The 135701-nt window shown below is 41.2% G+C and overlaps 5 protein-coding genes across 5 annotated transcripts; 2 read left to right on the forward strand and 3 right to left on the reverse strand.

Moving 5' to 3' along the window:
* Positions 1–465: 465 nt before the first annotated feature.
* On the reverse strand, positions 466–45878 carry USP13 (ubiquitin specific peptidase 13). Its single transcript, XM_088523887.1, has 20 exons — positions 45729–45878; positions 36750–36875; positions 32800–32860; positions 25101–25222; positions 24504–24646; positions 24122–24306; positions 19925–20019; positions 18817–19004; positions 16918–16989; positions 16542–16635; positions 13014–13139; positions 11561–11714; positions 11268–11442; positions 9409–9497; positions 8941–9063; positions 4545–4688; positions 3734–3900; positions 3057–3219; positions 1344–1428; positions 466–643 (listed from the first exon to the last, which is right to left on the reverse strand). Exons 1-20 carry the CDS (start codon positions 45876–45878, stop codon positions 550–552), a joined length of 2556 nt encoding a protein of 851 aa, XP_088380013.1. The 3' UTR covers positions 466–549.
* A 3369-nt stretch (positions 45879–49247) lies between these two features.
* NDUFB5 (NADH:ubiquinone oxidoreductase subunit B5) lies at positions 49248–52537 on the reverse strand. Its single transcript, XM_088523889.1, is given in 6 exon segments — positions 49248–49488; positions 49934–50040; positions 50532–50596; positions 51370–51436; positions 52058–52143; positions 52417–52537. Coding segments are annotated over 6 exon segments (567 nt in total). The 3' UTR covers positions 49248–49367.
* Positions 52538–52668: 131 nt separating this feature from the next.
* MRPL47 (mitochondrial ribosomal protein L47) lies at positions 52669–57633 on the forward strand. The gene is made up of 7 exons (XM_088523816.1): positions 52669–52745; positions 52881–53092; positions 53578–53638; positions 54130–54226; positions 55363–55493; positions 56546–56641; positions 57418–57633. Exons 1-7 carry the CDS (start codon positions 52669–52671, stop codon positions 57533–57535), a joined length of 792 nt encoding a protein of 263 aa, XP_088379942.1. The 3' UTR covers positions 57536–57633.
* A 2052-nt stretch (positions 57634–59685) lies between these two features.
* ACTL6A (actin like 6A) lies at positions 59686–67888 on the reverse strand. The gene is made up of 14 exons (XM_088523890.1): positions 67839–67888; positions 67285–67361; positions 66894–67068; positions 66280–66380; positions 65011–65108; positions 64290–64384; positions 63982–64088; positions 63812–63901; positions 63584–63645; positions 63169–63283; positions 62737–62817; positions 61726–61821; positions 60659–60745; positions 59686–60128 (listed from the first exon to the last, which is right to left on the reverse strand). Exons 1-14 carry the CDS (start codon positions 67861–67863, stop codon positions 60048–60050), a joined length of 1290 nt encoding a protein of 429 aa, XP_088380016.1. The 5' UTR covers positions 67864–67888; the 3' UTR covers positions 59686–60047.
* A 38920-nt stretch (positions 67889–106808) lies between these two features.
* Positions 106809–129917, forward strand: GNB4 (G protein subunit beta 4). Its single transcript, XM_088523891.1, has 10 exons — positions 106809–106841; positions 121578–121677; positions 124836–124874; positions 125091–125197; positions 126157–126220; positions 126788–126950; positions 127147–127213; positions 127324–127525; positions 128531–128747; positions 129213–129917. Exons 2-10 carry the CDS (start codon positions 121621–121623, stop codon positions 129317–129319), a joined length of 1023 nt encoding a protein of 340 aa, XP_088380017.1. The 5' UTR covers positions 106809–106841; positions 121578–121620; the 3' UTR covers positions 129320–129917.
* The last annotated feature ends 5784 nt before the right edge of the window (positions 129918–135701 follow it).

The following is a 135701-nucleotide window of genomic DNA, read 5'->3' on the forward strand; positions in this document are numbered from 1 at the left end:
CTTTTCCTATTACAATGAAAATAACATCTCAAATGAGATATATTGTACTTTGAAAAACAGTCACAGACCCCCTTTCTTTCGCTTCATATGGGATCTTATGGGATATGATTTCCCTTGATGGTCTGGACTCTCAGGGGCTCCCAGTTACCAGACACAAGTATTTCTTCAAGGCCCTCAAAGGACCCACGGACTGAATAGGCAAGAGTTGGGCTGGACTGACTTGTTTCTGTTCAATTTTGAAACATCTGTTTTCTCCACAGGCTGTCTGCAGACTACACCAGTAATCTGTATGGTCTTTGAGGTGTCCCTTAAGGTATGTAAATTTAAAATAACCTACTGTACATCTCCTAAAAGAAATCTTCCCTCTAATAGTTAAGAAGGCATCAGTTGACTGTTTTTAAATAAACCATAAATATTCCATGTTTTCCTTTGCTTTTGGCAGTCCAAAGGCTATTTGTTGTGGTGGGTTTTAGATTTTATCATTTTGTAAGTGTTTTTTGGCAGGTTAAAAGGCAATGGCTTCATAAGGCCAGGTAATAGATCTGAGGTCTAACTTGGTATCCTGTGATAAAAATAGATGTAGCCCAGGTCTTTGGGAGGTCGTTCTGAGGCACAGACTCTAAGGTCATTGTAGATCACCCATCTGAAACAAAAACAAGATTTATTAAATTCCACATGTATAAATATCATCAAGAGCTTATCAGGGACTTGTCAGACTCAAACTTCAAGGAGCTTAAAATCTAAATATAGGTATCACAACAAGAATAAAAGGACAGAGACATGACTGAAGCAGGTTTGCCTGCAGAATCAGCAATTGAAAAGGAAGAGTGATGTATGTAGGGGTGTGCAGTTAGGGTTTTAATGGAGGAAAATCAAGGATCCTCAATGACAAATAATAGCAAAGTATGAAAACCTTAGCCAAGATCTGTTTACTAGCCAAGATCCACAGTACTAGTGTTACTAGTACTAATGTCAGACTGCAGTTTGATGGACTTCTGTTGATAAAGAGTAATAGAAAGTAGTGGGGAGCTCAAACAAATTCAGGTATAAAACAGATGTCCCAAAGCGAGCAGAATAGCTTTGGGATAGCAAGCAAAGGAGAGCCAGAGATACACATGAGCACAGACCTTGGCAAAATCAATGCAGCCTCAGTACATCTGCAGTCAGTAACAAAATCAATCTCCCTTTAAAATATTTATAACCTTCATTCCATTGCTGGGAAGTGTTTACGTGGTAGCAACATACGTGTTTAATGGGCAGTGCAGAACATCCCCTTCTACACAGATGCAGATTACCTAGAAAGCATTTGCTCACCTTTGTATTTCTCCACAAAATCCACTCACCTTCCCTCTTTTTTGAGATGACAAACATAGTGGCCACTCATTGTGGATGTTCCCATGTGGCTGATGAACCCAAACAGCTCATATCCTGTTTAATCAATACAAATAAGAGCATAAGTCTTTCATTGTTAACGCTGCAACATGGAGCCAGGGAAACTCTTTTCTTTCTAAAACTAGAGAAGCACCTGAGCACTCCTAAATGAGACTCCATACGTCCACCGTTTACACTGCTATGTACTTTACATAGCACTCAGATTCACTGCCAAACATTAGCATAACCCAAATCAAACTCATATAGATCTGAGCATGGACAGGAGGGCTGTGATCACAGACATTGCTGAAAGAGAGAGAACAGCAGAGATTCATTCCCAGTTCAGAGAGAGCACCACATAAAGTGCCAGATATGGTGTTCATTCTGCACACAAATTAGCTGTGTTTATGAATGTGATCACAAGTCCCCTATAAATCAAACAAAAATGTGCTAACCTTCATCAGCCCACAAAGAGAGGACAGGAAAGAAACCTCTTCCTTTAGCAAGGAGACATTTTTTGTGCTCATTGGCTCTTGCTCCCCACCCAGTCACAACATTCACCAAAATTACCTCTAAGAGTAAAAGGGTACCTTCTTTCAGGGCACTGCATAAGGACAGAGGCCTGGATTTTGGTGGAGAGGATATTCTGAAGCCATTTTACAGTATCGTGTTGGTTATCAGGATTTCAGGCACTCAATAAATGGTCTCAGTCTATAAAGGCTAAGTACCATAAAAAATAATTATTCCAAATCTTTATTACCTAATGTTAATCAATGTTTCCCATGTCTCCAAGAGATTTAAGGTTGCACTTTGTAATGTCACAAAGAAATGATCATTCCTGTATAGTAACAGCAATCTCAGAAACAAAATCAAACTGTGTGTTAATTTTTTTGGCCATTAAGGCCAAGATAATTTAGAATATAATTCAGAATATATACAAAGCAGTTATTAGACTAGGTGACTAAAGACACTAATAAAAAACATAGTAATGTATTATCTTTAACCTAGCACAACCACTGTGCTGTTGTATTGTAGTGCCTTCACACTACAACGAGTTCTTTGCCTACTTTGCAGTTTTGACTGCTATACAAAAGCCCCATCTTGTGGTTTGTTGAGCAGTACTAGCAATAAGAGCGATAAGACTTACGATCCCAGAGAAAAAAACATCACCCAAAAGCACATGGATATATGCAGGATACAAATTATACCTGCCATATGTCAAACGTGCAATTTGGTTCAAGGGATTATCAAATGCCTCATAAGACCAAAGGAGGACACACAGTTAAGTGGTCTGTAACAGCAGCATTTTATCTCTGGGATGGTAATTCAACACTCTAGTTTTTTTTTTTTTTTTTTGGTCCCTTTTTTATCCTTCAACAATAAGAGAAAAAATAAACCCAGAGCAGGACAAGACTCTCATGCTGTGGCCAAAAAAAAAAAAAAAAAAAAAAAAAAAAAAAAAAAAAAAAAGGGTTCAGGTTGTACAAAGAGTCCAGGGAAAGAGTTTTCTGAACACAGCCCACAGAGTGAAGCAACCCTATGGACCCCCACTCAGCTTCCGAAGCATCACCTGGGTCATGTCCAAAAAATACAGGGATCTCTTTCAAAAGCGAAAGGAGTCCTATGAATAGGACAGGTGTGATACAACAGCATGATAAACAACAATAAGCTGAAGGAGAACTTACTCCCAGGCCCATCTTTGATCCTGGGTTCCTCTGACCCTGTCGCTGCGAGGATGTTGGCATTAACATTATTCTCCATATCCATCGCATCCAAAGCAGACTCACTTTCTTCCTCTGGCTCGGGGTGGCTGAAGATCCACTCCACTGCGCGCTCCAGATTATTATTCTGCGAGCCAAACAAGGACAAGAGCAGCCTTTACTACCTTCTCTAGCAACAAGCTACCATTTATATACTGTCATTGAACAGAATGACCGTGTTCAACAACATTTGAAACATATAAGGCATATACTCTACCTCTATGCAAAGAGTATTCTCTATCACTCTCTGCAAAAGCTTGACAGATGGAAATGAAATCCTCCCACAAGTACTCCCCACAGCTCCTGTGTTCACATCCTCAACATACACAGTCCTGCGGCAGCCAGGAGGTTTCTCAACAGATGGGAGAAGAATTTAAGTCCTCCTCACTTCCCGTCCACAATTTAATATTCATGTGAAACACATAAGCCACTCTCCCCCCATCTAACTAACCAAGCTGGGCATCCTGCTTTGCCAGAATGTTTCCATGTGCATCATCCACTGTCTGGGTTTCACTTGCATACGTGTATATCGCAGGCTCCTATATGCATATGTGCAAAGTATATCATACGAAGCAGAACCTAAACGTTCTCATGGAACTCACTGTTGCCTTCAGTGCTTGAATTGCTACATTTCTTTGGAAGCCCATGGAAATGATAATGGCAACCATCTCTTCAGGTGGTTGGTTATCTAGCCCAACAGCTCCTAGACCAGCCGCTGCAGTGGAATCGACCCCTCCAAAAGCAGATATGGCCAACGGTTCTGCAAAGTCTGGAACACATAAACATTAATCATTTCATTCTTTCATCAATCAGCACACAAGCAAGATCTCAAAAGGAGCCCTGAAATGAAGTAGAGTTCATTTTGGTAGTCCAAATGAGACTTAGGTGTGTGGACAGTTTAAAATAACAAGGTGAATATGAACATTACAAAATATTTGGGTGGAAAGTCTCACACTGAGCAGGCTAGAACAGGTCAGCACATGACAGAAGTCAAACTGCAGCAAAACAGCAGTTTATGTGGAAGTAATGACAACACTAGAAAAGCAGACAACTCAGCTGATACACATATAGGTGCTAAATGAACTCCAAGTCCATGACTGAGAGGATGTGTCAGTGAAGCCCAGGTCATACTGAAACGCAACCTCAACCAAATCCAGAGTTCCCTGAAGATGGAGTGTTCAGGTATGCTCAGTATGGAATCACTGGCTCAAATTTTTCATGAGTGAGATGCAGGAAGAATATATATAGCAGTCCCATCTATCAGTAGATACACTGAGCTGGTGTCTAGGTCTTCTAGGTCTTCTAATTACATCAGGAATGCTCCGAGCTTGAGCTAAGGGAGGCTGATAGTTCCCTATCAGCATCTGGGCTGCAGGGCTCTGTACTCACAGCTTGCAGCTTCCCACCACTGACCTGGTTCTTCCATGTGGGCAATGATCCAGTTGAAAGCCACTTCGGCACCCATGTTGCCAGTATAATACACAGCTTTCCGACATGCTTCCAGAGGAAAACCCATCTCTGCCAGCTGCATAACTGCAGACTCGTCAATATCTAAAGCTGCAAGAAAGGATGCTTTAAAATAAAAAAGTCTAACTCCATCTATTTTATGATTTTCTCATTGTCATTTATGCTGCTATACGTTACATTACAAACCAGCTGAATTTGTTTTAGTACCGCAGTAAACCAACACTCATTAGAAAGCAGTCTTATGCAAAGCATTGTAGTTTTTTTATGGATTTACTGATAACCTTTTGTCCCAGTAATTTACTGAGATCCCTAGTGTGTGATGAATTCCTAGAGGACTTTATTTATACAAATAGTTTGTTTATACAAAACTCACCCCTGGATTTCAAGAGGGTGGAGATGTTAGGTACTGCTCTTATCTAGGGGTGGGAGCCAAAAGCAATCACCTCTCAAAGGCAGATTCTTGCAGATAAGAGAAACAACAGCTGCTGGATCCAGCAGTCTCCAGTTGAAATTCACCCATGGGTGGTGGGCTGACAGCTCCAGCTGAGATCAGAGTCCAGAAGGAGCCAGGATCAAGCAGCTGTGACCCCCGGCACTGCAAGATTCACTGATCAGCAGCATCTTGCAGATGGGAGCCCATCACCACTGCTCTGGCCTGCTCCGCTCTGCATACCTGCAGGAGCCCAGCCTGGCCTTCCCAGGAGGGGCAGTGCCCCCTCTATCCCCCAGCACCACATTTCAATATGGGACTTTCAGCTTAGAGCAGTATTTCTGCCATTGACTCTACGGACATATGGAAAAATCAATTTGTCCTGACAGGCGGGCTGATCCTAGGAAGCTCTCAGCATTCTCCCTCTCTCTCATTGATAAATTGCCTGTGGAAGTAGTGCAGAAAACATCCTGTGCAGAAATACTGCTAGTAAAAAGAAAAGTTGCCAGCGCAGCAAATATTCACATTACTGATATCTGCATCCCTCACCACTAAAAAGGCAGCCAAAAACATACTAACAGTAACAGGAGAAGGACCAGATTACATTTGAGATTCCATTTAGACTCTGGCATAAATCATTACCCATGCATTTATTGCTCATGCTCTGTAACTATTTTCAGATATAGATTTCTGAAGTATGTATGCTCAGAGCCCCCGACACCGGCAGTGAAGCACAGAACATCACCACTACAACACAGCAAAAAAGCACAATGCTAAACACAAAATAGTATCTGTGCTGTTTAATAGCTAATATGAAATTATCATGAAATACCCATCCAAATCTCCTTAGAGCAGGACAGATACACATGATGACTAATAAATGATAGACACATGTTCTTTTCTTCTCTCATTAAGATCCACTTGGAAAGGACTTGATGTTTAAGACAGAGTGCACTATTTCTTCTCTCTGGGAATTAGCAGACTTCCAAAGGCAAAGGGGTGTTTCATGAGGTAACTTGCCCTTTTTGAACAGCAGCTCCAGCTCCTTCACCCTACAAATCACAATTGAAGTAAGTCTAAATCCTAATAACTTCAGTTTAGACAAATAGCAGAGTCAGAAGTGAGAGGTAAATCAAATCTCTTGTCTTCAGCAAGAGTTTGGCTAAAACACCAAGGAGTTTTCAAGCCTAGAGAGCTGCTACATGGCCTTCAACCTATTTAGCCTAACGTTAATCTAAGGCTCCATCCAAAGTCCAGCTGAGATCACAAAAACCCTTCTATTAACTTCAGCCTCACCTTATGTGTGTACATGAATTTAATTTTTAAATCTGAAAAGAAGCCTACTTGCTACTGATAAAAGCATAGGTATTGTGTGTTTCTGCCAATTTACAGATGACTAAGTTTGCAGATAAACTATAGTCAAAACCTGTAGGCGACTTAGCATCTTCCAATCTGCTAATTACTATTTTGTGTGTATATATATATATATATATATATGTGTGTGTGTGTGTGTGTGTGTGTGTGTGTGTGTGTGTATCAGATTCTATATTGAAAATAACTACCCATAGGGCAGCAGGTCATATTTTGGCAACTGGGATGCTACTGCAGATTCCTAGAAGTCCACCACGCACACAAGCAAATGCTGACCAAGTACAAAAGCCAAGCGCCATTGAGAAGCATGCAGGCAAAGCTTCGTGCATCTCTGTGCAGAGAGAGCAGCCATTAACTAGGCAAAACAGGGCAATTTGTTTGAGCAGTTGAAATGTCAGTCTCAGAAAAATGCTATACGTACACTCCATGAAATGGTTCATCATATGATCTGAAAATTGAGAAAGAAAAAAAATGGGGATGGGGGGAAGAAGGGGGAAGAGTAAAGTGATTTATGTGAAGTCTGAGAAGATTTGTGAGAGAGAACAAAATGTATATTTTTAAGTTGCAGAAACATTTGATCTCACACAGGAAGTGCGTGAACATCCTTACATTTCTGATGTTTTGCCCTGAATAAGACCAGGGATCTCTCTGCCCTGTGATTTTCCTAACTCAGCTTGGAGCAAAGCATCACTGGTACAATAAACCAGTAGGAAATAAGTCATTTTAGGTCAGGCATAAACTCTTAACCAAGAATCCATTTAAATGAGAAGCTACCATCATACACTTGAACTAAAACTAGGTCAGTCTCTTGAGCAAGAGGTTTAAAGGAAGAATAGGCATTGGTAAGGAGTTACAGATGAGAGACAGAATTAAAACCTTCAGAGAGATAAATTTTCCCATAGCCTTTGGCCTGACACACAGTTTCAGGCACTGACTTTCTCTCTCAGGCATAAAGCTTGATACAGTACTTCCACTATTATAAATACCCAAATAAATGGGACGATGGTATCACGAATAATTGCATCACTCTGGCAAACTACTAAATACTGAGGCACGTACACTTAATATCCACAGGATATTGTAACAGCCTGGCTCTAAGGTCATTGTATAAATACATGATTTTACCAGTGGCAAAATATTTCATTATCCTGAGAAATACAGGGAATGAGAAAGGAAGAAATTCTAATATTCTTTGCTCTGCATGTTAGTGTAAAAGAAACGGTATGAAAAAAAAAAAGAAAAAAAAACAGCATGGTATATTTATCATTCATTCTTTCTGCTTTACAAGAGTTTCAGGCAGCTGTTCAACATCAGCTTCTTGAGAGAGGGCTTTTTTTTTTTTTTTTTTTTGAGGACTGTACCACCCTATGTACATCCAGAGAAATGAACCATGTAGACACAGCTGCTAGGTTGTACTGCAAAGTATTCTTAAAATTTTAAATGTATAATAATTTGGACCTTAATCTATGCCTGGACAGCTGTTTTATTAAACTGTACTCTACTGTGCATTAAATTTTTTGGTACTGCACATTAATCTGGTCACCAAAAAAGCAATGTTGTTCTATCTTGAACTTCATGGCTGAACAGAAAAATGTCTGCTCAGAACTCTAATATTAAAATCCTACAGCAAATATCTTAATAGCTGACAGATCTCACAAGTTGTTCAGACCAGGAAGGACAACATTCGGTACACAATATCACAGAGTGATAGGAGCTAATTTAGCTACAGTACCACCTAGACTACTTTACTATCAGGTTTTAGATGACAAATTTTAGCAAAAAAATGCTCTGAGATAATAGCAATTTCATAACACCATCTAAGAAATGAGTAGGTTAAAGCTCCACACCATTTCTGACATGTATCATGAGACCCAAGTGTAGGGTTCTGAGAGGAAGTTATTTGCACCAGACTTTGGGAAGTGCACAATGACTTTACTGAAAGGGAATCATGAACATGCACAGTAAGTCAATGCTCTTTAAATGTAGATGATTTTCATAAACTAGAGGTTGTCAGACTCTTCCTTAGCCATTTAAGTCCTAGACACCAGTAAGGTTCATGAATAAAGAGCAGAAAGACTTCACCCTTAAGTAAGAATAATGCAAACAGAAGGTATGAAGAAATTCCGTATGTAAAAACAAAACAAAACAAAAAAATGCAGTGCAAGCTGATCCCCACTGAACACCATCAAGGCGTTGCACCAAAAGGCAAGATATGTAGGAAACTTTAGCCAGCAAAGCAAGTGAAACAATCCATTTCACAAAATATGATTTCTATCTTTGGACACAGCGATTTCCAACAGATATGCGCTACTTGGAGAGAGGCCAAAACAACAACAACCATCAATCCTGAAAACATCAACTGCAGTGCAAAGCTGGAAGAACTAAGGTTGTTAAGTAGGGAAGAAGAAAGGCTGTGGGGAGCTGCAAAAGCGTTCAGTTATTCAAGTGTGGAACTGCTTTTTATCTGCAGCTCCGAAGGGCAAAAATCGAAGGGAATCAGCATGTGCTAGAGTGAGATGAAGTGAGAACAGAAGTCAGTACCTTTAGGATCATCAGGAATGATAATGGGAGGAGCAACGTCTGGAAGTTCTTCTTCTCCCGGCTGGAGACCCCTGGCCCTTAGGTGGTTGATATCCAGTATATCTGGCATCTCTACAGAAACATCTACAAGTGCAGAGAAACAGGCTAAGCTTGTGAATCCAACAAGATGACTGCATAGCACAAACCTGCTCCTTCAGAGAGAGGGTTCTGACCCACAAACTATAAACACAGTCAGGAGTCTCCTCCTGAAAACAGCTATTTGAGAAGTTCAAAACTCTAAAGCACAAGAAGGCAAGGCTACATAAACCTGTATTTTAATCTACAATAATGTCAAGTTAAAAAATAAAAGTAAAGAAGAAAAAATGGTGACTCAAACAGGTCCTCATTATCAATGTGTGTATACAGATGTGTGTACAGGTGTTATAGGGTATCGTGGACATGAAGGAGGTAAGCAGAAGAGGCACATACCAAGCTTTTTGGGTACCCAGTCAAGGCCAAAGGTGAACTTCTTTATCTGCACCACTAAGTACTCAGGAAATGAAGCAAAACGAGAAGTTCTAGGAAGCACCAGAAATAAAATTCAGTTAAGCCAGGCAACAAAACTCTCCACAAACATATATTTCAACACCTCATGCACTTTATGCCTGAGTGAGATGAATGGTGATAGATTTTATAAACACAAGTGAGAACCTAAATTTCACAAAAGAACATGTTTCTCCAGTACAGTGAAGTACAGTAGCAAGTAGTTGCTTTCTACACAGTCATCTTACGAATGTCAGCCCAGATCCTCATGGAAGCTCTGCTTGCAAGAAGAACATAGAAAACAACTGCAAATAATAAATTAAACTTGTTTATGTAAGTTGTCCCAAAGTTGAAGTTTGGAAAGGAAATTCTGAATGATATGCTGGCTGGAATTTTAGGGCACAGGTTTAAAATGGAGCTAATGCAGACTATAATGTAATGAAAGCTGCATTCTTTGAAAATTGCCTAGTAACACTAGAAGTGCCCATAAGGTATCTGACCCTGTATAAAGCATTTAAGCAAAGAAAACAAAGGTGTCATTTTCAGTTTTTCATATGAAATTGCTATATAAAATAACCATATGATATTGTTACTGAACTACTATGATACTTACTCAAATAGAAGATGATTTCTGAGTATAAAGAGACTTTTGATTTTTGCTTACTTCATGAAGAAACAAGAATTAATTTTGAATTAATTTAATTAATTTTACACTGGATAAAATGTGGTGAATGTATCATTAATATTATCCCTTTATTCCAAAATATTTTCTAAAGATTTTTAAAGCTTTCTAAATTCTTGCAATTTTAGTAAAAGTACAATATAGAGCAGAAAAGTTTGATTTTTAAACAAGACAGAAAATTTCTTTATCTTTCAATGTGTTTAAAATCATGGGGCTGAGGAAGAGCTAAGCTGCAAACTAACCCTGGATCTATTTAAACATTAGAATATTCTTGCAATATACATATTCACAATTAACACATAAACCCTTGAGAATTCTACTGCATTCTCTCTGCCATTTACTCTGTCTTCTCTCTGTCCCTATTTTCAATACAATGTCAGCAGTAAAACTGTACACTAAGAGACCAGAGAGTCACTGATACGTTAAGTGGTCTAAAAATACGCAAGCACCTAGCCACAGCAAACCAGTTGTAGAGTCCAGTTTTTAACCATACCTTAATAGAACCCAATAAGGGACTGACTCTTACACTCATCAAGAAATACTGCCCCTGAGGATTGCAATGACCTCTACCTGCTGTCCTACCTCTACTCAGTGCTTTTTAAGACCAAGAACTTCTTGGTTATATCTTTTATTTACCTGGAAATAAACACATTGTGGATATTCCTTTTTTTTTTTTTAATGTCCATCTTGTACCATAGCTCCATACAAGTTACAGCAATCAAGTTTAATATATGCAACCAAGCACTGTTGCATGCAGAGGTGGATGGGCTGAAATCCAGGCATGCATAATATAAATATAATAAAAACATAAATTTCAGTATACCGTGTTGTAAATGCAAAATCTCCATCCAGCCAAAGAAATTGCTTACACAAGTATTACAGCTTCTGTTCGCTGCACCCTGATCCGTCTCTACACAATTCCCTTCAGCATTTTTAGTCAGAGGATGACATCAAGGGACCAAGCACAGAAACCTACGTATGCCACAGCACAATATGGAGTTCTAGCACTATCTAATACATGGTATGTGATTTTAAAACATGGGCAGATATTTAACCTACAAGATACCATATCACATCACTTCTTGGAGTTTGACAGTTGAGAACACTGCAGCCAGACACTTACTTAACTCCTGCAGATTTTGCTTGAAGAGCACTGCTCCAGAAGTCATCTACATTGTTGGGTTCCGAGAAGGCCTGCAGACATGCACTAAATGGGATCTTGGCACGGACAAGTTCTGGTGGGGCTCTCCTGGCAGCTTCTGCTTCTCTCCTCTTCAGCTCATAGGCAATTAATTCATCTGAGAAATATACATGACACTAACAGCTAAATGAACACATCTGGGGGGCCACAACCTCATTCTCTCATAACTCAGAGTCACCAGAGACACCAGGCAAAGGACCTGGGTCTTCCTTTACCTTTATTTGTGGCTGCCTCCATGGCAACTGGTAACTGCATGATATAGTCCACCCTCTCTGTGTAGCGGACCTTCCTGGACTGGCAGCACTGTGTGCGCTCTTCCACCAGGAACCGGAAAACGTCGCTGGGGTTTTCTGAACCAACAGCATTCCTCTGAAGGGCACAGAAGTCAGTCACTCAAGTGATGATCATTAAAATGAACAGACAACCCAAAGCATGTTCCTTGGTTTATGTTGAGCACAGACACACCACTCCTGGCTCCAGCCCAACGGCTCAGCTTGTGCTTTTATCATGTAGGACTCCTACACCCACAGAAAATCCCACTGATATCCCCAGCGTCCATGCATGCAGCAGAATCTTTCTATACATATTAACTTGCAGGGCATAGACCTAATGACTGAGCAAAAAAGGTGAGCAGAAGATGGTAGCAAAGTGGCAGGTTATATTAAAGAGAGAGCTCAGTTAAATACCATGGAGCATCCTTTTAGCAATTAGGATTGTTTCTAGCACTCTGAACCTACACTGAAACAGAACAAGCTGTTAATTAACAAATGGAAGTGTCATACAAATAATCAACTCCTCTTTATTGTTCATGGTAGTGCCTATTTATTAGACAAATAATGAAAAAATGTTTTCTAAAAACCCTGTAATCTGTACACGTGTTTTTGGAATGCAGAACATTATGCAGGCAAATGTGACTAATCTCATCCAGGACATATCACATGAATAAATGTCCTTGATTCTTGGGCAAATGGGAAAAGGAAGGATGAACAAGAGAGGGAGAAGGAAAAAAAAAAATGGAGAGCTTTAAAATGAAATCAGGTGTTTTTGTTAGCTTTTTTTTTTTTCAGGAAGACATAAATAAAATTCACAGCTCCAGGTCTTTTGCATGCAGCATTGAGCCAGAACTCAGTGGAGCTAATATTTTATACAAAAATACTCAAGTACTCAAGTAACAAATAAGTACTGCTTTCAGCAGGGAGATTCTTCCTCCTGTAATGACTCAGTGACACATAGCAGACATTAGCAAAGGAGCTGGACATGGTGACTAGTTTGCTCCTGATTACAGTATAAATTTGGAATAATAATGCCACCTGATAATTTAAAATTCCAAGACAGACTTTGGCATGGTAGACAAATGGATAGCCCACAACCATAAACTGAAAAGCAATTTAAGAGGACAGTCACATATGTTTAAGTCTTAAAGCTTCTTCAGTAATGCCTGACCTTTCTGTATCTCCTGTGTTTGTATCAGCAGCACTGGCCCTGTGTGGTCATACAAGAGTCTGAAGTAATGAGAATGGAAAGTAAATAAAAAATTGTTTCTAATCCAAAATATATTTAAATTGGTGCCAATGTCTATATATGCAAAGCTATTGAAGTCATTCACATATCAGTCTATGTTACCTAAAATAAGCAGACAAGAAACAGCAATAACTGAAATTGTCTCACCTCTACTAGATTCATAAGGTGGAGGAAAAATTCTTGTGCATCTTGTTGTCTATTCGAGGAAAATTCTGGGTGATCTTTACTTATAAAAGCCTTAAACATTCGGGGAGATATTCCATTTTGTTGAGGCTAAGAGTAAATGAAAGAAAGAAAACTTTAAGGAAAAAAAAAATAATTTGGAGTTTATAATTTGGAGTAAATAATTTGAAGTTACTCCACTAGACATACATGTTGTCCATTTCTGTCCCTAGAGAAATGTTTGCTTCTGTTTCATCTGGATTACTCCTTATTTAAAAAGGAAAATGGTTCTGAAACATGCTGTTTTGGTGCTTTATGTCTTTCGAACTTATTTCCTGCAACTGTCACTCTATCTGACTTTTCTATGGCATTTGTGAGGTAGAAGAGGTCACTAAAGATTTGCAAATAGGCAGTAGTTTTCTGAAAGGCCACATGACTATATTGCTTGCTCCATTTGACATTCCTCTCTGACCTCTACTCCTCTTTTAAAGCATGCGGGCATCAAAGCACTTTATCAGCTAGCAGCTTTACTCAGGACAAAAACCCCTTCCAGCAACCTCGAAAGAATCAAGCAGAGTGCAACTAACGTGCACAGTAGTATTCCCAGGTGAGCAGTTAAAACTGGACATGCACTTACTGTTTGCAAGCATTGCTCATGTTTAAGGACCAGAACATACTGCCTTTAGTCACGCAGAAGTTCTTCTAGTAAGAACTATCCCAAATCAGAAATTCCCTAGTGTGTAATAGAGTCTTTGCTTTGACTTTCTCATTCTCTACCTATGCCACTTTAAGGAGCTTCAGTTCTCCTTTTTCCCCTAAATTGCATCCTCAAGAAGACATGGGACAACATCACTTTTAAATATCACTTTTGAGATAGTCAGAACTCTTAATTTATATTTGCCCTCATTCTCCATAAGGATAACTTTCAAAACAGTTCAAGCATACATGTATAGCCTTTATGTTCTGCCAGAGGGTTGATGTTTAAATACTAAACCAACCCCAGGCTGCACTGCAGTTGTGCTATCATCCTGGTATAAAAATAGAAAAAGCAGCACGAAATGGAAGACACATCAAGCACACGCTGAAAGATCAAAATTTCATTCGTGGTTTCTCCAGGGTAAGGTAGTCCTAAATCAATGGAAATCAGAAGCAGATTTTTAGTCTTAATGTTTTTTCAATTTCTGGTAATACATCAGCAACCTCATTAGGCTAAGATGTTCTTGAAGGTCATACGAAGGCCCAGAGTTGTAGTACTGCCTGCATGAAGAGATGTTCTAGGGACTTCTGAATGTTGGGCTATGTATGACTTCAGTGTCCTCAATTGCCTTCATCATAGCTAAGACTGGGGAGAGAAATACTTAAAACAACTCAGATTGCAGTATTCTTTCTAACAAGGAAAGGGGCCAGGTACATAGTAAAGTGGCACATTTGCCCTTATGCCTAATGCTATATGTTTGGATTTAGATCTTTTATTCAGCCATTTGAGCAGAAAGAACACAAATGTGCCATGTGTAGGGATCATACCCTCTATAACCTTTCTACCTGAAGGGCAAGAAAATAAGAAATGGTGAAGCTCTAAACAGAAAACGAAGTCCTAGCTAAAGACTTTAGGCTTGGAGCCTGCTTTATGTTGAAATGAGTCCAGAAAAACTGCTGCCTTTCCCAATCTGAACTCCTGTGCTGAAAAGAAGATTTTAGATCCACACAGAACCAGGAATATTTATAGAATATCTAGCATACTTTCCCCATCAACAGTTGCAAAACAGTTTAGCTAAATATAGACTGTGCTGGACCACTGCAGATCTCACATGAATGCTTCTACAGGCAACAGCTCCCCAAAACTTTGGATGAAATCCAAAGAACCAAAGAGCTAGAGAACTTCTTTGCAGATAGGAGAGGGAAAAAATGTAAAAGAATAAAAATAAAATGAATTGATTTTACAGATACAAAGCAGAAGCAGTTGAAAATGCTGAAGGCCTAAAATCCTATGCGATTTTATTTATTATAAATGTCAGTACAACTATCTGGATGGTAAAATACAATCTGTATGTATATCAGCACTATTTTCTAAAACAATACCTAATTTTGCAAGTTCAGAGTGAAGGCAGCAGGAAATATCTGTATTTGTTTTTTTTTCTAAATAATCTTCAATACAGTAAAAATGAAAGCATTAAAAGCTGTTTCAGATCCTAATACATGCTACTAATTACTTAATAAAGAAGTCACCTGATCCATGTAACTATAACATCATTGAATCAAAATTATGAACAATACAAGTATTCTGAGATGTCAGCAGACAGCTACTACCTGGCAGAGATTTATATTACCTGCCATTAAAAAGTTCTCAATACTTCATTACATATTGCTAGCAGTCACAGCTGGGGCAAACATTAAGATGTAGTTTTATTTAAGGGTTCATTTTCCTGATCTTCCAGCATAATATTCTTCACTGATATCCTGTATGTGTTTAACAAATCAGGTCAGTCAGAGTACATAATTTAACATGAGGAGTCTGTTGAAAACTATCCCACCATTCCTTAGTGACAGTGATTCACTGATGGTTTGAAATCTTATTTAAAGGAAACATGAGCAGGATTTCTCAGTTTCTCCAGAACAATGAATAGCTACAGTACAAAGCTGTAGCTATTAATCAAGAGACACGGGGCTTCCATCTGTGTGCCAGATGATCTCTGCCCAAAATCCCCCCTGTATTCTGATGAAGGTAGATGAATAACTGATGAAGGTAGAGTAAAATATCTATTTCCATGGAAACTATCACCATGTTTCCTTGACATAAGTATGCATAACTTTTACTGTCTCTAAAAATACAACCTAGTGAAAGAGATTCTTTTTCCACGAAGAAAAGTTCTTTTCTATACACAGTGTTTTCAGTTCAGATTATTAGTTGACTTCTCCTTTTCAAATATTCCAACCTTGGATTCTTTCGTTTGACTCCACATGCAGGGGTCATACCAGAGACTGGCAGGGACACAGATACAAACTGGGACCTATCTTCCTAGTATCCCTCTAAAGTGAATTTCGCTCTGAATTTGGCTTTACAGGCATGAAAACTCTCAGCACCTCTAATTTCTATGTCATCTAGAAAGCTGCTTCTGAAATCAAGTGAAATTGTCAGACACTTAACCAGAGACAGTTTTTTTAGGTGGTTCTTTGGGAAATTTAGGATTTAGAAGTTGAGTTCTGAACACTCAAGTCTCCCTAAACAACATTCTTTTGTTCCTCAGAGAAGATCAACCGAAGTTATGAGTTCTCTGAACTTTTGCACTTATTACTGGAGTGGCAGAACACTTTAATAGCAGAACCAATGGCTGCTTTAATGCTTTGCACAAATAGCCCCTGACTAATATATTCCTGACTAGAATCCTGCACATTCCACCTTGCTAAGCATCCCATGCTGGATCCACCCGCGCTCTCCGATGCCCAGCACCTGTTCCCTTTTCCCGGGATATCACTTTTACCTAGTTACCAGGCTGCACAAGCTCATTCAAATACCTTGTGTTCTTCTTTCATCACCTGCTCAATAAGCTCAGATTTCATGGGTGGCTTAGAGTACTGGCCTGAAAGGAGGCCGTGTCCCAATTTAGCCCTGTAGGAAAGAGAGGAGAAAGAGAAGAAAAATAAAAGCGAAAAAAAAATCAGAAAATAAAAGCAGATAGACAAGATAATCTTCTTGGGGTGAGGGGGGATTTACTGTGTCTGACCCCCTAAGACAGCATCATTATCTGTAATTAAAAAGGCAGGGCTTCACACTTTACTCCATGCTAGATCTTACTTGCAAGCACACACCGAGATGCTCTTTTGTTCTGACATTACGTTATTTAGATTATATTTAATTTGACAGATTAAGTCATTGAAAATTATCACTTACATTTGAGTGTTGAAATCTTGTGTTGGATCAAGAGGAGAGTAGTCAAATATTCTTGGAAGGTTTCCCACATACCTGGAGAGCAAGAACAAAGCAGAAACATTCAAATATCACAGCAAGATTTACTCAGAGATACCCTAATAGATATTGCAGTGATATTTCATCAAACTCCCCATGTACTGTCAAGTCAAGCTTTACATCATGGCTATGACTTTGTCTAGCTGTAGTGAGTGCTTCTATCATGCAAAAATGCTACTAAAGAAGCCAGGATGTGGACGTTTAAGTTTTGCTTATTTTCTTCTTTCCAAAGGGAAAGCAAATGCCCTGTTATTCATCTGGGATTTAAATTCTATTCCAAGATCTGATCTACTCTCTCAGTTTTTGGTCTCTAAGCATTTTTCCACCTCAAAAGGGATTACTAGATAACAAACTTACTTTTAGCAGCTTCCATTCTAATGAGTGTTATTTACCATAAGTAAGCCTCTTAGCATCTTCATAAAATAATTACAGGTTGGTGAAAAGCAGAGATACTGAGAGGTTTTGCTCAAAACCACAGAACTGGGCTGAGAACCAAGTTACTTCCCAATCCTAACTAACTTTGTCAACTAAATTCTAAATTTACATCAGGACAGAAATACAAAGTAAAGCACCTATAGAGCAACTTCCTGAGAGAAATGAAGGCTATGCCTTCAACAGCACTGAGTTACATATTGTCTTAGCCAGTCTGCTGAAAAGCAAAGCCTTTAATAGCCCTCTTTTTCTGAGCTTTGCTTCATTTCAGTACAATAGGCTAGGTAAGCAGGGCCAGGTAGAAAGATATCCAAATTCTTGCATCCTTCTTTCATTAAAGATCTCCCCTGCTCTATTGAGTAAGTGCTCGAGGCAACTCCAAGGGCACCTCCCTTAGTAAAGTCCATCCTGATATTTTTTTCTTTCTCCCCCCTTCCCCCCCACAAAATGCGGACAGAAAAGCTGACACATAGTGAGTCTATAGGCTGTGCTTCATATGGCTAACAAAGTAAACAAAAACAGGTTTTCTAACTACTCTTTTCCAGAAGGCAACTGGAACATGAAAACCTGGCAGGCCTTCCAAAATCTAGAAGTGTTACTTCCACAGCAAGTATTACTTCATTGTGAAATGTAAGAACACTGAGTTTTTATTGCAAATCATAGACGGTCCTTCATAAAAAAGCTTCTCTTGTTCAAGTGATGACTGTTCAGCTTTGATGGGTAAGAATATTTCATTTTCTTCTGTTGTGTTTCTGATGAATGATGGGCAGACACAAGCAAAAATGCTTTTATTCTATTTCTCTTTTACTTATTCAGCAGAACAATGCGATCACACTACTCTTCTATGAAATTAGATTTTTTAAAAAATACAAATTACAATCAAAGAATACCTCTATCTTGTATACTACCTGCCTTATTAACTATGTTGGTACACAAAAAGGGCAATATTTTACATTAGCATAAGTCAGTATTAACATGGTTGCACCAATACAGTGTGTTTTCATAAGTGACATTGTAGGAATAGAATTGGTATTCCTGCAGCTATATGAAGGCATGAGCCAGCTGGAAAAATAAACAACAACAGCACAACTACAACACTATCTGATGGGATATTGTGATAGGATCTATAAATAGAAAAACAGGGGCAATTAAGTTTGCAAGGTGACAAGTAACTTCCGACCACCAAAACCAGAGCAAGTTTTGATTTCCAAGGCAAACAGGGTTTCAGGCTCCACCCTTTCCCAAAACAGACCAAGACCATCACTGCTTCCAAATGGCCATGGAACTGGCAGGAATAGACCTGTTTACAAGTCTCTAAATACCATTTTGCTTAGAAAAATAGAGATCAGGGAATGCAGCAGCTGGTATCAAAGCTGACTTGGAAATACTTACGCTCGCTGGAACTCTGGGATGCTGAAAATGGTTTGCATGACAGCATTGAGGTAGCAGCTATTTCCAAGGTTCTTCATGCCAGTATATCCTGGACCATACATGGGCTTGAGTTTCACACCAGCTTCCTGAATTACTTCCCACTCAGAGACTCTTGGTTTGATGTCATTATCTCTTAGCCCATTCTCTGTCTGAAAGCAACAAGAATGTTCTCTTAAAGAAAGAAAAGAAAAGAAAAGAAAGAACACACACCTTCAGCCATAATTATTATGATGCTATTATCATTATTACCAACTTTGTGGTCTATGTTCTAGAAAAAGAAGAGCTAAATCAATGGGAAAAGGGAAGTAAATCCCCCATCTTGGGGAAGAAATCAGGAGCGGAAGACTGGTGGTTTTATCTTCTAGATTGTGCTGTCTGTGCAATTAGCTCCTCACTTCAGAGCACTGTCTTTGAACATCTCTAGTTGCAACCTCAGTTCCACTTGGGAGACCCTTTTCTCTCAGGGTTGCAAGCTCAAACAAGCTGAGCCCTGTTTGCAACAAATAGGACCCAAGTCCCTTTCTGCTGATAGCTCACATTGCTTTCTAGACTGAGGGAGAGTATGTGTTTTGGAGGTTTGTAGATTTATTAGCATTTAGACTTAATATTCAAATTTATAGCTTGATATAAATAACCTGGTAATGATGGGTTTTTTAAATCCATTACTTAGCTTATTTTTGCTTATGACCTTTTCTAATTACACATGCAATAGGCTTTCTTCCATTAACTGTATCACTCCGTAATTTAATATTTCAAATATTCTTCTCTGAATGAACTCTCTCATCTTTGAAAAAAATGGTACATAACATACTATAAGTGAAGCGTGTAAACTACAGACTGCAGACTCTTTTGGAAAGGAATTTTCTGATTTGGATTTAGGATTCACTCTGTATCCAGGCAAAGAGAATAACACATGGACAGGCTAGCAGAACTCTCTATCAAACTAAATACCAGCATACCAGTCTCTAGTAATCACACAGATATAAGCTACAGGTACAACCTTTCTGCTGTCCCTGTACCCCCAGCTAGAAGAGTAAACAACAATCTAAATAAAAGATGGATTTCCTACCACTGGCATCTGCAGCATATCAATTCCAAAGTGTGCCAAATGTTTTGCTATATGCGGATCTAAAACCGGCTCCTCTTCATCAAAGGAATAGACATCTACAAAAGCGAAGAAAAGCAGATGACAACTTGCACTGAACATTATCCCTCATCTTTAATAACCATCATTGCATTCTCAGCACAAGAGCGCCTATACAAAATGTTTTACTCATAGTCTCTAGGTTTGGTTAGGATCTGCAGAAAAAAAGCACACATACAGACCCACAGTGCTTAGTGAATACCTTAGATTTTCACACCTGAACTACTCTCCTTAAAAGTAATTGCATCTTCTTATAGTATTAAAACCTAAGTCTAAAAATACTTGTAATTATTACAGCATTGTTTTTCTCCAAAACAAGTCGGGCAAGCAAGGAATGACACACACAGTGCTCTCAGATATGTATCCACTCCACATTTTGAACACAGCAATGAGAAATTCTGAGTTGTTATGGAGCTATCAGATACACGCTGACACATTAAAACTGTTGTTATATGAAGCCAACTGACTACTGCCAATGGTATTTTAATTGCTATCACAGCTCAAGGAATCCTCTTATGCCCTTTTCCTGTGGAGATGCAGAAAGAATTGAGCAAGGCCTGCAAATTCAAGTGATAGATTCTCTATTAGAAATAAGTTGCATTTGGAAGATTGGTCTCACTGAGAGGCCAGTTTGGTGACTGCAGTCTCTTTCTTTATTGCACAGGAGATCTGAGTTTCAGTTCTACCTACACCATACACCCTTATTTCCTTAGACAAACTCATGAAAGAGATTTGGCAAGGCAGAGTTCAAACTGCAGAGGAAAGTAGTATATTTAGCGATTATCTTCTCCTTAGGAAACCAAGCTTAATGAATCCAACAGATAGACAAAAAAAAAAAAAAAAAAGCTCATTTTTAATGTTAACCAAGCAAGTCCCATCATGAGGTTGAGTCCTGAGCAGTTTTTGCATTCCTGAGCAAATAATAATACAGCTGGAGGCATCCTGCACATATATGAGGGATGACACACACATTCATGCATTCAGGGTGAGACCTGAACAGGTCCTTCATCATCTCTTTTCTTTGCTCTCCTCCTCTCTAATGCTTGAGCAGACTTCCCTGCTTTCATTTGCCTCATACCAAAAGCCAGAGCCCCCCTACCAGGGCAGTCCACCTGCACTCCTCTCAGCCAGTTTTCTTCATGCCCACAGAGCATTGCATTGTAACCCTGCCCATACGACGAGTCCAAGCTCAACAGAGAAACCTGAGCCAGAAAAGAAGAATTAATAAACTGGGGAGAAGAGCGTTATGAAAAACGTTGAGTTTCTCAAAGGCAGGAATGGTGCTCGTGACCCACGCTGCCAGCTGCTGTACAGCCCTTGTTCCCTGTATTAACCATGTCCTGGGTGACCCTCCTGGCACGCACATCTGCTGGAATGTCACTGCGTGGCAGCAAGGGCTCACAGGAGACACAACAGGTCAGCCAAACACCAGGGCTCACAACATTCCCATAGTCTTCTGATAAGGTTACTGCATGACCAAAAAACCCTGCAGAGTTCAAACACCTCTGAGTGAGGTGACATCAGCTGCTCTTGGGCAACTGCCTTCAACATGGAAGCTTAAATTCTCCTCTTCCTTAGCTCTGGCACCTGAAGAGGGAGCAGTAATCTTTGCATAAGCCCTGCCTTGTAAGGATAATTTCATGAGAGAGAAAATTCATCTATTAAAATAAATAAATAAATCTGAGATGAGTTAATTAAAGCTGCAATGTAAGTGCCCCAAAGATAGGTCTGGACAGACTCTGGCAGATACAGAATGTAGACATGTCAGCAAATGTAATTAACAAATCCTGGTATCATACATGTGAAAAAAGGAAGGAAGAAAATAGGAAAAGAAGAAAAAAGAAAAGAAGAAAAATCTGAATTAGATTACATAGCATATTACTAAACAGACTATTATTATTATTATATTAATAAAGTAAAAGACTTTGTAGAACACACAATGCTACCTGTATATACTCCTCTTCAAGAGCTCAAATTTTATGCCTATTCTGGCTGTGCAGACACCGCTTCATTCCACTTAAATTAAGACAGGCAAAGATAAGACTGTGCCTTAAGAGATCAGCTCCCCAGGATCCTCCAGAGAAGGATCTGACAATTGCTGCAACTGGCATTCACAAAGCAACTCATTCAAGTATCTGTTTGACAGGGTCCCCTACTTCCAACCCTTGTTCAACCCTTGTTCTAGGCCTCAAACAAGTTTCAGACATGTTACCTCAAAACAGCTTGAAAAGAAACCTAGTGACATTGTCAGGAGCTACTGGGTTGCAGTCTGTCATAAAGTGCTCAGAGAAGCTTGCAACTTTTCTGACTTTTCTGTGCATCTTTGAGATCCCAGACTGGAAGCTACAAGTTTGGTTCAATTTCTGACCTGTTTCCAGATCTATTTGTTGACAAAAGGCTAAAAAATGGGGCTAATGTCCCAGAAATCTTACGCAGTTTATACAACATAGATGCAGAGAGCCTATGCCTCTGCTTGCTCCGCACATAAGTAGTGTGGGAATAAGTAGTGTAGGGATATGTGGAGTATTGCAAATACCTTACTGGCATGGAAAAGGAGCAAGAGAGCAGAAGGTCTAACATTCATGATGCCTCTCCCCTCACCTGGTCATCTCCAGCCCAGGGAGGCAGGAAGCAGACAGACTTTGAGCCACATTGAGTCTTACAGCCTCTTTTTTGAGCCTCATCTGTCATGCAACCCTATAGAGCAGTTACGATTCCCGTTGCAATATAGCTCAGAAAGAGCAATTACTGAAAAGAAAACGAGGAGAGGTAGGGCAAGACAGTCTTTTTCAATAGGGAAACAAAGTTAACGTCATCCAGAATAAGAATGAAGGTCTGTGGAGGGAAGGATGGCAGGCTGTCCCTTGTCATCCCAAAGGCCATCTAACGCAGGAAGCAGCTGATAGGTAGGAGGCAGAAGGGGAACAGACATAGGAAACAAGTTCTGCTGCTAAAGATGCCAAAAATCCCATCAAAACAAACACTGAAGAATATTCTGTTTATTTTCTAGATGAGTTTGCAATCTGCACCTGGGTGAATTCTAAATATCTCCAATTTTTGAGAGATTCAGACAGAAATTATCCAAGACCAGGTATACACAAGGAAGCCATATTCAGTCTGGGAGAGAATAGATTTTTGCTCAGAGATTCTGCAGTACAGCTGAGAATCTAACTACAGTATTTTTCCTTGAAACTCACTAACTCTTAAAAGGTTAAAAATCCTCACTGATGTGTGTAAAAAAGAGGCTGCTCCAAGCAGCTGCTTTTCACCCATACGGCCACAAGCACTAGAAAGCAAATATAATCATGGTATTTGTTCTTCTCCTTTTTTTATTACTCCGTAGAGTAATAAACTCCTAAGAGCTCCTTAGAGCTGCAGAATAAGATCCCTCTACTTATGACTTTTTCAGCTCCTCATGTTTATGCTCTGCCTGCTCCTCACACACCATAATCCTCTCCACAGAAGCACAGCAGAAGGTCACGCTCGACATATGCAAACAAGGATACTTCTATAGCCTGCCAAGCAAGGTTACTTGTAGAGCTTTTTCCCCTCTCAAGACTTTCAGGCTTTTTACAAATGAGCATCATAGCAGCCCCATAAAGATGGGCATTCATTAGACTGAAGAAAGTGTCACTGAATCTACAAGAAAAAAAAAATGGCATGACTTCCATAACATAAGAACAACACAGGCATGTCCATAAAAATGGAGTTTTCTGTTACTCTTCCGTTACTTCACTGTCACATAAGATAGAACCATTTGCCCTAATTTGCATAGGAAATGTAGCAGAATTGAAAATACTGGTTCTCAAGACTCTACTGTTTCAAAACAGCACCATTTTCCCAAACAGCTATGAATCTACCATCAGACAAAAGCAAAAATCCATTTGCATCATACATAGGGCAGGAAGAAGAGAGTATGTAAAAATGGCAAAGGCTTTGGCTTTCTTCGAATGGAGTGCGTGCCCCCATTCCAAGGATTCACGAACTCATGGAGCTTCCTTTCCATCTCAGACTCTCAAATATTTACCTTGGAGGCACAAAGGTAAATACTTGATGATGAACCTACAGTGTTAGTGTCATGCACAAAAGCCACCCCACCTCAGAACCTGCGAGGCAACTGACCTGCTCCATCAGGAGTGATGGTTCCCAGCTTGACTGCCAGGGGATACCCCATCTCCTTGTAGTGCTCCAGCGCATGCCCGTTGCCCCCGCTGCCATCAAAGAACCACTTCCCACACAGCACGGAGCCATCCGTCAGGTTTAGCCACAGATTTTCACGCAGGTCACATTTTGAGCACTTCCAACCACTGCCAGAGAAAACATGGGGAACAAGAATAAGGCATGAAACAGTGCTGCGTTGCCAAATTATTACGGCAGCTAATAACAAACGTGTGTGTCTAATCAGGAGGCACATAAGAAAATTGTTGGCTGAGTTGTTGGCTGTGATACTTTTATTCTAGACTGCACTGGAGAGCCTACAATGAACAAACCTTGCTACCCTCACCTGGGGGGGATCCTAACACCGTTGTCTAACTGCACAAGAGTCTTGGCGTGTTTAGAGGCCTGTAGTTCTTCTTCCCAGGAGTCAGGGTCCTGCTTCCTGTAGGGTGACTTTGCACTGAGGAGGGCATCACAAGCTATTGTCACCTGGAAAACAAAGGTAAGTTAAATTTGAAATGTAATTTAATTCAGTGACTGGACAGAAACTGGCACACAGTTAACTTGCCAAGCAGGTACATAACTAGATATCATTAGAACTATTTATATGCTTAAATATGCAAGTATTCTGCTCGGTTGCAGTTACTGCCATCAATACTGTAGTAGGAGAGTAAGCACAACAAAACATGCTGTGCGAGTTTCCAAGGGACAAGCTGTCACCACAATAAGGGTAGGAATAATGGAGGTAAAAGAAAACCCAAAAATAAGAACAAAACAGACTTTTTAAAAAGACAGTTCCTATCACAGCGGGTAAAGAGAGGCCTTTATGTAAAAACAAGCACAACACACACACAAAAAAAACAGACAAACAGACAAAAAGACAATCTTGATAAAAATGGAAGTGGGAGACAATTACTATCACCTATTTCATATACTCACTGACCAGAGCTGGTAACTCTTCTATGTTTGGTAGGGAGATTTCATAGTGATCAGGAAATATAACAAGCTTTGCTTCATCTTCATATTCAAAATCATCACTGCTTAGATCACCATTTGTCTCTAGATCTGGAAAACAAGATGGGAAACATCAGGATATGGTCCCAAGATCACGGTTCCTAAACCGTGGCAGCAGTACAACTATGAAGTATCGCCTGTCTGACAGCCATCTGGAAGCTGACACTGTCAGTATTTTTTTCTGGCCAGAAATGTTTGTGAAATCCTGACCCAGGCTAAAATGTGACCAGAGGATTTCTGCCAAGGGATGTGCCAAGGACCAAAACTTTCCTCTTAATCTAAACCCCACTCACAAGCATGTTTGGCCTGGCCCTTCTCCAAACACAAGCATTGCTGCACTTTGGGCAGCATCTAACAAAATTCTGCTGATTTTGGAGATAATCAGGATACAATACTGCCGTGCTTTTTATCTGGATCCTGAATCACATTACAATTTGGAGACAAGATCACACCAGCTATGACTCAACTGCAGAGCAAGGACAACACACTTTTGTTTTGGCTCCCCATGTTTTCCAGATCACAAATTTTGCTGATATGTGCTCGGGCTCCCAGGCAGCTTGTACTTCTGGCCTTTCCTCTCATGAGGTTGCCTGTGGTCATGTTCCCCACGTGCCACCCGTAGTTTCAAGCATTTAGAGCAGGTACAGTTATAGCAGCATTACCCCAACCTTGCCAGCTCCACTCTGTAACCAGGGTAGCTATATCTCTTTTAACAATATAAACTAGTAAAACTTTCCTCTGAAGATCACACTTAGTATTTCTGAGCACTCTTATTCCAGTGTGAGGATGATTTTCTTGCTTAAATGAGAACCTAGCTCAAGGAACAGTAGCTAAAGTGGACAACATGCTTGTGCAGTAAGAAGTGCACCCAGAAAGAGCCCCAAAAGGTATTCAAACAAACTACATGGTTGGTGTTCAAATCACAGGTTTTGTCAAAAACTTAACTATCCCATACAGACAAGACTGAGTTAGTTTCTCAGTTTCTCCCAAGACAGCTGAAGAAGTTAAGACCAAACATGCACATGCTGTATCAGACACATTGCACAAGATCCAACCACAAGGAGAGACTGGGCAAGGATGGCAAGAAACCACCATAGTCCCATATGCCAGGGAGTCACTGATAGAAGAAAGTTTGTCCAAGAAAGAAAATGAATAGCTAAAAATACTACTACCACCAATAATATAACAACAATTATAACTAAGGCTGGCCCTAATTGGCACTCCAAGCACATGCATATATGTAGCAAGTGATTCAAAACTAAGCAAGCACTGGCAGCAACCACTACACCCAAGGAATGCTTGAAGCCTCAAATGTATATTCTGGAGTGAAGATAGAAGCGTCTTGAGGCAGGAAACTGAGGTTTTTATTTATTCCCAGAACAGCAACACTACAAACAGCCTGAGTGATAAAAACTGTATTAAATATCAAAAATATATTAAGTTGATCTGGAAAGATCCCCTCTTGAGAGGAACACTGACCAGTTTCTATTCAATTCTTGACCTACCTCCTGCACCAGCCACTTCTGAAGGTGTGACAACAGCCACCATCAGTGACTTTTGGTGACATGACCTCTTGCTCAACAGCAACTGACCAAATGACCTTCCCATCAGCTGGGTACAGACACCCAGGCAACAGTTTCTGCCTAAACCAGAAGCAAGGCTTTGCTAAAGCAAGAAGAAAGATTAACTCATTACTAATTCCCCGAATCGCACTTTTTTTATATAAGGATTCTTTCCCTTACATAGTACAAACCACCACCAACCTCACTTCACACTTCTTTCACAATTTGAATTACAATCTTGTGCTTTGAAAAAGGAGAGGTTCTCAACAGATGCAGTTCTTCCAGCCTGCAACTGAAAGTTCTTTTGCTTTACAAATCAAAGCTGAGTGCTCTCAAGCTGCTGATACCTACAGCAAAACATCGCATTGAGGTTTCACACAGCAACCCAGAAATTTGATAGTGTTCTCGGGTACATTGCGTTGGCCACTGTCATATAAATGTGAGACAGAGGTTTTGTTTTGTGCAGGTTCCTCAAATAGAATAAAAACTCACTGTATATCCAGACAGCTTTAAAGGCAGCAAATGCCTCATCCAGGGCTTGCAGTCACACTTTTTTTCAGCCACCAGAGGGAACCTGAGGACATCTCACACCAGCCATTAATTGTTATTCGTAGGCATTTGTAAGGCCCACTGCTATTTTTATTTCCTTATAAAACTTGTATCGCCAATTCATAGCATTTCAATCAGCAATGGTTCAAACAGTGATAATAGTTACCTAGGTGCAAGATTCAGTCACACACTTCACCTCAACACCAGCCAGATAACAACATAGTGACTGAACTGCTACTGACCTGACCTGGCTTTGAACCAAGTGATGCAGAGATGAAAGACTGGGTATCCTATTAGTGAGCATCCTCTGCCACTTAAGGACATCACACACTTAGGAGCAGCCAGCCTTGGTGTGCAAAAGGAAATTAAGGAAAGTTCCTTTTTACCTCCTCAAGTTTCATGCAATTCAGATTATTCAAAAGCAGAAAATAGGGTCCTGTCAGCAGAGCCATTCTGGATGTCTGACACACCAACACGGCAGTATCACAGTTCTTATTTTAAAGAAAGATACACACAGCATTATGACAGATCCAGAAAGAGAAAAAGGGAGGAAAAAAAAAAAAAAAAAAGAGGATTTAACTGGCAATTCCCCCTTTAAAAGTAACCATGCAAAGCTGGAATATTTCCACACCATACACTCCTTAATCGGCATTACAAGAACCACCAATATCAATTGGCATTTTGACAATTATCACTCTGAATATACTCAGTTTTTCAGAGTTCAAATCCAGCACGTAAGACTGGAAGGGACTTCTAAGGTCACTGACTCAAATCTCTTCATCCAGCAGACAACCTAAACTAATCCCCTTTGCAGACTGTCAGACTGACCCCTTAATGAGGTCGAGTTGAAAAACTTAAAAGCTTACTAATTCTTTCAAATCTGGGCCTCTCTGTGCTGACAGCACATTAGTTTAGCAAGAAGAGGCCTTCCGAGATGCCAAGGCAGAGTGTGTAAAGGAATCCCTGGGCAAATGCAGGTGTATTTAGTTCTCCTCAGACTGCCACACACCACCAGTTTGCACCTTTCTGAACTGCTGACAGCTTGGTGGGGAATGTCCACATGACAATGTTCCCTGTCTAGGGGACTAGGAGCTTTGCAGTGCCGAGTCAGAGTCCCAAGTAAACACTGTGGTCACTAAAACAAAGTGTCCGTAGGTCATACGTGCTGTGCTGGGAGGCCAGGACAACAGGGAAAGCAAAATAACAGACCCACTAAAACAGAGGCTGGAGTCACGTTATTTTGGGCAAGCCGTCAGGAGGGTAAATTTACTCCAGTTCCCAGACCCAGTGCTGCTGGACTGACTGAAAACAGCAGCTGGAGGTGTAAGACTGCAGCGAGTCCTGCAAACCGACCTGCTGTGAGGCAGGGGCAGGCGTGGACGCGGCCAGAGCAGATTTAGCCAAGTTACCAACTGACTGCACTAAGAATAGTGGCAGAAGGAGACTCCAGACAGGACCCCCAAACAGGATTTCCTGTGCATATGGATGTGTGTCTGCCTGTGAAAGGGAACACAAATGTGAAAATCAAATGAGGATGCTGAGTAACAAGCCTACAACTAATTTTGAAACCCCAGGAAGTCATCTTAGGAATTTGGGCTTGACCCTGCTCTTACTGAAAACAACAGACAGATTTTGATGTGAAAGCAGAGGACTGCATTCTTAAATCAAATCATTTCCTCTTGAAGGCTTTAAATCATAATGAATTCCAGCAGCACTTTGTAAACTATTTTGTTCTCTTGTCTTCAACCACATCTAAGAACACTCCCAACCTCATCAGAGGAAGTACAAAAACAAAGAAATAGAAGATAAATAATAAATACACATTATAACTATAACATTTTCATTTATTGAGAAAGTAAAAGCAGTACTCATTGATAGCATCATTTGCTATATGTAGAATTGCATTCATCTTGTGACTCCCCAAAACACTGTTCTTATTACTACATATGTATCTCCCGTGTTAGGTTTCTAGCACAGTCACACATTAAACAAGAAAAACTAAACAGTCAAAATTCTTAACTCCTTAGGTAGGAACATGAGGCTTTGTTAAGCTAGCCTAATTTCTGCAGTTGTACCTAAAACAGCCAATTACTAAGACTGTATTTTGTGGGAGGTCTCTGCTCCTCAAGCTCAGCCCAACTCAAGCTTAGCTGGCAAAATAGAAAGCAACAGGTTCACTCATGTTCCAATCAGTTCCATTCTTCCGTTGTCACAATGTGCTGCACCAGCTTTATTGGGCTAGATTTACAAATATTGCCAGAAACCGGCCCAAGGTCCTAATTTTTCACTTTTATCCATACTCTACACATGGTTACTTGCAGTGATGAAAGCCCTCTTCAGAGGTCCTCTTCAAAAATGTCCCTGTTGAGAACAGGGTTCTGCTTCTGGCTGTGATTAGACCTGGGAGAGTTAAGTGGAGCTTTATGGCCACTCTTAGTGCTTCGAGCCCAGGTGGATTCACAAATTCATAGGAAGGCAGATGCCCTCCAAGAAAAGCTCAGCAAGCACACGTGTTCTCCCAGACTCCCTAAGTGAAAGTTTTCTGTAATTGCCCTTATCCATGGATTCATACCCATGCATCCACACATTCATCTTAAAGTACTCTAACAGACCTAGAAACATCAACCACTTTTTAAAAGCCACTTTTTTTCTACTCCATTCTGTCCCTTTTATGCAACTTTCTATTAGTCCTCCAGTGTCACATTTACCCTGCCGTTTAAGCACGAGGTTACATACTGCAGAAAGCCAATTTCTTATCTGAGCTACCTCAAAAGTAATAGGCAGCCTGGTCTTATCAGTTAATTTCTTTTCACTTTACATATTTGATCTAAAACTTTTGCACAGACTAACAAGCACAAAATAGCTTTCAACTTCCTACTCTAGGTAACAACACAATGAAGATACTACTCCAAGCACTTTGGTCATTCAATTTGCTTTAAACACCATCCCAAGTCCCCAGAAAGTCTGTACAATCCGAGCTAAAGTTACCCTATCCCCTTTGCCTGGCAATACCTGTGAACAAGCTAAATTAAAGACAACTCACACACTTCCACCTAAAATGTTGTTAAGCCTCCTGACTACAACACAGAATTCATCCTGGTAACAGTCTTCACCCTTCTTAAAAAAAAAAAAAAAGAAAAAAAAAAGAAAAAAAAATCTAACACACACACACACTATGGATCTGTCGATATTGAGAGAAAAAAAAGTTCACAGTGAAGCTCATGGTGGGTTCATTCAACTGTTGTGTGTGTTTCTACTACATTTGCAGGACAGCAGCAGTGCTAGAAATCAATCTATGAGCATCCAAAAGATGGTTTCTTAATATCCAGGAGATTGAAAAGGGTTTAATATGCTTAATAGCCTTACATCAAAGAGGATTATAAGCAGCAATGCAGCAAATGCCCAAACTAGACTGACTCTGTACATAAAGCTTAATTCTGTGATTCTCTGGGGCTGCAAGGATTTACTCAGATGGAGACACCTAGAAACACAGTGATGTCAGAGTCATGAGTGGACATGGCCTGTCCTTGTCTAATGGAGCAAGCCTGACATCACACATATATATGGCTGGTGACAGCCAGCTTAGTGCAGACTTTTGTCACAGATCTCCAAGGTCACAATGAGAAAGAGAAAGCTAAAAAGTTCAGTTAAGATGAAAAAACAGGTAGTTCTGAACCATTGAGGACACAGCCCCGTAGAGAAGGCCAATGAGTTAAGACATGAAATAACAAATTTTGCCAATCATCTCTGATGTCACTTGCAACTTAATCAACATAGGTGACTGCTGTGTGCTTTAATTTTCTCAAATATGATCGGACAGGAATAATTCTTTGCTCATTTCTTTAAGAATGGAGGAGAAAAGAAATCTACAGGTCCGAAGTACTGGATACAGAGCACTCAGATAAACTGGAAATCCTATCTAAAGGACCAGTGCAGACAGTTGATAACATTTTACTTCCAGGCGCAGAGAGGACTCTAGCAGAAAAACAGATCAGATGAGATAAATTTTCACTAATGCATCAGACTCCAGGAGTCCTGGATTAAACAGTGACAATTTGGAGGGCTAAATACATCCCAGGGAAATTGCACTGCGTTCATAAATTGACTGGGACCAAGACAGTTGAAACTACTATTCCAGGACTACTCAGTGGGAGCAAAATGTTCATATGCAAGGGTGGAATTTAAGAGCCCCTCCAACACAGCATAGAAGAGATACGTAGCCACGTACAACATGTGCTGGTTTACCTCAAAGGCAGGCAGTCAATCTGCAAGAATAAGTTGACTGTGTTTTCTTTTACACTTCTTGTTTACACTCACGTTGCTAACACTACACAACCATTGCTACACTGCAACCAGCTTTGCTTTTGAACCAGCCAATAATTGTCCAGTGAGAAACATTATCTTTGATATAAATTAATAGTAAATAGCATTTAGAACCAGCATTTGCCAACTCACTCCTCATTAAATGGTCACTTCCTACAAAAGGAGTTTCATCTGTTTATGACCCATCTTATTAAGACTTCTTTTCTCTAAGTCCTCCTTGCAAAATTTACAGACTTTAACAGCAACTATTTAACTGATCACAGACTACAAGGGCTTCTTGGATACGTTACACAGATCAAAGCAATTCCAATGATAGAACATGCTATTTTCCCCCCTAGCCATAACGGCTGCCAATTGCAATGAAAATATTTAGCTGCTTTGTCAACAGGAGGAAAAAAAAAATCACCTATTTGCTGTTAGTAGTGAAATGAGAATAAATAATGTAAGACTCAAGAAAGCTACCACAAAATGGTGGGATGAGACAGAATATGGGCATTACACCAAGTTCTCCCATACACATCTATGAGGCCCTCTGGTTTTCTGGATCATCTGAACCAACTGATATCAAAGAATATCAGGGTTTGAGGAAAGAGACATGTCAAGAAAACTGCTTTCTGTAAGGTGAGGGGATAATGGTGGACATAACAGGACAGGAACTCCTAGGAGAGGGTCATGGTCTATGTACTGCTGCATTCATCACAGGAGAGACCAGAACAACCACCTAAGAGCGTTTACCTGTGTAATAACTTCAGTGAAGTGAAAAATAACCCTTCCTGTGAACAGCTGCTGAGCAGAACAGTGCCACACTGGGGCCTTGTTTCATCAGAGCATTAAGCAGAGATTAATGTTTTAATAAAAAGATGTTATGTGAATATTATAAACAGAGGGAAGGGCCAGAACTAATCAGAAAGATTCTACCGAGCTTTAAACTGCTTGAGAGTAGTGGAGGGGCCAATTGAGCTTAAAATAAAGGTTTCATTAATATGTACACTTGTTTCCAAATATACATCAAAACTCATGAAAACTATTTACTGTTTGGAAAAACTTTAAAAAATAGAATAGAAAAGGAAAAAAAAAATCAGAAAAAAGAAAACCCACAAGGAGCCCCAAGCCAGGCACAATGGTGAAGAGAATCCAGGAACACATGCAGACAGGGTCAGGAAGGGACTGTGCAAAAGCAGCTGTTCACAATACCTAAAAATAGCTTAGCATTCCTCCTTTTTGGTAAAGCTCCACCAGATGCCCCTGGTACCTTCTGGAAAAGAGAAAGAGACAATTAAAAATCCATCAAATGAAGCAAAAGCGAATCAGCCACAACTCCACACCATCACCTCTTTTTGAGATGCAAAATGGATCTCTTCATGATCCCTCTATTAAATGACAGCCTTTCTAGAAAGAACGCAAATTTTCATCAGTCACCTCTGACAATAAGGCTCATCACTGCCCACCACCTTTAAGGAGTGAGGAAGTAAATGACCACCCAAAGCCCTTCACTTTCCTTTAAGAGCTGTGAAGCAGGGCGTGTCTGATGGTGCCTAAGGGTGACTGCTGTCCCATCATCGACATGGGATGCGGAGTATCACTCAGACCCCTCATCACCAAATGCCTACAGTATTTCTTAATGACTAAAGCAAAACATTAAAAAAATACTGCATAAAAAAATAAGTACTCCATAACTAACTTTCCACTTCACTGTGATCCCTTAGCTCAGCTAATTTTCTTCTATCCAGAGAAAAAAAAATAAAAAAAAAGAAGAAACAGTCAGTATCTAAGTCTGCTTCCATTAATATCAATTCAAGTTACGGTCATACCCTGTTAGAGAGTAGGGAGGAAACCTGGCAAAACCAAGCAACAGCTCAGGGAGGGATTATTTTTTATATAGTTGAACTACACAGCAAAAGATAGTAAGTTCCCATTCATTCCACTGACACTCAGTTTCAAGAACAATTTTCTCACTTCCAAAATCTTCAAACTACTGAGCAAAACACTAGTAGCTGGGCAAACATATAAGTCAATGTGTCCACTATTACATGCTCTTCGTTAACATATGTCATTAAATTAAATCTCTCAATAGGCCTCTGTAGCTATAATGCCAACATGATTTATTATCTGGTGTATAATGTTAGTGTGAGTGGTGAGGTTGTTAGGTGACTTTTTTAATAATATTGGGATACAACAGGTGGAGAGAAACCAGCCAAGAACCTGTCAGCCAAGGGAAAGTTCATGTTTGCCTCTGCTCCCCGGTGGGTGAAAGGGTCACATATTTTGGGTGGTTCCCTTCACCATGTAAATAAAGCTTTGGCCAAAGCAATCTGCTTGAATCATCAATAAGGCCTCGCAGGCCATAGGAAATTTTTCCATTCTTAGAAAGAGCAGATGTCGACTAAATCTCCTTGGCTGCAGTTAAGAACAAAACCTATTATCCAAGCATCTTTTCTTATTCTAAAGTAGCAGCATCAAGATACACTATAAACTAACTATAAACATAAATATATTCTAATGCACATGTCCTCAGGATCAGAACTTTATTATTAAGAAATATTGCTTTCAGAACTGAGAAGCTTTGATGACTCCAAGTAGGATGTTAGGACAGTCACTAAGACCACAGGTCTTGAAGAAACAGTCACACGGAGCGTTTCCAGAATGACAGTCTAACATTAAATGCTTCAACTTGATTTGTCAAACTGCTCAGTATTTCTAAACCAGATTTAGAGATGTCAAATATTTCTAACCAAATCAGGTCCTGACATTTTTTTTGCCTTAGTTTCTCCACCTTTCAGACAATACTGAACATTGAATTCAAAGACTTTTGAATTCTAATTAGCAGAGTGACACACGCACCGATTGGGGTCTGCACAACAAACCAGCTCTGGCATTGGATTCTGTTTGTGATGTCTCTCTCATAAGGCATCAGTTCTCCTATTTTACACCTCCATAAACTGCATCAACTGCTATGTTCTTATAGCAGAAGTCTCATTGTAAAATATCTGGCAACCCACCACTGTAGTACATTTCATATTGAACTGTGTGGTGTTTTCAACATGGCCTGAGGTATCACTGTAGCACCAAGCTAAACCTCCACCTTAGGCTATATACTACCTGGGCAATCATTCTCCCTCTCTTTCTCTCTCTCTCTTTCTCTCAAAAAAAAAAAAAAATCCATTTTGTTGATGCAGTTAATCATTTTACCAGAAGGTGCTCCCTAAGTTACTCTTGCAGACAGTCTGGTGGCTGAGCAGATGCCTCCGGTGCGGATCTGCCGCTGGCAAACACTGGAGCTCTACTAAGGCCAATGGAATGAAGAACTGACCCTTGCTTTCTAATTCAATTGTGGACACATAATTGACATTTATTCCAAACACCTTTGGAAGCAAACAAGGATTTCTGCAGCAATGTATTGCATTCTGCAAGCATGATGCCAAGGGAACTACAAGCTGGAACAGCAGCCTGGCCAAGAGAATCCTAAAGCAATAAACCTAAAGCCTTCGGCTTTACTGTATCGCACACCATCAAAAGCCTGGCTTACAAAACCAGAGCTACAGCATAGCACGTGCCAGGCTCTTCATAAGACTTTCAGGGAAGGCCTGATGTTCCACATCAATCAGAGAAAACTTGGAGAGCAAGTAAAGTCATGGTGACCAAAATGCACCAAGGCTAACGTATGAAGAATCCTATCTATGGTCCATGTTAGATGACACGATCCTCACCTGAAATGTATAGAGCCTCTTCCACACAGTGTGTCCCATGCACCAGTGTGTCACCCCCATACACACACCTCATCCCTTCTGCTCCATCACTATTCACAAGAAGGAGGGGATCCACTGAACTACTTCAATGGAAGGGGTGCTCAAACACTGACCAACAAGCAGTGTATTTGTTTCTTCCTTCAGACAAATCCTTAACCAGGAAATGTTTTTTGGTGGGTCTCATTTTAATCCCAGTTTAATTTAACATTGAAAATTCCCAAGTTACTTTGGATGACCAATGCTGGAAGAAGTTTAAATACAAGGAATCCTGACAAGATTTCTGCCCGACTCTCCGAGTCAGAGATATCAGCCTTCAAGGGTCTTTAACTCACTCAATTCCTGAAACTAGACTAGATCCTACAAGATCTTAGAGTTATCAATGTGAAAGAAGTGTAGTTACCACTCTTACAAGCAGAGAGAATTTTAAGACAGAACAAACACGATCACCAATTCCAGCCCAGGGGACGTGTAATCTGCCTCCCCATAATTCATCAGATAAAATATGAATAGTCCTCCAGCGGAAATAAAGTAAGTCACATCAGGGCACCAGGGCCTTGACACCCAGGGGAATCACTGCTGGAGAGTGAAACAGGAAATAGTCTGTCCCACTCTGAGCAGCTATTTTAGGCTCCCTATCTGGCCAAAAGACACAGAGCTCACAGGAGAATGCAGAAGCAAACCCAGTGCCATCCATATAGCTCAGATTAGAAGTCTTAAGAACTTTTTAAAGATACCAGACAAATCGCACAGAAACAGATGTTATGAAACACTAGTTATAAATTATTGTTAATGTGCAGTGATATTGTGGAAGAACAGTGAGCAGGAAGTCTATATGCATCCATCCATGTGTGGGAGGGTGTAACACTGTCTGCAGGCAATGTCTGGATCTAGCATCCAGTATCAATTTAAGAAGAGTTTCAGATCACAGGCCAGGTTGTGATTAAAGCTCATGATATAAATCTTAGGATGAAAAGAAATCCTGTCACCTTGAGCTGAAACCTCACATAAAAAGAGCCTCAGAAACTTCTAGCCAAATCTGAACCCAAACCAGTAAATCTGCACTTCAAAGGCAGGCTGCTAAGAAGTATTTTGTTACATACAAAAAAAATATATACATATATATATATAATATATGGAAGCATGTTGTAAAGAATTGGGAAAAGTGGGGCAATTACTGGACTCTTTGGGCAACAAGCTGCCTTTAAGAACTGGTCTTTCAGAGCTTGTGATTTAGCTCAAACATCAAACTGTATGATGGTTTGGGATCTAAGAACCCGAATTTGACTGCTAACTCCAAACACGTTATTCAAAACTTGGTCTGTCTCCAAAATATGTCATCTAAACAGGCAAAAGGCCCCCAAAAATTGCCTGGAGTTGTTAGGAAACCACAAATCTCACCTTGATCGCGTGGCGTTTCAGGTGCATATATACACACTGTCCTGTTTTCCGGTAATGCCTTTCAATGTGTTCCCTTCCAAATCCCAGAAATGTGTTCATGCACACATAGAGACCTCCTTCGGAGTCCTAAAAGGAATGACACAAACAGTTAGAGCAGAGAAGGAAGCGGACAGAACAGGAAAGGATCAGCAAGCAGAGGGAAAAAACAAAACAAAACACTTAAAACACGACTTTCATGGCACAGAACAACGTTTACATTATCAGCCCTCGAAGAACCTTGCACATCATATCACAGCATGTAACAACTCGTTGAACTCGTTACTTTAAAACTACAGATTAGCGAGTGCCCAAATTGCTGGTCAAAAGTTGCTCTTGAAAAATTCCACTGAGTGCCCAATCCACAAGTGAACTGTGAGCATAGAAAATTCTAAGATGGAGAAAGAATGAAGCATAAACTTTTTTTTTTTCTTTCCCCAATAGTAAAACATTTGGGAGCCACTTGACTGCAAGAGTAACATTCCAGATTGGAAGTGGTGCAGAACTGGTGGTCTGGGGATCCAGACACAATTTCTGCTGTTGATCACAATTTCACTGAGATCTCACAAGTGAGCTCATGTCTCTTAGAAGTGACAGGCAAAGAAATTGGAAAATATTTTCTAAATATTTTTCACTCTCTGTCAGAGAGTAACTCTGCCCATGCAATCAGAGTGCTGGGAGGCAAGGGCACTACAAAGGGACACATTCCTGGCATTGATTACAAAGGCTGATGTTTTGGTAACATAACCTGGTGGGAGTCCCTTTAGGTTTTGCTCTCCCAAACACCCTACATCCTTCAGGCTGCCAGAAGGACATTCAGTCACATTGCCCATAGGTGTTAGATCAATTTTTTCAAGCCCTCTTTAGTGCACATTGTTTTGAAGAGATGGTGCATAACAAAGAACGAGCTTTGTAGAAGCACCGTGACCTTCCTTCTATTGTGAATTTGTTTGTGCTGTTGGATGGTACAGGACATCCCACCACCTTCAACTCCCCAAGAAGAACGTGAGCTGAACTCATCTATAGGCATTTAGGGGGAAGGAAAAAAAGGCATCTCCGTAACAAGTCATCAATAGTTTCTAAATCTATTTTGTTATGAACATACTTGCAATTAGATATTGATTGAGAATTGTTACAACAACCTGTGCATATAGGGGCAGATCCTATATACCAAGAACAGCAACCAAAGCTGTATTTAGGAAATGTAAACACCAAATTATGTCAGAAACTGCTTGATTAACCAAAGATCACTCCAAGGCTCACAGAAGAGCACAAGTCATCAGATGTGTGCCAAACCAACAACTTTGACAGGGTACCATCCCACGCTGGACACAAACGCTACTTAACAGCCAGGTGCACCTTTCTCCAAAGTTCTGGAAGGCAGGAATCCCTACTCTGCTTGATCCCAGTCTGTCCCCTCTCTCAGGGTAAGCGCCGAGCTGCCCACCCTGCCACAGCAGACACCACATGAAAGCAGTTCTTGCCCACTTCAGAGTAGACATAAACCAGCTGAGGCCTAACAAGTCTCTCCTCTCCCAATACTGTCCCCAAAATCAGGTTTCAATGTGCTGCTCTAAATGCAGTAAATTCTCCCCAACTCTTTTTAAAGACTGTACTGAGTATATTTACTAAGTGTAAGACATGAATGATTTTAAACTTCCAGCTGATCCGCCACCTTCACCTCTACATGAATGGTATTTGGTAAGACATGCTTATTTGTATCAATACTTACTAAAGCTAGGAGTGAAGAACTGGCTCTTAAAACACCAGTAAATACCAGTTCTTCTGCAGTGGCAAAAAGAAGCCTTGGAACTGGAGAAACAGAACAAGAACCAGCAGAGCTGGGTAGGACAGGAAAGAAGGGGAGATCAGAGAATGATATTCAATCACAAAACTAGAGAGTTCTCTCTGCCTTGGTTTCTTAACACGAGCCAAAAGAGATGAGCTTCGGCTTTTCAGATTTAGCTGAATGACAAACACAGAACGAACCGCGCGGCCCTTGCTTTACCTACCTCAAAAGGACAAGAAGTTGAACAGCGCATTCCAGGATTCAGATCTGTGTGAAGCTTAGGGTACATGTCATTCAAACCTAATATACACCGTGAAGTCTTTCAAACAGCATCTAGATACCACAAAGATGGTTTCTCCACAGAGTGGATAAGAAACACTGTAGTCATCTCATCTCTGATCCACTCAACACCCAGGATTCTGTTTAGAAAGCAACTCCTTTAAAATGGAAATCTTCTAAGCCTTCAAAAAAGGCAAATAGCTGCAATTGTGCTCAAAAGTAATTCAACATTTAAAAGAAAATTCCATATCCGGTATTTAAACCGTTAATAATATACGATAATGTTTAAAATACAGTATATGTATTTTAAAGCTCACACACTCTTACATAACTAGTGTAAGGTCAGCAACACCTTGGCTCTCTGCTTTTATATCCTGTATGCAAAACCATCATGTATTATCTACTTCTCTGAAAAAGCCAAGGCTGTTTCTTCTGTGAGAGAATCCCATAGATAGACAACCAAATGAAAAAGTATTGGCAGTCCAGGGGTCTTGGAACCTTGCTTACAATTTTGTTTTCTTAGAGACTCTTCTCTCCTACTTTGGATGGAATCCAAGCTAGCACAGAACCTTTTCTGATAAGCAGCCTATGACAACAATCTGACACTTTCAGTGTAGAGGCTAAATGTAGAATCTGAGCAAGTTGGTTGTGGTTACTAACAAAACAGTTATTCCTCCCGGAGAGAGCAAGCAGGCTATCCTTTCATCCAGCCTGCAAAGAGGACAAAACGTTCAAAAGTCTAAAGGTCACAGCAAAAAAAAAAAAAAAAAAAAAAAAAGGGGGGGGGGGAGGTAAAGACTCTCCACCAGGTAGAAAAGCCACCCCTTGCAACAGGCTCCAAAAAGGACTAGGCACCAGTTTGTTGCTCAAAGTGCACTTGAATGTCATCTAAGATAGGCTTTGTGTTGTTGTGTCGTTGAATTCAATCCACCAAGAATACGACCAGTTCTGGAAGAAATAGCATTTCTACATAGGTGTAGAACGGAACTCTGTGTAAATAATGTTCATTTGAAAAGTACATGAATGCCTAAGCATCCACTAGTGCACATTGGCACTGAGCGAGATGAACATCTTCAAGGCACCAGGCACTAACAGATCTGATCTAGACATGAAGTTACAATTCTGTATCCTGTTACCAGCCCTTGAGTCACTTAGGGCCCTCAGGAAAGTGTAGGATTAGGCAATTTCAGTTCCTGATGTGGCTCAGACAATAACGAGTTTATAAAAGACCTACCGCAGTGATTTATCTACTAACATAATAGTTACAGACTTGGACGCAATGTCTGCAGCACAGCAGCTTGCTTCAGATTCACCAGAATAGGGGAAAAAATTACTTATAAAAGTATTAGAGAAGGGAGTAAAACGGCAGTTCTCGTCTTCATGAGTCTCTAAACCCCAAATATAAAAGAAGCAACTGTGATGGGGTTCATTCCATCACAGATAATTAGAAAGTCCAGATTATGACGAAGGGTTGGTCACTGGAACCCCTGCATTCTGTAATATGTCTCCACAGAAATGTGTCCCGACAAAGTCAGTGGCCATGTCAGCTCTGTTCAGAGTTACTGCTCATCAGTAGTCACCATTATTAATGAAGTGGTGGCCACAGGACTCCTCTTGTGTAACAGCAGCCCTATCTTTAATGTATTTGAAAAGTTTGAGGAACATTCCTAAGATTGCACTGAAATACACAACAGTGTAATTAAATGACAGGCCTTTTATTATAGGACTCTTCAAAAGGCCAAAAAAGAATAACGTTTCAACTATGAATATTCTCCAGAAAAAAACACACAAAAAATTAATGTGTAGAACAAAAAGAAAGCCTACGGTGAAAATGCTACCTACCCCCACTTCGGCCAGCCAAATGCTAACTGAAACCAAACCACCATCCCTAGGCAAGGCCCTAGGTGTCCTTCACATCCATCAGCCACTCAGCACTCCAGGCCAGGCCACGCATCATCCTGAAGCAGTAACCACGAGTCACCTTCACAACAGCATCAACAAGGCTTCAAGTGTGCCCATATGATGGGCAAAGTGATGCGAGGCCAGGGATGCTTGTGACCCATACCAGGGAATGAAGAGCTTACACCCAGCAACCCACGGTGTTTGTGATCACCTTGTACAGTGTGATTTGTAGAATCACTGACAGCAAGCTCAGATGCAGCAGGTTTATTAGCTCAAGCCAAGTATCACACGGGTACCTGCACGTGACCTGCTTCCACAGCACTTTGATTCAGAGACAGTTTGGTGAGTTTTGCATCACGCAGAGCCTTAGCTGTACAAACCTGCTGGTCACAAAGGCAGCACTGCCTGACCAGGACAGAAGTCACAGGAGCCTAAGGATGCTCCTCAGAGACTCAGCAGAGCTCCAGATGGGCCATCAGCTCCTCTGCATCTCTCTGCTGTAGCTACTCTCCAGCACGTAAAAGTACCTTACTACCCTAGTCTCACCACTACCAAAAATATTCTAGTCAATCATTACTTCGATAACAGTAAAAAATAATTCACTGTGTAAGTAATTTGGAGGGTATTTTGCCACTAAGACAAAGTAATTTGCAGGTAATACTCAATTTGGATGAGTGTATTCAATCTTCTTAGATTTTTTTTTTCTCACTGATGCTCCCATCCCATCAATATAAACAAGATACCTGCCTATCGTTCCAGAAACTTTCTGATTTTCTTCAAGGAATATTGGCCAAAGGAACAGCCAGAAAGGATACATTTATAGATAGAAAATGACATGCAGCATGGTCACTGATGTCCATTACACACTGCAGGCTCTCAAGGATTTCAGTCTCAACTGATAACAGCAGAGCATTAGCACAGCTTAGCCTTTGGGAGTTATCCTAACATAACCATTACAAACTTCCCAAGCCACAAAAATGAAGTTAGTAATATCCACACAGGAAGTTCTTGTCAGCAACGAGATTTTCCAGCAGTGTGAGGCCAAATTTTAAGCTTCACAAACAAATACAATCTGGTGATCTACAGAAACTAGACTGCTTGTCCTAGAGCTGTGTTGGACTCGCAACCTGTGCTGTAGTTGCAACATCTAATGCCTTTCTTGGGGAATGTTTCAGAGCACATCCACGTGCACAGTCTGCACATAAGCCATTTTTATACTCCAATTTATATCCCTTTTCTGGCTATCATCTCTCCCTCTGACACATCTGATCTTAAATGATCAGAGATTTGAGGAAAGGGATCTCATACAAAGGTGGGTGGAATTTCCTGCTGAATCTTGCATTTCTACATAAATAACAAGCTTGACTGTGGACAAAAGATTATGTAAATAAAAACTCCCTGCTTTCCATGGTCTGCGTGATGATACAAAGTCAAGTTCAGCTGCCAGCAAAGGAAGAGAGGTCTCAGCAGACGGAATAACAGAGAGAAGAAACCTGCGTGAAGAATAGCACAGACACCAGAAAGAAAGAGCATCACCAGAAGGGAATGTGCATCAGGTCTCCAGAATGAGAACTACAGGATTTCATGGTTCAATTTCCCAGCAGATGGAGGCTGTTATAGCACCTGGGGTCAGTACAGGGGGCAACAGTCACACCAAGCCTTGCTTGCACTTGGTAGGCTGCCCTCCTTTCCTTCTGCACTCCAGCATAAAGAATCAAAGGTTATTTGGAGTGGAAGCCCTCATCAAGGAAACACAGCTCTTCTAGAAGCCACCCAAAAAAGAGAGGAATTAAAAGTCGAGTCATATAAAAGCACTATTTTCTAATCTTCTAAGACTAGCAAGCTGAGAGCTGCTAATAGGGCTCTTGAATGCACAGAAACTCTGCTCCTGCTCCTCCCAGCTTCCCTGGAAATTAACCCTAGGACCTTCTGTTGGAAATGGGCCAAATCCAAGGACATGAATTTTGTATTTCAGAAAAAATCTCATTCCCGTTTAACCAGTGGACCTTTTAACAACTACTTTTCTGAGAAGATCATTGGGCCAGTGTTAATCCACGTAGGAAAAAAAAAAAAAAAAACGCTCCTACGCTCTCATGTCTGAAATCAGGAAACTAGTGCCACTCTTTGTAGCACAGTTTAAATTATCTACTGCTCTCAGATCTCCACACAGGGAGATAGGATTTAAAATGTACTGGAAGAGCACAGTGAGTCAAGAGATGCTGAGAAAAGGATGCAAAACTATCTCTATCTAATAGAACACGGATGTCCAGTGACACTTTTACTGGCTAAATCTGGACAAAAGGACACAACCAACAGACTGACAAAATCAACATATTCCAGCACATTTAAATTCACACAACAGAAACTAAAAGATGAAGCCACTTGCACACAGTAACTCATTTTATTTGGCATCGCTTGACCAAAAGACTCCAGTTTTCACTGTCCCACTCCTCCTGATCTTCTTCAAAATTGCTGGAGAACCCTTCTCCCTATTAATAGGGCTTCATAGCAAATACCGATAGGTCTGACAGAATTGAGTGTATTTTAAAGATCATAATATTCCCTTTACAAGGAAGGTAATAATTCACAAATTTTATAGACAGAGAAACTTAAGTGTAGAGATGCTGTGTGACTGGGGAGGTCACTTAAGAGAAGTGCATGCAAAAATTAATTGACTCAAGTTTTAGGTTCCAAAATACTCAGGAAAGGAATGTGGAGGAAGAGGATTCAAGAGTAAAGCTTGAGGAAGAGTTTTATGGTTTTAGTTTGGCAGGGGGCGGGGAAAGAAAAATAAAATCTGGTATTGAAGAAAAGTGGCAGAAAAAAAAACCACCTTGCCTTGAGCCAGCTCTAAGCAGAGAAGTGCTGAAGCTGCAAGTGTAAAAAAGAACATAATTGAAAGGGCAAAAAGAGAAGATGTGAGGAAATATTGAGAAATAAGCGTACAATGGAAAACACCGCCTCATTGACAAAGTTAGAGGGAATTTGCTATTGACAATAAATCCTAGCGGATATGTTTTTAACATTGGCTGTTTGCTTTAATGTTATAGAAGAGAAAAACTCATGTCGTTCTGAAAGAGGCAGACACCTCAGGAAGTTGCTCCCTTCGGTTATACATAGTTGACCTAGGAAAATAAGTTACTAAGCCAACCTAATACAATGCATATCAAGATAAACACCTTTCCTTAGCCTAGGGTTCAATCTGACTGTATCCTTCTTTCACCTTCCTTCCAGGTGGAAGAGTGTAAAAACTAAATTTACTATTTTCAAAATCCTAAGTGATGGTAGTTTGTCTTTTAGAATCAGCTATCCTAGAAGCAATACCCAAATGTCTGTTAGATTACATGGGAACAACAAAATACATTTTCTGAAACAAGTCCAAAGTCAAAGACCAGAGTACAGGCTGGAAAGCTGTGAAAAACTAGACAGTAGAAACTGAGCCTAAAGTGAATTTTATAGATTCAGTCAGAGCCTTTTGCCCAATGGATACCTTTAAACTAAAAGTCTCCAGTGACTGAGGACAATGCTTCCAAAACCTGAATCTCTTCCCAGGAAAGTAAATGGAATGAACCATCTTTTAAAATCACACCTGGTGATTCCACCTCTTCCACTAAGCTTTTGTTATGTTTATTTGATCTTTGCTCAAATGCTTTAAGTTGTACTCAAATATAGTGTTTTGCTAAAATAAATAAATAAAGCTTTTGCTGTGTTTATTTGATGTTTAGTGGGGGAAAAGGTGTTAACACTTACTAGTTTGTAGCAGAATTTGATACTCCTTCCTACAAATTAAAGGAAGCTTCTTATAAACCATAAGGACCAAGTGGCCCAAAAGTCCAGGTGTTCAAACCAAACAGAAATCTGGAGACTGTGGTGCAGTGATTTTCCCCCCCACACCAAACACCTTATTTAGGATATAATGCAATTAGCACCTCTGCAGCAGAGTCTGATTTGGCAGTTTCAATCAGACCGCCTCCTGGGGTGGTCAGGGCCACTGGGTGACACTTGAGATCTGAAGAGCGCGGGTAAAAATAACCTCTGCTCACAAGCCGTGATGAGCACCAGACAGCTGAGTCACCTTTGAAAGCAACTTTGATTTTGTGCATTAGAGGGAAATATTAAAGAGAGGGGGGAGAAAGCCCTCAAAAACCCATTTCAAACACATGTTTCATTGATCAGCCTGTCATGATTCCTTCAGGCTCTGTCACTGAGCTTCTCATCAGCTTCTCATCAGCATCTCTTCAGCATCTCATCTCCATCACTGTTGAGAAACCTCCACTCAATGCAGAGGAGCAACTTCTTACAGAATTTCAACTCTGTTTGACACAAGGTAGTTTCTAAACACATATTCCTGGCACAGCATCCACTTGTTATTTACTGGCGTTTCCAACATACTCAGCAATGGCAGAACCAAGCCAGGCTGGAAATCCACAACAGAAAATGCACCCGCAGAACTCAGGGATGCTCCCCAAGGCAACTATGACATGAGGGAAAGTTGCTCTACATCAGACTTTCACTTAAGCGCAAACTAAATAAGCGAAGGGGGAAGCACAAGTTCTCTGAAGTCCAGGGATGGAATGGAAACCCCTGGAGGGAAAGTGTTTCGGGGAGACTTTCACCATGACTTTCAGGTTCAATATTTTCTTTGAGGACTTTCCTTAAAAGAACCTAAACACCAGGAAACAAGCAGCGATACAGTGTGATAAAACAGTGATTTTTCCCTGTTTCCTACCGAGAAGAGAGGAAAAACAATAATAAAAAAAAAGACAAAGCGAGCAGGAAGGTCAGCTCCTTCTCCTTGCAACGGCTGCGCACACCTCGGACAACCACAAACTCCTCTCGCAGGCGGCAGGGAAGCCTTCTGGCATCGCCGCGTAGGACAAACGGAGGAAAACAATAAAGGAAAAACAGGAATCCCGGGACACAAGGCGGCAGGGAGGGAGGGGGCAGCGGGGGCGCGGGGAGGCAGCACTCACGGGCGACTCGTAGGAGAAGGCGCACTCCGTCTTGTAGACGCGGTCCCCGGACTTGGGCACGCGGATCGTGGGCATGTAGGGCACGAGCAGCTCGCCCACGTCCCCCGCGGCCATCTGCGCCTCGCCGCCGAACAGCGCGGCCCGCTGCATGGCCGCGCGCGCGGGCAATGGAGGCGGGAGGGCAGCGGGGCCCGGCGGCGGCGGCGGGAGCCGGGCCCGGCGGCGGGAGGAAGGGCAGGGGGAGGGAAGATGCTATTTATACTCCAATGGCAGCGGCACCAGCTGCGGCGGCACCTCGGGGTCCCGGCGAGGGCGGGAAGGAGGCGGGACCCCCTTCAGAGGCGCCGCCACCGCCCGTTACAGGGCGCGAGGGGCCGCCGCGCTCCCCGTTAACGGCGCAGCTTCCGCAGCGCCAGTTCTCCAGGGACGCCGGCCCCGCCGCCGAGGGGGCTGCCCGGGCAGAGAAGGGGGTACCCGGGCAGGGAAACGGTTCCTCGGGCAGAGAAGGGGGCACCCGGGCAGGGAAAGGGTTTCTCGGGCAGGGGAGGGCTCCGGCCTCGGCGCAGCCGCTGCGGCGGGAGCGGGAAACGCCTCGGCGCGAGATGGCGCCCGGCGCCCAGGGCAGAGCCGTGAGGTCTGACCCAGGCTCCGCGCTAGCAACGGGGAGAGGGGCGGAGAGGAGGAACCACAGCTATATCCAAACGGTCGAAACAGCTATTATTTATTTATTTATTTAGGCTTCTCAAGGAGCATCCTCTCAGGATCATCGTCAGGATTAATGAAATGATGGATCCGTTCAAAATCAAGCCATATATCTAAGTGGCCTTCCAGCTGTAGCAGACGGTAGATGCAAAGGGTCATGGGCTACTCCCAAGTAGGTAATTTGAAAAAAATAACAACTAAAAAACCTAAGTTCATATCACTTAGCAGCAAGCTGTACATGTGTGACCTCTGCTAGAATTGTTCTTTACCTCAAAAACTGAAAGGTGTAAAAGGGGCTCTGAATTAATAATAGAGATGAAAAATTATGACTTGTAGCCAGCAATAAAGAAACAGGCTGCAGGTGTAACCAGCGTAGTCTGTGCTCAGCAGGGTTTTTCAAACAAAATTCAAAGCTTTGGAAATTCTGAAACATGGAGAGCAAAATACAAGCTCAGTGAAATGACTTCAGACTTGCACAAGACGAGAATTTACATCAAAGAACCATAAAATAAGAAATCCTTGTGTTATAGTCTTCCTCATGTTTGGCACTGACAGGAAACAGCAAATGAGGCTGTGTTTACTTCAGATTTTCTAAGTACTATTGTTCAATATAAGGAAGTTCATTAGTTTTCCACACTCTGAAACCCTAAGAAGACAAAGATTTGCTAAAGAAATTGGGTTTATTTTCTTCAGAAAAGAGGGAAATTTCAATATAGACAGGTCACTCGTGGCCACAAACCAAGAAGCCCAGTCCTTCACTCTGTGATTTCAAACTAGAGGAATACCACAGCCAATAAAAAACTGCCAAAACATATCCCTCTAGTGGCAAGAGTCTGTCAGATAGAGTTTCTTTTTTCTCCCTCAAAAATAGCATAGAAAAATAGCTGAACAGCTTTGAAATTACACAATATGCAAACAAGTAAAAAAGTTGTTTGTATCTATAGTCTTATTATCTACTTACCTTATTGAAGATTCAGCATTCTGGTTATGCAGCATCCTGAATCTCTCTCTGCCTTGTTCCCCTTATGTATTTAATTTGTTCCTGATTAGCAACAGTTCTATTCAACTTTTGAATAAACTTTTTTTTTTTTTTTTATTCCAAATCACCTTAGCAAAAGAGGCCTTTATGGCCTTAAGTACTAACAGAAATAGGATTGCATTTTTCATCTTGGAAATCTCTTACATGGTCTCTCTCTTTATGCTACATCTATTTGGAGGATAGAATTTTGAAATTTTCATCTTGATATTATTTAAGCCTCATAGTTGTATCCACTAAAAACTGAGTAATGACACAGCAGAATATCTGTTTACTTAATAGTGATCTTATCCATTAAAAAAGGCAGTTCTTTCCATCCTGATCCTGGTTTTTCATGCCTTGAACAATCCTTTTGTAATAGCCTCTATGAGGCAGTTATCTTACTAAGCCTGTTACAGAAAGAAAACTATCCATTTAATAGTATCAGTTATAATATAAAATTGCTAAAAAAAAAAAAAAATTAGATACACAGCAGTTACTAGGAAAATACTCAATTTCATATTTGTTCACTTTGATTCTTCCTAATAATGAAGCAAGTTCTACATGGCAGACTATTGATTTTAGAACTAAGAACTGTAGGATATTTTCAAGAGTATACAAAACAATTTCAAAAAATCCTTAACCCAATTTATATCCACCGCATATTTGTAAAGGTTTAAAGATTTTTCATTTTCTTTTTAGTCCTACAGTGATAGTATAAATAGTAACCACTATAGGTAGAGGTAAGTGCTGTCTTAACTAAGCCTTCTCAAAAAGAGATAATAGCTGACATAAAATCAAAAGCTCATTAAAAATTAAAGACTAGAGAACTACTAGGTATGCATTTCTCCAAGTCACCTGATACTCATTTTTAAAATCAAAATGAGGTAACAGAGTACTTCTCAGTACAATTTCTCTTTATATATCACACATTACAGAGCACTGACTTTGTTTAAGCCTGCATCAATGAAGACACTTTCTGCCATGAAGGACATACATGGCTCCACTTTATATCTATTAGAAAAGAAAGTATTACAGGAAAAGTACAGGTTAAGTATTTAAACTTCACTTTAAAAACTATCAAAAGAAGCAATATGGCAAGATGTTTTAGAAAGAACACTTTTCTGGCTGATGCAAAGGGAGAATACCCAGTTCAGCAACCAGTTATCTTGCTCTTTATCTTTCTCTTAAGAGACTCTTAAACTTTTGCCTCTTATTTCTAAGATCATGCATAACTTATAACTGTTCGTTCTCCCATTTTCTCCAGTCTCCCTTCCTTCTCTGCAGTCTGTAAAAGGCTTTTCTGAGTGGTGACAAAATAACTTATGAAGGAAGATGCAGCATGGCTGGCCCTGTCAAGAGCAAAGGTCTTCACAACAGGTTAAAGACAAGACACCTTTGAGATAATACAAGGAAAGCAATTGTTCAAGGCTTTGAACAAGCTGCAACTGTGGAACAGAGTGAAAGTCTGGTTTGAGTCCAGGCAATGAAAAAGATAGTGTTTGTCCACCCTGACAAAATTCCAAAGATCTAGCAACTTTTTGCCTAGTTCATTTTGCCTTTGTCACAAGGCAACTTAAAGCCTTACAGTTGCTTGTACCTTTTATTTAAAAGTTTGAAAGCTTGGGTACAAGAAGTCACATGATGGATACTAACCTTATCAAGCTGCTTCACACAGATTAGGCCACCCATCTATGTTGATACACTGGGGAAAACTGCTACCAAATGACCTAACGCCTTTTCTCCAATGAATAAGCTTAACAGCTATACCAGCTTAGCTCCCACAACTTCTTTCAAATGACTGGAATCAACAAAAAAGTTTTATTTTTATTTAATTCAATGAACAGCAAGATGCATATTGCATAATTCAGTCACAATTTACTGGTATGCACTTAAAACTCTGCATACTCTCTTGGGACTTCTTAGTTGTCAGGTGTGGCTTTCATAGAATTGTCAGTAAGATTTTTATCAGGTGTTTCGTAATGATACCAAGGTCCATCTCCCCTTGCTCTCATCAGTCTGCGAGCCTCCAAAGCCATCAGCCTTTAGAAAAAAGATAAAGTCAGTGAACACATAGGGGTTTTGCCTTTTTTTTTTTTTTTTCTCTCTCTGGACAATGATGTTTAGCAGTAGCAGTGCATTGCTGACAACAGCAATAAATTCAGCATCTGCACTTATAAGTACTACTGAAACATACACAATAACAAAACATGAAGAGTTCAACTAGAACATGAAATACTACATCTGTTCCCCTCGCAAAGAAACCAACTCAAAACAGTAATAAAAAGATCTGCAGAACTTCTGCCAGTTTCTTGCTTAGTAAAGGGGTTCCAGTTTCTGACACAGCTTTCAGCCAAAACGAAATAGGGGACAGGAAAACAGGAACTGATCATGATGGTAGCTGGACCTACTTGATCTTGGTTCCAATAGTAACATTTCAAGAAACTCAAATATATCCTTTTAAAATGTTCTTAACCATATGCCATACCTCATCTCAGCTTTCTTTGCTTCAACATCAAGCAGAGCCAGGCTTTTCTCATAATCTTTTTCAGGGGGGTCAAGGAGGTAACGAGCTATCCAACGACTTATAGGATGCTAGCAAATATAAAAGCATAGATTATTTACATAATTCCCAAGTAAAATGTCATTATGCATAAATCATATTGCATGTTTTCAATCCCAAACACATGACCAACTCGAAGTACTGCTATTCAGATGATTATAGTAAAGCTAAATACATACTCAATTTTTTTTTATAAGACCATAGTCCTAAAAATTTATATTTAACTTGCTTATTTTGATGCCAAGATAATCATAGAATGCTTACGGTTGGAAGGGACCTGTAGAGGTCATCTAGTCCAACCCCCTGCACATGCAGGGTCACCTAGAGCAGCTAATCTACAGGAGAATATTCTGTAGCAAAATTAAAAACAAGTTAATGGAGGAGACATAATGTATTTTGATGTTACTGAAGTCAGGTTCCTTAAACTGGCACAAGAGGATATGGCCATCCCATTATCTCACTCCACACACTTTCCTCCCCAGACTAATGTTGAGAGAAAAGTTCTCTCTGCTGCAAGTTACACTCACTTTGTAGTATTCCAGTACTCTGGAATATAGCCTTCAGGAATCTCTGCAAGCTCAGCTTCACCTGACAAGTAAAGGAGAAGATGAACATTTCACATAAGTAATCTTCGAAATACCACATGCTCCTCTTTCCACATAAAAACACAACAGCTTTCCACATGGAGGGGGCTCCCTCCATTAGAACTCTCTTCAGAAAAAAAAAAAATCGCACTTCTGTTTTTTTTCCTGATATTTCACACTATATGCATCTAACTCACATATTTTAGAGTCACACAACCAAAGGCTGAAATTAGCAACTATACAGAAGAAATAACTAAAATTAAGTCCACATAAATGCCCATTTAAAAATATATGAGCTGAAAGTATATATATTTTTAATAGTCTCTCAACTAAATCAATTCAATAATAATTATTACAGTAATATATTTAAAATAAAGATTACCAGTCTTTTTTTTGTAGCTAAGAACAAATAATTACAGGGTATGCAGAATCCTTATAGAAATATGCAAAACCAGGTAGAGACAACTCCTCACTGGAATACAACAGAGCTGTTCACTAATTATTAATGTTCAAAAAACCCAAACGCTCATTTAAATGTGCCAGTTAAAAAAAAAAAAAAACAAAAAAAAGTAGAAAGCTTTTACGAAAAGCAACAACCAAGCAAAAACAACAAAAACTGGGAACATTTTCTACTTATTATCACAATTGTTTGGTCTCTTTCATGGTCTTCTAAAGGGCAAACCATAGAAAAGCTGGATTTTCTACCCAGCAAAGCTGCCCTTTAGCCATTTAATAATTTTCACTGTGTACTCACGTTAAGCAGAACAGAGCACTCACCAATGAAGATGTTCACATATGTTATAAATATTGCCGCTGGTATCCCAGTCAAACATATATAGAATCTCTGCATGGGGGAAAAAAAAAAATCAGTAGCCTGACAAAATTAGGATGAAATTAGTCTGAAAATCATGTAACAGCCATTACGACTTGTACTTGCAGGTGGAATAGCAATGCAGCATATAGGGCAATACTGCTGATTAAAATTAATTAATTAACAAGCTCAAACACAGAAACAGCAACGCTGGAGCAGTCCATGGGCCCCTTTAGTACAGCATATGGGAGCAGTGCCTTGCCCAAGTGCTGCCCCAGCATCTTTTGATAGGTGGTTTCAGCGTTCTGCTGTAACGTCATATAACGCACCGTGAATATAATCACTGATGGCTTTGGTAAACCGGGAAGGTGCGTAAAGGAGAAAAGAAATGGAAAACATCTGCAGGTTACACAGACAGAAATGCTCATGCCAGTCTTCACCATTTAGCCAATCATGTATTTTTAACTTCACCTGCCTTGATTTCACAACATACGCAAAATAAAGCAAAAAAACAGCAAATCATTTAGGAAGAGAACTGAAAATTCTTGTCTATATGACAAGCACCACCCACATTTTCATAAATATATTTTATCCATTCCTACATAATTTGCTGGTGATTTATTACACTAAACCTAAGGCATCCTTTAAACTCACCAGCATCTTCAGAAACCGGGAATCATAGAAACTCGTTGCCTTGATAATAAACATCCGCTTCCCATGGCTGCTGTGCCGGACAGGAGCTGCAAGAGAAACCACAGGATTTTTACAGCTTTCCCTCCCCCTTTGGCAACTGCATCCAGGTCAACACCACAAGGGGAGAGAAGCGGAGAAAGAAATAAAAATAAAATAAAGGCAGCTGTAGCCAAACAATTATTACGCGGATTTCTTGGAGGTGCCGCTGCTACCAGGGGTGCCCCCGCCAGGCTGCCATGAGGATGTTTCCTCCCGCCCAGGCCACTCCAAGGTCACCCACCCGCCCGCCCGCGCCCTCCCCGACGCGGCCGCGGCCCTACCGAGAGCGCCGGGCGGGCGCGCGGGCCCCGCGGGCCGCAGGAGCCGCCCGGCGCCGCCGCCGCCCGCAGCCCTCCGGGCGGCCCAGGCAGCCGCGGCCCGCAACAGCAGCGAGGCCGCCATGACTGCTGCTGGCGCGGGGGCGGGGCCGGCCGAGCCCGCCCTTCCCCGGGGCGGGGGGTGAAGCCAGTGCGCGCGGCCATCTTGGAGGCGGGTAGAGCGCCCCGCCTCCTTCCGGCGGCGGAGCGGGGGCCATGGCGGCCGCCATGGCGGTGCGCGCGCTGTGCGGGCGCCTGGCGAGTGCGCTCCGCTGGGCCCCGCCGCCCGCCGGGTACGAGCCGGGGCGGGGGGCCCAGCGATTCCCTTCCTGTTTGTTCCCTTCGTACGTATTCCATGATCACTTTATGCATTATTTAGAACTGACTCTCCATCTTTTGCCCTCAACCCTGCCCTTTTAGCCACCTAGGCCTCGTCACGCCCTTACCAGCAGAGACGAGAGGGGCGTTTTCACGCGGCAGAGGGTGATTTTTGCCTTTTCGCGTTGTTTTTCGCACAGGTCAGCGCTGGGCCTGCTCGCCAAGGCCCCCGCGAGGCCCGTGCACACCACGCTGGCCTGCCGCGGCCTCGAGGAGTTCTTCGATGACCCGAAGAACTGGGGAGAGAAAAGCGTCAAGTCCGGTGAGTTCCGCGGCGCCTTCCCGCTAGGGCCTCGGGGGACATCTGGGCTTCTGCCCCGTCAGAGTGTTCATTAATGACATAAAACTTACAAATATATGTGTGGCTTGCATATGTTTATGTGCCCACACATCCTTAGGCTTGTTAACTTCCTTTTCTTTGTCTATTTTGTGCTTATACAAGCACGAAATTCAGGATTAACTACCTGTCTTGCCCTTACGTGGTACTAGCTCCCAAGTAGAAGCATTTTTAATTTCATTTCCAGCAGTATATTTAAACAATCTCATCTACTTATTTAATCCTATAGCTTACATGTACTTGAATTGAGTAAAATTCAGTATAAACAAGGATAGTTTTTCAAGAGATAATATTTTTAATTAATTAGTAGATTCTAATTATTGAGCTATCAGGGTCTGCAGAAGAAGGATACTTTTGCAGAAAAACAACTCAATGCTATTGGACTGAATTGTCTTTTTGGTAACTTACAGGAGATGCATGGGATGTAAAGCAGCTCAGGGGCAAAAGTAGTGAAGATTTGCACAAACTTTGGTAAGTAACTTCAGTGAAATAACATTTTTTCTTTTAAAGCAACTGTTGAGATTTTATGAAAATGTGACTGCGTTTATCAGTAAGTAGTTGCCTGCTATGCAGCACCACCTGCTTAAATTAGCTTTGGTCTGGGAGCAGTCTAAATTCTACTAGTCAGAGGATGAAAACTGTAATGCAGCTGTAGTGGTGGAGTTGTGTCCAACATAGAGGGATCAGGTTTGCGGCAAAGAGGTCAAGATTGATACTGTAGAATCCTGAGCTTTGAAGTTTTTCAAGATGCCTTGTCCTTTTGTGGTGCACTGTAAGAAGAGCCTGGCTCTAACTTCTCTATAAGCTGGTAGTGCAGCCTCTGTTGTGTCATGTGCGTGAGCCCTGCCCACCTCTGCAGGCTCTCTCCAACTTACTGGCATCTTTTTGTCTCATTGTGAAGTTAATGAATATTGCCAATGAATCTAGAATTTATTTTTGAAGTATTACTGTGTTTCATATAGGTATGTCCTACTGAAGGAAAGAAACATGCTTTTAACTTTAGAACAAGAATCAAAGCGACAGCACAGGCCCATGCCCAGTCCAGAGCGCTTAGAAAAGGTAACCTTTTCCTATGAGCTATGAGTTATGGAATATTTTACTGCCATTATTCCAAGAAATTGCCCTTGAAGATTTCTAGAAACTTATGCAGTTCAAGTTAAACCCTTCTCTGTATTCTTTCATATTTCTTCAGCTTCTGTTGCAAAGACATTTTCTGTCTTCTCCAAACTTGTGTTTTTATTTCTTTGCCGTGCCCTGTTGTCATCATGATTCTGACACTGACGTAATAAATTCATCCCTCTGTATCTTTACAATTGAAAACTTAATTTACTTAGGAATCCATTGTCATTTCTACTTGCACAGCTGTTGATCTCCCCTCTGACCGTCCCATTAAATAACCGAGCTGTTTGGATGTATAATACATTCTTAGATAGCTCGTTATTTATCCAAATTCATTTTGATGAAACCTGAAAAAGTAAAATCTGCTTTTGTGAGCCTCACGCCAAAAGAAACAGGCAACCAATAAGAATATAAGCAGCAGTTAAGTGATTTGATAGCAATAGGATAAAATATAGCAATCAGCTTATTAAAATTATCCCAGAGAGTTTAACACATGGCCATATGTAATGTAGGTTATAGTAATCTTATGTGACAGACTTAAAATCCTTCAACACGAATGTCACAGTTTGGTCAGTGCAGATTTCTAGTGAACTAACAGACCCAGAGATTGTAACCAGGCTCTAAAGTGCAAACTATAATAACACACAGGCATCACAGTGCACCTGACAGAGGTATGGATAACCTATCTCCTCTTTGTTTCTCCTGCCTCAGAGCTTTCCATACTTCTGGCATCAGCATTAGAGCCACCATATAGTCTTTGGGCGTTAGGCAGACAGTTTTTAATGAATATTCAGATGATCAGTTATTTCATCTGTGTTCTACTTGTAACCTAGGCAGCTTTTTAAAACACCTATGCTATAGTATTCCAGTCCACAGTGCTGTAGCTACCACATAGGCCTTGCTAAGCTGTTCCCCTTAGTCCACAAATGTGAGGTTACTCATGATGGAATATCATCCTAATATATTTTACCTATGTCTTTTCTTTAAACTTTGTTTAAAATATCTTCACTTGAGATTCTTTTAAATTGTCAGATTGTATTTTGTTGGCCTATCTTGCAACTACTTCATATTTTCAGGTAGCAAAATCTATGAAAGGAATAGATATGGTTGTCAGAGAAAGAGAAGATGCTTTGAGGCTTTTACAAACTGGTCAGGAAAAGCCAGTACCTGGTGAGTGGAGACACGACTTCTTAGGACGCACTTACTGGTATGGAAAATATATTATTTTTTATATTGGAACTTTTCTTATAGTACTTCACTGTATAGCATAAAACATCCTTCTTCTCTAATCTGTATGTAGAATGGTGCTTTTTGATAGGTTTTGTTGTTGTAACTCTTGATAAATAATTCTTCACTAAACTCCACCCTTAAATGAAACAGAACTAGTTCCATGGAAATAATACAGTTTCCATGTGGAGAGGATGTCTGTTACTGTGTTGGCTCCCTAACATGTATCCATGCAGCACAGAGTACTGTTCAGCTTGAGCTAGCTTGGAGGTTCCTAGCATAAGGCAGCATCCACGTGCCAAGGGACAACTGTTGTGACCGCATCTCCCAGAATATTGAGTGGGAGGATATATACATTGGAATTCCCTGCTACTTCTTACAGATACTTAGTTTTGTTAAGCTTAACTTTCTACCTTAAAACTATTTAATGTCCAGATACTTTAAATCTGTAATGGTGATTCTGAGGTCCCTGGCAGGAAGTGTTTTACCTTTACTGTATTGGCATTTGAAGTGGTACTTCTGCAATTTAGCTCTGTAGTTAAAGTGTAGGTAACAAAAGGGCATGTGTTATTGTAATAATCAATTTTAACTCTGTAAATAAATATGGATAATAGAATACCAACTATACTAACCCCTGGATTTATATTTCTGTAGATAAGGCTTCTGTGCTTCTCTTTCCACATGGAAGCTGCCCACAAAGAGGAGTTTGGACACTTACTGAAAGTCCAGCGTACAGTTAAAGCAGGGGCTGGGTGGACACCACACAAAAGGGTCTCTGAGCACATGCAGGTAGCTGCCGTGTACATATAATAGCAGATCTGATGGTCTGGATGCAGTGCAGACTGGAGGCAAGTCTATGAGCCAAGCAGAAATAAGGGAGTCTTATGCTTAGAGGGGAAATCTTCTTTTGCTCAAGCAGTTTGGCACTTCATGTTACAGTCAAACACTGGCACTAAAATTAAAAGCAGAACCAACTCTGGTACAATTCAAGAGGGAGGATGCTGTATAATGGCTTTAATTTACCTTTAACAGGTATTCTTTCAAGGAGTGGCCAATACCATGGTACTTGAACAAAAAACATAAAAGGAAGAGATTCTTTTACTTACCTCATGTAGAGCGCTTCATCAGGTAAAAAGTTTTCTTTTTTCTGTTATTGAAATTTTCTGATCTTTTGTCATCATTCTCCTTCTGCTTTGAAAAACTGAAAACAAGGCTTCAGTAATCACAGTGCCTGTTTCCAGGAAATTTGTGAAATGTTTCAAAAGTTAAAATGGACAAAGCTAAGGATCAGGGGGATTTGCTCTTTTTCCAGAGTAATTAAGGTGTAGCTATTACGTTGCTATTGTAAGAGTCATTTTACCTGGGAAACGCCTAAGGTGCTCCCAAGCTTGTAACTTCCAGAGCATTCAAAACCTGGAGACATTTTTTTTTTGCAGACAAAAAACATTTCTGCTCCTCTAAAGCAAATTAACTCCAAATAAGCCCTTGCTAGGAGCCTCTATTTGATTAGGGGTATGAAACCAGTTTATCCCTACAATCCTTGCCAGCTCTTCTTGTCTAATGACCTCCTACCTTGCCTCAGACTCCTTCTCCAGCTCTCTTTTGGTAATATCCTGTTTCTGCTCTTTTTTTTTTTTTTTTTTGGGACTCTTTTCACCTCTTCACTCCTGAAACTGCAGCCATTTAACACTGACTGCTCAATCTGTGTCGATCCTAGTTTGAAGTCCTCATTCCACCCCCTTTCAAGTGCAGTATCTGGTAGCATTCCCAATAGATAAAGAGTATCTTTAGTAAACTCAAAGTGGCAAAACTGAAGTAGAACATTACATACTGTTTGGATAAAATAAACTAGAAAAAAAATCTGGAATATCTAGAATTTAACCATGCTAATGTTTTTATTTTAGGCTCAGACTTGAAAACAACTTACGTAGAAGGGCAAGAAGGCAAAATCTAGAGAAGAAGAGGAAGAAACTTTTAGAAAAGAAGTTCCCTCATCTTGCTGAGGCATCTCAGAGCCAGTAACGTGCTGGAAGAGCACAGCAGCTGCTTGTTTGACTGTGACTGGAACAGGAAATGAAAGTTCTGAAGCCAGTGAACAAGTTGACTGAGCTTTCCTGAGAGTTGTGTGTTTTTTTTTTTTTTTTTTTTTTTTTAATCTCACAAAGTTTGACCACCTTTAAATTGTGATCTAGAATTAAAGAGCAGCTTTGGAACATTCATTAAAATTGATCTTAACAGTTGTTTCTAAAAGCATTTGAAAATCGTTAAATTAAAAAGTGAAGCATATATAACAACAGTAAGAAGCAGCAGGTCTCAGCCAGGTGAAAGTATAAAATGTAGGGATATTTATCCTATTTAACATGCTACAAGGAATTACACTTTTCTTGGCTTGGTAGAAAGTGTTCAGTATTTGGCACATGAACATTTAACAATGGAGTCTTTATACCTAGATTTGTAGATACTTGTGTCAAATTCACGTATTTGTGTAATTTTCTTCACTGTGTACAAGTCTGTAATAAGCTTCTGTGAAAGGAAGGTAGAAAAGTAAAAACTCATCCTGCTCACTACTACTATGATGATAAATGTTAAGTTCCGAACTTAGAATAAAGTTGCCTTTTACACAACGACTAGTCTTTCTTGAAGCAAAAGCTCTCTGCAATGTAATCTGCAGAATCCACAGTGGAAACTTCAAGGGAATCAAATAACTGCAGGCTAAATGCACCCTTCCCTTGCCAAACACCACCCATACTCTCTTTACAAACTTAAGAAAACTATTAAGTACTTTGCTCTAGAAATGCTGCTAGAGCATTCACGGATAATATCATAGCGTAATTCTTTTAAGATACAGAAGATAAAAGTTACTGGATGTACCAGACCCTAAGCCTGACACCGAAGGAAAAACTAAAATGCCCGAGGCAGAGGCGTCCCCCCCAGAGCTACTTTATCTCCTCCCATTGAGCTACAAACTGTATATCACTGATGCCAGGATAACATCATGAAACATTACACAATTTGACACAGTCCTTAAGTTGGCTGGTAAAAGCTAAGATACAAATACTGCTCACATTCCACCATTCCAACTTTATCTTTCTTGAATGCAACCTAGCCTAAGCCTTATTATTCTCTTATGATGACTATACTATATATATTTATCTCTATATATGATGACCAACTATAGTTGGTGATTGTGTATGCTAGTAGTGGTCCACTTAAGTTTGCCTCTTTTGGCGAGAAGTGTGTTTTGGCAGTAACTTTGAAGGCAAGAACAAAGTAATGGTCATCATGGTAGCACAAAAATAGACTTTTGATAAATTATTTTATTGTTCAGAGGTAACACATAGCTATTTTCAAGGAAAAAGCCCATCATTATTAACCAAGGAGTCTTTAGGGTACCCAAAATTTAACAGTATTGTTTACATTTCTTTTTTAACAGTTATAAGCTATTTGGTTTTCCAAAGCTTTTAAGATAACTTAAAACACAGGTTTTAAGCAAAGACTTAATTGTGTCCCCATACAGAACATCACATAGTTGTAAAAGCAAGTAAGGTTAACAGCAACACGAAGCTGCATCCTGCCAGCCAGTTCCAGCTGAGAAAAGAAACCCTCCTACCTCCTCTGCCCCTGAGTGCACACTGCCTTTGCAAAATACAGGCACTTACTACCCTGCTCTAAGCCAGCTGAGGGAGCCAAACCAGCAAAAAACAAGTAGGATCTGTCCCTTTCAGGGACCAGCTAGCTGCAAAATGTTAAGCCACATCCTGAGGTCTCCTCTGAGTCTTGTTCTAGTTTTGGAGAGGCAATTCTTGCCTCAACTTCCCTGTCTCTGAAGTGGTGCTTCTCACCTACATCACAAAGGCATTCAGCATATTATATACATTCTTACAGATCAGGTGGAAAGGATTAACTGATTACCAACATGAAATCGCTCCATAACAGCACGACTAACAAACCAGTGCATAGTATAACATTCTCTTAACTCGAATGTGACATTTTCATAAATTTGCACTGAATTGAATCACCTATGGCAAATCAGAAATCCTTTCAACTTTTAAAACAAAGGAGTAACTGTTTCTCTAGTACTCACCAAGCTGCTCAATTGTGGAAGCCAATTTTATTCTTAAGAGGGAAATAAGAGAAATTTAAGGCCAAAACATCAGTGAGGAAGACTAATATGTGAAACTAGATAAGAGATTTTTAATAAGTTTGATGCACAGGCATTCGCAAAGTTAGGCCTCTATCTATTAGCTAACCTGTAAAGCTGTTCACAGGAAAAGATATTAGATAAAATAGACTTTTATACAAAATTATAAAATGCTTGCTATATGAATTATTGCTTTACAAAGGATGTAAACTTCCTTTTTCTATCATAGTACCAATTAGGTGTCCCAAAATTTCTAGCTTGTTAAAATGGAACTTGAGCTATGAAAAAAACAATATAAAATTTCTACAAAAAAAGTCCATCCCATTCCTGAGTCCGCTAAAGCTATAAAATAGAAGGAGTGACGGGGAGGCAGCAGTTCTTACAGTAAAAAGTTTAAGGGCATTTTCTTTCTACACACTGTTTCCCTCCTTCTTCATATTCTTGTTTAGAAATCCACATCTGTTGAAAAGTACCCTGCAAAAAAAAAAAAAATTAAGACTACATGAAACGTTACTAGCTTTTCATAGAAGGAAAAAGAAACAAGCCTTTCCCTAAACGGGGTAGCTAGTGATTAAACTAAAGTTGGAAAGTTGCAGCACCTAAACCTTAATTTCAGCCTCCCTTTCCAAATACTGCTAAATGAGTCTCCTCAAACATCACAGTGCTCAGTAACTTGCACCATTAAGCTCAGGGATATGATATAGCAACAAGTTCGCAATTTCTGTGATATATAACTCGTTACTTCTAGACATCTTATTTCAAGTCTATGCATTGTCCATTAAAAACAGTAGAAAAAATTAATAGTTTTTATATTTAAAAATCACAATGACTTGGCGTTTTCTTTTTTTGTTTTAATAGATTTTGCTTTACCTTATACCCAACCACAGGCAAGGACCGTGACTGCCTCAGTAGCACAAACTCTCCAAATCACACACACTCGGAATTAACTTTTTGGGTACCAATTGCTGCTTAGCATAGCAACATAGTAACAGAGATTTACTAACCAAAGAAGCCAAAATGGAACCACCAATCCATGAACTGAACCTCCGTTCCACTGTTGTGTTGTTTGCTATCAATTTCAGGCGCATGCTCTGGATAGAAAAGCATATTAAAAAAAAAGAGCCATCAGAAAAAAGTTGCAGGCTGGAACCCTGAAGAGCCCGAAAAAGACAGCACAAAGAACGAGATGTCTGCACACCAACTTGCAAGGGCATTCACCAGCTCTGCATTTAGAATACAAGAATGGGCCATACACTAACAGAAGCATATGGGGCTTTATGTCTTCTCTGCTAACAGGGACCAGCAGCGAATACTTAAGGTTGAGAACAAGGCAGGTAAAGAGTTACCCTATACAGAGCACAGACTTCTACTTCCAGCCATGGAGTGCCTGAAGTGTACACTGGGACAAAAATGTTTAATACTGTTGAATTTAATTCATCTAATCCCTTTTTAAACCCATTCATTCTTTTTGCTTCTAAAATACCTTGTAGCTGAGTTACATGATTTAAACATAGATTATAATTCTACTGATAGATAATTTCAGTGGATTCTCTCTCATACATGGTAAGAAGCAGTCAATGTCCTGTACCTTTCTCAACCTTTCATAACACTTATGATTTTAAGAGTCCTCATAAGTTGAACATTTTTATTGAATATGAAAATTAAATCTTGTATTTTATACCAAGGCAAGTTTTCAGCATACTATGTAATGGTATTAATACTTCCTTTTGTACTGAGTACTTTAAAACTTACAAATATATTAAGCACCAGATTTCTCCCAGTAGGATGTTTTGCCTTTACTATCCAGGAAGAACAATTCCTGTTACAAAGTGACAATTTAGTCAGCAGCACCTCAGGAGAGAGACTATCAAGGGAAATAGTGATAGTTGCTTAGGTTCAGTTACAGAACTGAACCCGTTCGAATCACACTCCAAAAGCATGAATGGCAAAGTTCAGTAGGACTTCTGAAAGAAAATCTTCCTTTGTTTATTTAGAAAGGTGAGAGATAAACATACAGCAGAAAAGCAAAATAACAAGTAATGCAAAGCAGTAATTTCCCAATCTGTTTTACCGGTGGAGTTTTCTGAGACAACTCCCTGTTCAATCTGTCTGTAAAACTCTGTATTAGAGTGTTTCCTCCTGCTACAATCACACTGCCATAGAGACCCTGAAAGGAGAATAACAACTCTCAGTATAACTCTGAAAGCATTTTAAAAACAACTGTTTCACAGAATAAAGAAGATTGCTACATAAATCCACATCATTAACAGCAATAATACATCACGGGATGCCCACAATTTTACCTCTACCAATCCAATACTGTTTTTTAACTGCATAAACAAGTATTTCAAGAGAACTTAAATATTAAACTACACAAGGAAGACAGAGGCAGTATGATTATGTAGAATCTACTATGGAGAATCTTAATCTAGAAACACCTCCTATACCCTAAACTGTTGATTCCCTTATAGCTGGATTTTCCAGTCACAGAGGAAAAAGAATCCAACAGCACTGCAACAGTTTACCAACTAACAGTGTAGTTAGTGAACACAAATCACAGCCGAGCCTACTCATCCAGCCTGACATGCTAGTTAAGGGGCCACCTGAATCTATCCATATTGACACCTCAGAAAAAAAGAGAAAACAAAGATTTAAAGCAGAAACTTTTCCTGTAAAGCCTCTCTACTTCTGCCCTCCTTCAGGAAATCAGATATGAGTAAATTATCTTTAGGAAGCACATCTATCATCCTCAAAACTCTGTGAACATAAAAGGATTACAGAAAGGCAATCCAATGCACATTAGCAAGCACCAGCTATAAAATCTGGATATTAACTAGGTGATAGGTAGAGACACTGACTAAAAGTCAATAAATAAATAAATAAATAAATAAAATCAACCTTTCGTAGGACAGAAACAGTAATCCTACATGTTCTTACACACAACTACATAAGACCTATTTTTCTAGCAAGTTTACAAATATCCTAGAAAATTCACATTCTTCAGCAACAATGTTCTGGCCAAAAAACAAATCGCCACAAAAATATCAATGCTTTAAATAATACAAGTCTAACCAACACTTACCGGCCTGATGTCTATATCACACATTCCAACGCTTGTTGTGACAACATGGCTCACACCCAACATCGTGTTACCAGATAAACCCTAAGACAAAATTCGTAATGCACATGTCAGTGCTTCAAAAGAGGAAGGCACATTATAGCTCTGAATATTATTTACTAATGAGGTAGCTAAACATTTCTCAAGGGAGAGGAAAAAACAACACCAACAAAAAACCCTTGTTTCCTATTCAGCCTGTCACCGCTCTTTTCAAACTACATTTCCATCTCTGATACCCCAACTCTAATACTGCCCCACAGCTAAATCTGATGCCCAAGAGAGCCACACAGTGTAAATAAATACATCCAAAGCAACAAGTTGAGAACCTTGTACAAAAGGAAGCCATGTGATTAAATTTAAAGCCTTCATATTATTATTACATATCAGTTGTTTTACCTTTACATTGGAAGGGTCAAATAATCCCTCAGGGATTTTTAGACGCTCAGCACCAAAGTCACAGTTATAGCCGTTGGGAAACTCATAATGAACTGTTGGCATCTGTGCTGCTACCCTGGAGCATTAGTCAGAAAGTAACACAGTAAGATACTGCAGAAATACTATGGTAAGTTATTTAATAATTATCAGCTAAGTTTTCTAAGAGAATATTGTGATTGATATGACTTACACCATTGATAATACTGACATGTGATTTCTTGGAATATCAAAAAGATCTGATCACCTGGATGTATATTATATTCTTACTTCCAGAAATGAATAAATTTTATCTAGCAACTTTCCTCTGTAATACAGCCACCCAAGAGTACATGCACAACTCATTAATAATTTTACAAGGAGGAAAATAAAGACGTACTGTTCATCATAGGTTGAATCCGACACTTGCAGGACAGAAGCTTGAAAGTCCTGAATAACACACTATGGAGATAAGAATAAGAGTCAGTTCTTAATTAAGTTATAGACTTAGATATGTTCACAATCATTTTCCAGGTTTTAGAGGGGAAAATGTGACATATCCTTGCAAACAAAATTTCCTTATAGGCACGTTATACAGGCATGACAGCAGGAGAAATGACCTACTTACATTACACATGTAGTTGTGCCAAGACCTCGTGACCTGGGGTAACTTCTCTTTTCTCTTCCAATTTGCTGGTGATCCCTCACGAACTGCCTCCTGAAATGGTGGGAAATATGGATTATCAGTTAACTGCTGAGGAACCCCTGCAAAACTAACACTAAAAGTGACTTTCCCACCTTAGAAGCAATCATGTATGGAGGAATTATTTCTATGTTCATTTCCTGAAAGAGTTCTCGGCATTGCATAGTAATAAAGTCTCCTGCAAGTGGGGATTTCACAATCCCTAAAAGACAGAAAAAGAAAAATACCTGGAACTCTGAAGTTATGAGTAAGTTCCCCCAACAAATTATTTGTCAGAGAACACTGGTTATTTCCTATTTAAGAGGACACATGCATATTTAAAAACAGTAAAGAATCCTTAAAAAAACAGTAAGAAGACTAACTTATTTTAACACTGCAATGTTGTTAATCATGAATCTTTTACCTTGCTGAAGTACATATCCATCATGCACTGGAATAGCAGTGGTGTGTGTTGCTCCACTATCCAAAATGAGACCTGTCGATCGCCCGTTAGCAAAACTGGCCAAAATGACTAAGGAAAATATTTTAATTTTCACCTATCATAAAATTTGAGTATAACAAAGGACTGCACTGTTTTACACCCTGGCTTTACAAAGGGACTTGCCATTTTCTGGTGGGCATTTTTTTTCTACAAAAGAACACCCGGCCTCACAGAGACAACACAATATACCTTCTATCTATAAACTGACTTGAGCTTTGGACATAAAATTATGACAGCTCAAGCTAATACAGCAAGGTCCAATCATAAAACAAGCTCCAAGTGCTTCCAGCTCAGTTTCTGAAGCTGGAAACATGTTAAAAACTAGAATAATGGCAGATTTCAACTTCAGGCTATGGGAACTTCAAACTGTAATTATTGTAGCTAGCAGCCAGGACACCATTTCAGATGCTTACAATGAAGAACAGACACTGCCTCCAAAGAACACAGTGAGACTGGGAGGACTTCAGAAGCGAGCTCTGAAGTTAAAGTTCAGAAATGGAAATGCATAACTTACTCTCTAAATGTTTATAGAAACATTAATTGGAAAGAAAACAGTTTGATATATTTTTATACTAGATGTTACCTAGCATAAGCTTACTTTGTTTTCCCCCTGGAGAAAAAGGCACAACATTCCAAAGGATACGCTGTGAGCACAGCAGTTTTACATAAGAAAAAAGCAGGGATGTTGTAGTGTTCAAACATCAGTTCAGTGAGTTTTTCACGCTTTGCTCTAGTATTCCACTAGAAGGGAAAAGAAAAAAAAAAAAGTGATCAAAGAAAATGTTTATCCTGAGGATCCTTAGAGCGTGCTCAAGGAATGTTAACAAAATGAAATAGTTACAATTATTAGAAGCATGGTTTCAAATCAAATCTAAATTCTACACAGACTGATTGCTAGAATTTTACTTCCTTAGAGACTTTCCATTCTAATTCTATTAGAAAGAGATTGGTGTTCATCTATTACACAAAATTGAAGGAATAACAACTTAAAAATACAGGACAACCTCCCAATAACCAAGGCTAAAGAGACACACAACTTCACAGTTACACTAGAGATCCCTTCACACTTCTAGAGCTTTTCCAGGATTAGTCTCAAAAAAAAAAAATCTAAAACAAGTATCACATGCATTTTATGGGGGAAAGACACATGAAATAACTTGTCTGGTTGAAACAAAAATAAATCCAGATTTTCCTGTTTTCAAGGTTCCTTCCTACAGTTCTACTGTACTTATGATTAACTAAGGATCTCTCTCAAGTATTCAGTACATCACTGAAAAATCAAAATCTTCCTCTATGCCAGTGATTCAAAAGGTTAATTCCGTGAGGGGAATTCTAATGGAAACCTCACTGGGGACTTCCATTGAGCCAAACAGGCAATAACCATTTCAAATTCATCCATATTCCATCAAGGCACAAACACCCTCTCAGACGGTGTCTGAAAAACATGGCAGGGGCTGGTGTTGTTTTTGTTTTGAGATACTTTAGCAAGACCAAGAGATATAGTATTAGTTGGCAAGCTAGAGGCAGTGAGAGATTTCCAAGGGCACTTTGCTCAATACAACTCTATTGTTCTAACAGTTTTTTTTCATTTTTATCCCAGGAAATAAAGTGAAACTTATTTTATTTTTTGCTTCTTTCCAATAAATTAAAAACAATAGTACATGGTAAGTAGTTTCCATGCCTTGTCGTAGAAAGTATTACAAATCAGGGTGTTTTTTAGGCATTTTTGTTAATTAGATTACTTTCTACAGCCTGGAAAAGCTCTTTAAAACTACTGAGTTAAGTTTTAACTTCCTTAGTTAACTTTTAACCCTTGTAATGTACAAACCAGTATCAAATTTGTTCAAGACATGCTTGTAAACTCAGCAAGAAGATGCATTTAAGACTTTTCAAAAATGCAAAGTTTACTCACTGGTGCCTCAGACATTAGAACAGGATGCAAGCTTGCTTCAGATTTAATATGCATCTTGTATGTGTGATCCAGAATTGCCTGGAAACTATCCCAGTCTTCAACTGTAATAACATTGAAGCAAGCGGTTTAGGTTAACATTTGTTCCACTTCAGGTATAATATCATGCATAATATAACTTCATGATCATAAGAATTATGCTAAAGAATGCTTAAGAATTATGCTAAAAATCTATCAACATGGAAAACCAGCTATGCTCTATGCAACTAGTGTATCAGGTATCTGTTCTAATGTTTTACAGTCTCTGCTTTATGCACGTTACAGGAATGAGATTCCAATCTATTTCCACAAAATATCTCTTTCTTCTCTTATCAAATTTTAAAGCTAAACCATTATTAAGAAAGAACTCCATAGGCCTTCCCTTCATCACACAAATGATCACTGCCATACTGAAATTTGTTTAGGAAAAGCAAATCTTTTACTTTTAAGTCCTGTTCTTCATGTCCCTCCTCCCAAAACACTTCAGTGTACAACAATTTTGAATACAAAACCTATGATCTCTTGCAACCTAAGAAATGCTATTTTAAGAGCAGAAAGAAGGAGACAGAGCACCATACTCATTCCATTTTTTAGGGGTGAAATGGCCTCCATGTTTTCCCGTGGAACTCTCAGGGCATTGGTGTCTATGTAGTAAGTCGGGCCCCCTTGTTTGCCTTTGTCACCATCTATCTCCATCAAAGTGCTGCCGTTGTCCCTTTCCAGCACCACACCAATAGCTGTGGGAAAGTCAACCTGTAGGCAAAAGGCGGACGCTTCATGAGAACTAGCCATGCTCTGGGAGGATTTCTCATGCAATTCAGGTCTTTCATTACAGAATATAGTAAAAATAAAGCCCCCCAACATACTCTTTAAATCCATCAACTAAGAGTGTTCAGGGTCCTGCTGTTGCGAATGGTCCTAAGACAAGCTCTAAGTTTTATGCTGCATTTCCACCACCCAGATCCTCACCTTTGGGCAGTCTTCGCCCGCGTAGCCCGCTCTGACTGTGTACGAGCCGATGTCAAACACGAGCGCCCCGACTTCATCTGCAAACACAGTTAGCACGGGGGTAACCAGCGGCAGTGACACCCTCACAACCCTGACCCCATGTCCCCCATCCCGGTGTCCCCGGTCCCTTGGGCCGGCAGGGAAGGAGGGAGAGTCGAAGGACATTTCCAACGCGTCCGTAAACTTCTCTGCTCACACACCAAGTCACTGGAGAGCCGCCAAGGCGCTTCAGCAGGGACGAGGCAGCAAATCGCTTCCCGTGAGGTAAAAAAACGGCCGCTTTGGCGGGCAAGAAAAAAAAATAATGTGGCGGCATCCCGGCAGATTGCAGCAGGCCTTGCAGGAAGCGAGCGCGGCGGAGCGGCCCCGGGGGTATCGCGGCCTCCAGCGCCGCCGCGGAGGGGCCGAGAGCGCTCGACGCTGCCGCGGGGCCTCAGGAGGCGGGAAGCAGCTGTGGGGGGGAGGGGGGTGAATCGCACGCGCCGCCGCTGCCTCTACGGCGGCGCCGCACTCACCTCCGCCGTACACGCCGCCGCTCATGGCTGCTGCTGCTGCCGCCGCCCGGGCCCGGTGTCCGCCGCCGCCGGCTCCCTCAGCAACAATAGCGCCCAACGCGCCGCGCGCCTTCCCCCCAGCCCAGCCCCGCCGCGCGCTCAGCCTAACCTGCCCGCCGCGCCGCCTGCCAATGGGCAGCGCGCCTGCCGCCCGCCCGCCTACCTGCGCAACGGCCGCGGCGGAGATCGACCAATCGCGGCCGGCTGGAGGCGGGGACAGGGCGTGGGGGAGCCAATCCTGAGGCGGGAAGCGGTGGGCGGGCGAGGGAGCGAGCAAGTTTGCGTGCAGCGTGCGAGGAGGGGAAAGAAGTTGTGAGGAGAGCGGGATCAGCAGGGAGGGAAGGGGGACAGTTTTGGGAATTGTAGGTGTTTTATGGGAGAAAGAGAGCCGAGATGCAGCTGGAGGTTAGTGCTAGGGAAGCCTAAGAGCTCAGGAGCAGAGAAATCAGTTTAGACGCCAGGCTTTCCTGGCGCGAGTTGTTCTGGACGTGTGGCCTGCTGCATCCCATGGGATCGCGTTGGATTCGCAGGGATGTGGAGGTCACCCTGTAGTGAGGGTGCTGAGCTCAGGTGGCCTGATTAGATGCAGGCAGCTTAATGGAGCAGCATTTGATTAAGTGTCTTTACATCTACTTGTAAAGTGCTGCATTGCATGAGTCATCACAGTAACAATTATTGGGCTATAAATAGAAAAAAATGTGTTTCTTGTTTCTCTAAGTAGAAAAAAAAAAGGTGCTATGAGTCCTGCTTATTTTAATTTGGTAGTTTAGTTATATAACTTACGAAGTTATGGGGTGGGTGGGGTGGGTTTTTTTTTTTTCCAGATTATGACTTGAGTCTCCCCTGTAGCTCTTTATTTGCACTGATCATTTTGTTCAAATCAATGATGTTTTAAGCATAAGATTTTCATTTGGTACACCTGGATTTTGTAAAGCTGTTGTGAATCACACAGTTTATTACAGATTTCAGCGAACTTTCTGATAGTGAAGGAGAAAAGGAGGCTAAATGTGTGTGTTCTACTACAGCTTCCAACCTGCTGCAGTTCAGGGTGGGCTTCTGACTTAACAGTCTCCATTTAAGCCTCTTAACCAAAATGCAACAGCAAGGGACAACAACATTGAGGTTTTTTTGAATGCAGCTATGAGAAAATCAAGAAATGGTTAAACATAATAGCTCTCAAGGATAATTATGTTAATTTAACACACAGTTTGGTTCTTTGTTTCTTTAGTGAGCAAAATTCATAAGTTTTTTCATGCCATTAAGATATTTTGTAGTTTTGTCATACCTTGCAATTTCCTAGAACTATAAAACATAGATCCTAGGGTTAGGAAGAAAGATATAAATCCTGCTTTTGCCCTAACTGTGCCAGATAAAATCAGTGCACCTCAAACTTGCCTTATAAAATCTTTTAATGCATTATCACGATTTCCAGTGTGTGGCACTAATACTCAAGGCAGAGTTGTTTGAGGAGGAGGAATTAATTGCTGTTGGAGAAGTCAGTTCAGAGAATTTGGAATTAAAATAACCAAGGGATCTTCATTGAGCTTGTGCTTGTACTTCAGTTACTGCTGTAGTAATGTTCATGGTATTCATATGATAATTGCCACGTTGGGCCAGATCTTGCTTTGCGCAAGAGCTACTGATGGTTGATCTGTAGGCCAGAAACAAAGGCAGCATTGTGCTTATTTCCTTTCCCCCAGGATTTCTTCAACATAGAGTAATTCTTGGAGATGCCAGCAAAAAATGCCTGGTGGAATAAGGGGGCACGTGGCAGCGTGTGATGGGGAGGGAGGAAGAGTCTGTCCTTGACTAATCTTTGCCACTAACAGTCCCCAGAACAGTGGCGCTGGGGACTTAGCAGTGAGCTAAGTAACATGCACTAGGGATCATACTGATACCTTGAAGCCTCAGGATTTAAAGAGCACGAGATATGAAACCACATCTGTGTAAGCCTCAAGAAGCTGGCAGGATTTGGGGAAGGGACATTTTGGCTGCAATTGTCGAGGTCTGGCTTTTGCCTGGTGCTTTTGCAGGCGTTTACATCATTAGAAAGAGCACGCATAACATTGTCACTGTGATTGATAACATTTTGCAGTGACTTTGTTTCCTTTACAGTGGTGCGAATGAATAGCTGCAGTAGAGAAAGCGATAGAAAAACAGGATTTAGGTATCTTTTAGCAGAGTCCAGCCTTGCTTGGGCGGATGTGTTTCTGGGTTATTTCAGTGAATTCTTTCAATTTATCCCATGTTTGCATAAAAGTAGGTGAAACCTAGAATTTTGCCACTTCTGACTATAACATACCCTTTTTTAAAAAAAAAAAAAAGTGTTTTTTTGCTTAGTTTCCTCAGAAGCAAGGGTGATGAATGGATAGAAATAGATAGAAACTGTAAATATGTCTTACCTATCCCATATTGATACAAAAGGCCATAGCATCTCAGCAGTAGTTACAGATGTAACTGTACCTATGTAATGTGTAGGTATGATACTAATCATTTGCTTTTCACGGTAACACTGAATTCTGTTTTACTGTATGTAACTTTTGTATAATAACTCCGGAGTCAGACTAGCATAAATTGGCATGCAGGAATAAACAGAATGATCATTTTAGAAGTGGGTCATGAATCAAGACACCAAATGATGGTATTTGCTAGTAATCAAAAGTTAATTTCATCATCAGCAGTTGGGAGAATCTGGAGCTCCCTAATTATTGCCTTGAGTTTTTCGAATTCATTAAGATGTAATTGTTTCAAGCATGTGCTTGAACTTTTCTGGTAATGTAAAGCAGTGTAGAAAATGATAGATATTTCAAGCCAAAATGGAACAGAAAGATTTTTTTCTTCTCAGCAAGGCACTTGTCCCCGCTGGTTTGCCAATGGCCTGTTCTTTTCTAAACGGTGCCATACAAGTGCCAGTCAGCACTGGTAGGTTTTAGATTGTGATAGCACAAGGACTGTGACAATGGCTTATTCATAATGTCTGTCTTCATACTTGCTTCTTGATTGCAAAATACATGTTAAAGGTTTTATTTCTTCTAATTTTAAGAAGAGGTCTTAGATGTTTATGTGAATTATAAAACTGTCTGTAGATGGAAAAGGCAATCAATCATTTACTCATAACTTTATATGATCTCTCAACTTTTCACTTTCAAATTCTAAAGTATTTGGGTATTTTCCAACTTCAATATTTCCCTTACAGGTGATGTTGTGAGAATAAATACACTATCATCCTCCTTTTACAGAAGAAGAACTAGAACACCGGCTAAATGCTAAATCTCACTAAGGGGTCTCAACATTGTCACATCTGACCTTTAGGTACCTTGCTCAAAGATAGGAAGCCAGGTTCTGTGTCATACAAAATGGAAGAAATGAGACACTTTAAAACTGGTTTTGCAACAGAATTGCAATCACTCCACAGGATTTTGGGGCTTATTGGCAGAAAATGCTGAAGAGAGAGATCTGAAATGCACCTGTGATTCTAGTTAGAGAGTAATAGGGATGTCTATCCAAGAATCCTCTTTTGGAGCTAGTCTCTAACCTGCCTTTTTGTAAAGGGACCATGACTCAGTCTTGTTTTAGAACATGATTGAAGGAAAAGATGGTTGCCATTAATATACCTAATATATGTACTGTATTAATACATAATACTAAGACCATAGTAGCATACTAATATGTAATATACTTTCCATCATTGGAAGGGAGCCTGACTAGTTCTCAGAAAAATAATGGCCTTGAATGCTGAGGTTTCTGCTGACTCTAGTTGCAATAATAGGGGCTAGGATATTCTGAGGAATGGAAAAAACCCACATAATATAAATGCCGCTATTTTGTTCTGAACTTGAGCTCATTCTTGTGAAACCAGCTTGGAGGAGGAGTCCAAACCACTTTCCTTGTTTACTTCAAACGCAGAACGAGCTCGCAGAGCCAGAGCTTAGGTTTGAGTATGGTGCAACAATAGTACATGGAATTGGTGCTGAGGTAATAGGTGTGCTGGGCTAAGCCAACTCTGGCCAGAACCTCTTAAGTGTCCCTGTTGCTGTCTCAAATGAGTCCTTTTTGCACAGATACCTCCTTTGGCTCAGGTCTGGCAGCACTGACTGTTTCAGACTGTTTCTGCTGTCTCTTTGGATTCTTGCAGGGCTTATTAGCTTGGCAGCTGGGCCAGACCTGAGCTGGCTCGCTCTGTCTCCTAACAAGCACTGCACAAACAAAGCCACCTACAGTTGTGGAGCCAGCTTATGTTGATAAACAGTAGATCTTTGTATCAAGTGAACCTTACCATCACGCAGGGCATTTTGATTCCCCACTTTTTCCCCTGCTAGACTGGAGACTTGAATATAATAGCTGAGCAGGAAGCATGGAGCACAGGTCTCTCGTTTCTTGTGCAGATGTGCTTTCTTCAGATTCCTATTCCCAGCTTCCTAGGGGAGATGCTGTGTTTTCTCACTAGCAGTTTTGAACTGTGATACCGTGCATCGAAGAACTGTGGTTCTGTGTAGCCAGAGGAAGGGAGGCCGATCAAGGGTCTGCTGGTTAACAGACTTCATGGGGAGAGAAGAGCCCTAAATCCCTATTTCTGCTCATGCATTTTTCTTACTGGGTCAAGTAATACAGTCCCGTGAATAGGGCTGTGATGTTAATCAGCTATCTTATAGAGTCATGCTAGTTTTTAACAACTTTTTTGGAAATAAATTTGAGTACTTGGTCTGTTCTACTACAGAAAACTGTTTTTACCTGATGTCTATAAATGTGCCTTTTGAAGGGGAGGTTGTGGTGTAACCAAGTATATCTGTTCGCTGGTATTTGTTTTACCGCCAGGAGAGGGCATAGCCAAAGCAGGGGGTAAACACTTAGGAGATGAGCTTTAATGTAGTTGGTTTAGAATGCAAGCAAAAGTAGCATGATTTCTATTTGGCTTCAAGAAAACAGGATACTGGTTTCATTTTCTAGGTTTTATTACTGTATCACAAAAGAGAAATGATTATAAACTTAATTATTACATGGAGTGTCACTGAGGAAGGAGAAAAAGATGTTTGCTGGATATGCATGTATACAAAGGGATTATCTCTTTTTTTTTTTTTTTTTTTTTCCTAAATTCCTTCAGGTCATTACTATGACAAGTATATATTTTGTTCTACCAGTCATCCAAAATGAGTACAAAGAGCTATGCAATTGCACTGTGGCACGAAGTTTGATGTTGAGGATTGCAGTGCACTATCTGAATATTTATTCACAGAAAATCAGTATTCTGGGGCAGTCACACTCCTGCTTTTCAAAAGTATCAGTTGCTCAGTTGCAGCATTGACACACATCTGTATTAATATGCTTCATTTGAAAAATCTTTGGGGTATTGGATAAGATCTTTGCATTGTATGATGTTGCTCATTGAAATTTCTGGAACAAATAAATTCATGGCATTTTTAATAACTATGATGAGAATCCTGATTTTATATTGCAGGCACATTCTTAGTCTTTTTTATTTTCCATTTCAGCAGTTATCATGCAGTCTGATTCTCCTCTCCCGTCACGTTTACACTGGTATCACGTCTTCGATGCAGCAGAATCGTAACTGAGAGGCATATCAGGCCTAAGACATCTGCCCTGCAAGTGAAACTGTGAGGAACTGGTGTTTCCAAATGTTGTCAGGAGAAGGTATGGTATAATGTAGAATTTGACAAGAGCTACAGATGGTGAGTTTCCTCGAGTCCTGACATGCACGTTATGGCTGTGAATAATCTTCAGTATTTACTCTTTTATGTGAAAGTTAGCTGTGGTTTAACCATTCTGGCTAGGAGGCCGTAAGTTGTATTGCTTAGTAGCTGCTTGTTTTCAATGGCTTATTTAGATATGGCTTAGAATTGTGCAGGCTCAATCTGCACTGCTGCTTACGCCCACTAGTGCAAGTGCAGCACAGCACTATGAGGGAATGACCAGCTGGATAGATGAGGGGAGAGCAGTGGATGTCGTCTATCTCGACTTCACCAAGGCTTTTGACACCGTCCCTCACAACATCCTCCTGGGCAAGCTCTGGAAGTGTGGGATAGAAGAGTGCACAGTGAGGTGGATTAGGAACTGGCTGGATGGCAGAGCTCAGAGGGTGGTGATCACCAGTGCAGAGTCCAGTTGGAGGCCTGTAGCTAGCGGGGTCCCCCAGGGGTCAGTCCTTGGTCCAGTCCTGTTCAATTTATTCATCAATGACCTGGATGAAGGCACAGAGTGCTCCCTCAGCAAGTTTGCTGATGACACGAAACTGGGAGGAGTAGCCGATACCCCAGAGGGCTGCGCTGCCATCCAGAGGGACCTGGACAGACTGGACTACTGGGCGGTGAAAAACCTCGTGCAATTCAACAAGGCCAAGTGTAAGGTTCTGCACCTGGGGAGGGATAACCCCAGACACCAGTACAGGCTGAGGGCCGACCTTCTGGAGAGCAGCTCTGGCGAGGAGGACCTGGGCGCCCTGGTGGATGACAAGTTGACCATGAGGCAGCAGTGTGCCCTCGTAGCCAAGAAGGCCAATGGGATCCTGGGGTGCGTTAAGAAGAGCATCTCCAGCAGGTCGAGGGAGGGGATCCTGCCCCTCTGCTCAGCCCTGGTGAGGCCTCATCTGGAGTATGTATCCAGTTCTGGGCTCCACAGTACAAGAGGGATGTGGAGCTGCTTGAGAGAGTCCAGCTCAGGGCTACGAGGATGATCAGGGGCCTGGAACATCTGCCCTATGAGGAGAGGCTGTGGGAGCTGGGCCTGTTCAGCCTGGAGAAGAGAAGGCTGAGAGGGGACCTGAGCAGTGTCTATAACTACCTCAAGGGAGGCAGTGAGGAGGATGGTGCTGACCTCTTTTCAGTGGTGGCCACCGACAGAACTAGAGGAAACAGCCAGAAACTGAAGCATCAGAAGTTCCACAGAAACTTAAGGAAAATTTTTTTAACAGTGAGGGTGACAGAACACTGGAACAGGTTGAGAAGAGAGGTGGTGGAGTCTCCTTCTCTGGAGATCTTCAAAACCTGCTTGGATGCAGTCCTGTGCCACGTGCTCTAGGTGACCCTGCGTGTGCAGGGCAGTTGGACTAGATGACCTCTAGAGGTCCCTTCCAACCTTAAACATTCTATGATTCTATTCTATGATTCTACAGGAGTAACCAGCCCTAGGCCCAGAAGATGCATGTAAATTATTAGAAGTCTAAGTGCTACACAAATGCCAAGGCTCTATTGTGTGGCCAGAAATACAGTTGGGTTGACAAGGGTTGACAAGTGTTAGCCTGAACAACCAGCTCTGAAAGGACATGAATCAGCAGAGACAACAGATGCCAGTGGCCTTATAGTCTTGCTATATTTTGTGCTGGAATGATTGGACTTGCAGACAGCCACTGTCTTCTCTTGTCCAGACTACTCCAGAGATTTCCTCTTCCAAGGTTGCCTGACTTTTGTGGTTGTCAGCTATTGGAAGATTTTGGCACATAGTTTATGGGTTCAGCAGGGCCTGATCTGAGTGGCAAAAGTGCCAAACTAAAAATGGTGGAATTGGAAAAAAAGATAGAGCTAGAGTAATAAATTGCCTGATTTGAATGCCTCAGTGTTAAATGACAGATTGTGTCTGTGAATTTCATTAAAAGTGAATACTAATGGATGCTAAAAGTCATGTGTGAGTATTCAGATGTTTGCATTTTCCCAGCGTTTACTACTTTATATTCTTTAGTTCTATCTCTCTGTGTTACACTGTAATAATATTCCCAGTTGAAGCCAAATCGTGGGAAAACAAGAAAATGTTGAAAGCTGATAGTTTCTGCTACTGAGGAATGATTATTTTTCAACACTGACATCCCTTGACATCATCTTGTCCAGCTGTAATATGGCTAATGGGGAAGTGCAAGGACACTAATAAGGGGTTTGGAATTATCTGACAAGGCACACATCTCTCCTCTGCAAGGACAGAGGAGGAGAAAAGGTTTTATTTTACTTACCAGTAAATTGTTCAGAATTATATACATATTTCAGGAAATCATCAATCAGGAAAAATCATCAAACATCCCTTTTTGATGTTTACATGACACAGCAGTGTAACGGACTTGATAGTCGTATGTTCTGATAGACTTTTGATCTTCTGTAACCTTCTGGAAAACTGTGCATTTGGTTTATTGAAACACATGAGCTAATTTTCTAATCATATTTTAAAACACCACAGACATGTTGAACTGCTTGATTTAGCAACATGATGCTCGTCACGAGTATTTAAGGAAGGATATAGTCCTGAGAAATACTGAAGACTTGAACTCCCATTGACTTGAGGGAGCTGATAATTTCTTGGGATGAGCCCTTTAGAATAAAATCAATAAAAATTTCTGACTGGGGAGAAGTAGGAAGGGACTAAGTTTATCTGATTATTTCTATCTCTGTTCTTTTTTTAATATATTGAATATTTTCAACAACTTTTGAAATTGTATGAAAAGAAATATTTAATGTTTGGCAACCCAGTTTCCTTTCAGGTGCTGTGTATGTTAGACTCAGCAACTTGGCAGATAAATAATATCATGAAATGGATAAAAGGTTCTATCATGTTGCCTCCATTAGTCACCATGTTCCCTGGCAGCATCTCTACTCCAGTGCCTTTTCCTTCCTCCCATTCACTGACTGGATTTGTCTTCATTGTGCTGCCCAGCACAGTCATATTACATGCTGAGGAATAAAGATACTTAATAAAGTTTTTAAGCTCCAATTTTACATATATAGGAAGTTTTATATGTATAGAAGTATGTTGGGGTCTTATATATAATAATAATATTGCATGGAAAATATAGCCGTGTCAGAATTCATTTGTTATTAAAATCTCAAGTTTGGGGACACCGAAGGTAGGATTTTTTTTCAGTCTACAGTTGCAAAGTTTGCAGTTGCAGCTAAACTTCTGCAAAGATAATTGTGGGAAAAGTGGGCAGTTTGGGTTTGGACCATACAGAAGAGGATTTATGGGAAGCACAGAGCACGCCTGCATGCCTGTGTTCTGGTGAACTTTGTCTTCTGTGGTTTATAACCACAAAATAGTGCTTTCTTTCCTCTTGTCAGGAAAGATGTAGTAGCAAAGGTAATGTTATACCGAGGTTTTGCCTTGCTCGGACCAAGATATTTCTGTAAGTTACAACTCAGCAGAACATTTGCTACTGTGATGTTGCTGGAGTTGTAAATAATTAAAAATGAATTGTGTTCAGCAAATAAAAAAGTACATCTAATGTAACATTATCATCTGTTATATGTCCTTTGTTTATTACTTGCCTTGTCATCAAATTCAGTCATTAGCAACGGCTCATTCAGCCTTCAGTAAAAATTGTCAGGTGAGAGTGTATTGCCCTCTTCCTGACTGCAGGAGCCCATGAGATTCTGAAGATAAGTAAAATGAGGCCATTTCTTATATAAGCTTATATATACACCATTGAAAGCACTGAAGGACTTAGTATCTTTACTGATATTACACAGGTGGTCAAATATTTTGTGAGAACTCATCCAAAAGCCAGTAGCAGATCTGAGAATTTAACTTAGGTCGTCTTAAATCTTCATTCATCACCTTGGTCACTGAGACAAATGGAGGTGTGGGATACCTGCCTCTGATCTAGTTGCACTTCCTGCCAGTTCAATCGAGATTCTGGATTGAACTAACACCTACTCTGGTATGAACAATTGGAAGAAGAAGGAGTGAAGACACTCATCTTCTCTGTTGATAGGCCTCCTTGAATTGTAGCGTGAACAGGACTCAGTCAAAACTACAACAGCAACAGAGCTGAGACTAATTTATGCTTAGCAGCTAGTCCGTTTCTGAGGAGAGCAAGAAAGGTGCAGCAATGTCACACCTTTGGTACACCTCCACTGAAATGTAGGGAGTGTGGGTTACTGGGTCTGTAACGAAATCTCACCATTTTGGAGCAGTTGTTCTGATAAAGATTTGTTACTTTTACCTGAACTCCATTTTCTGATGATATAGCCCATGTACTTACCTGTGCATGTATCGGGTCAGATTCTTCCTTTTGCACTTAAAAGATCACATTTAGTGAAAGGATTTCTTTGGTAAAAGATGCATATGCTGTGCAACTCCATTTGCTTACTATGCCGATCCTTCCTACCTATGAGAGTTTGTTTACTTTCGAAGGACCTGGGTGTAAAGTGGGAATATTTTATCACTGGTGATGGTAAAGTTTCCTTCTGTTATCCTTGTGCAGACAAGCTGGGCTTGTAAAGACTGTCTGTCCTCTTCTTCAAGGACACCTACACTTGAAAGCATCTATATTTCAGGGAGTGCTAGATTTCACTCCAATACAGTTTCATCTGATTGAATTTGAGGAGCCAAGTACAGAAATATCCTAGTTGCAGCTGTTGGGTACTTAGGCTTCTCTTTCATTTCAGGTTTGAAGGAGGGTAGAGTTCAAACAATATCTAACATGTTTTCTTGAGGAGTTCAGCAGAGAACTCAGTTGTCATGGCAGAGCTGTTCCCATCCAGTTTTTGCATAATAGCTAAGTGGTCTGAGCAGCTACCAGAGGTCAGTTACTTCCTCAGCTGTTTGCATTCTGTGTCTGAGAAAGCTTACCCTCACCTTTAGGCTTTAAAATGACCTGAGCACTAATGTTTTGCAGTGCACCCTTTCGAAGTTAGGCTGTGTGCATTTAGGAATACAGAAATCTTCAAGTCTACAGGAAAGCAAGCAAAAGGATGCCTGATCCTGAAACTGTAACATGTAGGATATTCAAGCAGGGGTGGAAGAGGCTTGTCTTGGGTTTGGACCCGGAATTCCTTCACAATCTTATTTCACGGTGCCAAGAAGATTGCAGATGCTAAAGAATCTCAAAGCCAATTTCTGTTTTTACCCTATTTGTGATTTCCTTTCCATCTAGTCTGGGAAAACTGGCCACACCCAATTTTCTGTAGCACTCTCTGCAAAAATAACAAAATACTTTGACACTGGTTTTCTAATGTTTGGCTGGAAACAGAAGCATATCTTCTTTAGGCAGAATATAGTCATCAATAACACTAAATACAACTGCTAATAACATTAAATACAACTGCTAAGGTTTTTATTTGTAATGACAAACATGTCACTTGTACATTTTGCTACAGGGAAAAATAAGGGCAGGGCTTATTTTTGTTAGGGAAAAATAAGGTGTGAGGGTTAATGTGAATAAATATAGTAATAAGTAACTTTATATAATAATAAAGTAAAACAGAATCTTGAAAAAAAATCCACTTTTGTCTGAATTCCAGTGTGAATTATTTTAATGGTTTTTTTAATATAAATGAAAAAGGAGAGAATAAAAAACAGTAATCTGAATTACTGAAATCAACAGAAACCAATTTGCTTCAATTAAACACTTGAGGATCCTCTTAGTGCTTTAATTAAGAAAAAATTAGAAAGTTTTTTATTCACCTCGACAGGCATCTCTACAAAATGGAAGGTCCCTTGTGCTCTTCTGAAGCCATTTAGTGCATATGTGAGCAGGGATTCTCAGAACTATCTATAATGCATATAGTGCTTTCTGCTCTCAGTGGCTTTTTTCCCACTCTCTTTACGTCATTTGCCATTTGTGAGGGTTGCCAGGGTAATGACCAATCATCCCTGGAGAGATGCCTGCTAGTAAGGACAACATAGGCTTTCTCTTTCTTGGTGTTCTGCAGTATGTGTTTCAGAGCTATTCCTGCAGCAAGATTGCAGAACTTTCATTTAGTTAGCAGGGAGTGAAGTTTACAGAGTATGAAATAACAGCTTGCAACTACTGAGGTAAGTGAGGACTTTTCTTTGCTTCTGTTTTATTAGCAGCCATATCTGCATTTAATGAAAACACTGAGTGTCAGTATTTATATATATATATATTTATATATATATATATATATTTTGCTTTACATATAACTGACCTTGGAATTAATAGTAGTGGAGGGGCTGTGCATACTTTGAACAATGAAGCCTTAGTAATGCTGCGTATACAACAGGTCAGTATTTTGTTCTCTTTGTAATTATGAATCCCACAGCCTTTCCCACTACTGCATTCACCAAATACATCCACTCATCCCCCAAATATTTTCAGAAGAATTAATTAAAAACAAAAAACCACAATGTGTTGTAATGCAGATTACAGAATGCTAGCTGTGGTTGCCTCTAAGGCAACTGGGAATTTCTGAATAGTCTTCATTGTGCTGTGTATGTACAACAGGCCTCATCGAATGGAAAAATGAAAATCCAAAGTTAAGCCCTATCCTATAAGATGTTCAACTCCCAATGTCTTTAAATTCTGACTCTTAAAAAGACACTTGCAGGCCTGTTCAGCAAAGAGTTGTAACTCTTCGCTCACCTACAAATGGCTTTGGAATCACCTGTGGGCAGTAAGAAAATAGAGCTTCGAGGCTGCAAAGCTGCAGTTTTTTTCTGAACACGATTCTGCCAGTAGGAGATGACAGTGTTAAGTGCTTCACAGAATGGGCCCCAATTTTTATTTGTTTTTATTATTTTTTATTTATTTCTTTATTTTATTTATTTTTGCATATGAAGGCGCCTAAATACTACTTAGCAAAAGAAGAAAAAAAGCTTTTTTTGGAAGTTCTCAATGACCTCAGAATCTTTTCTGAAGTATTTGTGTGTGATTGGGGTTATGAAACATACGACTGAAGTCATGTTTGGAGTTCTTTTAATGAAATAGTTTGGAATTATTTTGGGTCGGGTGTGTTTTTTGGTAAAGGGCCTTTGTTCATATACCTCCTGCTTGGCAAAAAGCAGCATTGTATTGTTTTCTGAGGATATCCAAGGTATCGATGCCTAAAATAGCAACTGTCTCACCAAAATTACCATTTACTGCTTAATGTATTTTGTGCCGATACAAAGCTTCCATGTGCTTCGCATCCTGGAAATATTGCATGTTGTGATGGGTGTGACGTATTAATGAGAAGAGAGCACATCAATCTATTTCACTCTTGCTCTGTGCTTATTGCAAATATGTTCAGAGCAAATGTTTGCCTTACGTTTTTCTCCCATGGAAATATACATTTAGGGCATCTCATTTAGTATGTTAAGCTCCAGTTACCAAATTCTTACATGCTGCTGTGTGTGCAGATGTTAGCCATAGCTTTGCATTATCAGAGCAGCTGGAGCACAGCAGCGAGTGTGGATGTGTGTATAGGAGAAAGCAAAAACACTAAGAGCGACCAATTTAGCCTGAGAGGAAAACGATCTTTTCATCAGGCTATAAAGACAGTGCTTGTTTAGAAAGTAGTTCCGTTTCCTCAGTTTAGAAAGTATTTTTTGTTTGACACCTGTATTCTTGATACTGCATTTAAGCAGTTTGAGGTAAGCATTATAGCTAAGTGGTTAGGTTAAAGCGGAACAATCAGCATGTCTATAGAAAATTAGCACTATCTGTATTCCTAGTTTATCTGCATTCCGTGACTCCATGATTTTTTTTGCAATTTGGAAAGCAAAAACAAGATCATTTTTTATTATTCTAGGTGTTATCTTACAACAGTAAAATAACATGATGGCAGCTAAGAAAAGCATGCTAATTAGTAAAGCACTTTTTCAAATGAAGGATGCAAAGACAAACTGCTTTTGGAGCAGTTAGTGTAGGAAGCCCCAGGAAAAACGTGACCTGTCTTTGTGTTTACCTTCCTCCTGCCTATCTGCTGTTTCTGCGCTTCACCTTTAACGTGCTCTTGGCTGTCTTATGTAGAGAGCAGCATTTAGTTGGAGGCAGGGGGATGGAGAGAGAGATGGTGAAGAGAGCAGAAGGGGTTAAAGCTGCAATGAGAGTTGCTCCCAGTATTGAGTGTGTCTCAAAAGGTGTTCATGGCTCTGAGGAGCTGAGTGATGTAGGAGATGCGTAACTTGGTGGTGACAAGTGTGGAAAAGCAGGAGGCAAAGGGCTAAGGAAGGAAAACCATAAGGGTGGGTGCAAACAAGTGTTTTTAGGGATTCTCTGCCTGGGAGGGCAGTGAACTAGACAAGCAGTGAAGAGATCCAGGAAGCAGAGAGATCCTGGAGCATCTTGATAAAGCTGGTCTTTGGTGTAGGAAGCAGGGGAGGATAGGCTGCATAGAGACAGAAGCTTGGGATACGATAAAATCCAGTGCAAGAATGCTATTTTTTTCTATGGAAACAGTAGAGTTACTTGAGTAGCTGCTTTGTTTAGCAGCTTTTCCCCACCACGCAATATAAGCACTGTTGAGCAATATTAGGCTCTTTCAATACAATGTATTTTCCTGGAAAATTTGGAGTGCTGAATTCTGGTCTTTTTTTTCCCTGATCTTCTGCTTTTGAATACTGAGGTCGGGGGGGGGGGGGGAAGTGATGAAGAATAAATGGCACAAATTGCTCCAGGGCTGAAAGGTCTGGCTTTGGATCAGAATGAAAGTGTGTGGTACAGGCCAGAGAATGAGGAATCCGTAGGAACGGGAAGGCAAGTTAGGATGGCGAAAGAGAAGCAGTGCTTGTCCGAAAGTTTGAGAGATGCTGATTAAGTACAAGGAGATCTGAAAACAGTCCATAACACCAACTTCTGATTCCATGAAAAAACATAAGGAAGGAAGTGGAGGTGAATAACTGTTGAGTCAACAATAGTTTCTAAACATAGAGGACAACAATACAAATCATTATTAATAGCATTACTACTATCTCTGCGCTGGACAGCCCAGCTTAAGCTGCAGCCTTTGCTGTTAGAGGTTGAGTCTCTTGAGATTTGATAAGTGATTTTTATCTGGTAGAAAGCATCTATCCATGACCTGGGATTTGCTTCCCCCCTTTCCTCTCCTTTTTATTTTTATTTTTATTTTTTTTTTTTGTCTATATGAACAGTGTCTCTATTAAAGGCACATGGTGAGGTTTAAGTGGTGATTGTAATGATTAATGAGGCTGCGTAATGAAAAGTTTACTAATTCATTTTCGTCTAAGCAAAGCCAGGTGGTTCTGGATTTTACTGTTGTTGGAATCTAAGCTGGAATTGCATTACCTGGACATGAATGTCTACTGCTCTGAATAAGCATAGGTCTGTTGCCTCTGGGAGCTGGTGACTAACTCCGAAGGCTCTGATGTGCAAGCATGAAATATGTGTATTCAGGGCATTAGAGAAATAATATAATTCCATTAATTTAGAGGCACCAGAAAGCATAGGGATAACTGGAATGAAAATATCTGTTTTTTAATTGCCACTTACTATCATTTCTGAAAAAGGGTGGTGGAAATGCACTTTATCATACAAAGTTGCAGTCCAGGAGCATGTTCTTACCCAGGCACAAGAACGACATGTAGAAAGGAAGCTACTAATGCTTGAACAGAAATATGAAGTTAGGAAATTTTGAATTTGAGTATGTATTACAGTGCTTTTCAACATCTCTTCTAAAGGGTCACTTTGAACAACTAATTATAAAAAAAGTCTTGTGGTTTAAAACAGGAGAAGTCATCAGAGATGGACATTTTGAAGCATTTTACTGAAAGCTTCTGATTTGTAGTCTTAGACCTACTTTGAAATGATTTAACCCGAGTTTCATTGCAAGTTCAGTTGTTCCTGAACTGTTTTTTTTTTATTGTGTGGTACTGGGAAAGACCATTAAACACTTCAGGGTTTGCATCTCCCCCCATGCATAGACTGGGCATAAGTAGTATTTACATCGGAGGTTCTGGACTTACCTATTCTCTCTGTATAGTGTTTTGAGTACTTACAGTGTTCAGGACCTGATTCCTTAGATATGCAAAGTATTACAGCACACAGCCCTCAGAGATCCCCCCTTCATCTTGTTTTTCTAGTGCAGTTACAAGGTCAAGTTGCAATAATCTGTGATTATGAGAGCCTGTTTGAAGAACTTTCCTGGAGAGCAACATCTGCTATCCGGTGATAACAGTGATTCAAAGGGGCTCTCAGGGAAGAGCATGCAGTCTGTCTGAGGGAATGAGCTGGATGACTCAGTAATTCACATTTGGAAAGAGAAACGCTCGCCAGCCTCGCAAACGTGGTGCTGGAGCTTCATCACGTGCGTTCCTCGAGGTTCCTGCAAAGCTCCCCACGTGCCGTGGGCCGCGATCCCGTCCTGCCCAGAGGCAGGAGCCACCTCAGCCCGAGCGCAGCGCCAGGAGCAGAGCAGCTCCTGTTCCCGCTCCCCTGGGCAGCACAGCCTTGACTTGCACATACTTGGGGATGAAACTGAGGAAGGGGTGAAAGAGCTAGGGACAGTATCAGTTGCTGTCATTCCAGAGACCTTACATAAACTGTATTGTAACCAGATAGGAGTCTGGTGAATGGGCATCTTCAGCGTAGTGAGCACGCTTTCCTTTATGGTGTTAAGCTTGGAGAGTAGTTGAGTTTAACTGAAACTAAAAAAAAAAAAAAAAAGAACTAGATTTGGAGTCTCCCCATCCTGCCCACTTTCACAGAACCTCCTATCTTGCAAACATAATCTCACACCAATAAACCCACTCAGAAGTGCCATAGAGCAGCATCACGTGAAACACTGTGGACCTGAAATACTGTGCAGCTCGATTGCATTTCCTATTGACTTTGATGGGTGTTATATTCAATTAGGGATTGCAGACTTTAGATCACTGCCTTTGGCTTACATCACTGCAAATATCATTGATGGTTATAAAGCTTTCAGGGATCTTTCAGGCTTTTAGGCCACAAATTGACTGCAATGTGAAAGTCTTGCTTGGGGATAAGAGGAGCACTTATATCCATCTCATCTTTCATTTACTTATTCCTGATTCTTGCTGTGCTATTCCTTGGGGAGGGCTCCTGTTAAACCATGCAATTTAACCGGCAGGAGGGAAAGGAGCATTGTCTTAGTAGAGCAAGATTCAAGTTTCTTTTTCTTTCTTTTTCTTTTTCTTTTTTTTTTTTTTTTTAGAAGTAAGGCTTCTTTCTTGCCTAAAATGTAGAAATGAGTCCAGTTAATTTTAATTCCCATAGAAAGATGAAATTAAGATATAGTGCATTTAGAATGAATATTGAGGAAAAATTAACAGTTCCCTATGAGCAATCAGGGATACACTTCTAGAAAATTTCAAACTACCTGCAGTGGAGCACCAGAGCATGTAAGAAAAAGAACTACCCTGCTTCAACAAGAGGAGATGCTGAACAACCTGACAGAACATTCACCTTTCCACTCTGCCTGTACCATGGTGCTGCAAACACCAGCTTTAAAGCCAGTACCCAGTTCCTTTACCAGAATAGCACAGACAGGTCTAGAGTAGCTTCTGCAGGGAATTCTGACCACGCGGCCTCCGATCCCAGAAGGAATATGGGTGGGACAGAAGTCCTTGATGCTGCTCTGTGCTAGCAGCAGGATGTGGTTACTGCTCGCTTTCATTCAGCGCTTTGGGAAAAAGCAGTGAGTTAACATCTTCATGTATAGTATGTGAAAACTTTCATTTTATGTTAGAAAAAAAGTATTAAATACAATGAAATATCTAGAAATTATGTTAAAATGCATTTTAGGTATAGGAACTATAGAAAGTGAATGAGAACAAAAGCAGTTAGCAGGGATGGGCATAAGTATTTTTAGGAAATGTATTGCGAAAAAATGATCACCTTTTGGGTAATAAAATTTTACTATCTAAAATCTTCCCAGAAACATCTGCAGGGAGAATTAGGAAAAATCATTCATATTTTAGGTCTAAGTTGTAAATTTAAGTAATATATCTATGTACAGGGAAATAGATAGATGTAGTGGCTAGAACAGTGACTGTGTTTATTCAATTCTGTCATCTTTGTGAAGTGAAATTGAACTAAAAAAAAAGTAGTCTGCTCATATCAGGCAATTTTTTTGCTGCAGAGAGCACAATAAATGTTATCTGTCAGAGAAAGAAACAGGCCATTTAAATTCAAGCAGCATAGCATCTTCAGGCAGAAAGGCTATTTTTAACTTCACATGTAGCTTAATTTAGAAACCGAGCAGTTGAAGTCCTTTTTTTCCCTCCTCCTCTAACTGTAGACATTTTTTTATAATGATTGTAGATACCCTTGTGTGAAGATACTGAACAGAATAAAAATACTGTATCCTGAGCTTCAAGGTTATAAAAATACACTGCTAAACAAAGCAGCTTTATGACAGCATTGTCATACATATGTACACACAGTGATTAAATTAGATTGATGCACTCTTTTTGTAAGTATAAGGGCCATTTTGGTAATTTGTTAGGATCCTGCATTTTATTTTAACATATATTTATGCAAGATCTTACCGAGATCAGTATTATTTTATATAGAAATTGCTGTAAATGCATATAGTCCTGTACAGCACATGATAAAAACAGAATAAATTTCAGTGGTTTCTAAGGGAGAAATAAATAAATATGAGAAAACTGGCACTAGTTCCCTGCATTGGTTTTTCTGAACCAGCTTCTTGATATTTGGCTTTGTTAGTAAGCTATTCACAAGAACTGAGAACCTCATCTCCTTACAGAAGATATTCAGACCTAAGAATTGCAGATTTCACTCTATTAGCTGATTACAAGCTTTTTAAGGTATTCAGATTCAGAATATGAAAAAATCCGCTCACAAATGTAAGTAGTTCCAAGATGGCTTGTTGCAAACAGTCTTCTTGCATAATTGCCTGCTCTGTGTCACTCAACAGGCATCTATTGAATTTCAATAGTGTTTCAGCATAAAACCTTGATTCTATCTGGATTTTATATTTTACCTGTTCAAGCTCAGCCAAAAATGATCCTGAAAGCTATTGTAGTTGCGTAACAATAACAAAAGGCAGAGAGAGACATGTGCCATTGCGACAGAAATAATTGGGTTATTAATAAGGAGAATGTGACATGGAAGCTCAGCTCTATTTCTGAGCACAGTGACACCTTCACCATTAACTCTTAAACGCCCTCCGGCACACACAACTTTTTTAGTCTCTGAAATCTTCATTGTTCAATGGTTGTTCGAATACAGGAAGGAGAACTTTTTCTGCAGCTACCTGAAATCCTGCATTTATGAAATGAAAGCTTCTACTGCCATTTATTCCTTAACTTCTGACAGCTAAAATTAGAGGCTTTCATTCCATTGTTTTTATACACAGAGAAACATGATGTAACATAGTAAGAACATTATAAAACAAGTTAGAAATTAAGAGTTACAGTCCTTTATGTTTAACAGAGGTTAAAAAATATCTTCTAGAGCTAAATTCCTCAATTGACCACTTTGAGTGAGGGTTCTTCCATCTTTCTCCAAAGCATTTGTTTTGGAAAAAATGCTCTTTTCCCTAGCCATCTTCTACTTGGAGGCAATATGAGACTACTAAGGGGTTTCCCTAATTCTCCACTGGACAGATAAACCAGAATGAGTTTAGCTTTTGGGAGGTGTTTTAATCATGCTAGCAGGCAAGGAAGTTCAGACTCTGAAGTGCAGCTTAGTTGGGGAATTTTAAAATAGATCCCTTTCTAAAAAAAAGGATATTCGTTATTATAAAGCAGCACCAATATTTGTTGAAACGTTTGAACCTTATAGAGAGAATGTGTTTTTTTCTCATCAAAGGCTTGATCTGAAGCTTATAGTAAAAGAAACACTCAGCACTCATTATCCTTTCTTGTTTTAGGTATGTTGGTAGGCTGTCAGGAGGCAGGCTTCAGTTTGCCTATTAAAAAGAGGTTTAAAAAAAGATTAAAAGGCATCCAAGAGGAGCAGTGGAGTTGTCAAGAAAGAGCTGCAAGCTTACTGAATCGAGGATAACATTTTTATTCTTAAAGCAACACAGTATACACTTTAAATGATTTGCTGAATGACTATATCAAATCTAGTCAGCCTTAAATGATAGATGTCCATTTGTGCTTGCCTTGCTTTCATTCAGTTTGTAGTAAAGGGGGAAACAAATGTTTTGAGGGCAAACAGGCAAACAGGAATTCTGTCTTGGGGCCTTCTCATTCTCCATAGCAGATTCCAGCTGTGGAGAAAGACGGTGACATGCAGAAGAGGCTTAGAAAAGCCAGACTTTGAGATACGTGCTTAAAGCAAAGCTGGGGGTTCTGAAGAACAGCATTAAGATGCTCTGAATTATTTTTAGGTCAAACTCCTCTGATGAGATTATAATTATAGTCATATGTGAGACTGAACTAGAAAACTGACTTTTTTTTGTTTGTTTGTTTTGCATCCAGCATAGTGATAGTAATTACTTCTTACTTAATACTTTTCATCTATAGATCTCAAGGTGTTTTATAATGAAGGTCAGTATCATGACCCTATTTTACAGAAATGGAAGCACGGAAAAGTGAAGCCAATGCCTAAGATCAACCAGCGGACTGGTGACAGAAGCAGGAAGAGACCCAAATCCTGTAACCCAGTTCTAGTTCTCATGCTCTTCCACCCTAGCTAACCAAAGCAGCTCTCACATTTTCATTTGTGCATCTGAAACAAGCTTCATCATGTCTTGGGGTTTAATTGCTGACAGTGTTTCAGATGGTGATGATATTAAACTCCAGACACAAATAAAATAAGTATTTATACACACATACACACACACACACACACGGGCCCAAATTTTCTCATCTTGTGATTTCCTACAAAATTCTTACCTAAATGTCAGGACAGATTCTTCTCCTAGAATCGTTAGTAATCAGAGCAAGCTGAGCTTAAGCTACCACCCTGCTAAGAAAGACATAATTCCTATGAAGTAGGATGGCTGGATAGACTGTCCCCAGGGTTTCATTAGCAGCCTGCTAGGACCTGCTTAGTCCCCATGCACATTCTCCTCTCTGTCGTCAGAGGAGCCGAGATTTGCATGTTCTTGAATGTGTAGTATTGTGCTGCACGTTGTCTTGACATTTTCATAAATCCTCAGCATGGATTCCACACCTCTCCCTTGTATTCTGCCTGCTGGGAATGTTTTTTGCAGGCCTTTGCCTCTCTCTGACCTCCCTCAGAGATGCTGACATTTGCTCCGTGACAAAGCAAGCCTGGTTCTCCCTGCTTATTCCTTTTCTCCTCTGGGTTGCTGCTAGCTGCTATGCCTGGGTTGCTGGTGGATCATGGTTTATGAGCCTTGGTAGTGGTCCATACTGTAACGTGCGGCCTGGATCTGAACCCAATACATCCAGTTAGGACTCTGAGAGAGGGGACCCAAGATAGTGGAGCCTTTGTGTTTGAACCCAAAACAGTGGCCAAACACTCCTGGCCTCCACTCTGCTGCCATTTATACTGCCTGTGTTACTGCTTTTGTTGGCAGGGAATCGCATGCTTAAAATATTGGGTCTTCCGTAAGAATTTTATTACAATTTTTGTGCTTGAAGATTTCAAGAAGATTAAACCATAAACCTTGTAAGTCCATGTCACTTGTGGCACTTGGTAGCCCAGTGAAGAAAATGCATCACTGCTTTCCATGCCCACGAGTCACAGGAGGACGCCCAGTAGACTGGGGGTTTTTATAAAACTGTCTTCTCAGAAATGGGAAATTGATTTTATCAGAGAGTGACAAATTACAAGAAGTAAATGAATTGATATCCAGGTGAAATACAAGAGACTGTAACAGTCATACTGTGTATCTGATTAATTATAAAAATACAAAATGTTATGCCTGTATGGGGATTTTCACACATCAGCATGTGAGCAGTTCATGAACATACGTAGCCATCATTATCCCAGGTGATAGGGACATCTTTCATCTTGCAGAAGATGGCCATAGATGAAGCACTGAGAGCAGTCAGATTTAAGAGCATATGCTCACTGGAGGGTATCACAAACTGAGATGCTCTTTAGACATGCAAACAGCCAAAAGTATCATGGCAGGAAAGAGTGTGGTTGAACCAGTAAGTGCTGATAAGATCTGCTACATTTAACTTCAGCAAAATTTATGAAAGTCACAGAATGAGGGTGCAGAAACGCCGGGAAGGATGAGTGAGGCAGTTACATCTCTGGCCTCTGACCACCTCCCTGACTGTTTAACCTTATCTGTCCAACGTGGTGCTTATATGAGGAGGACAATGTTCCTGGATTGCTGAGAGATTAACTGCACATAAAGTCCTTTCAGAAAGTAATTCAGAATCCACAAGTATGGCTCCTGCTCTGAATCACTTCTAGCAGAGCCTGAGGCTCTTCACTGACTATATAGGATACTTCGTTAAATTAACTGCCTGCCTTGAGCACCTGAGCTAGGTATTAAATTTAGGCAGTGTGAAAACCTGGTGTCTGTAGCATCACTGCAAAGGCGACCTCGTAGGCAGGACTACAAATCTGATATTGGCAATGTTCTTTTCCTCCTGTGCCACCACCATAGGAAAATTACATTTTCCTCTCAAATTTCCCTGTCTGGTCTCTATATGACATTTAGATCCCACGTGTGGAAGCTGAATGGTTTGTCTGAAACAGAGAGACTAAAAAATAGAAAACCCAGTTGTACCTTAGTCCTGTACATTTGCAACAGAATCTAAAGTGGGATAGATTCAAGGATTCTCCTTCTTCTGTGTTCCTTCCTGGAGATGGAAGGTTATTCTTGTATTCGGGATTGGCTTCTGTAGTGGGTTCTGGCAACATAATAAATTATACTGTTTGGTTGAACAAGATCTATGAAAACCAGAGCAAAGATCATATTGAAAACAAGATCAGTAGTGTTTGTGCTATATCTGATTTACTAAGAAAGCGGTATTTTTTTGAAAGGGAATATAAGTAAAACCTGGCTTTTCATCAAAATGGCTGACAAATTTTTAACTCGAGTAATACAGTAAATACTGTTGCAGAAAAAAAAATGGCACTTTGCCATGGTACTGATGTCGCAAACTGCAGGTTGCTGCTGTGACAGAATTAATGGCAGACTCATTGCTTATATCACTGTAAGATCAATATTAGATTTAGGAAATATGGGAGGGAATCTGAGGAAGAAAGTGTGTGCTGAATGCTGCAGAACTGAGCTGAAACCCAGTTGCTACACTGGCTCTTTGGCATGACTTAGTGAAAGCCCAGTTCCCAGCGATGGTCATGTTGCAAAGCAGAAAGTATAACAGATGTTAAGGAACATTTTCACAATAGTAGAATATGTAGAGCAGGATGTGTTATGGACCTCCAGCATTTATAAAAAGTGTGCAAAGTGGTAGAAAAGGCAGCTAAAGGAAAATGTGTTTAGAATTCAAGCAAGTAGACTTTAACTTCCAAATATAACTCTTGTAATAAATGACTTTGGGAAGTTATACATAGAGACACAAATTATTCTCAACCCTGTGGTTGAGAAATGTCACCAATTCAATGGAAAAATATGCTAACGCTGTTCGTGTATGCAGACTTGTGGAGAGAAGATTTCTCTCTGTGATGCTGATTCATGAACAATAATTTAATCCAGTCCTTTGCAATGCACGCAACCTGTATCTGTGTCCGTGCAAAATTCTTCTAATGCCAAGCAAAATGTATGCACACATACAGCTATTAATTACCCCTTTGTCAAGCTTTACTATTGTTACCAGTCTCATTGCACGTACGTTTTGACTCTAAGTGACCACAGTTACAAACATGCTTTTCTCCGGGCAGAACTGGTAGTGAGCAGCCTGTTCCCAGCTCCCTGCTCCTGTCATCCCCTCGTTTCTGCTGCCAGCAATTCCTCGGAGCTCGTCTGATGTGGGTGCTCCTACACGGGCGTCTCGCGACCGGCCTTTCAGCAGCGCTTCGGCGACCCTTTAAAAGTCTCTCTTTGACGTCAGCTCAGCTTCGGGGAGGGTTTGGTGTGTTTCATGTGACTGATAACAGGAGGTTTCCTGATGGCAGCCTTTCAAAGGAGTGGGCAAGGGAAGCACAGCATGATTCTGCAGGGGACATCATCTTTGATAGTTGAAAGGGACCTTTTCATCTCGGGTTTGGAGAGATTGTGTGCCCAAGATACTAAGGAGATTTGTAACATTCCTGTTTACGTTTTTGCCTCGGGAGATTGCGGTTTGGTAGCTAAGAATGAAAAAAATTCAAGCGAAATTCCAAGTGCTTAATTGCTTATAGAAAAAAAAAATTCACATGAATTTCTGCCTTTTGTGAGATGCCTGGTTCTCAAAGTGTCAAGTGCATTTAGGGAAAAAAAATGAAAACTGTTAAAAAGGGAGTATTCCTGAATGAAAATATGATACCGAGAATTTCTTCAGCAATTGTATACCTACCTAGGTCATTATATTAATACTTGTCATTTACATAAACAACAACTTTACCTTAAGCAAGTTTAACATAAGTTGCCATTTGCATGCATATGCAAAACAAGATTTATTTTGCTTTATCTAAAAATCATATTGGGTATAAAATAAGAAGGAAATGGGTCACCTCACGTGGAGGCCAGGGTAGAGATTTACAGTTTACTAGGTAAACTATATATATCTCACCGTATATTGAATTAATGTTTTGCCTCCGTTATCAGTTCAGTCAATGAGAATAGTGATAATTCTATCATATAAATTCAGATTATGATACTTTGAAAATTAAAGTTGCTGGGATGGAAGCAGATGTTACTTTCCTGGAAAGACAAATTAGGTGATCCAGATGATTTCCAAAATTAAGTAACGTAATAATGTAGATTTGTAGCGAGTCTGGGGGTTTTGTGTAATTTTAAGTTAATCTATAAACTGAGGGTTTACTACCTGGAAATAACGGAAGGAAACAAATCTGGGCACATTTTTAAGTACAAATTTGCTTAGACAATGTAATGTAGGACTGGAAGGAAGGATGGTGACGTCCAGGGAGATGACAACATCTTAACAGAGAGAAGAGATATTGGTACTGTCTTACGGGGGCTTCTGACTTCCTTCAAGTGTTTCTATAGTTCTGTTTAGGACTATTTAGTTGAATGAACATAAACTGCTGGAGGGGCAAAGAAGAGCTGACAGGATGAGTAAAGAAATGGAGCTCCATATTTGGAAGGGAAATCAGAAACACTCCATCTGCCCTACCAAAGGGGGCTTGCTAGGGAGATGCATCCTTAAATATGCTGGGACACCTGGATAAGCTCAGTTTCCTTGCTCACCCCTAGCCTCCCTGCAGAGATCCCTAATAAAGCCGCCCGGTGCTGCCTGCTGCTCCAGCATGTTTCCTTTGTGGTGTGGGCGCTTTCCCGACCCAAATTCCAGGGGAATTGTCCTTCCCTTGAGCCCCTACCAGACTTCCCCCCGGCTTGGTGCCTTGCGCCGTGCCGGGCGCCGCTGGCTGCTGGAGCCTTTGGAGAGCTCCGCAAGTGCGAAGAGCTGACATCACGCTCCCCGGGGTGGCAGTTATTAGCTGCTAAAAATAGTTCCAGGCAAACACAGAATTGAAAAATCAAATATCTGCTCAACCAGGAGTGAATGGGAAGGTGAAGCGATACCAGTCAGCTGATGGGCTTTTTATTTAAACCTAAGGGCAACGGCGCCGGAGTGCAGTGCTGGTGAATGTCGTAGGCAGTGGCTTAGGACTTGTGAGGTGGGAGAGCCCGTAGGGACAAGTCCATCCCCAGTGCAATTCCAGAACTGTAATGGTAAGTGAGCTTTTTGTGTTTACTCCCCATGGGTGGGTTATCTGAGCCAAGTAATCTGTGTTATGCTGTTCTTAATGAGAAGTGTAGCTAGGGGATTCATAGCACGGGAATGATGTCACTGTCACTGCCAGTCTAATCGTAATCGTGTGCAAAAATAAAGCAGAAAGCAATATTCATGTTATAAAATGAAGTGTTCATAGCTTAAGAAATAACATAAGGTATAAGCTGTAAGCAGGCTTAGGCAATGCCTGGAGTTTCCAAGCAGGAAAATACCCTCTTCAGTATGTGTATAAAAATACCCTGTTCAGTGTGTGTTCTGGGGCTATTCAGTGCAAGATCATTTGCTTACTGTGCCACCGCCTGTGACATCAGGTCTCAATTATAGATCTATGAGATAGGTTAGATTTGAAGACAGATATCACATTTTCTCACTTTAACATAATCCTAGCTTTGTAATGGAGACTTCTGCTTAATGTTTCTGTGGTACTAGCAAGGTGTTTCAGGGAAAGTAACATTTACGCTGTTACAAATTAAAACCACCCAAATGGAAAAGTATGTATAAAAAGAGAAGCAATATAACATGGAAGTTGAGATTAAAGAGGGGCAGGGTGCCTCACAACCTTTTAAAATCCTGTTCTGGAGTTTTAATACTAACTAGGTCACGATTCCTAGATTTATCTGTGCTGTTAGAGATGTTTCTAACCTGAGCTGCTCATAACAGCTCTTTCTGCTCTTCCTAACTTACTGTGTAAGGGCAGGAAGGTTTAGAAATACAAAGCTGTGACTCTTCCAGGCAAACAGCAAAGATTCTCATCCAGGTTGGCTGCTTGAATCCATGGGCCTGTAACTTCTTTGGGCAAAGTGTCCTGGTTTTCTCAGTCTTGTTTGGAATCACCTCCCATGCACACATCAGCATCCACCTGTAAGTAGCACTGGTCACTTGCTCAAGAGCAACCTGCTCTCACTCCAACCTCCGCGCACTGGTGTCCAGGCTACCTGGACACTGGCTGCAGTCACAGGTCTGCTCACCCTTCTGGGACCTGACTCACATCCCTGCCATCCGCTTCCCCGGCCTTTCCCGGGGGCACGGAGCGCCTGATGGATGCGGGATATCGGAGTGCGTGCTAATGAAACAACAGATCCATTACAGCCCTTAGCCATTTTGCAAGATCCAATTACATGAACTTTGTGAAGTAGAGAAGAGTTTGCTTTTACCCTGTGCTCATCCTGTAAATGATGATGTCTCTACAAGATATTCCCATCCTATCATTATTTCCTTGTGCTGATTCATCTGGCTTGGAGATTGTTTCGAGCCAGGCTTTTGATTCTGATAATATTTTTGTAAATCCATTTGATAATGGTCATTAGGTAAAAATGAAGAGTGCCTGGGTCATTGGCTTGCTTGGTGTAACATGTAAAGTAGAAATTCACATGATCCCTGTTAGGAATCAGAAAGCAGGGGGCCAACATTTGAATTACCAAGTGAAATTACATTGTCTCTGCTATATAGAAATTCAGACCATGATTGTAATAGTCCCTTCTGTCCTTTAAAAATGAGAATTTATGACTCAAAATGCTGCTTCTCTGTCAACCACAAATTTTTTACCATTATGCTGTATCGTATTTTTAATGGTATAATATTGTATTCCTTTTAGCTGCAAGTGTAGTGTTCTGAATGCCAAGTGTTACACAGTCATTTTACTGAGTCTGCAAGCAGAGGAAAAATATGGAACAAATTACATATTCAGTAGTGGTGGTTAGAGGTGTAAAATAATAATCATAATAATAATAACTTATCGAAGAATTTTTCCCCTGCATGAGTTATGAGTTTTTTTTTTTTTTTAAAGGGACTTTAGGTGACTACTTAAAACTACCTGAAAGAGTAAGGTCTGAATGAAAATGACTATAAGAAATAGAGGTACAGGGAAGTTTTTACAACATAAAATATATATTCTGAGCAGGTGGCTGACTGCTTGTTTAGAATGATTTCCTGTTGCACTGAATTATCCTTGCTAGGTTTCCCAGAAGGCTGAATGTTGCTGTCTCCTGCAGACAATGCAGCAACGCCCTTATTCTCTGCCAGCAAAAGATTTTTCCATTCCCAAGCTGTTCCAGTATTCCAGAGCGACTCACCTCTCTAGCATGCATTTATCTGCATCTACAGTGATTTTAGTCACAAAAGATTATTCTCATTTGCTCTGGGGGACACTGGGGTGAGGGCACAAAACATGGTATCTGCTGGCAGACCCCTTGACTGCTTAACGCTTTCCCCAGCACCTTTCATAGCCTTAATATTGAAATAATATCAGTAGAACAAAACTACCTGGGTGTTAGACCTGAGTTTAGCTGGACAGTCGACTCTTGTGCTGTGTTTTCTATGTGTGCATGGATCTGATACTGCATCTATGGAAAGTTAGTTCAGTTTGTATAGGGGCAATGTAGAAAACTGAACTGTGTGAGTGTTTTTTTTTTGTTGTTTGTTTTTTTTTTGACAAGATCTGAGAATGGAAGGCCTAAAAAATCTAAAAATTTTAAACAAAAGTATTTGTAACATTTATGTGGGAGTTCATACTCATTGGTTTTGCATATCCCAAGCTAAACCATGCTGAATTGATGGACAATTCAATGATAGATTCATACTGGAAACGAGGCACATTAGAATATCTAGACAAGGAACAGGAGATGTTTCTGATAAACAGTAAATAGAGGATTAGTCTGCAGGAGACAACACAGGTCATCTATTCCAAATTAAACAGCATTGACCAGGTAATGCTAATAGTTCCAATAAAGGTTAATAGTTCCAATGGTTAATGGTTAATAGTTCCAGTGTAGGAAGTGCTTAGTGAATATGGTTGATTGTGTTGCTATAAAACGTCAGACTAAAGGATGAGCAATGTCTCTCTGGAAGATACATTGATCTGTAGCCCTGTCCTCTCTGTGCAGCTGACAGGGAACAGGAGAGGGTTTCATTCTGCTGCAGAACAAGCTGTTAATGGTACTGTCTCACCAGCAATTTTCACACGATTAGATAGTTAATAGTGTCAAATCTTGGCTCGTCTCTGGGATTACTTGCCATAAAATTTCTGACATCAGAAGAAGGACATGCACATTAAAATGGAATTGGAAGATTGTCTAATTTGTAAGTCTGTGAGCCAGAGTCTTTTTCCACAGAAGTAGTTTTGTCAGCAGCGCTGTTTGTGTGAATTAAAGCTGCAAATTGAATCTAGTCCTTCATGCTGATCCAAACTTTTATGTAGGACATAAATTGAATACATTACTTTTTCTAACACACCAGGCTGACGTTTTCTGATGCAGATACCAAAGCTGAAGTGAACGGGAGCAGACAGCTCCTTCCAGCCTGAGCTGTCAGGCCACTGAAAATTTCAGGTGTCTAAATATAAATGTAGCATAGATGTCCACATTTGAAAAAATGTCTTAAAAATATATCTGAAGATATATATTATTCTGACAAGATGCTGGAATCAGCAATTTCTACTGACTCCGTGCCAGCTCAGCAAGGGAGTCTTTTGATATATTTCAAGAAACATGTAAGTGCAGGGTCCAGAAACTGTGTCCGTAACTAGCAGCCTTACGTGAAAAACTTGAGCGGGTTATTATTTTTTTTAAAAATGTTAACTTTGCACTCTTGTGCCTTCCTTCCTCTCTAAGCTTCCTTTTTGTGAAGATGAAACCTGGTGATGCAGGGTTTGCCTACAGGAGCTCTCTTTTCCTGCAAATACAGGGAACGCTGAGGAACAAATAAACTTTTTAAGTTGCTGATCCTCCATCTTTGCAAATTCATTGGGAGTTTTGGCTCACGTGTAGGGACAGAAGGATCCAGCTCCTTGGGAATAAACATCAAAGAACATGAAAAGAAAAGCCTTAGTAGGCATGGGGACCTTAAGAATGAAGAATGCTTCCAAAGTGCAGTAGTGAAAACCACTGGGAAATGTGGAATGGTCTGACAGCAGCAACAAGAATGATGGTTCTGAGTCGGGCACTGAATCAGAAAAAAAAGGGAGGAAGAGAAAAAAAAGAAAAAAGAGGCTAGATCCAAGTGAATTAAAGCCGCTTATTTTCCTGGAAATGAATTATTTCCTCTTTATCAGAAAGGAAAAGAGAGAGGTTAAGAATGTAATTATGGGTTGCAACAAGAATTATATCACCATTTCTGTCTGCCAGGCTTGTATGGAGGGTACTAACCAAAACCCTGACACACTGACTGACTTTTTGCAGTGAGTGTCACTCGTGTTGCTTGCAGGGACTATTTACTTTTTGGCACTTCCTCTTGGTGCTTGCTTTTAATTTATGTTCTCAGCGGGCTTTTAGAGGAAGCTCGGGGTGCTCCTTTCTGCCCAGAGTAAACAGAAAGCACAGTACTGTCTTCTTTCCTTCCTTTGTGAGTTTACTAACAGTATGGGGAAACGCGGTGGTCATGGAGCAGCACTTTGTAGAGTGATGGTTCAAAATTGCTGCTGAGGAGCTTGATTCTTTGCACTGTCAATGAGTTCAAGGGTATCAGTTACATAATTTACAATTTAGGTTGTGAAGGCCTTCAGTGAAGTGCTGAAGCCTATGGACCCTCTCCTCCCTTTAGGCAGAGTATTTTCATGCCATTAACCAACTGACTGGAGGCTGTATCTGCTTGCAATGCACACTGACATTTTGCCAGTCATATGTCAGGAGGGAACATCCTCCCAGTGACATGAACAATATGACCATGAAAGACGAGAACAATAACTGCATTATGGCTTCCAGAAGATGGATAGAAGTTAGAAGAAACATATTTTTGTGAACTGTACTTCAGAGCCTTGCTCATCAGTTGCACAACACTGCTAAATTTGTTTCCTACTGTTTACAAATGGAATTAAATCAAGGTTGGAAACCAGAAAATTGTATTCATATGCTTTTTAGATCGATGATGACAGACATATCATAAAAGCTAAAAATGAGATCAGCTGCAATTATTCTATAAAGAACCTAATCAACCAATGTGAATTTGACAACCAAGACTGCAAATAGTTAACTCGATTCTGTCCTGTGCGCTTACTAAGAAGGCCTTTTTTGCGGTGATTCTGCTGATGGATGAAATTTGGCTGGAAATAATTATGTTAAGATTCAGTTGTTCATAAAACTCTTGTCATTTAATAACAAAAATCCATTTGCTTATGAATGCATTTAGGTCGCTGCACTCAACACAACTAGACTCCTGTCCTCCAGCCATGGAAGAAGCTCTCTGCCATTCTTTAGAGGCTGAAAAGTAGAAAGGGATGAGGCAAATTCCTGCAGATTTTCTTCTGGCTCTCCTGTTATGCTGCCCTGAAGTGGATGAGAAGCTGCTCCATCACACAGACCACTGCACTAAATTAATTAGGGCTTAATTCCAAATACATCCCCCACTCCCACCCATGTTATATGGACTTGTAAGCAAGATTATCCCTCATAGGCCCTTCCAAAGTTAGTGTTTACTTCCATTTCCCTTGAGGGAAGGGTTAAAAATGTTCTGTTAAGGGACAAGGGCTGCCCAACAGATAGCTAGAAAAAGCAGTGTGTGAATGAGCATGGCCAGCTGGAGCTCAGCCCGTGTGACTGCGACGAGGGATCCCTGAACCAAAACGGAGCAGCCGAAGCCGCTGCTGCAGGAAACGTCCCCTGGGAAAGCGCTACCTCGAGGAGCTGGGGACAGCCCGGCCCAAAACCAGGCTGCCCAAGTCCGGGAGGAACCAAGGTGAATGAGAACAGAAGAAAAACAAAGGGGAGTAGTGGGAGAAGGAAATAGCCTTCATTATGGAGCAGACGGCAGTGCGTTTTACCAGTGTTTTGAAGTACATTTTGTCTTAGGCCCTGACTCTCCTTATGCCAGTTTAATGCACGGGGATGCAAATAGGAAAAGCATCAATCACTCGCTTGTCTGCTCGTACAGAAAAACATTTATGTCGGCTGGTTGCTTTTTAGCACAATAGTGAACCAACAATACTAAAGTATCATTTGTTTTGCTGTGTTGAGGGAACCAGCTATCACTGCAGCCACGTCACTAAATCACATTACAATCCTTGGTCTAATGACATTTGTATAGATCTCCGGCTCTCTCCTATTTGTCACTAATCAGAGTAGTCTGAAGATAATCATGCAGGGACATTATCCCATTTGATGTTCTTTCCCTCTGCCTCAGCTAATGATTTCTACAAGGCACACGCAAGCCAGCGTATTCTGACTTTTCCAACGGCTTTTGCTGCATTTATTTTTCATTCTTTTTAACAGAAATAACTGAGAGATCAATGAGGTTATCGTGCCAGGTCTGTTGCTCAACTCCCCAACTTCCTGTTGTGGTGGGATCTTGCCGGGAACCTGAAGAAATGCAAAGAACAGCCAAATCTCTTCTCATGTTTGCTGGCAGAGGCCTGTCCTGCCAGGGCAACAGGACGAGATGAACAGGATTTAGTCTCCAAAGTTTAAATATCTTTTACTACAATTGGTCTTATCTCAGTGAAGATAATGTCAAGCTTCATATTAGCATTACTGGGTGCTCTTGTTCTTTCTGTTTTGGCAATACAAGAAATTAGGTAAATTCTGTTCCTTGTCAAATGTGCTTAAAACTGCAATACATTTCATGAAGCAGGATAAATAGTTCAGGATTTTAATCAATATATCTGGAAGCAGAATTTGACCTAATATCTTCAAGTAGATATATGTTTTAAAGATTCAAAATGATATGCTGATAATTTAAACAATTCTAGGGAATAAATATTTTGTTGTATTGATTGTGAAAATGTTATTAAGCATTGTAAATATGATGTTTGCTTGCTAAAATAAAAAACTGAGAAGCTCAGTCATTTAGTGCTTCATACAGTAATCACCAGGAAAAGCAACCTTTCTTTTTTTCTTCTTTTTTAATGTAGCTGTCAAACTGTCAGGTTGCAAAAGAAAAAGATTCCCAGCCCTTCAGTACTTATAAAGGATTAAGTTGATCCGGTTTCCTCAGACCATCAAAGAGGGAGACAAAATCTGTTGAATTCCCATCACCTTTTTCCTATTTGCTTATGCAGCTGATAGAGTCCGAACCACAGGTAACTGCTTCGCAGTAACCTTGCGAGCTGCTGCTCATCCCAAGGTGACACCGAACATCAAATAGCAGAGACTTTAATAAAAATCCTCTTGAGGAATGCTTTGGGTTTGTTAAAACCACTCTGACAGAAGTTTCAATTCCATGTGAGTGCAGAAAGCAATTGATTCTGGCACTTTTCTCATAGGAATGATTCCAAGGGGATTTGATGTAAGCAAATGCCTCTGAAAACTGGCTATGGATGCACTGCTAGGATTATTTAGAAATCTCTTCTGCGCTAAGATATCTGTGTGTGTGCTGTGGTTTGGACAACACAGTTCCCTCTATCGCTGCTTGTCACTCAGCCTCTACCAGCCTCAACCTTCTTCTTTGGAGTCACGGAAACCTCATTTTCTTGCGTGCTCGTTGATGTGTCTGCTGGGTGCTGCTGCTCTGCTGCTTGACGTTCAGTATGGGCTAAGGAAAGGAGAAGCCAGGAAGGAACAAAACTCCTCAATTTTTGAGTTCTCCTTCCAGATGTCTTTGAATCAGCAGCTCTGGGTCCTTCCCAGCACTTGAAGGAACGCCAGTACAGCGCAGTGAGTGGATAAGGTGTGTGTGTGGGCGACCGCTTCTCTGGCAGTTGTGAGAAGCTTTATTTTAAAAAATGCATTTTTTCCCAACATTACAGAGCTCTGAATGGTTCAGAGGACCCAGTAATGGTCCTGTCCATGGCTTGTTGCCCAGTCCGAGCCAGCCCAGGTCATTAGTGACCAGACGCTGTTACCGCAGCCTGAAGGATGATGCGAATCGTGCTTGAGTGGAGCTTGCAGCAGAAAAAGCCCCGCAGAGACCGGCGTCGTGGTTGTCCCCAGGTGACACCCTTGCGAGCCAGGAGGGCCAGCCCTGCGCGGGGTTTCACGTCTTCCCTGCGCCGCACAGGGAGCCCGGCCGCCCGCGAGGCTCCCAGCCGAAGCGACACGCGGTGCAGAGAGGCGAGCGGGATGAGCCAGGAATAAGGGCCACCTTGGCTACGAAACTCTTGTGGTAGAAGATACACCAAAGAGCAGGAACGGCTTCACTCAGGGTTTTGGATCAAAGCCTTATAAGTATGAGGCAAATCGTTACTACGCAATAAGCAGCCATGCACAAAGACAGAAGTTGCTTCTTTACTGTATTCTCTTATTTTATAATGCTTTTACTCTTTGTTTTGGCATTTTGCTTATTCAGAGCCTCATACCAGTCATTTTCCCTTTGCTTCTATTTAATTTCACTCTTTGGGTTGCTTGTCTCTCCCGTGGTCTCTGGAGCTCCTGCGCTGCTCGGTTTACGCAGCAGCGGGGAGGGGAGGTGGGCAGGCCGGCCGAGTTCTCCTCCTGGCTCTGCCCCTGGCTCCTGGGCATGTTCCTGATGCCTCCCCAAGTCTTACTTTCCCACTTGTAGCTGAAGAACAGTTTAAAAGTGACTAAAAATACCTGAGAATCTACTAGGAAAAACACAATTTAAAGGTGTTTTATTTATTTATTTTGGGTGCTCCTTAAAGTGTATATGGGTTGATTAAGCCCGATACCCTCTACTCACTGTTTGCTTTTCCTGAATCAGGCCTAAATGTTGAGTCATCATTGATGTACACACATCCAGGCTGCTAGAGGCATCTCAGCCTTGAAACTTCCATAAATCCCAAAAGATCTGGGTTATCCAACCCATTTAACACTTGTGATACGTGCGTAGCAACTCCCAGTAACTAGTGGGACACTGTTGCAGTGCTGAACCAAATGAGCACTACAGAGAACGTGGATTGCTCTTTCTCTAAACTTCACTGTTGCCATTTACTTTTCTCACTGCAGTTTATTGCTCGGCGGGTGAAGTGTCCGATAGGGCACTGTGGCAGTATGCTTTTTATCGCTTACAGTCTTTTTTTAAGGGTCACAATAGTGTATTTTCTCTGACTGGGCCACATAGCCTTTTGCAGCATCATTAATTCACTATAACTGGAGCCGTTCTTCGCGGGAGGGTCATGGCAACACTGTCGGTGCAGGGGCAGATTAAGAGGCAGCAGCAGCAGTAGGTGGGAGAGCTAATGGGCTCAATTTCTCTGCAGGCCTGGAAATCCGACCTCTTCTATGAGATTTCCTCTTTCATGGCCATAAAGCTTGACAGGTACCAAAGAATCTACAAGTTAAATAGCAAGAACTGCAAGATTAAGCAATACTCCGTATCAGCTCAGACTCTTAGTTCATAGGAAGGTGAAATACGTCTGTAATGAGTCTGATGTGCAACACTTAACTGCAGGGAAAATTTATTGCTGCACTACCCCTGGAATTTATCTTTTATCTCAAGCCTCAAGACTAAATAACCTTTGTCATCTTTATCTTGACACAACTGCAACTCATTCATTTAGATATTTAGTCTCATTTACTGAACTTCACCAAAACATTTGCCTCTGTAACACCTTATAGCATCAAATTCTAGTCTGCAGTTAGGAGCTGTGTTTGATTGGGCAATACTGCATTTATGTGCAGGAGATCTGGCTGTGTAAATATGTTCTTTCTGGCAGTATGTTAATACATATTCTGATAAATATTATACCTATTGTTTTCTAAACCACTGGGTAGCAGTGGAACGTCAGAGTTTTCCATTAAAAAAAAAGAGAAGTAATTTGATTTTGTAATGACTGGAAACTAGCTAAAATTTATAGGAATTTCTAAAGATAATTAATGAACATGATCATGCTGCTTCAGTGGCCTTCCTGTCTCCTTCCATGTTAATTAATGTACATTATGCTCTTCACTTGACCAGTAACTTAGTAGCTCTTTTTTGCTCCCTATTGCACATACGGTTGATTCCTTGTGATTTGGAGTTATGTTAGATAAAGTATGGTAAAATAAATGCAGTTTCCAAAGCATAACGTAGAAAACACCACCTGTAATAGTTAGGATGTCTGTTTGGCTGAGTAGAGTTGAGAGGTTTTTCAAACTGAGAGTTAAAAAAGGGATGTTCGTTCTTTCTGCCCCTCCCAACTGCTGTTTCTGTGTGGCTGAAAATGGGGCGGAAAGCCAACATCATGACATTCAAGCAGAGGGCAGTTTTTGGAAGCGTCTATTACAATCCCACAACAACAGCCGTGGCCGAGCGGGGTCCTCTTGAGAAGCTGCTGCTGGGGAGACGTGGCTGAAGTGGCTCTCAGTCCCCTGGGTTTGTAGGCTAAACCCGTCAGGTTTTTTTCTGTGTAGGTTTTAGTTACAAATTTCCTTTCCTGTTTTTGCCCCCTGAGAAAAAATAAGAGAAATTCCAAAGGACACTGTGTTGTTTTGCCAGCCCTCACGGGCTGTTGTTACAGGCAGGTTGGGTGGCTGCATCAGGGAAAGTGCAGAAGCTCTGTGATTAATGTGAGCAATTGCCCTTGGCCTCGCTTAGCCATTTCAAACGCCAGTGAAATACCCCACGAATTGCAGGAATGATCTCTCAGTCGTGACTCCCAGTGTTACAACAAGTCTAGCTTAGAGGAGAACCATACAGCGCAAATGGCTTTCTCAGCCCATTTGGCTTTTTTCCTCCTCTTTCATGATGAGCGCTTTCAGTGCTTCCACAAGTAACCTTTATCATTTTGTCTGACAGAAGTATTAAGAAATACTGTTCCTAAATACTTGGACCATATATAAAGCACCTATACATGTATATCTGCTCTCCTCTGTTTCCATTTATGTAGTGTTCAGTGACTGTTCATCTCCTTAACATCTCCTTAAAGGATGAGTCACCTGGCTCACTCCGAGTCAGGAATCTAGGCTCCAAACAGCAACAACAGACTGCAAAATGATCCAACTGTGTCGCTTTATCAGGTATTTTACTGGACCTCAGAAAGTAATCCAAATCTCTGTCATCCGCTGTTTCTTCAGTATCCAAAATAACAAGGAAAATATTCTTACTCTTTCGCTCTACATTTTTTCCTTGATATTTTTTAGATACTAAAGAATAACTATATGGATATAAAAGCTGAATTATGTTGGATTGACAGCTCTAGAAATGAAGGTCACTGTTCCCGAAATAGGAATTTTGGACATAAGGATAACAACAAGAGATTGAAGGTAAAGCAGTAAAATGCTTGCTTTCACACCCAGGAAGAAATATAGGAAAGTGGTACCTGAAGGTGGACCACGTGTTTTCCTGTCACATATGCAGAATATAAAGATAATATGCGTAATCCTGTTTAACAGAGTCATTAAAATGTAACAGTATATCAAGAGAGCTTTTAAATCCCTGGCTTTTCATAAGGCTTGAAATAAAGGATGACGTAAGATGGCTCACTTACTACTAAGGGGTTAAGCACTATTTAACTTCATGTATCTGAAGGGAAAGATGTGAATGTAAAGCAAAAAAAATGTGGATAGGCACATGCCACCTGCACAGTGCCTGGATTACTGTAGAAGGTGTTGGAGTTAAGCAAAGAATGAGGACAAATCAAAAGGAAATAAGTGCAATGAGCAGTTGATTTCTTTGGCTTTCCTAAAGTCACTCCAAAGGGTCGTGTGATTTGAGGTGCAGCAGTGGAAGGGATTCCCTCTGGATCCTCCTGTCTTTGCTGTCTGGCTTTCTTGCTTTAACTTGTCTCCGGAACAAACATGATTACGTCACGTATTGCCTGAATGTTTTGGGAAGGAATTAGATAATGCTCTGATGAAATGTGGGACCTTTCTGGAACATGGAAAGTACCGGCTGATAATGAACTCCACATTTCCCTGGGGGAAGAAATGAACATAGACTCCGGTGGTATTTTTAGCTGTTTAGATTATATGTGTGCCCGTCTATCTTTATGTCTTTTGGTCTCAGACCTTGCCAAGACTGGAGAGGGTGTTTTAGAAGTGCCTCCAGCTTCCTAGTAGCCAGTGGTTCAGCTTGTCAGCGTTCCACAAAACTTCCATCCAGAGGGTGTTCAGGGGCTGTGGGGGCCGAGGCTCCTGGTTGCAGCCCAAGTCGCACAACCTCCCAGCAGTTTCCCTGTCTCCACCTTCCCGTCGGGAATGTTTTGGGCTCATCTGACAGGGCACTGGGCACCTCCAGGAGCGTTTTATGTATCGGAGGTGGATTTGTGTCTCTCGGTCTGATAAGGGACCGTCCTCTCCCCGCAAACCTGCCTTGTCGCTAGCTGGGGGCCCCGCTCTGCTAATGAAGGTCTCCCAAATGAGTCACGAGGGTATAAAATTCTCACAAAATGTTTCAATTTGCTCCCCTGGAAGGACCAAGACTGATAATTTCATAGTGCCTAATGACTACCTGAACACCAGGCAGACTTTTCTGGGGGTTTTATTTACTGCCTGTGATTTCCCAGAAGATGAGGGACGATGTGTTCGTTGCGAGGAGGGATGCATCTCATCAGGAATCAGAAACCTGGTTTCTGCTCATAAATCGCAAAACTGACTTAAGAAAATCGTCAGAGGACAAGCTTGGTTTAAGGCAGAGCTGTGCTGCTGCCGACTCCTCGCTCGCTCCTTAAGCAACTTGTAGAGCCCGGTGGTGACTCCAGCTCTTGCAAACCAAACCTGGGCCGGTGCTCGTTGAGCTCTTGCGACGTGATCACCCGTTAAACGATAAATAAACAAAAGGACACCCGAGCTATGGGCAGGGTGCCCGAGCCCGGCCTGCTTCGCTGAACGCCGCTTCGTTTCCCTTCTCTGCGCTCCCCGCCGCCCTCGGGGCGCCGGCAGCCCGGACTACGGCCTCCCCCGCTCCGCCGGGCCTCGCCTCAGCACCCCCGGTGGCGGGGACCTCCCCGGCGCCGCGGGGCGCTGTCCCTTTAAGCGCGCTGACGTCAGCGCTGCGCCGCCATGGCAACGGCCCGTCACGTTGGCCGGGTCCATGCGGGAGGGGGGAGGAGCTCCTCTCGCCGCCACCGAGCGCCATGGAGGCGGCGGCGCCGTGACACCCTGCGCGGAGCGGAGCGGAGCGGCGGCAGGTACCGGCGGCGGGGCCGGCGGGCACCGGGAGGGAGAAGCGGCGCCGGGGCCGCGTCGAGACGGCGGCGCCCGCGTCCCGTCCCGCGACCGCAGCCCCTCGGGGTGTGTGTGTGGTGGTGGTGGGGGAGCTCGGCCTCGCCTCCCAGCGCGGCGGCAGCGCGGCCGCCCCCGCAGCGCCCGCACCGGGACCCGAGGGAGTCCCCGGACAGGCGGGAGCGCGCGGGGAGCGTGGGGGTGACGGCCCCCGCTAGACGCCGCTGCCCCCGGTTAGGGCGGGAAGGGCGCGGGGGCCGCCGGGGCTGTGGCCGGGGCGTCGCCCCCCTCCCGGCGGCGGCGGCGGCGGCGCGCGGGCAGCCCCGCGCCGGCCCCGCCCCCTTCCCGTTCCCCGGCTCTCCCCCCCTCCCCCCGCCCGCGCGGGCGGTACCACCGCGGCGGGCGGGGCGGCCAAGGGAAGCGGGGCGGGCGCGCTGGGCGGTACCACCGCAGCGCGGGAGGGGGGCGCGCAGGGGAGCCCAGCGCAGCGCCGCGGGGAGCGCGGAGGCGGCGAGGAGCGGCCCGCGCCGCCCGCCACCAGGTACCGCCGCCCGGCCCGGCCCGGCGGGGAAGGGTGGGGGCTGCCCCGGGCCGGGCCGGGCCGAGCCGAGCCGAGCCGAACCGAACCGAACCGAACCGGGCCGGGCCGGGGGCGGCGGGGGGAGGGAGAACTCCGCGGGTGCGGCGGAGCCCGGCGCGGGGCGCCTGGGGAACGCTGGAAAGAGCTAGAAAAGCGACGCGCCCCGGGGGCTCCCTGCGTCCGCGAGCCGCGCGCGGAAATGCCCCTTCTTAAAACACCTTGTTTATTTATTTTTCCTTCTCTTTACCGAACACCGAGAACCTGGCGCAAGTTTTAGTTAAGCCGTTGTGGGGCTGAGACGGGCGGCGTGACAGGACCTAACGGGCAGGTGCCCGCGGGAAAAGTGCAAAGTCACTTGGTGCCTCGGGCCACCTGCTGCGTAGGGACCCCCCTGCTGCTGCCATCCCTTGCATCCCAAAACGCTGTCACTGGCGTTTGTGTCTATCGCTGAACTTACCAAATTCTTCTTTTTCTACCTTGGCCTTCCTCAGAAGTGCTGAAAGGCATCTGAGCTGCCCTTACCTCCCAGCGAGCGAGTTTCTGCTGTAATATGGCATAAGCTAATCCAAAAAAATAAGCTTCTTATCTGATTTCGAGATTATCATTTGAGGATAGACATATTGCCTTTTATTAGGCCAATTATTTTAGGTTGTGATTATTTTAGGTTGTAAGAGAGATGGGTTTTCAAGCAGTTGGGCCCATTTTCACTCTTGAGGCAGAAGCGTGGCAGGCGTGAAAGCTGAGTATGAATTGAGGGGAAAAATGCACAGAATTTCATTTATTTTTTTGCGTAATCAGTTTTTGAAATGATGCTATGAATAATTGCTCTTTTCTGGGAAATGGAAGGAATATTGGGAAAGAAGGAAAAAGAGTCTTGAATGGTTTAGACGGAGGAGATGGGTAACCAAAAACCCTCTGCAAGTTCCCTGTGAAAGTATTTGGAGAGATGAAAACAATCTTCAGAGTCTCTTTTATATATATATGTGTATATATATATCCAGTGGAGTTCTGTTTTTTGACTCAGTCTTTCCCCTGACAAATGTTTTCTGCTTTTTACTGAATCCGAACTGAGAGATCAGAGTGCTTTCTCTGCGAAAAATGGTTCCCCTGCGGTAGCTGGGTGCTTTTCCTCCTTCACCAGTTGTCAGCACAGATTTATTCTGGTTCGTAGGGGTTTCCTTGCTTCACTTGTATATTTACTGTGAGAGCATCTGATGCGCTTTCCAGAACGGAGTGAACTTCACTGGGTATAAATAGGAGATGCGGAGGTTCTGGGGAGTTCTCCTGGGAGTGCGTGGCCCTCGGGGTAGCAGTGGGAAACTGCAAGGTTACATGAGCGTGTGGGGCTGATCTCAGCAGAATTCAGAGCAGGGGCTCTCTATAAGCATTGAAAGTTTCTAAAAAGATGGTCGCTAATCTGATAATCAAGTGACAGAGATATTAGATAGAGAGATATTGGTTAAAGTTGACAAGTTGGGAAGTTACATTAATGAGGACCGTATCTAAAACAACGAATTGAAATGAAAGCATCATCTGACAGACCTTTAAAACTGAAAGTCTTTTGCTGGATATGAGGCTCAGGGTTTTTCTGCGGTGTTTGTGATTCTTATGGTAGTGTGGACAGACTGCGGTGAAGTTGACCTGTGCTGCTTTAGGATGGTGTGATTTATGTTGGAAGAAGGGGCTAGGAAAAAAGAGGGGGATCATATATATGGAAATGTCTTGCTCTGTGTCTATTATGGCAAAATATACGCAATATTAGATTATATATTATTTCTCTAGAAGTGAAGCTTTTATAGTGGACAAGGTAAATGACTTGCAAAGTATTCAGACTTCAAGAGTAAAAGCCATATAACAATAAATATTTTTTCCTATTCAGTCATGAAAACTTGGTCTTCAGGTATCAGGGACACCCTTTTCTGCATTCTGGGAATTGATGGTATCGTTAAGTGAGTGCCCAGAAGGTGATCCTGACTGCTCAGGTCATTTAAGTGTTAGGTAGAAAATTGTTGGCTACAAATATCATCTGCTATATTTATTGTTGGCTAGTGGAAATTTTGATTATATCTTCATGCTCTTTAGTTGAATGGTAATATATCTGGTGCTTAATTTTTCCAAGTATTTTAGTTTCCCGAAAAACTTGTGGCAGTGGAAAAACTTGGCATTCTTAACCTCATTAGAAAACACTGCAAGATTTTTTTTGATTATGAACTGTGCATAGTTGTTTCCTAGAATATTATGTGACTCTTAAAAATGCTACAAAATTCATGAATGTAAAATCTTGAAGGTAAAATGAGAAATAAAGCACATAATATGCAGGATATTTTAAATTTATCCCAGGTACTGTCTTCTCTGCTGGAATGAGAAATTAAGATTGTGTTGCTAATGACAAGGTCATTTGATTTATTGTTTCTAATCTCAGGAATCACTTTGAGTCTCATCAGAGTAGTAAGAAATCCAAAATCCCTGAGCTTGATGTGTACATGACCATGGAGCACAGATACTGTGAGAGGGACAATGATGATGCAGACATTTGGGTTTTATTTATTACTGTCTGAGAATATCAGTTCACAGATTAATGCAGTTGAGTGTCTTGAGTGTCTAGATTTTTTTTTTTTAACAGAGCATGCGTAATATTATTGGTTTTGAATAGTTGCCAACTTGGATGCCAGTTATGATGCTTGAATATAATGATATTGCTGAATCACAATAGTTAAAGTATTGTCCAGTGAAGATTGATGAGACTTGAATAAAGAACAGAATTAAATAATATAGGTGGATATGTAATAACAAATAGTTGTGTTTCTCAGTGAATATTACTGCTTTCACTTCCCTTAAGCTTCCAAAAGTACGTGAAATGCTGACATATTGTAAAAATTCTGGTTCAAATAACTACAACTTTTGCAACTTGTTTCCACATGAAATGACTTAAGTTGGAAAGGAGGGCAGAGCCATGAAGGAAGTGCCATGAGTACAATAATACAGAGCAGAAAGAGCTTTCAGGTTAAAGCTGTTAAATAAAATTAGTTATTTTGAGGCTGTTTTTGCCAATTTGCAGAAGCTGTAGTTTTCCCTTTTTCCCTATGCTGGATCTTGGACAAATATTAATCTCATGGACCTTCACTGTAAGCCAAATGTTTGAGTCATTGGGAATGTAGTCGTTCTGAAACGGTATTAAAAGAGCTGAGTAATGTGAAGATTTAAATTATTTTGTAAGAATTTATTTTTTAAATGGTGGGGGAGGAACAAAACAGGAACATCAAATCAATCCTGGGATTGAACTTCTTTTTTTTTTAAAAAAAAAAAAAAGAGATTGAAGATTTTGGAGCTGATGATTGGCCATGGCCCTTTCCTATCTTGGAAAAGAGCAAACAAGCCCCTTGCAATAACCTGTGGGAGCTGCTGCACATCCTGAGTCCAACAGCTGGGCATTTGCATAGAATAACTAACTTGGATGCTTAGCACTCTGTTTGCTAGTCGACTTGCAAGGGTTTCCTCCAAGAAAACTGTATTTACTATATTACTGCCCTGAGAATCTCTAAGTGCCTTGCCTGTATCTGAGGACATATCCTGAGGCTGTTTGTACTGAAATAGTCTTGTGGACCTGACTGGCAAAGAATCTGAGAATTTGTTCCTTTTGGGAACGCTGTGGGAGTTACAGAAGGCGTTTCGGAGATCTCCGAGCATTTGAACATCTTGACGGCCAGAAACAGTAAAGTCACGTTTACCTGCTTCCAAATTTGCGTTGTCTCGCAGAGTGCCTGGGCAATCTCAGATAACCTGATAATTTGCTTCTTGCCGAGTTAATTTTTATACAGAATTTTTCTATCCTATATACATACATATATATTTTTTTACTGCAACATTTACTTCTAATGTAAATTGTATTAAAGCCAATTTCTACCTACATGGGAATTAGAATGCAATTTGAGATATTTGTTCACGGTTTGTAGTCTTAGATTTAATCTAAATATCTTTATACTAGTATGTAATATTTTTATAATGCATTCAAGATTCGACAGTGCAATGTAATGTCACAGTATTAAACATTATAAGCATGCTAAGTTTAAAATTTAAATAAGTTTATTTAAAAAAATCCCCAAATTATAAGTTAAGTTTAAACAAATGCGTTCATTTTGTACTACTTTGTGAGAATGTAAACTGGGCTCATTTTTGGTGCAGGGAGGGCAGGAAGTAGCAGAGTTCATCTAGTTTTGCGGCACTTTCAACATTTGACGAGATAGGGAGGGTTCAACAAACAACACCGTTTCCAAAAAGACATTAGATCTAGAATTTGAAGGAACTGAGAGTGATGTTAGTACAGCTTTTCCTTCTCTGGATTTGATTGTAGACTTTGTGTACAGTGTTATAACAAAGCTTTATAAGCTGAATTTCTTGGTCTTGATATATCTTCTGTTATTCCAACATATACCTTAATCTTGACTAAAGAATTCACAAATTTACAAATGTGATTCCATTTTTCCTTGTGTCTGAGCTTTGTTTAAAATGAATTTGTGAAAAACTTCAATCTTTAAGTTATATATATTTATATATATCCCTCTTGTATTTGCATTTAAGGAGAATTATGTGAACTGTTGATATTAAACATTATATATATATATATACATATATATTTATATCTAAGGAACTTATGGGGCAAGAAACTTGACCATTGGGGTTGTTCTTTCTAGATTCTTTTAGTAGCTTGGATACACAGTGTCTAAATAAAAAGCAATCCAAAACACAGAGAATGAAGTGATCAGGAAGTAAAACTACTGCTGCAGTTGTACTGCTTTGTCCTGCAAACAAAATATTGATTCTGAGATAATGGGACAGGAAGAGGGGAAACTTTTATTTAAGAAGCAGCCCAAGAATAGGAGCAGGAATTTGCTTTATCACAGCAGGATAGAATGTAATACCAGTTCAAAGTAAGAGCTCTGCAGTTGCGTAGGGAGCTGGCTGCTCTTCACTGTCCTTTCCCAAACTTCCCTGAGAAGCAGCTAATGGGGGTAGGTGGAGACAGGAAGTCCCTGCTTTTTGCTCATCTGTCATAGGTAGCTCCAAGTGCAGATAGAAGGGTGTCAGGAGCAAAAACGTGGCTTTTTAAAAAGAGAAGAGATGGAGTTTTTGCCCAGTAGTGTTAACTTTGATGCTTGGTCAGTTTTTTTTGTTCTCAAGTCTCTACAGAAATGTTGTGACCTTGAATTGTAGGCTTAGTAGTAGCTCTGAGCTGAAAGGCCAAGGTCTTGAGCAAACAGCTAAATTGCTTGAGGGTTTTGCTGGTAGTGCTAATGTTTGCTTTTGCACTGAGCCAGATAGTGTTTTGCTTTGAGCTCAGCTTCTCAAACCAGGAATTCAAAAATATTTAGCTTTTTTTTTTTTTTTTTTTTTTTGGCAATCTTTGGTGAGGAAACCCCAAAACGGGTGTATTTGCGTCCCACATTGTAAAAGCGAAAGATGTATGAGAGTGGATGATAGCATCTTGCTTAACTTAGCATCTTGCTTAAGTATTTGGCGCAGTTTCTTTTTTTGTAGTAAGTGACCTTTTGAAAAAAATGTGATACTACATGAGAAACACTAAAATAATTCTGAAGAGGAGAGGTTCAACGTATCAAACTGTGTTTCATTACAAATGATGCTTGAAGTTCTTGTACAGTCCGTGTATTCCTAATCCTGTGCTTTTATCTGTAGGGATCAAAACCAGCACTTAAACAGGATTGTCACTTTCTAGTATAGAGTCTCTAATCATTCAATCTTTTTTCCAGTTGATTTTTTAATAGATTTTTAAAAGCCTAAGGTTATATATGTATATATATCTTGAAATAAAAATAGAAAAACCTGCTTAAGTAGCCTGAAGCCTAGTCTGGGAAAGAGCTGAAATGATGTGGCTTAGGTCTCAGATAATCGACCAAAATGTATTGTCAATCAAAAGCAGAATTAAAACTAGACCTAAGGGCACTGGTTTGATCTGGTCCTTGTTGCACAAGCCCCAAATGTTGATATTCCCTTGTTTTGCTATGAAAGGGTGCAGCTGTACGCTGAATGTTACAGCTGCGTGATGCTGCGAGCTGCATAAAGCCTCGCTGTAACCCGGTACCATGGGGGCGCGTGTGCGGCGACAAGGAGCCAAGGCGGCTGAGGGCTACGTATAGATGAGATACATCCTTTTTCCAGGCTGGCTGATATATTTGAAAGGAAGCAGTGTGTGTGCGTGTAACTGGTACTGCTGGGCTTCGTGGCCTTTGAGTGTGTCAGGGTGCTCTACTTCAAAACAACAAAGCAAAACCCCCCAAAACCTGCTAGCCGGGAACAACTCCAGTCAAATGAAAAGTCGTCTTGTAGATGTGAAACATGTATTCTGTGGACAGTATTATTTTTCTTGTGATGTTGTCTCTTCTTCCCCTCCCTGACTTGCAACCTATTTTTTGACCTACACAGTGCAGCCTGTGTAGGTCAAGCCTCTATATAGAAAACAAGAGGCTGTTTAAATACTTAGTAATGTGTGTAGTTACCAGACAAGCTTTCCTGTGCACAACGTTTTGCTTCGACCCACAATATTTGTCAGATTGGCCCCTTATAAAAAAAATGATCTTCAGAGATAGGTTTAAATATGTTTAATGACTATGTATTGCCGTCTATGCACAGTGCAATTTGAATAGCAAAACTTGCAGAGTAATTTGCAGTTGTAACTGAATGTTTGTAGATGCAAATAATAGTTTCATGACTTGCCCTGACATTGTCTATTTCTTCATTCCCCAGGAAAAATTGGACTGGTACCATGTATGTGCATCTCTCAGGGTTACGTCTTTTTGTGTCATTGAGATCTTTCTTGCCCCTTCTTACACTTTGTGAATTGCAGAGCCAGTATGAATTTATTGGTAACTCTTCCTTGGATTTCTTTAGGCTTCTCTTCAGCCTTGTGTTTAAAACTTTTTTTTTTTTTTGGTTGCCTCCTTTTGGGGGGATTGTTGGCAAAGAGGAGCAGGGACTTTCTGTGCACGTTCTGTGAATATACCTGGTTTACAAGCTAAGCTGAGTTTCAGAAATAAACTGTAATATTTCTGAGCCTAAGGTAGCAGTTCAGTCAACTGTTGATTTACTCTATGAAGGATGAGTAAAAATCTCCCCAAGTCACTGTTAACTTGTTAGCGGTGAACTTAAGAATTGCTTCAGCCTAATGTCTCAGCTGCCTTTTCCTTCGGCTGTTTTGTAACCGCTCTTACAAACATACTGTTTGTTGCTCTATTGGTCTTCCATGGAAACGTTGCTCAAATAAACGGTTAGGTGTGGAGATGAGAGCTGTGGTCAGCGGATCTGAGGAGCGTGTGGGTTTGGTTGCTGGTCCCCAAGCGGGGCCTGCGCAGGGCCCGGCCCCTCGCAGCGTCGCCCTGAGGCGGCCTCGGGCCCCCTTCGCCCAGCTCTCCTGGGCTGGTGCGAAACACCAGAGCTGGGTACTGCTGGTGCTGAAGCCAGTCCAGCTATTTTTATTTATCTGACTCAAATTTACTTCTCTAGCATCTCCAAGTAGTTACTGCAGTAAATACAACCTTCCCCGCCCCCCCCCCCTTTTTTTTTTTTGGCAAGCTTTGTTTTCAGTGTTAATTAAAACCCCAAGCTAAGTGTCTGTGTATCCGTGCGTATAAAAAAGCATATATGAAACGCTGAGGGGAGGAAGAGAGCAATGGTGTTGCTCTAAAACCACCTTTTCCACCTAGCCCATGGGTGGGGTTGCCCTGGCGCTGTGCGCTGGGCACTGGAGTCATGTCCCACAAACCTTCTGTTCACTCATTGGTCTCTTTTGCAATTTGACCTTCCAGATCTTGTCCACGTACCTTCAACAGTTCCTTAAAATTGTGTGTGTGTGTGTGTGTATATAAAACTTTAAGAGAAATGGATATTTAAATAGGTTTTGCTAATACCCTTCCTCTTGAGAGGCGTTGGTTGATTATTTCCTGTTTTTGTACCCAAGCTCTAATGGAGACGTATCACTTTAAAACACTTCCAAAATGTGCAGAAGTGCAACAATAGCGGTGACCTCAGCGAGCAGGGTCGCACCCAGGCTGCTTCCTGTTATGTTCTCGGGGAAGCGGGAGGCTAAATGCTGGAGAGCTCACATCTACACTGCTGTAGGTGCTCTGAAACCCGAGCAAGCACGGATCAGAAGTTACCAGCCCCAAACTGAGCAACTAAATCCCCAGGAAAAGATTTGGGTTGGGACTTTCAAAGTAAATGACATTTAAAAAACAAATTTTTCATTAACCATCTCTTGTTTCTGTAGTGAAATGCCTCAGATGCTTCTGTGCTAATGTGAAGCGGCACCTCTCAGAAGTATGTTGTGTGTTAGGGATATAAGGTAAGAGATACACTGGAGGTGCTTGTAGACTGAGAGGAAGGCACCTTCGGGCAGCATTTCTGTAATGTTTGAACTTACATCTCTCTCTTTTTGCATTTGGTAACTGTATTACTTGATACAGTTACTTACACAGACGCTTTTATGTAAAAGCTCTGTGCTCTGTCCCCTTAGCGCAATGATGTAATTCTGCTGCCACTCACAGCAGACAGTTTTTGAAACTTCAGCAGGAGATAAGAGTTTTGAGAAACAAAGGGGAGGCAACTTGTAGCTAAGATATAGTAAAAAAGAAATTCAATGTGCGATTTTTCTCAGGGAGTTTGTGTGTGTTGATCTTAGGTCTGCCTCATTAAATAAAAACCATAAAATGGCAAGCAAAGTATTTTTTTAATACATGAAGATATGCAATTACAGAACAACACTGATACATTTATTTTAAATAGATGTATTTATGATAAATAGCTGTGAAGCAGGTAGAGATTTTACTTCACATAAGGTTTTGGCTGTTGTGTCAAAGTTGGTATAGTTTGAATCTCTCCTTGAACATGTCAAATCCATTCAGCTTATTACAAAATAAAACATAATTTTCTGTATTCCTGGCTTTGAGGAAACACAAATGAATGGACAAATGTGCTCAAATCTTTAGTAGTGTCGCTAAGAGCGGAACTGTTTTGTCATTCTTTTTGGCACATCTGAATATATGAACTCTTTGTCTCTCTGTGCTGCAAGAGTTCAGCTTTGTAGCAGGAACCCCATCTTCTCACACTGCTTAGACAGCAGAGCATGCGTTTGCTGTCGTTGGGTGCAGAAAACGAGCAGATAACTTTACGCCAGCATCTTCAGAGAAAATATGTGTGTGTGTGTGTGTGTACACACATATATAAAAAGTGTGTGTGTGTGTGTGTATATACATATATATAGTAGTTTGCTGGACTAAAGCCCGAGTTTGTGGGAGCAAGTTACCAATATAGCTCACTTAAAAAAGACCTGGAGTATATCTTGGTGTCTTTTTTCCTATACTTAGTAAAGTGCTATAGTTAGGATTCCTTATGTTTAGCCACCTGTGTGATGGCTTGCGGGGGTGATCACATGAAAGCAGTGTGGAACTTCAGGTCTTTCTTTTTGTCACTACATGTTTATTGCTTGTGAGATCTTACGAGTTTAAAAATTTAGAGCTGACTTGTATGGCTAAGTGCCTTCTTGAAATCTCAGACTATCTTTTATGTAAAATAAAGTTATTGCCTTAGTAGGTCTTTGGTGGATAGCTTTTAAGAACTCGGCCGACCAGGGTGTTCTTTGCTGTCTCGCTAGCCTTGATAGCGGGTACAAAAATACAAAAATAGCAGTGCTTTCTTGTGGGGAGGAGTGTATTTACCCTTCTTTAATGTGTTACTTTTTTTCCCTGTCTGTGTGGAGCTGTTATGTGGGGATGAGCTTTGCTTGCTGTGGCAAGTGAAAACACGTGTGTATTTTTTTTTTCTTTAAGAAATCAAATTATTTAGCTGCTTTGTAAATTGTAATCCTCTCTGGACCAGAAATAGCTGTGCTTCTTAAAACCTAAGATTCCTATCATTACATGTCTGACTGTTTCTAGTAATCTGCCAAATATCAGCCCATTTCTTGGCTTTCCAGAGCTGAGTCTGCTCATTGCCCCCCTCCTCCCTTCCAATTCAGCTCTCCATCTCGGCGTGAGAGGTAGCCTCGAGTTCCCTTTTTGGCACATGAGCTCCCTGTCACCTAGCTGATGCAGACACCGTGTCCTCTCGTGCTTCAGGGCAGGCTTATTACAGAGGTTCTGGGCTTGGTGATTCTTTTCACAGCGAGTTCTCAGTCTTATTTGTAATGACTTTCTTGAACAGAAAGTTCAGAGCAAATGAGAAGAGTGGTGTTCCAGTCAAAATGTCTTAGTGTTACAGAGACAGTACTTTTAAGACAAGAACCTGTGCTGTTTTGTCACTATCTTTTCATGTAATGAAGGATTAGACTGTTAGCAGCTAGTGAAGCAGGAGCTGGATAAGGGATAATTATCTGTGGAGCACTTGAGCCTGCCAGTGGCTTTCTTGACACTAGATATGCTGCAGAATCTTACTTAGTTAATTATTTTGCCTCAGGAGGTAGTTTATTTTGGTATTGGTAAATTCACTTGAGTATAAATCTGCTGAGAAAAATTATATGGAGGTGCAGTTCAGCCTGCAAATGACATTGTTGTTATGAGGGCAGAAAGGGACCATCTTGGTTATCACACAGTAGTTATTACTCACAACTAGCTCCCTATGTTCTTGCCTCTAATGGGAAGCGTGTTGTGGCCCTGACCCCATTTCCTAATTGCCTGGATATTTTGCGCTATGGCACCCCCCTGGCTATCAGTATTATTAAAAAGTTCTTCCACTTCCCGTTGCACTTTACCTCAAGGCCTCTTCGCTGTTGCAGGTGATAGTAATAACCGTATGCCATGCACATGGTGACATGGGTTTGAGGAGGGGCATCAGGCTTCTCCATAAGGATTTCTGCTTGCAACTGTTGAAAAGCAGGTTGCACTGATATTCTGCCTTTAGGGTAAGGTGAGTGTGTGTGTGTATTCTTCCCCTCCATCTAAATATTCATTAAAAAGCTTAACAAGTCAGAAGTATATGTTATTTTATACTCACCTTCCTGAGATGTCAAGAGGAATCCTGGCTTCTTTATTACTTGTAGTGGCATGGGAGCAAATGTCTGGCGTGGGCATCCCAGTTCTGAGTATTGCAGAATGAGCTCCAGTAGAAGTCCACATGGTTTTGCAAGCGAGAGTTTTCCAGGCCGTGGAGAAATGCTGTTTGCTGCTTGTATTTTGATCTTTCTGCAAGGGGAAAAAGAAACAGTATGTGTTCTATGTAACCCTAGTACAGTTAGAGTAGAAATCAAATGGAACTTTTAAGTAATTTGTTGTGTGAGAAAACTTAGTGATATATAGTCTTTGCAATGCGTATAAGCTCTCAGGAAGTAGTCCCAACAATTATCCTGGCACACTATATTGTTTTTGACTGAGGGTGGCATGTGGGAACGGCACACGTTGGGGATGTGCTGATGACATGCTCCTCTACACTGAAGACAGATTTATAGGATGTTGCTTCTGGCTTGCCATTACTGCCCGTTGTCTCGTCCCGGGTTCTTGCCAGGGTTCGCTGGTTGTTTCACTGGTCTGCTTATTACAACAAGTAAATCTGGTTTCATTAATGGTCCATGCTAACTACTTCTTGACTATGGCTTCCTCTCTTTTTCTCTAATTACATCACTGTAGTATCAAAAGCAGTAAAGTAATCACCACAGCTCTATCTGCACAGTTTCCAAGTGTGGGTTTATCTTCTGCAGTGCTGCTGTTGTGGTTCTGGCACTCAGGACAAGGCAACAGCAGTTTGGACGTGCTACTGCTGAGTTTATTGTGTAGAAGGAAACCAGTCCGTGAGAGTCTACTCCCTACTCTTTCAATTTCAAATGTTTATATAAATATTTTAATTAAAAGTCCCAGATGGAAGTATCTGACCTGGTATATTGGTACTTTATCATGGATGATCATTTGAACATATGAGTGGCTGTAGTGAGCTACATCAAGTGAGTAGGCAAAGAGTTTTGGACACACTTCAGAATAATACTCGAACTGTGCCCTTGGTTTACTCTAGTATCCTTGTGTTTATACACGGCTTAAGAGTTTACTGTTCAGCTGCCACAAACTGTGAATATACTTTTTTATTTTTATTTATATATTTATTTCCTTGTGATGACTTTGTAGCAGTTGTATTCATTGAGATCTGCATTGGCCTTGAAACAGGGCTGCATTTTTGCTGAGTAGTAGCAGCAAACTAATGATCTTGTCAATTTTAAATTACAATGGAGATGCTAGGACTCCTTAGCTAAAGATATAAATGCTTACTCCTTATCCTTTAATTTGTTCAGGGATTTATTTTTAAGATGAGGGTGGTTGGGGGAGCTTCTGAAGCTGGATTTTGTCCATGCAGGAACTTGCATATGTTCGCAACTGTTAAGTTGAGCAGCTGCTTAGCTGCTGCTGCTTAGCTGCATGGAAATGACATTAGTGATGAGTGCTGATCTGTTAATGATGATGTTAATGCTGACTTTATGGTTAAGTGCAGAAAGGTCATCAGCCAAAGTGTCATCAGTGCCAAGGCGCAGCTGATTTCTGGGCTCACAGTTGTACCCAGCGAGAGAAAACTGCCCGGTCTGTAACTACTGGGACAGGCAATGCAGGCATCCAGTTTAATAGTTAGGTCACCTCTTAATGACAAATAATTTTCTGCTTTGAAGTTCATGTTTGCAGAGCAAGTACGTGCCATGTTGTAGGGCTGAAGCTAAATTCTCTGCTCTGAAGGCTTGAGATATATCAGCTTTCCTCTTAAAAATGTTGTTATCCACTGTTACACAGGCATGCAAGGCTGCTGTAACCCTGGCAGGGATCTTGGCTTGCTTGTGTGTACATTTGAATCCACTCTTTGGTCTGCATTACTTTTGTGCAGGTTTTAGTGCAAAAGAAGGAGAAACATGTTAGAAAATGGGGTCATTCGAAACAGTCAGAATGAAAGTGGGTCTGTATATCATAGAGCTCTGTATTTCGATCAAGTGTGTTAAAATTGTAGTTAAACTTCTGAGACTCCAAAGGCATGTGATCAGCTTGTGCTCAAGCGATTACAGTTTTTAATACTTTATTTTTGCAGTTGGACATCAGCATTGGTTATGATTTTTATGCCTGTTCTGCAGTAAGCAGTACTAAATAGCCTGGGCTTATGAACTGGTGGCAAAACTGCTGGCAAAAAAGGTCTCCTGCAGTATTCTCATGCTCTGTAAAGTCCTAGTAGTTGAACATGGGATGGGTTCAAGGAAGGCAAAGTTGTGAACTTTATAGTTTCCACGTGTTTTGATTCAGAGTGGATCCAGTTTGTGTTTGTTGGGTTTGCTGTTACATGGGCTCTGTGTTACCCTGTGAAAGCAGGGAGGCTTCTTGAATAGCAGGTTTCATAGCTCTACCACACTGCACAAGGCAGAGCAGGGATGGTTATCTTTCTAGGAAGTTACTTTGAACCAAAAGCTTTCACTCTTAACGTCTTTGTAAAATGTCCCGCTTGAGAGATGTGTCTGTGTGTGGGGAAAAACCCTTCTAGAATCTGTCTTTTGGAAAATGTCAATGCTGAGGTACAGAGTACTGATAACTAGACTAAGTAGAGTGATTTGCCTAAAGTTATACGACTTAACAGAAACATTTGTATCTTTTTTTTTCCCAGTGTTTTTTTGGCCATTTTTGGTGGACTACATTGAATGTAGTCTGTTGCTGCCTTGGCTCTCGTGTTTAAATTGAATATTTAGCGTATGTTTTATTAGGCTCTTCTCCTTTATGCTTCTTTTCTTCTGTTAATTTTTATTTTATGAACAGTCTTTTGAATTTCTGCTATAATCCAGAAGTGCTTGCGCGTTTTTAAATGGTGTAAGAGAAGAAAAAATACAAATATTCCTGTGTGTTTGCATCTTTCATGATAGAACAAGCAAGTGCCTAGCTTGTTCTTGAACAAGGTACTGTCTCACTTCAGCTAGGAGGATACTGAACTCTAGACATAGGTGGGTAGTTTTGCCAGGTCTCTGCACTGTTACTTGACTGCATTTACTCTATTAAAGATGAAGGAAAATCGCTCTGATAAAACTCTTTGGGGGATAATGAAAACTTTGGCTGTTTGTTGACCTTTTTGTTGAGAGTGGGTTTTGCTAAGTCCTTGGTGAGACAAGCACAGATGAGGATGCTCTTGGGAGTGTTTTTCTTGTTTACTCCCCTGCCTTGCTGGGGGTGTGCTTTGGAAATGCAATCATTGTGGCTTGCCCACATTCAGTACAGGCATTGTAGGAAATTGCTGCTTCACTTGGAGTCTAGGATTCAAGTTTTCCACCTGGAGCAGAACAGAGGACCTGTACAAAGGTGCTTGTGTTGTAGCACTGTTGAGTTGGAAGTTGAATTCTCAGGGCAAGCGTTTGAACTCTTTGCTCTCTGTTGCCATCTTGGGGTGAAGGCTGATGATCTTAAGAGGCTGGAGATGGGGAGCAGTGTTGCAAATGCATTCCCTAGTTTTTTTTATAGTGCAGTAGGTGCTTCTGTTGACAATTGCTTCGATATTCAAAATATACTCTGTGTAACCTTGCTCTTCGCAGTAATCCGGGGAGATAAATAACTTTGATCTTACTAGAACTTTTTTTTGACAATCTACTAAAGGGAATATCTATTTGGAAGCCTTTCTAAGGGCAGACTCAATTTATGTATATAGCTTAAAAAAAGCGTGATATTCAATCTTATTTTTCTTCTTTCTCATTGGCAGGTTTTCTTCACTAGTGCAGTGTAAGAAACACAGATTGGAGAAGATGAGTGAGCTGGAACAGTTGCGGCAGGAGGCAGAGCAGCTGCGAAATCAAATCAGAGTAAGAATTGCTACTTCCCTATTCTTCAGGACAGGGTTTCTACTGTGAAAGAATAAAGTGACCAAATCTGTCACATGCTGCTCTGAGTAAGAGGAAGCCTGTGAAACTCCATTCATAACATTTCTGGATAAAAGGTTTTATTTCCTGTTGAAGTTTAGCATGTATTGTCACTCCCGGTGTGTGTATGTTCATGCATTTTTTTATTATTATTATTTTGGATAAATTAAAAGCAAGCAGCAATTTGCTGGGACCTAAGCACAGCAAAGTGAGATCAAAACTGTTATGAAAGCTTATTTCTGCAGTGAAACTAATCGCTATACTGTCACTCTTCACATAAGAATGCAGATCAAAGCACAATGTGAGGGAAAAGCTTTCCAGGGTTGGTATCACTTCGATAAGCTCCATTTCTATGTTTCACAGTCAATTTATTTTTAACATGTGGTTCCTCCCACATCCACTACATTTTTGTTCAAAATACTCTTGTAGATAACTGAGTGTTAGCTGCTGGGCACCAAGTCCAATTTAGCAAGGAACTGTTGCAGTTTCCCTGCTAAGACTAGGGTGCAGCTCTCAGGAGAGAGAAAACTGTGTAGCATAGTAAGCATAAGAATCTTCAAAAGTCTTTTGTATAAATATTTCTTTCCTAGCCACCTTTCCTAGCAACTCTGCAGAAGAATGCAAATTCTAGTTTAAATATTTTTTTTCCTGCACTTGAACTTCATTACAGTTTTGCAAAATTATCAGGTATGTATAGTTTTTTAGTTCTTCTACCTGGTGTGGAAAGACTTTCTTACCAGGATATGTAGAGGTGAGGCGATTTGTCTTTGTAATTCTTACTAATCAGCCTGATTTTATGAGAAATGGGGCTGTGTGAGACTGGGGAGACCCACCAGTAAGAGAGCTAGAATATCTTGTTGGAATGTTTGGGTTTTCTAATTTTGTAGCATAAAAATGTGATTGTCCCTGCATATAGGGACTTTATTTTGTGATTTTTTTTTAATATTTCATTTGTTAAACTTAGCACCCAAGTTTGAAACTGGCTTTATGCAGATGTAGCTGAGTAACTGTGGATATTTTCATTGGAGTCTGTTGGCTGTGCAATGGCAATCTGCATCTTTGGATGTGATTTCAGAAGACATCTTAATTTGAATTTCAGATTAACATGGAATTTAAAAAATCACAACTGATGACTTAATCATTTTTCAAGAAACTTTCTGATTAAATAATTCAATCACTTATTTGTGTTTTTATCTTGTTTGTTAAATCAGGACACAGTTTCCTTTCTAAGCAACTACTTTGTTCTGGATGGGGGAAGAATAAGGCTAGATACAGAATGTAAAATAAAATTGGCTTACTTAAGTCTACATCTTCAGTGGGTTAGTAATTTTCTGGAGTTATTGTTCAATGCAATTCTAGAAAAGGTGTGTTTTTTAGCATCAATGCTAACAGCATTTGGTGTTTTCTATTTAGGTAAGTTTGCTGCCTTAGTTACTTGCACGTCTTGCTTTTTGCCTGGTGCTTTAACAGGATAATCGCAAAAAATCAACCTTTGTGTTTGTCCCTGCCAGCTTCCTGAAACAGAATAAACTGCAGTGTAGAGCTGCCAATTTTCAAATTGGCTTTTTATAGTCCATAATGTTTTACCAATATTCATAGTATTTTTTTATAAATGCAATATCTAGCTGGTGTGTTTACCTTCACCTGCACATGCAGTTCTTACAGTTGTTGCTCTATTCTGTACCCGAGTACCGTGTGCTGGATGGGTAAAATAAAACCAATGAATTATAGTGCAAGAAGTTGGAAATATCAGTGAATGATGAAGATAGCAAGATATAAAGGATGGGTTTATAAATAAACTAGATTCCTATTTCTGTCTGTAATAAATTTCCCATATGATGCTTATCCTGAATTTGAGATTTGAAGTTCAGGATGTGATTTGAAGAAGTTTTGGACGTGGCCCAGTTATGTCTGAAATTGAATGAACTGAACCAATAAAAACACTATATAAAATATTATATGATCTGCTAGGGCTGCATGTTGATCAAAGCAATAGATTTTCTTGCAAATGTTTGTCGTTTTACCTGCAACTGTGCCAGTCATATGGCAAGTAGCCTCACATGTACGTATTGCTAAAACTTCTGTTTAGTTGAGATTCATTTTGTGTTGTACATCTTCAAGTGTTTCAGCTAAACTAAACAATTAAAGCTGTTTTAAACCCAGTGTGATTCTGTGTGTATGAACTAAGTCCTGTATGCCAGGGGATTTGCTGCTCTGGTATTTTAAACCCCACATGATTCCAGACAGTGTTTTATAAATATTTCTACAGTTTAAACACTTAAAGCAATCTTGAGAGCATATTAAGTCATCTCAACTAATTTATGTGAAGAAGGCTCCAAAGGGTGGTCAAAATAAACATACACCAAAAGATTTTTAAAGATGAAATGTTAAATAACTCCTAAGCAAGGCGATTAAGATTTGTAAGGTGTGATCCATCCTTCAGACCTGTTGTGAATACTCACGTATTTTACGACTGTGTCATTGTAAGGTCTCCTCCCTTCTCTTGGAGGATGCTGCCAGTAATGCACGTATTAAACCCCTGTTACAGAAGCCTACGTTTTGCAAATAAGGCTCAGAAGGGCTCACTTGTTTAAGGTGTCCAGTCAACTGCTCTTATTATACAAATGAAAAGAGAAAAAATCTTTATCTCCAAGAGTTGCTGTGAAAATGCCCTGTGTATAGGGCTATTGCAGGGCCTATTTTGTGTAGGGTGGAATAATGTGCAGAGAATAGGTCATAGGACCATGCAATCTGAAATAGAGAAAAGCAGAAATGTGTGGAAGGAGACCTGAGCCCCATCCGTTCTGCAAGCCAAACAAGCCTCTGCTTGGAGAAGAGGAACATGTCACAACTGCAAGGGCAGCGCAAACGAATCTTTTGCCTAAAATTGTTACAACCCAGTTGTTTGCCACAACTTCAGATGCCCTGGGCAGTAAAACGTGTTAGGGTGTCAGGGTATATTGCAACAGAAATCGTTGCCCTCAGACCCTTTGTATTGTAAGAATTGCTGGCACCAAGCTTAAAGTTATCTGACTCTTGGTCACTTTTTTTCAGTTGATGCTCAGGGTTACGTTTTAGACTTGTTCTGTTCTCTGTTTCAGGATGCAAGGAAGGCGTGCAGTGACACAACTCTTGCTCAGGTGTGTACTTGATCCTGTCTATAGACTGTAAATAAGTAAGTTCTGCTTTGAAATTTCAAAAAGTAACAGTATGGTAAATATATGAGGGTTTTCTTCCGTAGCTGTTACCTTTTTTTTTTTTTTTTTTTTAAAGCATTTGGTAATCATAAGTGGCCTCTGTATTGGATAATAAAGATAGTCCTCAGTATCTCAGGGTTTTATCATCTTTATTTCTAGATCACCACAAGTCTGGACTCGGTGGGCCGGATCCAGATGCGAACACGGCGTACGCTTCGAGGCCACTTAGCCAAAATCTATGCTATGCACTGGGGATCCGACTCAAGGTCTGTGCAAGTGATTGGGAAATCTGTGGTTGGGCTTAGAATCGGGATTCTCTATAAGAATCGATGCCAATTTTGGGAGCGGTGTTGTCTTGGTACCTTCACAGGGGATCATGGACCATGACTTTAGGCTTTTTGTTTACTTTTAATTATATTTTCCTTTTTTAAGGCCAACGAGGACTGCATAGTACTAAAAGAAAAGGCTTGTGTGATAGGAGAGGAATTTTGCTTGTTCCTCCCGCAGACATCTTGACTTTTCCTTCTTTTAGTTTAAGCAAAGTTTTTTGAATCCCCTGAAGTGGAGGGTATCTGATGGGGCATATCTGTGGGATGATAGGTATTGTAATTTCCAAAATCTTGAGTAAGTCTATAACATCCCAAGTACTTTTTGGTCTTTATATGTACGTAGCAAATAAAGTTACTGGGTCCTCTGGTAGAGAGGGGTTTTGTTATGCACCCTTGTGAGTGTGGTGGGTTTTTGTGGGTTTTCTTTTGGGTTTCTATTTTTTTGCTTGAAGCAACTAATGTTCAGATATTAATAGAGCCGTATTCTGTTCTCCCTCATATAGTCAAAAAACAAATATTTCTAAAATCTGCCCTCCACACTTTTTCCCATAGCTTTAGTGGTTCATCACTGTATAGCTCCATAGTTGAAGTATTAGTGTATGAAAGATAAAAGCCAAATGAGGGAGAGCTTATAAAATATGTGCTTTGAGGGATGGTGCTTGTTTTTGTCTGTTGTTAATCACGAGTCCCTGTGGAGAGCAGGGATTCATCTGGCAGGTAATACACTGTTCTCTGCAGATTTTCCAGCAAACGCGGGCCTTAAAAATAAGTAAGCAATGGGAAATAGTGAAAGTCTTTCTGAATCACTTGGTAGTTATGCATGATATATGTCTATTCTGAGAAGTGATTTTTTGGTTTATTTTACATTAACATTTTATTTCTGTGTTTATATTTAGGCTACTAGTCAGTGCCTCTCAAGATGGAAAATTAATCATTTGGGATAGTTATACAACAAATAAGGTAGTTATTTATAATACGTAGCAATAATTCATGCCTAATTTGTCTGTTTAAGCACTTCTCTGTGTTTCCGTGTTTGTTTCCGTTTGAAAAAGTGTGTTTTTTTTTTCTCCAAATTTAAGATCTCATTTTTTTTCCTCCTTCCTTTTGTGACCAGCAACTTGCTAAAGACGTGTGTCAGTTTTATGTCGCAGAGTTAGGTCTGTGTAATACTAAGCGTCCTCACTGCAGCTTGCTAGTATGGTAGCTTGTAGCTTTTATTCTCTGTAGGTTGTTGCTTCTGAAATAAACTATTTTGGTTTATTTTAAGTTGTGGAGATGTAGAACCTCAGAATTTACAAGAATACTTTGCTTTTTGTGTTAGAGAAAGGAGAGGGGAAAAAAAAAGTGTCAAATGAGTAAGGTTTAGGTAGGGTGTGGAGAGATGATCTGCCGCTGCAAGCTGTCCAGTGTCCCTATATATGAATCGTGACCGTATGGAAACATTAGCCCGGGCTGTAGCATTTATTTTAAGTGGACGGAGGTGCGAGCGGCGGCCGAGCCCCTCCGTGTCCGTGTGTCCCCGTGCAGATGCACGCCATCCCGCTGCGCTCCTCCTGGGTCATGACCTGCGCCTACGCTCCCTCGGGCAACTACGTGGCCTGCGGCGGCCTGGACAACATCTGCTCCATCTACAACCTGAAAACCAGGGAGGGCAACGTGCGAGTGAGCCGGGAGCTGCCGGGACACACAGGTCAGGCTCGGTTTGGGCTCGGCTTCCATTTCTTCACTGCGTGAGGTGGAACAGTTGCACTTCTTTGAGGGGTGTTGTGAAATAATTTGGTTGGTTTGCACGTTAGAGACGGGGAAACGTTAATTCCTGCTTTGGGATGGTAAACTTCAGCCATTCCCCTAGGTCTAAAACTAACCGAACTGTTTTGTTTTTTTAGGATACTTGTCCTGTTGCCGCTTTCTAGATGACAACCAAATTGTCACCAGCTCAGGAGACACCACTTGGTTAGTTTTTGAGCTCTTGGCCTCCCCCCTTTTCCATACCTTAATTTGCAATGAACTGAAACTCTGGGCTACTCGGTTGCCTTGTGCTAACGCCCTGCCTGTGCCCGCAGCGCCCTGTGGGACATCGAGACCGGGCAGCAGACCACCACGTTCACGGGGCACACGGGCGACGTGATGAGCCTGTCCCTCAGCCCCGACATGAGGACGTTCGTGTCGGGCGCCTGCGACGCCTCCTCCAAGCTGTGGGACATCCGCGACGGGATGTGCAGGCAGTCGTTCACCGGGCACGTGTCGGACATCAACGCCGTCTGTGTGAGCGAGCGAGAGGGGCCGAGGGGGTAGAGCTGTGCATAAGAGCAGCTGAGTTTACTCTGTTACCTTGCCTTTAAATGCAGGTGCCTTTGGTAGGGCAGAGATTGCCACATGGTGTATAATGAACACGTCTAGGTAGAAAGTACGTAGGGCCTTTAATATTAGGAAAATAATTGCTTTTTAATAACTGATGATCTAATATATAAGTTATTACTGCTATTGGTGATGCACTGAAATGGTTTTGAAATAGGTTCAGTTCTGTCTTGATCAACACCTGAGGCCTTAAGTGCAGTAATTCTTTTATTATTATTTACTTCATTTAGAAGCACAGAATGGAGGGAAACTTTATTCACTGTGGCAGCATGTTAAAACTGAGAATTCTTGTTAACATGATCTGTTGTGAGGGAATAAAATAGCCAAATGTCCCCATCTTAAACTTTCTTGTTTAACAAAGCTATGCTTGATCTCTTCCATTGGGAAGAGCTTTCAGCAAAATGTTCTGGAAGGGCAAGTTAAAATCAGTGCTTAGGTTGAATATTCATCCTTGGAATCATGTAATATTTATAAACTGGATTATATTTTCTCTGTCATTGTAACACTATGTTCTGATCTGCGAGATACAAGCTCTGATAAATAGGGAATGAAACCTAAGCCTAAATTGCATCTGTTTTTGATAAACATGAAAAATGATTAAGGCTGAGAAAATACCAAAAGCATGACCAGGAGAAAAAAATGCAGTTCCTAAACTTAGACCAGGATCCTGAGCTGGGCTGAGCGCCTTTCATTCCCATCTCAGTCAATACGGTTATTGCCAGACTGGCTTTGATGTGGAGCACATTTTGGAAAGGGAATTTTTTGCTTGCATCCCATGGGAGCCCACGCTCCGAGCGGAGCCTCCGAGCCTTTACCTGGTCCCCTGGGCAAGATAAACCAGTGAGGCTGCTGACACAACGCGCGCTGTCTCTTTCTGGTGTCAAACTCCTGTCTCTTAATTAAAACTTCCAGTTTTTCCCTAACGGACACGCGTTCGCCACTGGTTCTGACGACGCCACTTGCCGCCTCTTCGACCTCCGTGCAGACCAGGAGCTCATGATGTACTCGCACGACAACATCATCTGCGGGATCACGTCCGTGGCCTTCTCCAAGAGCGGCCGCCTCTTGCTAGCAGGTTACGATGACTTCAACTGCAACGTGTGGGACACCCTGAAAGGGGAAAGAGCAGGTGGGTGCCTGGAGCTGCAGCGAGCCAGTTTTTCCTTTCCTTTCCTTGCAACTGCTGATGTTGTGGAATCTGCTTTCTTCCTCTTAACAGTATTTTCCTCTATCCTTCATTGCATTTGATCAGATCTTCCAGTTGTTACACTGCATCGCTTCTTTTATCTTTAGTATTCTGTTGTTATACATCATAATAAATGATCCTGTCAGTGAGACAGCCCAGCTGCTGTAACTGGGCATTGACCATTATATAGCTCTGTGCTGGAAGACGGCAGCTTTCGAGGCTGAGGAACAACTTGTGGAGTTAAATTATATGTTCCAAAACATGGTATGTCACTGAAATGTGCGGAACTAAGAATTACAAAATGAAAAAGTTTGCGTTGACTTTTGCATCCCCCATAGGAATATGATTTTTTTATTCTGCTGTAAAAGTGTGGGGTTTTTTTTTAAATTTTCCCTACTTCTTTTCCAGGTGTCCTTGCTGGCCATGACAACCGTGTCAGCTGTTTAGGTGTTACTGATGATGGCATGGCTGTAGCTACAGGATCTTGGGACAGTTTTCTCAGAATCTGGAATTAACTGGGAGCCAAACATGTACATTCTCCATTTGAGACCTGGAGAGATCAATGCTGCAGCCTATAGCTGTGAAATAACATTTCTACCTTGTATTTGCAGGTGAAGTTTTTCTATTCACTGATTATTACACAAAAAGGCTTTCTGTAAACTATAAAAAAATCAAGTGAAGAAATAGGGGAGGGGGGAAGAAATCACTGACTTTTTAAAAGGGGCCAGCACATAATCATGGTGACCGACAAACTAAGAGCCAGTCTTTTTGTTTTTGGTGGTTTGGTTAGATTGTCCTTGAAGGGTTTTTGCTTGTGCTCAGAGTCTGCTAATCCTGTACTTTTTTGTACATAACAGAATATACACATTATAGCAGCCAATCATGTAACATTTGTCTGTATGTAAAGAAATATGTTTGCATTTTTTAAGGAACTACATTTATAGCTTTGCTTTTAACCTGAGATGTCACTTCTGAGTTTTGTAGTGGATGATCTAGATTGCTGTTTTAAATGTTTTTGTGAATTTACTGTAGATAAAGCGAAGCCAATGGTATGTATGTGTTTTTATAATGGGAGGCATTCGAATTTTTTTAAAGGCCCTGGCGAGACTCCCAGTTAAGACCTAGCGCCTTATTCACCCCCTTCCTGCCCCGCTTGCCTGTTTAATCACGGGGGTTTTTCCTTCAAGCCAGTGGTTCCTGGTTCATCCATTGGCAGCCGTGGCCTCCAGGCACCAAGGAGTTAATGCCAGGCAGGTTTGCAACGACTGCACAGAGGAAGAAGGCCGATTCCAGAGGGGTTAGCTCCCTCGCTGCAGCTCTTCACGCAGGCTATTCCACACGGTCCTTGGGGTTGGGAACCAAGTGACCCGCGTCGCTGGCATTAAGCGGCCGAGCGCTCTTCCCTCTCACAGCTGGGCTCCACACAAGGTGGCTCTGGCCCGTCACTGACTGCTGATGGGCACTGACGGGACCATCTGCCCCGCTGTCCAGAGCGCAAAACGCAGCGCGTTGGCAGAGCCCGCTCTGCGTGTGCTGCAGCAAATGGAGACATTCCCATGGCCTTCCCGTGGCCTTCCTGGGGATCAACCACGTGCCCTCAGTTATGTCCAACCCCTGCAAACGCAGGGGCTGCCGAAGCAGAGCACGAGCAAACCTGCTCCTCGGTTGGGTGCAGTGTGAATTATGAAAGGAATTGTGTAACTTACAGTGAACCAAATAACTTTACTTACCTGTGTGACCCTTCAAACTTCTGTACTGTATGGCCTTAGGGATTTGCTTGTTCTCTATGGTCACAGTAGTCTGTGCCACGGCAGCTTATTAGATGCTGATTGTTCTGCATCCTGACACTGTAAATAGCCATTTCCTCCCCTGCTCCTCGTTTCCTCCCATTTTGGTGTCAGTTGCTCATAAATAGGTTCTGATCAAGTGCACTCAAGCATAGGGAGAGGGAGGACCAAGTGAGCGGAGCCATCTCGAGCTGCCTGGGAAGGTCACTAACTCCTTGGTGCCTGGCAGCACGTCCCGTGCTCGCGATGGATGTTCCCTGGGAATCTGAACGTCCGTGCTGTTTTCGGAAAGGGGAATCAAGTCTATTGGCTTCTCTGAAGTGACTTAAGTTGAAATACACTTATTTAAAATATCAGGTTGGACGCTAACGTTAATCTGCTGTCAGCTGAAGGAACGCGGGAGTCTGGCTGCCTTTGGGTCGGGTAGTAAATATAAGTGCCCGGAATTTTGTACTGTACCAAACCAGATTTGTTGCCGAGACCACTACTTGTCAAGTTTGACATTTGTAATCTTGAAATTCAGTACTTCCAGACTGTGCCTGTAAACTTGCCATGTCTACAATGGTTAAGGTGCCAATAAATGTACCAATCACAGTAAATTCACTTTTTTTTTTTTTTAAGCTTTTTTTCTAGCACATCTTGTGCTAGAAAAGTTTGCATTTACTAAGAGCAGACTGTGGTGTAGGACCAAAATCACACAATATTTTATGTCACAGGAATTCCTCAGTGTTTTGCTTTTATGATCTCTCTGCATTAACAGAACTGTTGGTGTAAGTAGCACTGGCTACTCTGTCAAGTGAGCAGCTCTTTGGGATCTTGCAGGTGTAGTTTTAGTGGTACATTTGATTTTTATTTTTTCTCTCTTTTTCTTTTTTAAACTTTGCAGCTGCTGTGGGTGAGTCATTCTGAAAATTTGTTAACTAAGAGATTTTAAGAAAATGTTCCTTGCTTGAAAAAAAAGAAATCTTTTTTCCATAAAAGGGTGTTTTGAATCAATTTCCTAGTCAACATTGTTGCAAAGACCGGTTGTCCTTTTTTACACTCTGGTATTAAAAGTAGTTTTTACTTGTGATACGCCCCCTTCTCTCCCCCACCAACGGTTTTACAAATGGTCTTTTTTTTTAAGGTCTTTTCCTCAAAGTTCAGGTAGCCCATAAGGGTGGTAGGGCCTCTCGCCCAGGTGGTGCAGATACCTTCACGGCCACCATTCGATGGGCGACTGCCTGTTGGCTCCAGCTGCTTGTGAAATACCCAGCAAGGCTCCCCATGTGCTCGGTCCGGTTCTGACCCGTTTGTGACTGGGTCCTGCAGGGCTGCAGGTGTCCAGGAGGCTCCTGGTGCCCAAGGACGGGGCCAAGAAGCCCAACTGTGGAAACGGCACCTGCTGCTGCTGAGGAACCTGCCCCGGCCATTCCTGCTGTTCGGTTACGGGCCTGGAACTAGTGCAGAAAACACCCTAAAAAAATAACGCAGCAGCCTATGGAATTAGTGGAACAGGGTGTTGTTATAGAGAGGGCCAATAATGAATCTGCACAGGCTGTGTATTTTCAAGCAGCTGTCCATGAGCTGTGATGTAGTCACTAGAATGAATGCAGCGCAATGATGAAAGCTCCAGCTCCCTCTTTCTGGTACTAAGATGGTCACAGAAACCCCCCCCTTGGCCGGCTGCCCTCGAAGGGCTCCCTGCCAGCCTGGGACCCGAACGCAGGAGGGGGCCTGGCCCTGAGCACAGGCTGGAGGCTGCAGCCCCGGGGCGTTTCTCACCACTCCACGTGGCGGCAAACTCAGTTCGTAGAGCGGGTTCTGCAGCACTAGTAGCTGCATCTTAAACTGTCCAAAAAAAAAAACGGTGTTGCCAAACTACAGCATTATCTGAATTTTGAGTAACTGAATTACAGCAGTAACTAGCTGCCTATCGTGCCAAAGCAATTAGTGGCAAAAATAGTAACTCCTCCCAGCCGCGCTCCCAAAGGTGAATCCGTTGGAGCCTGGGGAGCTGTGTGCTTTCTCCAACAAGACTCCTTTGATTCAGGTACAGTTGTTCTGTTTGTTCATCAGAATTTTCCTACGCTGATTTACCTTTTTAAAGGACAATACTAACGCGGCAAACGCCAACGTTTGGGCTTGTTCTGGTGTCCGCTCAGCATCTGTTTATTGTTGGGAACCCCCTAAAGCTCCTCCCTGGCATCGCGCGCTCGATCCCGGCGCCCCCCTCTCGTCGTGTCCGGGCTCTGTCACCCGCCTCGTGCTGATCTGCTCCAAGTGTCCGGCAAGAGCCGGTAGCTGAAGGCGCCACTGGGAGCAGGGACGTGGCCGGAGGAGATGAGGGCCTGGCCCTCCTGCCCCGCTCCTAACGAGCAGGTTGGAAGTAGTTGACTCCCTCAGTCAGTTGGTGCCGCCGCTTGTCCCACCATGAAGTTCACATTAAGGTGGAATGAGCCCTTGTGGAAACATTCCCCGAGTGCGTGGTCCTTCCTCGCCGAGGACGCTGTCACCGCCACTAGGTTTCGTGCTGTGCTTTAAGGTGTTGGTGAAAGTATTGGCTAATTTGACTAGTTGGTCTAAATGGTTGTGTAGCAGAATGACTGATTTTTTTGAGATAGCATTTCCTGTAAAAGTTATTAAGCATGGGTTGATGGTGCACTTTGTATACAGTAACCTGGCATGCATGCTGGTAAAATAAACCTCCTTCCTACACGTCAGAGGCACCACAAGCCTTTTTATGCAGTTGCTGGTGATGTAAAATACATGCAGAATGTTAATGCAGTGTTGTTATGGTAAATGTGTGAACAGTGTTACTAATTGATATAACTGATAACAGATACATGTGCCTGACATTCTTATACCACACAGTATGTTTAGGTTCTAACTAATAACGGACTTCAGTGGAATAGTCTTAGGTATTTCAAGCCTTTGTTTTACTTACACAATGGTGCTCTATTTGTGTTTTTCTCCTTATTTTTTAAATAAAAGCATCTGAACACTTGTAGTACATATTACATCCAAAGGAGTCCAAAACAAAATGCTTCTAAACATGCTTGATTTTACTTTGCCTTCAGTTTCCAGCACCTCTCATCAGATAGATTTATCTTTTTTTTTTTAATTGTTGTTGACTACTTTGGAAAACTTCAGTAATGTTACCAATTATGAAGTGATTCTGCACTGCCTTTGGATTATGTATGTATTCAGAAACAGTCTTAAAGCTTTTATTTAAGCTATTAAAAAACCAGGGACTTGTGCCCATTTGTTCTTTAACAGTGCTGTTGCAAAAAGATTTCCCTGTGAAAAAAAAAAAGTCATTTGCTATGAACTCTGTTTATAGCTTTTTTTTCCACGATGGATCTTTTCTTTGTATTTGTACAGTGGCTCAGTGAAAGATGTTGCCATGAGTTGATATTGTAACCAATAAACAAGTGCTTTTAACCAGATTCTATGTCTTGGGTGGAAGCTTTATTAAAGCCACGACTGCTGCTCGGCAGTAGTTAAAGATTAAGACACTTTCTAGGGCTCTGAGTGTAAATCTGCAATAAGTGTCCCAGTTAACTCTTGCTTTGGGTTATGCTGTCAACATGCTTAATGTGTTTTGCATCTTAAAAACACTGTGAATGCTTATGAACACTTAAGTCATTATAACTTATTTCTGAATACAAAACCATGTGCTTTATGCACCTTCTTGCCAAGAAACTGGGAATTGAATAAATTGGCAGAGGAATATTAATACTCTACCATCAAGAGGCAGAAATTAGCCCATTGCTTAGGCCAGAAAAACAAAACAAAACAAACTCTTGCTTCTCCTACCTTCATTCATTCATCCTTAACAGCCCCATTCTGGTGATGAAACAGGGCTCAGTTTGGGGTAGTTACCTTCAGCCTCTCCTTTCAAATCAGCCTTTTTAGAAAATCATTAGTGCTAAGAAAAAAACAAAGTCTGCTCCAGCCACACAAACGTAACCTGAGTGCTGAGGTTGGAACGGCTGGAGTGGACAGACATCACATACATCCACGAGCAATGTATACACAGCTGGCGAATAACTTGCTAGAGCACAGGGAGAGTATGTCTTTAATAAATGTACATACATGCATGTAAAGGTTCAGCTTGATACAAGGTCCATAAAAGTGGAGCAGAGGGGAGCATCAGTACATGGAGCATCAGTACATGGAGCATCAGCTGCAGGGGCAGCTCCACGGGGCAGCTGCATCGTTAACTCATGGGCACAGTGCAGGGTTTTCCTCAAGCCCTCATGCTTGGAGCTATCGGGAGTTTGGAACGAGCCCTGCTGCTCTAGCACAGTCAAATAAAAGCAAACATAGAAATACTTCACTCAAAGCAATGCTGGCTGACTTCAACTAGCCAATTATCCCCAGTATTAGGTTCTTAAACCTATTTGCTTATAGGATAGCCCTTACATAGTGGAAAACAGCAGCTCCCTACCTTTTAGGTGTAAGTTTGAATACTTTTGTTTAGTCATGTTAAACATGTTCATAAAAATATATATATAAATATTCTGAAAAGGCTTTCTCCTTCGAAATAAGTTATTTTTATAAAGTCTGCTTATAAAATCTAGATGGAAGAGAGTGCAGATGCCACCAGCAAAAAAAAAAAAAAAAAAAAAGGCCCAACAACAAAACCCCACAAACATAGTAATTTTGTTAGGTGAGGGAAGGGTGGGAGCTGCTGGAGCTGAGCCCAGGCAGAGCGCCCGAGCGGCCCCGCTCGGTCCTGCGGGGATGGGGCCTGGCCTAGGGCGGCACCAGCTGCGCAGCCCCTCCAGCCTCCCAGCGCGGCGGGAGCAGCTCCCGCCTCAGCCCACAGCGGCACCGAGGTGTCCCCAGGCACGGAGGTGTCCCCAGGCACGGAGGTGTCCCCGGGCACCGAGGTGTCCCCGGGCACTGCCCCGCTGAGCCCTGGGCCGCGGCCGCAGCGCTGGGCGGGCTCCGCTCGCGGCGTTTCCGCACGAGGCGCAGACAAACTGCCGCCCCCCACCGCGTCCCTTCCTTTCGAACCGAGCGGGAGGCCTCTCCCCCCTTCTGGAAACAAAACTCGCCTATGGGAAAGAGCAGCATTCGGCACCACGGGCTCGTCACTGTCAGCTGGAAACCAGAGCCGCTG

This window comes from Tinamus guttatus, unplaced genomic scaffold, assembly GCF_059628265.1.
Source record: "Tinamus guttatus ecotype Peru unplaced genomic scaffold, ASM5962826v1 Tinamus_guttatus_pri_ptg000198l, whole genome shotgun sequence".
Taxonomy (NCBI): domain Eukaryota; kingdom Metazoa; phylum Chordata; class Aves; order Tinamiformes; family Tinamidae; genus Tinamus; species Tinamus guttatus.

Bases quoted from the DNA above. Each gene is read 5' to 3' on its own strand.
- USP13 (XM_088523887.1), bottom strand. From the start codon at position 45,878: ATGCAGCGGGCCGCGCTGTTCGGCGGCGAGGCGCAGATGGCCGCGGGG. The intron at 13,140-16,541 runs GTATTTGAATGA...ATTTACTCTTAG, and splicing joins TGATGAAAGAAGAACACAAG to CCTCAACAAAATGGAATATC. The intron at 9,498-11,267 runs GTAAGTGTCTGG...GGTGCTTCCTAG, and splicing joins GCAAAATCTGCAGGAGTTAA to AACTTCTCGTTTTGCTTCAT.
- MRPL47 (XM_088523816.1), top strand. From the start codon at position 52,669: ATGGCGGCCGCCATGGCGGTGCGCGCGCTGTGCGGGCGCCTGGCGAGT. The intron at 53,093-53,577 runs GTGAGTTCCGCG...GGTAACTTACAG, and splicing joins AGAGAAAAGCGTCAAGTCCG to GAGATGCATGGGATGTAAAG. The intron at 56,642-57,417 runs GTAAAAAGTTTT...TTTTTATTTTAG, and splicing joins CATGTAGAGCGCTTCATCAG to GCTCAGACTTGAAAACAACT.
- ACTL6A (XM_088523890.1), bottom strand. From the start codon at position 67,863: ATGAGCGGCGGCGTGTACGGCGGAG. The intron at 67,362-67,838 runs GTGAGTGCGGCG...CTGTGTTTGCAG, and splicing joins CGGCGGCGTGTACGGCGGAG to ATGAAGTCGGGGCGCTCGTG. The intron at 63,646-63,811 runs GTAAGTAGGTCA...TTATCTCCATAG, and splicing joins GGCACAACTACATGTGTAAT to TGTGTTATTCAGGACTTTCA.
- GNB4 (XM_088523891.1), top strand. From the start codon at position 121,621: ATGAGTGAGCTGGAACAGTTGCGGCAGGAGGCAGAGCAGCTGCGAAAT. The intron at 125,198-126,156 runs GTCTGTGCAAGT...GTTTATATTTAG, and splicing joins CACTGGGGATCCGACTCAAG to GCTACTAGTCAGTGCCTCTC. The intron at 127,526-128,530 runs GTGAGCGAGCGA...TAAAACTTCCAG, and splicing joins CGGACATCAACGCCGTCTGT to TTTTTCCCTAACGGACACGC.